The sequence below is a fragment of the Ictidomys tridecemlineatus genome, unplaced genomic scaffold (genome assembly GCF_052094955.1).
Source record: "Ictidomys tridecemlineatus isolate mIctTri1 unplaced genomic scaffold, mIctTri1.hap1 Scaffold_182, whole genome shotgun sequence".
Classification (NCBI taxonomy): Eukaryota; Metazoa; Chordata; class Mammalia; order Rodentia; family Sciuridae; genus Ictidomys; species Ictidomys tridecemlineatus.
The window spans coordinates 45,244-188,797 of NW_027521572.1; the positions used below are offsets into that span (position 1 = coordinate 45,244).

General features: G+C 49.1%; 1 protein-coding gene and 3 pseudogenes across 1 annotated transcript; all 4 read left to right on the forward strand.

Annotated features, from left to right (window-relative positions):
- The first annotated feature begins 35,555 nt into the window (after positions 1–35,555).
- LOC144372880 (myelin and lymphocyte protein-like) lies at positions 35,556–42,606 on the forward strand (annotated as a pseudogene).
- A 17,716-nt stretch (positions 42,607–60,322) lies between these two features.
- LOC144372879 (ribosome quality control complex subunit TCF25-like) lies at positions 60,323–77,637 on the forward strand (annotated as a pseudogene).
- An 891-nt stretch (positions 77,638–78,528) lies between these two features.
- On the forward strand, positions 78,529–82,243 carry LOC144372878 (tubulin beta-4 chain pseudogene; annotated as a pseudogene).
- Positions 82,244–87,498: 5,255 nt separating this feature from the next.
- LOC144372875 (differentially expressed in FDCP 8 homolog) lies at positions 87,499–102,439 on the forward strand. Its single transcript, XM_078036113.1, has 6 exons — positions 87,499–87,632; positions 90,836–90,969; positions 91,902–91,999; positions 93,605–93,754; positions 95,095–95,236; positions 101,952–102,439. The coding sequence occupies exons 1-6, from the start codon at positions 87,505–87,507 to the stop codon at positions 101,996–101,998; spliced, it is 699 nt and encodes a 232-aa protein (XP_077892239.1). The 5' UTR covers positions 87,499–87,504; the 3' UTR covers positions 101,999–102,439.
- The last annotated feature ends 41,115 nt before the right edge of the window (positions 102,440–143,554 follow it).

Consider the following 143,554-nt stretch of genomic DNA (forward strand, 5'->3'; position numbering starts at 1 on the left):
GATTGTTGTCACTGACCCAACACCCCAGGTGTGCTTATGCCACCAAGACATCTATGCTGTCACTGGGAATATAATCAGACAGGACCATGGTCAGTGTATGCAGTCCACCATTGGCTGAAGCGTCACTGTCACGTGGCTGAAGATGCTCCCCTATCCTGGGTCCCAATGTCCCTGTGAGCCCAGTGTGGCGGCCTCTCTCCCAGCTTGGCTCAAGGCCACCTGTTTCTGTTACAGTCACTTAAAAATTGGTGCATCCCCTTGAGAGAGAAGCAGCGTGGCCAGGGAGGAGCTGGTTGTTGCTCTCTTGCTCTGACAGCAGTGCCTGACCAAGGAGAGCCAGCCGGGCAGTCCCTGGTCACCCAAAGCCTTCCTGCTCCTCCATCTCAGGGTCAGCACCACCCAGGGGTGTTTAGAATGAAGCACAGGATTATTTGAGAATTAACCAAACCCATACTGATAATTTTGCATGTGAAGTTCCCAAATTCTAGGAGTACTGTCAGGTGTAAAAGAATGTGGTCCAGGCCAGGCATCGTGGTGCACACCTGTAACCCCTGACACAGGAGGCTGAGGCAGCAGGATTGCAAATGGAGCCAGCCTCAGCAACTCTGTGAGACCCTGCCTCAAAATAAAACTAAAAGGCACTGGGAACACAAGTCAGTGGTAAAGCACCTCTGGGTTCAATCCCCAGTGGGCCCCCCCCAAAAAAAATTCAAGCCAGGAGAGTAGAAGTTTGCCTTTTGATTCTAATTTAAACATGTCATTGGATACCGTGGCATGCCTTTCATCCCAGCAACTTAGGAGGATGAGACAGGAGAGTTTCAAGTTCAAGGCCAGTCTGGGCAATTTAATAAGACCCTGTCTCAAATTAAAAAATAAAAAGGGCTGGGGATGTGGCTCAGAGTACAATTGGGGGCAAAAAAGAAATTGTCAATTGTTGGCTGAAATTAAATGCAGGAGTGAAAACTAGCTGTTTGAATTGGTGAGTGTAGGGCAGAAGCTATTAGAATTATAAAGCCCAGGAATCTGGTTAATCTCTCCTGCACCAAAAACCTGCCTCAACCAGAGACGCAGGGTGCCCAGAGGTAGAGGGACCCTTGAGCCTGGGTACTATGGGTGGAGTAGCAGAACAGGAGTGGCACGATTAAGAGGTGACTCAAACTGGCAAAGGCTGGTGAGGACAAAATATGCCAACCCCACCAGTCACAATCTTTAAATATCGCTGTAAATTCGCATTTTATAGGCAACATCAAAATCCATCCTGTAATCTATTACTTAATAACCTGTTCAGTTTTTCATCAGTTTTGCTGGTCTGGATAGGAGCAGGATGGCTGGTCTCGAGCTATGACGCCTTGGCTTCCAGGCCCTTCCAGGGCCCCGGGTCTGTCCTGCCCTGGCGGGGACCAGGAACACAGGCATACCCTGCCTGACGGTTGGCAGATACAAGGGCCTTTGAATCTTATTGACCGAAGATGACAGCAGAGGGGCTGTGGCTCTCCTGCTCTGACAGCAGCGCCTGACCACTTGCCTGGTACCAAGGGTAGGTTGCTGCTACAGTGGCCATGCGTTGCCCCATCCCAGCTGACCACACCCATCGAGGGGGTCTCTGTCCCCCAAGCGCTGTCCTCCTGCCTTGAGCAGAAGTCCTAATGTGGCTTTGCCTGTGTTTGATTCTTCCTGGGCCCAAGGTGGGTCACCGTGGGGCCTTGTGTGGTTTGGTGTATCAAATGCGCATCAGACTTCACTCCTCACACCTTAAGGCCTAAGGACAGAAAGGGTTCCATCTCAGAAACTCCCCCCTGAGGTCGAAGACCTCAAATTAATATTAACAATATTGAGTGCCTGCTGAAACCCAAGGGCCCTGAGTGACCTGACCTCAAGTCCCCTCCCCACCTCTCTCAGGTCTTCTAGTCAAACACCCTCCCTGTCCAGGGCCCAGGACCATTTCCTGCTTATTCCTATGGGGTAGACTCAGTGCCTTGTCAGCCTGCAGACCTAGTCACCAGGCAGCTGCACCCCCTCTTAACACCACAAAGCCTGCTGTCCCCCTGGTCCACCAGCCCTTGGTCCTCTCCCAAGCTATGAGTCCACAGGGCTATAAATTGTGTCCATCTTATCAGGGCCATCTATTGATGACGAGGTTGGTTCCTCCCCATAACCTCGGGCAAGACCCCTCCATCCCCGACGGGTGAGATGGCCACGGCAGCAGACCTCTCCCCCCAGGCAGAAGCTCCAGGAAGAAGGGCCTGGGATCTGAGTGAGCTCTGCCCTTGACCCTGCTGGGTCACATGCTTAGGTGCTAGTAAGTGGCAGCCGGGGGCGGGGGTTACCACTATTGGTCTAGACCACCACTTGGTACGGGAGTCACCAGGTCTGGTGATTCCTGCAGGCCAGAAAGAGGTCCCAACACCTGCACAGTTGTAAAACAGTTGTTTTTTTTCTTTTTTTCTTTTAATGAAGTGCATTGCTGGGCACTGTGGCACTCACCTGAAATCCCAGCGACTCAGGAGGCTGAGGCAGGAGGATCTTGAGTTCAAAGCCAGCCTCAGCAAAAGTGAGGACCTAAGCAACTCAGAGAGATCCTGTCTCTAAATAAAATACAAAACAGGATGTGGTTCAGGGTTTGAGTGACCCTGAGTTCAGTCCCTGACATCCATCCCCTACAAAAGAGGCCGGCACCCCAACACTTCCCTGGTAGGGACCTCATACTGCAGGCCACAGTACACCAGCCCCAATCATCCGGGATCAGTTACCTGACAACCAGGGACAGCCCTGGCCCCGGAGCCTGCACCATGATTTAAACTAGCCAGCCCTCTCCAGTGGCCAAACACAAGTGTCCCAGACAGCCCCCGCGTGCTGGAGGCTGACTCTGGTGCAACCCTTGCACGGCCCTGCCTGGTGGCCTGCTCTGTCTGAGTGCCTTTGTGTCCCCTGTCAAAAGAAGCTTTAATCCTTCTTCAACAATGGCAGGGTGAGGCCCAGGGCTGGCTCTGGCTGGGCCTCTTGGGGCTGCTCCCCACTCACTGAGGGGTTTCTGGCCTGGAGGAGGAGTATGGGGCTGAACTGGAGCTTGATTTCCCCCGCTCCTGGGTCTTTCAAGTCCCTCCCTGCCAACCTGAGCATGCTAACTGGCTAGGCTCTGGGGACTGGACACCAGCAGAAGTGGGGCCACCTCAGGGCAACTGGAGCAGCGGCCACTGGCATGGCCCTTCCTGGGTGCTCAGTGTTGGCATTTCTTTATCACTTCTGGGGCCGAACCCTAATTCTGAGGCTTTCAGGGGCCTTCATGGAGGAAGGTGTTGGGTAGCATACCTTGTTGCTGTCACTAGGTCCGCGAGGACCCTCAGAGACTCTGCAGCAGATGCCCCTGCAGCCTCCCCTCCTGGAGTCTCTGGACCACCCATGAGGCTGTGAGTGGGAAACAGGCTTCTGGTGCAAGGAGCTGCCTCTTGGCTTCGTGCTATTTCCACAGTGTCCACTTTGTGCTTTGCACATAGCCCTTGCTGCCCTGCCCTGAGACTTGTTCTTTAAATGGACGATTCTTTCTCTTCCTCTCTTCCTGCTCCTCCCCAAACTCCCCCTCTCCCTAATTTCAGGGGAAACAGGATCACCTGTCTTCCCCATCCTAGGCAAAGAGTACTGTCCCTGAGCACACACCCACCACAGGAACAGAGTCATCCAGACTTTGCAGAATTCTCTCCTAGTTAACCAGTGAGTGTCAACTCCAGCAGAGGACACCTGGAATTCTGCCTTTGAGTCACCTCTGTGAAAGCCCCCTGTCCCTGCTGAGGGACAGAATCCAAGCCTCAGGCACAGGAGTCCCCTGTGTTTCTCTTTTGCTAGTAAAGTAATAAACCTTCTTTTTCCCTTTTCTCAAAGCCGTGTCCTCCTTAATGGATTGACATTGGGGACAAGGACCAAGCTTTCGGCACTGTGGTTTAGATGTGAGGTGTCCCCCAAAAGGTCATGTGTGAGACAGTGCAAGTGTTCGGAGGTGAGCTGATGGGTCATGCGAGCCTGGGTGGCTGAACCCCTGATGGGGATTAACTGGGCGGTAATGCAGGCAGGTGGGCTGTGGCTGGAGGAAGTGGGTCACCAGGGGCATGACTCTGCGGTTGGTTGGTGCTTTGTCCCTGGCTCCCAGCTCTTTGTCTCTGTGTCCTGACTGCTGAGAGCCACACGCATTTCCATCCTGAAGTCCTGCCACACCTCTGGCCCCAGCTGTGCAGTCGGCCACCCGTGAACTAAGCCTCCGAAACCGTGAGTCAGAGGACACTTCCTCCTCCACTCTTTTTTGGTCAGGCCTGTGGGTCCCAGCGACACAGAAGCTGGCTCAAGCCCAGCCACTAGAGAAGAAGTAGCCGTCATCTATTGAAAATGAGGCTTGGGCAGCGCCCAAGCCTGTGAGCCCCCACCCTGGTGCCCATCAGGTTTCAGGTCACAAGGACAGAACTGCACACATGGGTAGCCTGCAGCCCCCCTGGTGTGGGGTGGGGCAGACCTGGCCCTCCGGTGGCTGCCATTGAGAGCAGGGGTGGCCTCGCCTGTCCTCAGAGTGGTAGAGGAGGTCACTCCCTCTGAGTTCCTTGGTTATTAGGGGTCCTGAGATGGGCTGCAGGGGGAGTCCACAGGCCTGCTCAGGGCATTACTAGCCATCCTCAGCCAGCATGTCCCTGGCAGGACAGGACCCAGGGGTCAACACGATTAGCCAGACTTTGGGCAGCAGGGTTAGCACTGGATGCCTGGTCGGCAGAGAGCCCCATTTGCATGTTCTTATGGCTGTTGGGGCGCTGCCTCGGAGACAGTCCACCAGGGTAAAGCCTCACAGACACCCCAAACAGGATCGACGTCACGAGTGTCCACATATGCGAGGCACAGTTCAGGCCTCAGCTGGACACCCCTGTCTCCCTCCTAAGATTGGGTTGCTACAGGTGTGACCAGGACACTCATTCATATCTCAGCACATGCAGGCTGGCTCTTAGAAAAGGTGACAGAGAACTGTCATTATCCTGCAGGTCTCGGGCAGTGGGTTAATCACGAGGCCCGTGGGGCCCAAGGAACTCCTCTCTAAGTGGCAACAGGACAAACTTTTCTGGGTCCCTTTTTTATCCCTTAGCCTCTCTGTGCCAGGCTCCTGACCCTCTTGTGCCTCACGCTGACACTAAGAAGCTTCCCCAGGAACTCGCTGTGGGTGGGGAGGGGGTCCTGCTTCAGTGTCCCTACGTCTCATCACATGGGAGACCTCTTAGTGATGTCCCCCCTGGCTGCCTGGATTCCCATCCTGCCCTGCATCAGAAGAGCTGGAGGCTGGACAGGCGACCACCATAGACTGTCTCAGGGGTCAGACGCCTGCCCATCTAGGCAAGTGGAATGTGGCTGGAGCCTAAATTTCCACCACCCCAAAACCCTTCTTGCATGTTTGAGCTCTTGGAGTGATGATCAATCAGACTTTCTCTCTGACCCTCTCCAGGGAATCGTGAATCCTAGGGCCATTGCCACAGGCAGTGTGGATGACAAGGGAGATTTTTTTTTCTTTCTTCTCTTTGCAATACTGGGGATTGAACTCAGGGCCCTGTGCATGCCAGGAAAACTGTCTCCACTGAGCTATATCCCCAGCCCAGGAAAGAGAGATTTTTAAGGCTTCCCTTAGTAGATAAAAAAAAAAAATCATATTCCAAAGGCTGGAGACGTGGCTGAGGGGTAGAGCACTTGCCTGGAATTCACAAGACCTTGGGTTCCATCCCCAATTCTGGAAAAAAAAATCATTCCAGAATAACCTGAGGCCCCTGTGATAGAACCAACAGCTCCTCGCCTGTGGCTTCAATGTGGTTCATTCCCAACTCAGGCAGAGGTCAAATCCTGAAGCCATGTGTTAACGAAATTAAAAGGGTGGAAAAATTATCCCTGCTATGGACTTTAGAGTGTGGGGGGTTTGGAAAGTGATTAGGTTTAGGCAAGGTCACTGGGTAGAGCCCCCATGAGGGAACCCTGGTGGCTGTATAAGGAGAGGCAGAGAGAGCAGACCCTCAGACAGAATCCCCGTCCCCCCTTGCAATGTGCCACCCAAGGCCTCTGCCAGATCTGAACTGATGCTAGCACTATGCCTTTGAACCTGCAAAACTGTGAACTAAACAAACTTCTTTTCTTGATAAATGATCATCTCAGGTTATTTCATTACAGTGATGAAAAGCTGGCTGATACAACCTCCTTGGTAACAAATGTCCCAGAGGAAAAATAACACCAGATAACAGAAGCCTGTCAGGTGTAAGTGCTCACCATTTTATGTCGATTATTGGTTTTGTGACAATTGATCCGGATGTTATCAGTTTGCAATCCAGAGGTCCAAATCCTCCAAATGAGAAATGATTTGGATCAAACGTGGTGAGTGCTGAGGCCCATGTGCCATTCCACTGAGCAGGGCTGGCCTGTCTCTGGGGCCCATGACCTCACCATCTTGTTATGTGGACATTTTAATTGGTAAAGAACTTGTCCCACTCTTAACAACAGGTGCCCTAATCAGGCCATGTGTTTGACGACCTGCTGCTGCAGAGCTCTCAGGACCTGCCTGGGCAAACCCCGGCCCTGCTAACTGTGCACCCACAGCACCTGGGACTGAGAGTCACCGGCTGCTTCCAAACCGGTCTCTCCTTCCAGCTCCACCAGCAGCTCAGTCTTGTTATAAAACCATAGAGCCACAAAAGAGGTCCTTGTCCCCTCCAGGGGCATTCACTGTAGAGGACACCCCAAGCCATATCCCAGACAACCCAGGCCAGCAAACTGGCCCCGGGAGAGCGAGGCCACCAGCCCAGCAGCCCCCCTGAGGCGCCCTGTCCTTGAGGAGCTGAGGAGCGGCACACAGCAGGAGTGGCTTCTCTTCCGTGGTGACTGGGTATGTGGTGATGGTTCTGAGTTTGCCATTGGCTCAGTTCACGAGCCTCTTGAATTCTTGAATCTGCCAAAATATTTGCCCTTGGGATTCCAGGCCTGAGGGAACCCTATGGATGTCACCACTGTCTGTGTGCAGGGCCAGGACCTCCACTACCACCTGTTTCCCTCAGTTACTAATAAAGCACTAGACCACCTGCCACCTCCTGCTGCCCGGTAACTGCCAGACCTCCACCATGGCCCGGGAATGTACCCAGACACTCCCCTCCTGACCACGTCTCATGAGTCCACCAAGGTATCATCAGAGACCCCAAACTCTCAACTCTGTTTTATTTATTTATTTATTTATTCATTTATCTATCCATCCATCCATCCATCCATCCATCCATCTATCCATCCATCCTAGGGATTGAACCCAGGGGTGCTTAACCACTGAGCCACATCTCCAGCCATTTTTACTTTTTATTTTGATTCAGGGTCTCTCTAAGTTGCTTAGGGCCTTGCTGAATTGCTGAGGCTGACCTCAAAATTTCAATCCTCCTGCCTCATCCTCCAGAGTCACTGGGATTACAGGTGTTCACCTCTGTGCCCAGCTCCTGCTGAGTGTTTTACCCAGTGGTCCCATCCAGCCTTCTGCTCTGCATTTAGCCCTAGGGGCCCTCTGGGGACTCTGCTGCTCATTTGAGTCAAAATTCTCTTCTTGCTACAGACCTGGTCACTCAGGCCGCAGCTGATGGAAACAAGCCCAAGTGACTATTTTTTACTACTGGATGCCGTGACAGACAGGGCCCAGGGGCAGGAACCTAGTGTCCTGCCTCCCTTCTCCCCATGACTTAGGGACTGTTGGGGTTGCAGGGTTTGGTGGCCAGCCACCACACTTGTCCCTGCTTTCCAACACAGGAAGAACTTGGTGACTATGAAGACCAGAACAAAAAGGAAGGGAAACGTCCACACAGGAGCGGAGCAGCCATGAGGGGAAGCAGGTGACCACCATCGGGCTCCAAGCCCCGGTGCCAGAGCCGCAGGCCCTGAGAACCCCGAGAGGATGGGAAAGAGATTTGCCCCAGGCCTGGCGCCTGGGGAGCTAGTGTGCTCGCTCCCCTTCCCAGCACGAACCCCAGACCAACTCAGACAGGGAAAGGTCCATCCAATGGGGGCCCTGGTTTCTGTCCATGGTTACTTGGATCTGCCACTTTGGGGCCTGTGGCAAGGCAGCCCCTGGCAGTGAGGACCACATGGTGGAGGATACTACTCACCTTGTGGAGGTCAGGAGCAGAGAGATTCAGAAGAGGCTGAAGCCCCATCCCTGCTTCAAGGGCAGCCCCCAGAGATCTGTCCATCCTCCTATGAGGCCCTGCCCCGAGCTTCCAACCCTTCCCAGGCGGGTGACCAAGCCCTTAGCATAGGGCCTTTGGGACACTGAAGATCCAAAGCACAACAACAGAGAGGGCCTGTAAATACCGTCCCAAGTCCCTGGGACTGCCAACACTTAAAGAGCTTGAGAAGGCAAGGTGACAAGCAGTTGAGTGACAGGACCCCTCCCCAGGTGGGGCTCAGCCTCTGCCCTGCGGCAGTCTGGCTGCAGCAAAATAACCGAGGGGGGGGGGTGACGAGCAACTTGTGTACATTGATGCAGCAGGAGTGAGAGCCCTTTATTGTAGGACGGGAGGGGTATATATACATTCCACACAGCTTATCTTAATTAGCATAAAATAGATACAGCAGTCAACCAATAAGGAATCTCCACACTTAATGTCTTGCTGGCGTTACTTCACAAACCACTCCCTCTGGCAAAATGCCAGGTGCCATCCTGACTTGTTTACAGACCCTAACACTGCCCCTTCTCCAAGTGCATCCCATACAGCTGCAGATGCACCTGCCCAAGTCCCTCACCTTGACCTCATCCCGGGCAGGGACCTTATAGGGTGCACTAGAGTGCCCAGCACCTCTGGGCTGGCAGAGCCAGAGTGGAGGCCAGTGGTTACCAGGCTGCCCTTGGGACACATCTCCACACTTTCTCAGCCCCCTGGAGACCTTGGTTGGCCACAGAATCTCCCGGCTCCGCCCTGCTGCCAGTTTCTGAGGCGTGTATTCTCAGCTCCGTGACACATACCGTGTTTTCTGTTTACAAGGGTGACATTGCCAGTTAAAGGAAAAGTGGTCAGGCAGTGAGATGAGATAGCACGGGACAAACAGTGAGCGCAGGGGACCCCTGAACCAAGGGGAGCCCCTACTCATCAGGTCACCTGAGGCAATCACACTACAGTTAGTGACCAGAAGAAAGACTGTGCAGTCCCAGAGATCTGGAGAGGGAAGGGGACTTGGTGACAAAGCTGGTTCAGGACTGGAAGCTGGGGGTAGGGGGGACAGATGACAGCAGGGCAGAACAAGGACAGGAAAGCAGGACTCTCCTCCACTGCTCCCAGCAGGCACTGTGGCAGGGTGGGCAAGGCCACCCAGCCCCTCATGTGACCGTGACAGAGCAGGAAACCAAAGGTCATCACAGAGGCCAAGGGAGCCTGCTGGGTAGAAGGCACCACTCAGGACCGGAGCCAGGCCAGACAGGCAGGACCACGCAGCCTCCAGCAGGCCTGGGTGGTCCCCACATGTGGACTTGGAGGGCTCTGAACACCCTGGGAGAGGCCACCCAGGTGACATCTCCAGAGGTGGCTGACCAGGTGACTAAGGCTTGGCGAGGCCCAGTGCCACCTGCCCACACACCCCATGACATGGTGCCAGGTGGTGGCACAGGAGCAGCGCAGGAAGGAGCCCATGGGGTGGGGTTTCCACTGGGCCGAGGGAAACCCTGGGGCTTCTATGAATTCAATTCTCCCTGGAGCCCTGTGAAGCCAGTGGTGGACGGAGCTGTGTGGTCACTGGCAATGCACCCACCCCTCAGCTGTGGCTCTGCAGTTCTGTTGGGCAAGGACGATGTGAAAGGGCCCTGTGTGTGGGAAGGGGATGAGTTCCTGGTCAACCTGTGGCCCTGCTAGTGCCTGCACCCGTGCCCACACCCTTCCTGGGCTCCGAAGAGGCTGCTCAACATGTTTTATCTTGTTAATCCCCAATAACCCTGTGACGGAGGGATTACTGTCACCATTGCATAGACCAGGAAACTGAGGCACAGAGAGGCCAAGTCACTCGTCTGAAGTTGCATATTGAGTACATAACAGAAGGGACACAGCCAGTCAGGTCCCGAGCTCACTCTGGAATCTGAGGGCTCTCAGGTGTCTCTGTGCCTTCAACACGGGACCAGAGGGGGGGCAACGTGGTAAGAAGAGTGGCTCAGCCCTGCCTGGCACCTCAGGGGCCAGGTTCCTCTGGAAACCTAAGCCAGGGGCTGCCACATGCCATGGCCTGAGACCAGCAAGCTAAGAGCCGGGTGCTCCCAGGTCGGAGGCCTCTGGGGACAGGGACATAGGTCTATCAGCCGTCCCAGGCCTCAGGCATGCCGCAGTCTGTCCAGCCATACCTCCAGGCCTGTAGTGAGAGGTGGGGCAGTAGGGGGGGACTGTCCCTAGAAACAGGGACCCCTGAGTACAAAGTCTCTGTCCACAGTCAGAGCTGTGCCACAGGCAGAGGTGGCACAGCGGGGCAGCGGCCGCGGCAGAGGTGACCCCTCCTTTAGTGTGTTTCTTAGTTGTTAGTGACCTTGATTTCATTATTTCTATGTGGTGCTGAAGATGGCACCCAGGGCCCCAAACAAGCCAGGCAATGGCTCCGCCCGCCACGGGGCCCCCGTGAGCCCCTCCTCTATGTTGGAGTTGTTTTCTGCATGCTTATACCCACTCCCTCACCCACCAATCCTGTCCCCACCATGAAACACTTGGCTCTGGCTTCCTAGTGCTTATTTAGCCAAGAATGTATAAGCTTTTATTTATTATTTTAAAGAGAAAAAAAGGATTATATTTATATATTGGCCTGTGACTTCCTCTCTTCACCTCCCAGGGACACTCTCCTGCCACCTTCCTGCCAGTATCTAGATGTCTACTGTCTTCCACCCCCACCCCCCACAGGGTGTCCCCCCCCCCGTGCAGACACAGAGGTCCTGGGTCTGGTGACCATCCTGAGCTGAGTGGATTGGACACGGTGGGGAGAGGTGACATACTCAGGGGATCTGCTGGGGCCAGGGATCTGGTCTCTCCAATTTTTTAAGGAATTTGGGGACTTGATGGATCTGAGAAGTGAGGAGATCTGGGAACTGCTGGTTTGGGAAGATAGTGGGGTCTAGGGGGTACAGGGTCTGGGGGTGCACAGTCTGAGGAGTGCAGGATCTGGGAGTGCAGAATCTAGGGGGTGCAGGGTCTGAGGGTACAGAGTCTGAGGAGTGCAGGGTCTGGGGGTGCAGAGTCTAGGGGTGCAGAGTCTAGGGGGTACAGGGTCTGTGGGTACAGAGTCTGAGGAGTGCAGGGTCTGGGGGTTCAGAGTCTAGGGGTGCAGGGTCTGGGGTTGCAGACAGTCTAGGGGGTGCAGGATCTGGAAGGTGAGGCAGAGGTGGTGGGTCTAAATCACCTCGGTGGTGCAATGGCTGGTCAGCTGAGGCCCCAGCCCTTCTCCTTGTAGGCCCCCCACCTCCTGGGCTTCCACGCCCATGAGCCTCTGGGGTGCACCTCTGGAGGCCTCCTCTGCTATCCAGGGGGTCAGGACGAGGCCCCTCCCTTCCTTTCAAGCTCGGCTGCTCTGAGCCACAGAACAAGCCCCGGGGCAGCCGGGAGCTCTTCCTGCCTCTTTAGGCCCTAGAGCTGGGAGAACTGACCTATTTGTTGTGTCAGGAGCAATCACTAAGGAACACACTTGGTGACAAGAGTGAGGAGGTTAGGAAACCCCGGGGAGTCATGGGCTTCCCTTGCCTGCTTTCCCCTCTCTCCCTGTCCTTTAGTGAGCATGCACTGCCCTCCCCGTGCGCTCAGCACTGGGTGTCCAGAGACCAGGGAGCAAGCTCCTGCTCACGCCCAGGAGAACATTCCATTCTTTTGCAGCAAGTTTGGATTCTGCTTTGGTTGAGATTTATGGTTTTACTGTTTTCTGATCTCATGCCATTCCATATCTCCAGGGCCGGTGGGTCAACTCAGGGACCTCTGGGCTGGTACCACCTCCTTGCTTCTTTGAACTCTGTTCCAAGTTGATTCAGGACTGAGGAAACATTGGCACCTCCCCAAAGGGGCACTCCCTCAGCCTCCGCCAGGGCTCCACGGCCCCCACCCTGAAATGCCTGCGGTGTGCTGGCCCTGCTGTCACCTCCCAGGCTCCCAAGGCACCTCCATGTCCAGCCTGGTGGCCTGTGCTCAGGCAGCTTTGGAGGGTCTTCACCTGGAGGCTGAATGAATGGATGTATCACTTCCTGGAAATAGAAGTCCAGAGAATGAATGAATCCATCTCTACATGAATTCTAAAATAATAATAATAACAACAACAAAAACCACCACCACCACCTACAGAGATGAGACAGTTGCCCTGATTTGGAAGAAGGGGTGGGCACCCTCCAGTGCTCTTCTGCTGCTTTCCAAGCATGGGAGTATTTTTTTCCAACAGAAAACAGGAACACTAAATAAAAATCTACAGTCCAAGAGTGTCCACGGTTACCATCGGTGGCAGAAGGGCGAGGTCAGAGGTCCCCCACTGTCGAAGGGCAACATGGTCTCTCTAGAAGGTGGGCCCCTGGTCACGCATGAGGGGGTCAGTTCCAGAGCCAGAGGGTTTTAGAGAAAGGCCCAAGTACATGCTTGAGAAGGAGAAGCCTGGGGTCAGGCTGGTTCTGGGGCGTGGCTGCTCACTTCTGGTATTTTCTCAGCAGCCAGCTGGGCATCTCAGGAGGCCTGCTGTGTGGTGAAGGCTATCTGAGGGTGTTGTTAGTGAAATCTCAAGAAAAGGAGCCCCTGCCTAGCCCCAAACCTGCTAGGACTGCATTCCCAGGACCCACTGGCCCCGCCTGCTCTGTGGAGTTCACGTTTCCTGAGGTTTCATTCAACTTGGGCCAAATTCCTGGTGCAACTTGCTGGGCGGGTGCTGAGCTGCCATGCAGAGGTGCTGGGCCCCCACCCTGGGCAGTGAGGACCGTCTCCTAGCAGGCAGGAGCTGCGACAGCTGCCCTTGGGTTAGCTAGAGGGAAGCCACACAGTGCCTGCCACCTGTGCTTCCTGCCCGAGGACTTTTGACTCTTTTCCATGAGCCCAGAACTGCCCAGTTCTTTCCAGCCCTGCTCAGCAGCCACCCTGCTCCTGACATGGGTCAAGGGCTTCCTGTTCCCCAGCTTCTGCACCCTTGCCTGGGCCTGGCATCCCTTCTCCCTCTCCTCTTCACACCCCAATTCAATGTAGCCTGTGGGCCCCCTGTCTCTCTGGCCAGCACCAGCCCTGGCTGCAGTTCTTCCTCTGCCCTGGATTCCCATCTGCTCACGTTTGCCTTCTCTCCTCTTCACTGCCTGGCTTGACTCTACCTATTGGTGTCCTTATGTAATCTTTCAGGCGTGTAGCATGAGACATCGTGTGCCCCCGGAACCCCAGGAGATGAGGGCCCAGGGGCTGTCTGTTCCTGTATCAGAAACCCAGAAACCTCTCTCCCCACCACCTGGTTCGCCCCTGCCCAGCAGCTATAGGGCACCTCCTTCCTCGAGCACCCAGCCCTAAGCCAGGACGAGCTATGCTGGTTGATTCTCTTGGGGCTCCCCGACCCCACATCCAGCACAAAACAACAGCACACATTTATTATGTCTGGACCCTAGAATGCACTTCATAAAGGCCAAGGTGATGTCCACCCTCCTCTATGGGCTCCTCTTTGCCCAGCGCAAACTGAACTTGGACTCATGAGGGAATGCAGGCTGGGGACCTCTATTCAGTTTGCATCTGCAGGGCAGGAACACAGTTGCCACCCTAGAAGTGCCCAGAAGTGGGGACTCTGCTGCAAACTGCTCCCACCTCAACTTACTGCAGAAGGATTAGTCTCTGTGCCAGCTGCTTTGGTCTGAATGTTGTGTCCCCCCAAAAATTTATGTGTAGAAATTTAACCCCTAAGGTGGTTCTATCAGGAGGGGGGCCTTTGGGAAGTAATTAGGTCACAGGGAGGAGCCCCTTCCCAAGGATAGGATGAGTGCCCTTGTAAAAGAGGCCAGAGACCCCTCAGAGAGCAAGAAGGCACCATCGGAGAGAAGAACCAGAGTTGGCCTCCCCAGAAAAATCTGCCAGTGCCTTCCCTGGACTTGAATCTTTGTTGTTTATAATTTCCCCAGTTTGTGACAACAGCCTGAACAGACTAAGATGCCACCCCTTGGTACTTGGCCTATGGTGACAGGGAAAGGGCCCAGTGCAGACCCAGCCAGCCAAAGAGGGGCCTGGCCAAGTATCCACCAACACGAGTGTGACATCCCTTTCAGATGGAACTCTCCAGAGGAGAAGGACTTGCCTTCTTCCTGGAGACTCCCAGACAATGCCAGCCCAGCTCTGTGCTCAGAATGCCAGAGCACTAGACAGCATGAGCCCAGAGAGGCTGGGAAAGAAGAAAGAGGGACTCTGCGGCTCGTTGTCCCCAGCACATGGCACCCCCTGGGGCCAACAGAGGACAGCCCTCTGGTGAACAACTGCCACTTCTAGTTTTCAAGTCTGTGGCTTTGTACAGTGGGCACAGAGGAGTGGGGCAGCCTGCCTGCTAGATTCAAGAGGACAGCTTTTCTTGGCCACCACGTGACCTGGACATACTACCACCCACTCTGAGCCTGGATGGTGGGGTGACACCCACCAGAGAGACTCTGGGACCAAACGAGATCACGTGGGCTAAGTAGCTGTGGCAGAGCTGGGTGCTTAGGCCCTGGTAAAGCTGTCTCCTCTCCACATCTAGGGTCAAGGCAGCTGTGGCTGCATTACCCCATCCTCCCAGCAGGGGTCCTCAGTGTCTCATGCCATCCATGAAAATTAATTCACTGCTCTGGGTAGCTCTGAAGCAGGCATGTTCCCAGCTTTCTCACCCCTACCAGGAAGAAATGACCCCACCTTCCTATGTCCCCTGTCAGGGGAAGGAAGGTCCCAGGGCCTGTCAGCAGCATATAGATGCTCCAGGGAGCAAGGGCCAGAGCCACACCTGATGATGTATGGAGCTTGGCATTTGACAGGGCATCTGCCCATCTCAAGCATGGTTTCAATCAAGTGCTTGCAGCTTTGGAGGTCGGCAGCCTCATGTTCAAGGCTGAGTTCCACAAGCAGCTGCCTAACCTTTCTGAGGTTGTTACCTCATCCATAAAGAGGGAGTCCTCTTACTGATCTCAAAACCAAATTGCCTCTGCTGCTATTCATTGGCAATTCCTACCCCATGAGTCTTTCCCTGAACACGTCCCACTTTCCCATCTCTTCCCTCCCTACCCACAGGTAAGCTGGAGGTGACCTTTTTCTGACTCAGCTGCACAGCAATCGACCTTCAGTTTCTACTTGGTAGAAACCTGCCCTAGGCCATCAGATAGTTTGAGGAAGCCCAGATTCACACCAGACCCGCAGCATTCACACCCATTGTGCTATTGGGAAGACTCAGGCCCCTGCAGAGAATTGCTGGCTGAAGTGGGTCTTTTTTTTTTTCATATCCTGCTGGAAACCAAGTTGAGATCCTAGACTTCTTACAAATACAAACCTCTCAAATCATCAGGAGGGGCCCAGAACTTCCTGGGGAGGCTTTGCTGTCAAGTGAAGAGGCCCATCTAGATTTGCCAGTGCTCTTTATGTTCAACCCGGGTTGTTCCACTTCTTCTCTGGGCACCTGGCCCAGATGAGACTGGGGCCTTCTGATAGTGGGAAATATTTACTGAGAACAGAACACAGGGCTGGGTCCCTTGTTGACTGCCAAGGTTATACTGCATCAGGGATAGAAATGGCAGTGGGGATGGGGACAGGAGACATTCCAGTGTTTTGAGTTTGGAAAAGAAGATGAGCATCAGGCAAAGGACTCCAGGTGAAATGAAGGCTCACCAGATAAGGACAAGCCTCCTGTCCTGGACCCAGGAGCCCTCCTAATCCTCTGTAGTGTCTTTCAGAGACTCCTCCACCCATACCTTACCCAGGGAGGGCTGGCTCTTTGGAGCCTCCGTGGGGTGCACCAGGAACCAGGTTTTCCCCCAAAGTCACTGGCCCAAGCATGAAGGACTTTAGCAACAAAGGGTTGAAAGAGGTAGTGAAATAACAAACCAAACCAAAACACAGCTAATTGAGTATTGAGTGGGCAGGAGCTTTGTGTGAGTTTCCAATTAGTATAAACCACAGAGAAATTGCTAAGCCACTCTGGCCGGATTTGCTGGAGGGTTATGGTCATCCTGTGCCCTGGGTGACTTTCTGTGGCCACTTGGCTTTCAGGATTGTCTACAGTTTCCTTGGGAGGAAGATGTTCTCTTGGGAGCCATGAGGTCCACTTTACAAGCTGGAAGACGCCCAGCGTAAGTGAGGACAAGAGGGGAGGGCCCCAGAAAACCCTGCAGCCCCTCATAGCCAAAGAGGTCCTGCCAGTTCCAAGACACCAAGGTGGAAGACCCGGAAGAGGCTCACCAAGGCAGAATGGGACTTTCTCATTTCAAATGCCTGGTCCCTTTCATAAGTCAAGGGAGAGGGCATTTGCTTTGGAAAACAAGTGAAGAAATTTCCTTTCCTCTCTTTCTAGCAGCTGGAAAGGGAACAGAGCTGCTAGAGGGGGAAGTGACCTGGGTACAGGTAGGCTGTGAGTTGAAAGCTGACGCCACTGCCTCCTGGCATGCTTCAGGTTATCACGGTTGTAAAGGAAACTCAGCAGTGATACTGAGAATAATAAATTAAGTGGGCAACTAGGGGAGTGTGATGCTTATTTAAAAATAAAAGCAAATAAGAATTTCAAAATTGTTAAGAAAAAAATGCAAAACAACGAACAAACGATAAAAACATTAAACAACCCGAGGGTCAACAGAGTCAAAGCTCTTGGGGTGGGGTGAGTGGTCATCCCACTCCAATCTCTATCAATGCTCCTTTTTGCCACGGGGATTCACTGTGACCCTGCCCAGCACCGCTGCAGGTGAGAGCAAGCCCTTCCCTCACTCAGACACAGCGACTGCATCAAGAGGACCAGGGCAGAGCGGGTGTGAGGTTCCCCTTGCTAGGTTCCCACCACCCAAGAAGGGATCTATCCATGGCCAGAGCCATCTCATTGACTCCCAGGCAGACCCAGCAGGTTACAGCGGCCGTCAGAACCGGGAACCCGCCCCACCGTGAACCAGGACGCGGAGGTCTTGCACATTAAAACACCCAGTGGAAAGATGGAGACCCAACTAAAGAGTTAAAGCAATAGTGACCCGAGGGGTCCCTTAGGGGAGGATTAAGAGACCAGACTATTGGTGGCCATCATTCTCAAAGGACTGCGATCACCTGCAAGGAGTGCAAAGCTTGAAGCGCCCCATGGATCCTGACAGAGAGGTGGCAGCCCTGGGTGGAACACGGGCATCAGGTCCGGGTCCCTGGCTCCGCGAGTCCACAGAGTGCTCTGTGTGTGTTTCTGGGCTGCCCCTGCGGCGCCCTGACCAGGTCCCCTGGTGGGGCGGGGGCGGGGCAGGCCTGGGGCTCCGCCCTCTGATGCCCCGGACGCCCCAGCTCTTAACCCAAGAGCTGGGGTGCCCAGCCACTGGGCTTCGCCAGCAAGCGAGTGGTCAGCAAGCAGTCGGAGCCGCAGCTGTGCGCATCCAGTCCCGAGGCTGAGGCCAGCTCGCCGGCATGGCTCCCGCAGTGGCTTCGGGTAGCAGCTCCCTGCCCAGTGGCTTCTCGGTCTTCGCTACCTTCCCAGACTTACTCTTCATCTTTGAGTTTGTGAGTGGCGCGCGCGCCCTGTCCCAGGCCGGGAGGGGACGGGATGGCTGGAGCGGCCGCTCTCTCGCTGCACTGCGCAGCTATCCGAGGCCCAAGCTGGAAGCTGCGCGGGTCCCTGGAGCGTCAAGGTAGTGCGGACAGGGTGAGGGGGCCACCCTCAGAAAGTCCTTCCCACCGCCCAGTCTTTTGTTCCCTTCTAGACCAATGACAGTTCGCACCCCAGGTCAGATGCTGAGAGCAAGCCTGACGGGGTCTCCTTGTGCTGGGTCTTCAGGGCGGCGCGCCCAGTTTGCTCTGCCTGGCTGTGCAGGGAAAACTCACCCCGCTCTTTGCCCTGTGGTCAGACCAAGTCCTTGTAAGGATGCCTAGAGTGTTTCAAAGGACAAGGTTTTGTTTAAATAAAGAAAAGAAAGAAATCAGCAATAGAAACCTTAGTATTGCCGACCGAAGTTTAGAGATTAAGAGAAACTGAATCCGAATTATTCTCTTCTGGACTCTTTAAAGTTTCCGACGAATGAATGTATGTGAGACAAATTTGACCTGGAATTAGGAAAATAGAGGCCAGCGTTTGCTCCGTAGTTATTCTCCCCTGGAGGGCGGGGAGCCAGTCCCCACCGCTTGGCTGACCTTGAGGGCTGGAGAAGGCTCAGCACCTGCGGCTGGTCCCACCTTGCGCTGAAGGGACTGAGCAGCCCCTGTGGCTGCAGGAAAGATCTTTTCACTGTGGGTTCCTGGTAAGTGTCACTGTGTTGCTAGGCTTTAGATCCCCAGCGGCATCACTTCCCTGGGGGCTTCTGGTGCTTTATTAATTCTGTGGGTGTGGTTGGCAGTTGGGGAGACCTTTTCCTGTTTGTACCACCCGGTGCAGAAGCCAGAGGCTTGGTTAAGGAGGACAGTGTGGGAAGCTGAAAGGTTCAGAGCAGGACCCCAGCTTCTTGTCTGATGGTGGGAGGTGTTTACACAGAAGAGAGGAGGCCCGTGTCGTCCTTGAAGGACTTGGAAGAGGGGCCATGGGAAACCCAGTTGCTTCATGGCAGGGATATCATTCATCCAGATGGACTTCACATCCTGGGCATAGCCTGAACCATGGAAATAATATTTAAAAGAAATCTTGGACACCATTGAGCCCAGCCCCACTATTTATAGACAGGGACAGTGAGGCCCCAAATTGGGAGGGGGTTGCTCAAGGTCTGAGGGGTCTTTAGCTGGCTCTGGTGCCACCTGGGGATTTTCCACATTCCAGATTATCTGGCAAAACCCCCAACAGCACCAGGCACATGGACTCCGTTCAGGAGGCCCCTTGGGTCTGGCCTAGGCCTGAGAATACCCACTGGGTTTTCCTCCTTCATGAGGTTCCTCTGGGAGCTTCTGTTTCCCGTCTCCTGTCTGTGAAAGGTTGGACTTCTGAAAATGAGCAGGTTTTGTCTGGAACCCGGGACTAAGGAGTGAGTCCTCCCTTCAGGGCTTTACAAAGGCAGAGCTTTGCAACCCTAAGAAATCCTGTCTCCTGGTGCGATGTAGTGGGCAGAGAGGCTTGTCAACAAAAAAGTCTTAGTGTCTCTTGAATGTCCTGTGAGTGACTTAGGGTCTTCAAAGCCCTATGGGGCTCAGTGAAGGCAAATGGTTTGCCCTGACTTCCCAGAAGGGACAAACTCCCAGGGCTCCCTGGCCTCCTCTTAGTGGCTCAGCAGGGGGGCAGGAGTGCCCCTGAGGGTAGGAACAGCCTAGCCAGGCAGCAAGATCTAATCTGTAGGGGAGTGGGGAGGAGGGTCCCAGCCAACCCATCACGGCCATCTTTGGTCAAAGTTGGGGGGGGGGCAAATCTGAGAACCTTCTGTTAAACTTAGTCCTCTAGCCTGGTTTTATCACCTACCAGTAGTAGAAGTTTCTACAAAGAATAAATTCCCCTGGTTCATACCATTTCCCTGTCAGCTGTCTTAGAAATTGCTTCTCTTCCACTTCTGTATTCTCCCCCTGTAGCTGTCACTTCCCTGGAGGCCCTGGACATCTTACTCTACCTCTGAGTTTCTTTCTTGCTTTCTGTGTTAGAGGCTGGGTCGCTGCTGTCGGGGATGGAGAAGAGGTGCACACTAACCCTTCAGGTTTTCCTCTGCATGGATGGTGCACATGGAGCTGTGTGTGTTTTGATGTGAGGAAGGAGTAGAGAAGAAAAGGGTCTGAGAGGTACCTGCTGCCCCTTGGAGGGTTTCCTTAAATTGTGGACTATGAAGCAACTCAACAAAAAGACAAAAACCCCAACTAGAAAATGGGCAAATGACTTGAACAGACACACAAACACACATTATACTCTGCCATGTTAGTCACCAAGGGAATGGGATGGAAGCCATGGGGCATATTGCTTCACACCATTAGACTGGCTGTTCTGGTTTAAATGGGTCCAGCAGCAAGGCCTTCAATAAAACTTCCAAACAAAAAGAAAGTGGAAAATAACAGGGTTGATTGGGGCATGGAAAAATATTGGAACTCTTGTGCATTGTTTCTGAAAATATAAGAGTTCAGACACCGTGGAAAACAGTTTGGTGGTTCCTCAAAAAATACCCTAGGACCCAGCAATTCCACCCCTACATACCTAACCACAAGATTCAAACCAGGGACTCAAATAAGTACATGTACACATGTGTTCCTAGTAGCCCTATCCGCAATGACCCATAAGGGCCAACAGTCCAGGTACCCATCAATGGATGAATTGGATAAACAACTTAGGATAGATCCGTACTGTGGAAAATTATCCAGTAATTGAAAGGAATGCATTTCTGATTCATCTTACAGAATTGATCAACCTTGAAAGCAGCTCTTGTCTGGAACCCTTGAAAACTGTATGCAGAAGCCGGGTGTGGTAGCACACACCCATAATCCCCAGAGTTTAAGGCAAGTTCAGAGACCAGTTTAGCAATTTAGGGAGGCCCTAAGGGACCCAGTGGGAACCTGTCTCTAGATAAGATATCAAAAAGGGCTGGGAATGTGGCTCAGTGTTTAAGTGCCTCTGAGTTCAATCCCTGGTAGAAAGGAAGGAAGGAAGGAAGGAAGGAAGGAAGGAAGGAAGGAAGGAAGGAAGGAAGGGAGGGAGGGAGGGAGGGAGGGAGGGAGGGAGGGAAAAATCTGTATTCAGAGTGAAAGGGTCACAGATTGTAAGATTCTATTTATATAAAGTATCCCAAAGAGGTAAATCTGTAGAGACAGAACACATCCTGGTGGTTTTTCCGGTACTCAGGAAGGTGGGAATTGGGGAGCAATTAGATAGAGGCAATGGCTACACCACACTAGGAACATGTTGAACACCACTCAACTGGTTGATTTAAGATGACTGGGTTTGGCCAGGCGTGGGGGTTCCCGCTGATCATCTCAGCAACCCAGGAGGATAAAGTAGGAGGATCATAAGCTTGAGGTCAATCTGGGCAACTCAGCAAGACCTTGTCTCATAACAAACACAGAAATGGCTGGGGATGCAGCTCAGTGGTAAAGCACCCTGGATTCAGTCCCTCGTACAATAGTAATTGTCAAAGCCTAATGCTTTGCCTTTTTTCTTGGTGTTAAGGAAATAAAGCTTATACGATGGTGTCTAAGCCTGCTAGATGGCCCCTTGTTACCTTGTTCTCTCCTTCCTTCTTCCTCAGGGATATCCCTAGGCTGAAGGTGAAGCTCATCAGGCTGCACTATGACAATGAGCCTGGTGTTGTTAATGACAGCAGCATCCTGCACAAACCCTGCAACATGATGTTTTGAGGTTTACACATGTTGATGCTCTTTATGGATTCTTCTCTTGATGGACATTTTGGCTATTTCTGGTTTGCCACTTTTAGCTGTTGTGTACAGCACTGGCAAGACCCTTCTTGTAATTGCTGCAGGAATTTTTCTGGGAATGCAGGGAGGATATAGCTCGCTGGGTCAGAGGGCACACAATCTGTTTTCCCAGGTGTTGTGTATCCACAGTCCCCAAGAGTTATCCCTGTTCACCCACCCCAGCAGGGGACTTAGTAGAAAGCTCAGCACCTCCACCTGCCCAGGCTCCTTCCAAGACTCTGCCTAATTTTGAATTAATTTATAAAGAACCCTCTCCCCCCAAAAAAACTATATAAATAAGCTTCAGGCTAGACCTGGACCTTCTCTGACTCTTTCAGGCAGCCTATGAAAGTCCCCATTGTTCTTCATCCTTGTCCCCCTCTGGTAGCATCAGACTTTGTAATTTTCGCTCACCCCTCGCATGTGAAACGCTTCATTATTTTTTAATTTTGTAGTGCATCAAGCCGATGATGAGTCACAGTTCAGTTTCTTAGGCCTGACATCCCAGATGTGCAGATGTCTGGGGCCAGCAGGGTGAAGCTGCAGTCCACTCCCACGGCAGGGGACTGCCCACTGGAGCAGGCAGGGGTGGGACTGGCAAGCTCCCCCTGGCTCAGCACCCCTATCCCAGAGCTCCTGATTCTGAAGGCTACAAGGTCCTCACAGGAAGTGGGAAGCAGGCCCAGCTCCTCAGTGTGCCCCCATCTTTTCAAGCACCCCCCAGGCAGTGGGGTCATGGCATCCCCCTGGATCCCAGGGGTGAGATGTCCAGGCCTTGCTTATGGCCTCCTCCCCTGCAAGAAAAAAAAGTCCCCACCCACTGAGGATGCTTCTTTTCGGAGCCACAGTGTCTGCTTTCTCTTCTCTCTTCCCAGCCTGGGCTGCCATGACGCCCAGACGGCCACTGCCCGGTAGGAGGCTCCCATGGAATGCCAAGACCCCAGGAGGCCACTTCTCCCACAAAGTGCTCTGAGAGAAGAGACCTCCACCCTTTCAGGACGTGGGAAGGAAGTCCCTGGGGACACTGCCAAGACCCTTGACCTACCTCCCTCCTCCCCTGTAGGCAGTCTGGCAAAGAAAGAATGGAAAGAACCATTCTTGGATGAGAGTGTACTAGGAATTCCATCCCGGGTGGGTGTTTCCCCTCCCGGCATGCCCCAGGAGCACACAGAACAGGCATGGTCAGCCGTCCATGGGTGAAAGCCAGCCCGTGTTTGGAGGTAGAGGAGGGATAGGGGAGCCATGGAATTGGTTTGCAGCTTTAATTTCTAAGGTAATTACTAAAACCAGAGCTGTTTTGTGATCCAAAATGAAGAGGGTCTTGTTATTACTTGCAAGTCACCAGACAAGTCTTGGATGCTCCTCCGTCTGGGGAAGAGGTGCTCCACAGAGCCAGGATGGGGTTTCGGGGTGATGGCAGAGTTCCCTTGGGTGGTCCACACTCCGGCTTCATTGAACAGGCAGCCTGACTCCTAGGAGACGAGATGCCCAATCATGAAACCTAATTTTCAGAACTGGGGGGAAATTGAGGCTCATAAAAGGATAATCTTGCCCAGGTCACCGGGTCCCCAGGGTCCCTGGAGCATATCCTACTGGGATGGCAAGTCTGTCCCATCCAGGCACCTAAGAGGGATGTTGTCTTCTAGAAAGGACCCTGGGCAGGGCTTGGGTTCCTTCTCTCCTTGCAGGGAGTGAAACTCAGAGCCACGGGAAGCTGACCAGTACACCACCGCCCTAATCAAAAACACATTCAGCAGGTTCTGAGTCACTAGGCCCCAGAATCTGCAAGTGATAAGCCCTGCACCCCGCCACACACACACACACACACACACACACACACACACACACACACACACACGGGTTCAGGGTTCAGTGGGAGTGGTCATCTGCCCCCAGGCCACCCCTCAGGCTTTTTCAAAAGGTGTTTTGGGGTTCTCATGGGTCCAGGGCATGGATTCTCTGTCCCAGGAGAAATTTTCTGATGGCCTCAGCCAGGAGCCTGGCCTGTGGTCCCCAGGGAGTCGGACTGGCCCTTCTTGGACAGCACAGGACAGCAGCTGGGATGACCTTTCCTGCTGCATCCGCTGGCTCCCAGCCCGGGGTCTTTGGCCTCTGTCGTGGGCCCCTCGATGGGGCTATTCAGGGAGGGGTACAGTCCCGTGCTGCCCGACTTTCTCCTTCCTACGTCTTTGCTGAAGGAAGGAGAATTATAGACAGAGGTCTCTGGTGCCGGGGGTGGGGTGAGGGGTGATCTTGGCTTTGAAAAGTGACTTTTCTAGTTTTTCAAGAACCCGAGGCCTGCTTTGATCAGGAGTCAGGGACTTCGAGCTGTTCTCGGGAAACTCAGTGTGGCCACCGTGGGATTGCCTGCTTGCTGCCCCATGGTCCAGCGACACTTCAACAGGTTGCCTTAATGCTTTTCCCAAGTCACCCCACAGGCTCTGGCTGTGGGAGAACGAAGGCACCCCCTCTGCTGACTGCTCTCAGGAGAGAGTGGGAGGACCCGGGATGCTGCTGCCAGGAGGAGAGCGCTCAAGTTTCAGATGGCCAAGAACAGAGGGTGACCATTGGCATCTCCACCCACTACACCAGCCAGGAGACTGCGAGAGCAGTGGTGCCGCCGGTCCATGCCAGTTCTCAGGACCTCAGGAAGGGCTGGGCTTTGCTCTGGGCCCAGAGCATCCTCCCTGAGAGAAGGGGCTGGGACGGGGCCACCTAGGGCCAGCCCGTCTTGAGCTAGACAGGGGCTGGGGGCTGAGTGTAATGGATTCCCCTCTGCCCAGCAGGAGGGTCTGGGTGCTTTCTACCTTGACATGAGCCAGTCTGGGGCCTCCTCCTGCTCTCTGAACCATCAGTCTCTGGACATGGCACTTTGGGCCCACAGTCTCCAGGGACAGGCAATGGCGGGAGAGATCCTCCTGCAGGTGTCCCCTGGTGTGGATGGGTGTGAGGATGGTGGTAGCAATGACCCATGGCCTTGAAGTAGGAAACCCAGGTCATGTGGCTGACCTCCTCTGGTTTTAGGTGGTTCTGAGGAGCATGGAGAATGGAGTAGGTCTCTGTTGGTGTTGCATCATGGTGGGTCCAAGATGCCTCTACATTCTGGTGGTGAGGCCCGGCTTCTAGAGCGCCTGCTGGGCCTCCAGCTGCCCCAGGCTGTCCCAGGGTGGAGAGGCACCACCCAGTGTTCTCTACCATTCTGGGTCTCAGGGTGCCCCCGCTGCCTCCTCATGGATGTCCCTGTGGGACCACACACCCCCCAGCGTGGAGTCGTCTTAATGCAGTGAGTCCCTGGGCCTGGGGAGAACATGTAGCAAGTTAAAGGAAAGCTTGTCACCAACCATGATGGGTCCACACACATGGACAGTAGGAGGAGGGAGGTGGGGTGACATGGCCACTCTCAGTTGACCTGAAATTCAGATTCCTGTGAGGGTGTCCAGGACACACTGGAAGAGACACTGAAGTCCCCGTGAAGCTGCTGGATTGACTCTGGAAGGTCCCTAGAGGGGCTGTGAGGCGTGAGCACCCCAAAAAAGGGAGGAAGATGACATCCCTGGCCTGTGGGTGGGGGCAGGTGAGGGGTCAAGACTGCGTCCCAGGACAGGAACCCTGCGCCTGCAGATGAGGGGTGAGGTACTACTCCTTTCCTTCCAAGGCCGGGAGTTGATGGAGGCTCATTGTCCAGGTGGAGGGTGGGGCAGGGAGAAGCCAGCTTCCTGGAGCCACCTCCTCTGCCTGCCCTTCCTGTCCAGACGCCCCGGCGGCTGCCAGCCAGGGAGGACAAGGGGGCTGGTCTCTCTCCTTGATGCCACTATTCTGGTAAACTGCCGGTGGGACCCTAGGTGACCGACAGGTGACCCTGGGTGACCCTGGGCTCTGAGGCCAGCTTGTCTGCATGCAGGCAATGGGTGCGTCAGTTTCCATGCCAATAAGATGGGGCTGTAGTAGCCCCACCTCAAGGACTATGGTGGGGTTCTTGGACAGTTGTGCGAGGACAGTTGTACGTTCTGAGAAACCCTTCCATGGGCGAGTCTGTCATTATGTGAACATCACAGAGTGACTTGCACAGACCAAGACCACTAGGATGATGCATCCTGCAGCTCATGGCTACAGGTCAGGCACAGTTAGGTTAGGAGTGTGGCAGGAAGGGAGCCACCCCCCTGTGGGTCTTAGGACTCCCTCAGTCCAGCCAGAGTGCTCTGGGATCACTGGTCAACCTGCCCACCCACCACTACCTGGCACCTCAGGTGGCCCTGTGTGCCACTCTCAGGGCCAAGTGTGCAAGGCAAGGTGGGGTGAGGTTTGGGATTGGTGGGGCTGCTGAGGACACTCAGCTTGTTCTTTCCATCCCCTGTCCCATTCAGATACCACTTTCTATAGGACCTTCCCAGTGGTCCTTCTTGCACTGAGAGGGGACAGCTGGGCTGAGGGCCATCCTGGCCAGCCTAATGGGGCAGCTGAGGAGAAGGCACAGTGGCTGCCCCATCTTGTCTTCTCTGTATCGGGGACCAGGCGCTTGCTGCGCTGCTCTGTGTGCCACTCAGCCAGACTGGTGTGGGATGGGTGGGGCAGCATTGTGGTTCCCAGTGTCAGACTGATGGCTGCACCTGTCCCCAGGTGTAGGAACCCATTACCATGGGCAGGGATTAGCCTTTCCAAAGTGACTTGTCATGGGTGGCAGTGCAGGGCCTGTCTGGACGGGCATCTTGTCTGGGATGGGCATGCCCTGGCACAGAAGCCTGCCCTCACCTCCCCCCTTGCCTTCCATGTCAGGTGTGGTCAGATCTAGGGGCCTGGCAGGAAGGGAACCACCCGTGGTGGGTCTCCGGATGCCCCGGAAATCCAGCCCCAGCATTCACTCATGTCCACTGCCGTGGGGGACGAGGGGAGGCTTCTTTGCCAGAGGTGGCCCTGCAGGCCAGCCCCACGGGTTCCCTCCACCCAGTCTCCCACCTGGCCAACATTTACAGGTCACGAGAGGAGTCCTTGGCCTCAGGGGCAGACAGAGGGGTGCAACCAACATCGGTCACCAATCCCCAAGAGGGTATTCCTGGGACCCTCAGGAAGAGCGCCCGCCCAGTGGGCAGTGTCTCCCAGGGCTGCGGCACACTGTCCTGTGTGTTTGCTGGCCACATTTCCAGCCGGCTTGGTGACTCCTGTCGATACCTTTGGTTTTTCTTGCACTGAAGCTGCAGCTTTCTGGTCTAGTGTTTCCACTGATTTTGTCTTTTCCAGGTGGCTTACCCTGTGTTTTTCACCGAAACTCCAGGTTTCTGTTTATCTTGTTGGCTGAAGCTGGCAGGTAGAGGTGTGGCAGGCGAAATTTTCCATCCAAATGAGGACCTGGATCCGAGAGGCATTTTGATTCACTTGGGAGCTAATGAATGTCCTGTAGCTAGTGTGGGGTGTGTGTGTGGGGGTGGCTGTGAAGTCAGCTGTCGCCTGTTCTGTGGTGGCTGGTGCCCTGGGACAGGCTTCCCAGGGACTGGAGGTTGGGTGAAGCTGTGGGCCTGGACAGGGATCTGCCCAGAACGGTCACCTGTTAATATCAACTGCAGGTCGAACTTGGCCTCCGTTTCTTGGAATTCCAAGTCTCTACCCCACTTTTTTACAAACAGACCCAAATCCCCCAAGTCCTGCTGTCCACTTCAAATTAGATAAAGGGACACTGTCTAAGCCTACCTGGGTCATCATGATGGGTCCCTCTGAAAGGAAGGAGCCTGAAACCAAAGGGGTCGGAGGAGGGAGCCCCTGGCACAGGTAAGCTGAGCTAGGTAGCCTCCTGAGTATGCTCAGGGCTCATCCCAGGGGCAGCCCAGAGGTCAGACCCCCACTAACCTGCCTTTCCAGAGGGCAGAGGGAGAGGGGTTCTCTACACAGAGCTACCTGACCTCCTCCCCAGTTACCTCCCATGGGATCAGCATCAGGGACAGGGCAGCAGTGCAGATCCCTGGACTCTGCTCCTGTCCCGGGCAGAGCATCTTGCTGGTCCTTCTGGGGCCCTGACACTTTCACCAAAGCCTGAATCTACCCTTGGTGCACCCAGTGCTGCTCCTGTGGGGACCAGCAGCGAGTCTGCAGAGGAGAGGAAGGAGACTGGTCTACCCTCCGTGTGTGTCATTGAATAAGGCTTATCTCCCTGGGTGTGCCTGTCCCCAGGGCTCACTGTGGTCACTCTGGAGTCTGTCCAGTGCATGACTGAGTGGCAGGGTGAAGGAGGCCTGCCCAGACTAGACAGGAGACCTGTGCCTCCATACCTGGGAGGTGGGCTTCCCAAGGACTAGAGAAACCTGTGGTGTCTGCTTCCTGCCCTCTCAGCCTCCCCTCCCAACAGGGAGAGAGGCCCCCAGCCTCCCTCTGGACCTATCATGGGTGGGCAGGCCAAGGGCCTTGGGAAGGCCTCGCTGTTTAGGGGTCTTGTTTTTCCCCTTTCTGTGTTCTTCTGTGACCTGGCGCCCTGCGTTCACCCTGGTCTCAGAGTCTGTCATCCTGTGAGGCCATGTCCCTCCTCCATAGTGGCTCCTCTTTAACCAGCCTCTGTACACAAGAATACATGCACACGTGGGTACACACATATACCCAACACCCACAGCTGCACAAATCACCTCATATGCCCACACATGCACAACTCGCACATCAAAATCACACACGCATGCACACTCACAGAAGAAAACCACCCGTCTTCCACAGAACACGCAGGAGGATTCGTGAGCCATCGCCCTTGGAGCTGGTGAGGCCGCTGGCCTCTCCTAGAGCACACAGTGATTGTGCTGGACAAACTGCCCACACATACCTCCCCCTGGCGCTGAAATAACCCTTGACTGATAAACTAGTTGGGTGAGAGCAGAGTCCGCAGCTGGTTGGGGCTGCTGTTCCTGGAGGTCTCAGGAGAGCTCCCTGTCCGGCCCGGAGCGCCAGGCAGCCTGGATCGTCCACACGTGCCACTCATCTGGCGAGACTATCTCTCTTTTCCCTCCCTGGGGACATGATTTTTGCCTATTGGCCCAATGGCAGCATGGCTCAGCATTGGGTGCAGGGTCTGAGTGCTGTGGCCAGTTCCTCTTGCTTCTCGCTCTGGTGGCATTTGCTTGCAGGGGCCTCCCAGGGTGGGGTGGAGAGCCAGGCATGGGGGTCGGCTTTGGTTGAGGTCTTAGCCTGTCCTGCTGGAGAGGAGTCTCTGCTGCAGAGATCTTGACAGGGTCCAGTGAACCCCACCCGGGAAGCATCCAGAGAATTCCAGCAAGCCCCTGGCATGGACCTCAGTCACCAAGGCCTGCAGGGAAGTGCTGGGGATGAGGATGAAGAGCCCTTTCAGCCACACAGGCAAAGGAAGCTGCAGATGAATATCGAGAATGTGCTGGAGAATTCCTTTCCCCTGGTGGGACTGAGGCTCATTGTTAGGAGAAAGGCCTCCCTCTGTCTTCATGCCTGACCCATTTCCTTCTGCAGAGGCAGATGAATTTTTCTCAGCTTTCAGTTTGTGGGAGATTGTGTGTTTTGCACTTTTTGATGCTTTGGAGGTAATTATTAAATTTCAGCCCTCAGCAAGTTTGGAAGTGGAGAGTTGTAGAGATCATAGACCCCTGGGCTTTTCATCTGGCCACAGGTGACACTTTTTTTTATAACCATTGTCTATGACAATGGTTATAAGCACGTAGAACTCTCACTTGTACCTGGTTCTCAACTTCCATGATTATCATCATCACTATATTTTAGATAAGAGAAGAGAGAGGTTAAGGAACTTGCCCAGGATCAACACAGCTGAGATACAAACTTGCTAACTTGGTCTCTGGAGTCCGCACCCTTACCCACTCTAGTATACTTCCCATGGGTTAATTCAGAAAGAAAAAGAATCTTCCTGAGGGTCACATAGAGAGAGTTCCCCCAAACAGTTATCTCCTTAGGGGATGTTTTTAAAAATCTTTGAAAATATCTTGTAGAGTTTTGTACGTGGTCCTTGGTTCTTACAGAACTTCAGCTCTGCCCTGCATCCAACCCTGGACTGAATTAAAGAAGGTGATTTCCATCCCCAAATATCAGGGCAGGGAGGGACCTCCAAGAACCCGCACAGCTCCCCCATTAACAGTGACTCTGTGTCCTGGCAGTTAGAGGACACACAGGGACAAGCTAGTCTCATGTTCAAGGCAAGGTAGAGACCAAAACAAGAAGAGAGGAAATTTTAGGGTGACATTTTTCACAGAGAGATACGCAGAGCTGCAGAGGTGAGCTCAGGCCTCCCTGGAAAGCAGGGCACTCAGGAAGGACCTGTCTCCTCTTCTGTTTGGGCTGGAGTTACCAGAACATCACCAGGAGCCTGATGTTATGAAAATGTGTCTCCAGGCCCTGGGCAAAGAGCCGGGTCCTCTGCTCCTGGGCCTGAGCCCTGCTTCTTTCTGTTTGAGTCAGCCCTGGGCATGGTGCTGGGCACCACATTTTTTTAAGGTGTCCCAGCTGATGAGATGCTGAGTCAGGACTGGGGACCACAGAGACTCAGCCCAGGTCCCACCCCAAGCTTCCAGCTAGGGAAAGAATCCACGGGGATGTCCACATAGAGAGCTCTACCTGTGACGGCTGCTAGAAGCTGCACTGTCCTGTTAGGAGGGATGGTGAAGGGGTGCAGGTCAGGGGAGACAGGACATGTCTGGACTTTAACGCGGGTGAGCAGACACCGGGCAGTGCCTCTGCTTGGGTGAATAACATTTTTAAAACACTTGCCTCTGATCGTTCGCCCCCTGGCAGCTGCAAGTTGCCCAGAGCTGTCTTTACAAAGGGAGATTCTTGACCCCTCACCTACCCCTTGCTCTTGACACATATTTGGCCATCGGGTCCTGAGGCCAGGCAGGAATGGCTTGCTCACTGCCCACGAGTGCCTTATCTGCCGGGTGTGGGTGCTTCGCCTGCTCTCTGTTTGCTTTCTGCCCACTTAGTAGGTGGAGAGCGGTGGGCGCCGGCTCCCATGAGTCACGCTGCACCTCAGCTCTCCACGCTCACCCCGATTTGAGCCCATCTCCTGCCGCCCCGTGTCCCCACCTCGTGCTGGGCTCCCCGGTCATCTGAAGGTCCTGCATTAGCTTCAGCATCCTCTGGGCTTGGCACACACTCCTCCTCGCCCTGGAGAGCTGCTCCGTCACCCTTTGGCCTGCTGATCAGCCCAGTCCAGTTCTTTCAAGAATCAGTGGAGGGACTGGACTGGGGTTGTGGCTCGGTGGTAGAGCACTTGCCTAGCACATGTGAGGCCCTGCGTTCAATTCTCAGGACCCCACAGAAATAAATGAATAAAATAAAGGTCTATCAACATCATTTAAAATTTTTTTTTAAAAAAAGAGTCATGGAGCTGGGCGCAAGCCTGTAATTCCAGCCACTCAGGAGGTTGAAGCAGGAAGATCATGAGTTCAAACCAGCCTCAGCAACTTAGAGAGGCTCTAAGCAACTCAGTGAGACCTTGTCTCAAAGTCAAAAGTAAAAAGGGCGGGGATGTGGCTCAATGGCCTAGTGTCCCTGGGTTGAATCCCCGGAACCAAAAAAAAAAAAAAAAAGAGTCAATGGATACCATGCACCAGGTGTGACTGCTTTGCCATCCAAGGCTGGGGTTGTCTGCTTTCATTACACACGTGTCCCTCTGTGCTGTCAGGGATTGGTTCCAGGACACTCCACCCCACTCAGCTATCTAAATTGGGGGATGCCCAAGTCCCTGTATAAAATGGCGTGATATTTGCATATGATTTATGGACATCCTCTGTATACTTTAAATCCTCTCTGCAGGAGTTCTGTTTTCTAATACAACATAAATTCTACATAGCCAGTTGTTATACCATATTATAGGGGGAATAGTGACAAGAAAAAATAGCCCCTACCATATTCATTATAGATGAAATTACTTTTCTGAATTTTTTAGGTGGGGTGACATATGGGGATTGACCTGAAGGGTGCTTTACCCATGAGCCACATCCCCAGAGCTTTTATTGTTATTTTTAGAAAGGGTCTTGTTAGGTTGCTGAGGCTGGTCTGGAACTTGCCATCCTCCTGCCTCAGCCTCCCCAGCTGCTAGGATTCCAGGTGTGCACCACCATCAGCTATTTTTCTTAATAGTTTAGGTGTGTGGCTTGTGGGATCTGCAGATGTGGAACCTGCAGGGGTGAGGAGGGGCAGTTGAACCTGGCTGCTGCTCACGCATCTGTCTCTGATGGGCTGCTGGCCTCCGGGGTGGGTGGTGCCTTATCCCAGTTATTGGGTGGTGCCGGGCACAGTGCTACACTCTTCACACTCACGTCCACAGTTTCAGCCAGTTCACATCAGCCCACACCGTGGGGAGACTTCTGCCACTTGCCTGGTGGCAGAGAAAGTGGAGGCTGGGCCACTTGCCACAGCCTCCTGTTCCTGTGGAGCCCCTTGCATATCCAGTGGACCCTGTGGGATGCAGATGCCCCGGGGCCATAGCAGAGGGTGGAGCCTTTGCTCACCACAGCTGTGGCAGCCGCCAATGAGCTTCTGCAGGGGACCCGCACAGAGGGAAGAGCAGCAAAAGACTCTGCTCAGGGGAAGGCGACTAGTCCAGGGCGAGGCTGGACAGGATTCATCTCTGTCACAAGTAGAGGGATGAAGAAGGGCACGAGGCCTCTTCTGAGCCCTGCCTCTACTGCTGGCTTCCTCCTGCTACTCCCCTCCGGCTGTTCTGCCCTCACCCCAATGGCCCCTGAGCCTCCACCCTGTGGCAGTGGCTGGCCAGCTGTCCATACCCTGGGCAACTTCTGGCCAGGGCAGTGAAGGGCACAAAGGATGATCTGCAAGATGTTCTCCTGTGATAACAGTCGCGCAAAAGTTCAGAATAGTGAACTCTGTAGACAGAAGGTAGATTAGTAGCTGCCTAGGGAGACACAGAGAAGCCCAGGCTGTGTGTATCTGGGTGTATGAACCCACTGACCTGGACACTTGCAGTGGGTGGGCCCTGCTGTATGCAAAATGCATCTCTTTAAAGCTATCTAAAGAAAGCGACTTTTGCCAGGTGTGGTGGCACATGCCTGTAATCCCAGCAGCTCGGGAGGCTAGGGCAAGAGGATCAATTGTTTAAAGCCAGCCTCAACAAAAGCAACTCAGTTCCTGTCTCCAAAAAAAAAAAAAAATACAAAATAGGGCTGGGGATGTGGCTCTGTGGTCAAGTGCCCCCAAGATCAATCCCCAGTATCCCCCTCAAAAAAAAAAGAGACTTTCTTTCATACTCTTACTATGAAACTTACTATAGATAAACCATGCAAAGAAAAAACCCAATCTATTAAGGGCCATTTGTTAAATGAGGTAGGGCAGAGTCCTGTGGTTTGCCCAGGGGCTGGGGGCTGGGGCTGAGCCCAATCTTGGCTTTGGTCTATGGACAGCTGTAGACAGAGGATCAGACTGTGGACTCCAGGATCCTGCATTCGTGGGCAAGAGAGAGAGAGAGAGAGAGAGAGAGAGAGAGAGAGAGAGAGAGACGGACGGTGCATTCCCCAGGAAGCTGGGACATTGCCTTCATCAGGCTGGGAAGCAGACCCAAGGCAGATCTGGCTCCATCCCCAAGTTCCTTCTGTGTGGCTGCTGGAAGCTCAGAGCCAGAGTTGGCAACCAGCATGTGTGAGACCTGGGTGAGTACGTGGAGCAGGGCCCCCGCTCTGATCTCCAGTCATTTGTCCTGCCCTTGACTGACGACCACCATTCCTACCTCAGGCCACACAGGGAAGAATCTGGTTGTAAGAGGTGAATTGAAATGACTGCAGACTGGGAGCTGAGTGCCCTTTCCGACTGTGCCATTTCCAGGTGCCACCTGGGTGCCAAGTGACCTTGAATGAATTTTACAGTTGATTCAGCCACAATTACAATATTGCCACCATAAACATAAAAACAAGCCACGATCCAATTCATCTTTGCCTGCCGGTGCTTCAGGGGAAGCCCAGGCACCCAGCTCCACACTGCACCCTTCTTACGTGAATCAGAAAACCCCCAGAGAGCAACAGTGTTCCTCAATGCTAAGTTCACTGGCCACCACGAGCACCTCAGTCCCAAGGGTCCCACAGGCCTATAAAGGAGTGCTCACCCACCATGGGTGACCCAAGGTGCTCCTTCGGGGATTATAGTTCATGAGGCACTTGAGTCTAGCTGTGACCACTCACCAGAACACCAAGGCCCATTAACCCAGGAGGAATAGCCAGTGGTCCTCCTAGGGCCCCCAGGAGTCAGCAGCTACATGCAAGGGGGACTTCCTTCCCACCATCCCCTGGTTGGGGAAAGGGCCATGTCACCACCAACCAGGTACACTTCTGCTCAAGCTGAGGCTCCAAGGAGATGTGCAGGACCCCCCGGGAGCATATGGACAAGGAACCTTAGATCCAGCTCCTCAGATGGGCACAGGTAACCAGACCTAGAGGGGGTCCCAGGCTGATGCCTCTTTTTGCCCACTAGCTGGACATGCCTGACCAACTTTCCTTCCTCCATGCCTTCCTCCTTCTCCTCCTCATCCCTGTCCTGCACAGCCATTGACCTGCTCATATCCCTGGGTCAGTGCCTTTGAGGAAGAGGTCGAGTCATCTGGTCAATCTTCAACACAAAGATAAGAAATCTGCACACACCCTCTCCCAGGTGGTTGGAGGATTCTCACTTCTTTGTGGGGAGTTACCAGGGTTGAACCCAGAGGCACTCGACCCCTGAGCCCCATCCCAGCCCTGTTTGTATTTTTATTTAGAGACAGGTCTCACTGAGTTGCTTAGCACCTCGCCACTGCTGAGGATGGCTCTGAATTCATCATGATCCTCCTGCCTCAGCCTCCCGAGCCACTGGGATTACTAGCATGTGCCACCATGCCCGGTGGACTTTCATTTTTTAGGTTGTCCAGTGTGTGCCACTGGCCCTGCTGCGTGTCATCAGGGAGTGAGACACCCACATTTGGTTAATTCAGAACAATTTTGTTTAGATGAACCCAGATACTTTATTGCATTGATTTTTCTACCCAATGTGACTGTCCCTGATGATCCCCAGCCAAGAGGCTTAGAGGACACTGTGGAGACGGTGGTACCTCTTACCTAGCAGGTGGGCGGCAGGTACACAAGATGGGGTCAAGGCACCATGAGGGTTGTCACTGCAGGGGATGGAGGACTGGAAACTCAGCCCAGGTGCTCAGACAGTGCCACACTCCGCAGGTCTTTGGAGACCTCCACCTCCAGAGCTACCTCCTCCCGTGTCCTAGTCCAGGCCTCACCTGGAGGGAGTCAGGCAGATGAGGCTGGGCTGATGGCCACTGGGGTAAAGAGGATCAAGGAGAGGTAGAGACAGCCCCAGCGTGGGGTCACTGAAGATGTTAGGGCCTCTGCTCCGTCCCCGTGCTCCCTTCTGAAAACAGCTCACCGACCCTGGGGACATCAGCGGGGGTGCCCCCTGGCTAACCCCAGGGTGTGCAGCCTTCACACCTGTCCTTGGCCATCCAAGGAGACAGGACTGACCTGGACCCTCTCCATTCCAACCCCAGCTCCAACAGAGCACTTCCTGAACTTGGAGGTGGAAGGGGTCAAATCTTAAAACAAAACAACAAAACCCAGTAACATAGTGCAGCTGATTTGCTTTGCCAAGATCAGAAGAATCGACTGATTGTAAGTATTTCATAAAAGAAAGGACATTTTCATAGCCATGTAAGTGAGGATAGACTCTCAGGACAGCCTTCTTGTGACAGTGCTGAATGATGTTAAGTTCTTTTTAGAAATGACAAATTATGTCCATGTCCTCTCTACATGGGTCTTCCTCCACCAGTGTTGTTGTGAGAGCTTACTGAGCTAATATTTGTCAAGTGTGTCTGATGATGCCGGGCATGTTAGTGTGATAAAAGGCTTACTACTAAAAAAAAATTAAACTGTATTTAAAAAAAATAAAGGAAAGTGATATTGAGGGTGATTGAAAAGACTGAGGTTGGAGACCTAGTCCAGGACTTTGGGGGATGAAAGGGTCATTTTTTGGCAAGGAATATGCCCACCCAGTTGTCTTGGCCTCCTTCTTTTGTTTCTGCACCCCCAGCGCCCCCCTGAAGCTGTGCCCTGGGGGCTGTGAACCCCTCTGGTCTGACTCCACTCCTGCTCCTCTCTGCAAATCTTCGGGGGCCTGGTATGGATCCTGATCACGTCCTCCCTGGTGCCCATACCCCTGATCCAGGGCTGGGTGATGTTTGTGTCTGTGTTCTGCTTTGTGGCCACCACTGCCTGCTTGTCCTGTACATCATTGGCGCCCACGGCAGGGAGACGTCCTGGGTCACCCTGGTGAGTGCCAGCCGAGGGCTTTGGTGGGAAGCGGGAGAGTTGGGCCTTTTCCCTGGGAAACTGGCTTCTTGGGACTTGGTGGGGCTGCCCTGGAGACATCTCCTGGCACATTCCAAGGCCGAGCTGGCCCAGCCTCAGCCAGCAGCCAGGGCTCCCGCAGCTAGGAGGCTTGAGGTGGAAGCAGAGGTCGATGTCTGTGCTGCTGGTCAATGTCCTCTTGGGCTGCTCAGCTTCATCTCCTGTGACCACTGTTTACCCATAACCACGGCCCCACCCCTCCTCATCCACCTGCACCTCTGTTACCAAGAGGGCTGCCTTCACCTTGGGGAGCAGGGTCCTGGAGGCTGGCCCCTGCCATGACTCCCCAGTGGCCAGGCCACGTGTGCTGCAGGGCTCCCCTGCCACTGGCTTCTACACAGGGCTGACAGAAAGGATCTGGGAACACAAATGGCATGTGGCCTTTCTTCTGTGTAAGATCCACTGTGAGGCCCTGGAGACCAGCAGCACCCTCATACGGGATACCTGCCCACTAGAGAGGGCCCAGGAACCCACTCTCAAGAGGCTTCCTGCTTGGACTCTTGAAATCTCTGCTAAATTACAACTAAAAACAGCAGCGTTTCAACTCTTTTGCTTTGAAATATGCCAGGAACAGGAAAAAAAAAACACAAATAAATAAACCCAACAAAATGGAAAAAAAACCAGAACAATGGAAATGGCCTTGTCCTCTCACTGGTCAAAGAGGCCGTGTTGGAGCCAGGTCTGTGACCACTCTGTACATCTCAGACCCTGAGCCAGCTTCCACCTATTAGACTCCAAGCTGTCCCCACCTCCTGCTGGAGCCACCTGCAGGGCAAGCAGGGACCCTTCATCTCAGTGCTTTCTGGGTCCCCAAGATGAGGAACTTCAGCTCCCCTGGGCTGCACTGGTCACACCACCTCTGTGAGGAGACAGGCTGGGGACTGGTGGGTGGGAGTCAGAGGAAGCAGCCGCGGATTGCAAGGGACCTGAGCCAGACCAGATGGGGACAAGTGGGGAGAGGCGCTGTGTCCTGGACTCTTTCCCTCCCATCCCTCTGATGCCTGCCCCTTCTGACTCCCAGGACGCAGCCTACCAGTGCGTCGCTGCCCTGTTCTACCTCAGCGCCTCCGTCCTGGAATCCCTGGCCACCATCTCCATACAGGACAGCTTCATCTACAAGCACTACCGCGAGAACATCATGGCCGTGGTGAGTCCCGCCTGCCAGCAGGCGCATGCGCACAAGCAGCTCTTGCTGTGCTGCCACTAGGTGTAGCGGAGGCTGTGCCCTGAGAAGGGAGTGCTAAGCCCAAGGCACCCCAGTGGCCAGGCCTGGAGTGCAGGCGTCTGAGCGCCCCCAGTGTCTGATGGATCGTGCACCATGTTATTTAACCCTCTCAAAACCCCATGACCTGGGTACCGATGCAGGGCAGAGAGAACCTGTGTTCTCTGTGGCCAGGTGCTGTGCCACTCATGACCTTGGCACCAGTTTGGGGCAGTGTTTCTGGATGCCAAATGCCAATGTCTTGGCTTGGCACAAGATCACGAGCCACCACACAGCTTTGTAGGTTCAAACAGCAATTCTTTATTCCCGATCTCACACCAGCCTCCACACACGCTCAGGGGAAATTCTCAATCTCCCCCACAATACACATCCTAAATACTTTTTCTCCATGAGAACTCAGCGGGAACTCAGGCAGCAGGCACACCCTACTCCCAGCAGAAATAATCTTCAACCTCTCACTTCCCTAAAACTCCTTTTGTCTTAAGCCGGGAACATCCTTAGGAGCGGGATACTTCCTCAAACCTGATCAGCTCTAAACCCAGATCTGCCTTGGTCCTTGAGCAAGGTCACCTTACATGCAATGTCAATAGCGAAATCCATTTAACATGGGATAGCTGGCAAGGAAATTTTGAAGCGTCATTCCTACTTGACAATGGCCCTCAGCATCTGGACACTTGGGCCTTGTGACCCTGGCCCTCCCAAGGGTTGTCCACTGAAGCAGACATTCAGGGACAGGGACACTAAGGTCAGGGACAGATTTTCTTTTAATGGGATGGGTGGGAAGTGCAGGGAGAAAGGATGTTTCACAGAAGCTTTTTCCAGGGCTGCTCAGGGGTGCGCCTGGGCCCATGAACTTGCTCCGGTTGACGGTGGATTTCTGGTGCAAAACCAGAACGGGTTCTGAGAAAGAGCTCCTCAGATTTCTATCAGTCAACCCATGTCATGCAGATCCTGGTGCAAAATATGGTAGTAGCCCACAAATAGCTGCTCCGGTGGCCAGACTGGCTCTTCCTCCTTTAGGAAGGGGCAGGGCAGAGGCAGAGAGCAGCCCATGGGGATGGGCAGTGGCCAGCTTTGGGATGGGGTCTGGTGAAAAAGTCCCTCATAGCCTCATCCCTGTGGGCCAGACCCTTTCTCTCAATTAACTGCCAACTTACAGCCACTTCCTTAATCATGGCCACCTCGGGGTCCCTGACACCCCCTGAAGTGTCTCTCAGTGTGAGGACATCTCCCCACATGGCCAGTTTCTAAGCAGTAGCACAGCCAGCCAGGAGCCTGGTTGCTCTTCCCTCCCTGAAACGCTGGTCCTCCATCTCCACCATCATCCCTCGAACCACTCCAATTCTTCTCTGTCTCGGGGGCACCTCTACCTCTCCCTATCCAATCCCAGAAGACGCTCTCTCAACAGACATCAGCAAAGCATTTGGCAGTTCCCATAAAATTGTTGCAGACTGTGGTAGCAAAACATAGATGGATTATGGTTGGTGGGTCTATGCTTGATGGAAAAGTCCAGGTGGGGCTGATAAGTGCCAGGGCAGGTCTCCAGTTGAGAACCACTGGGCTCTAGTGGATTGTGCTGTATTGTGACTTTTCCTTTTTATCGAAAGGCAGCGTACACTCAGAGAAGTGCACAGGCCACAAGTGTACAGCCTGAATTTTCAGAAAGTGAGATTCCCTGTGCAGCTAGCGTCCAGATGGAGAAATAGGACTCAGTAAATAAAGAGCTTCCAGAAATACCCCTCTTGTCCTACCACTACCACTGTGCAACTCTGCCACCTGTCAGCTTCTGATTTCTAGCACCCAATTCAGTTTTGCCTACCTTTGAACTTCACTCGAGTAGGGTTACACCAGGTCCATTCTTTTATGACCAGCTTCTTTCTCTCAACCTGGTACTTGTGAGATTCATCTTGTGGTCAAGTATAGATGTGTATTGTTTATTTTCACTGCAGTTTAGTATTTAGTATAAATATTTAGTATTTAGTGACATTTCTCCATTCCACGTTTGCTTATGTCCCCACATTTTGTTAGTGGAGTGGGATAGTCATGAGCATGCCCAGGTAAAGTCAAGAGTGCTAGAATCAAGATCCAAATGTTCTCAGCAGGCAGATGCACTGAACAAAAATCATGAAGGTAAATGCAAACCAGGTTCCATGCAGTCATGAGATCCACTAAAAACATCCACTGGATCAGGACATGGGGCAGAGGAAGTCATCGTTCCTCAGGATTTAACCCCAGATCCCTCCCAGCCATAGCATGCCCCTCAGGTGGTCTTGGGGTGGCCATTGCAGGGCATATGGGGGCCTGGGGAGGGGTCTCCAAGCCTCTCTCACTTTGAAGGCTTCTGGCCTGTCTTGAGGCTTCTGTGTGGTTCCTGGTTGGGACATGTCTCAGAACCTGAGCTTCTTCCCCATCTTGTTTGGTGGTGGCAGAACCTCCTTGCACAACAGGATTGGTGGAAGCTGCCTGCAGAGACCTGGAGATTTCTAGAGAAATCTGGAGGTTTCTTCTAATGGCAGGATATCTGAAGCCAGAACCCATCCCTGCATGTCCCGGCTCTAACCGCCCTCAGCGTGCCATTCTTCACCCCATTTGCAAAACAGTTTCTATTTCCTGTTACAGTGGGGACTTCTTCTGGGCTTGTGCCAAAGGACCTCTATGGCCTGGGAGTGCCACCGGATGGGCACAGGGGGGTTTTGGGGCTGCTCACTCGGGCGTGACCGCGCCCTTCAGACCCAAGAGTGCCGACATAAATTCTCTTAGGCTTGTTATTAAGTAACTCAGCTTACTCATCACCTCTGGCCAGCGGGGGGAGAGCTTGCCCAAGCGTGGGGGCAGGGTGAGAGCGGGCACCCTGATGGCTGCTGTTTATGGCATTTTTCAAGAGTCACAGAAGCGTAGCCACCCTAAGTGTTGTGCTTGGGCTGGAAACTCTTGGCCCCTGCCCAAAGTCAAAAAACAGGTGCAGAGATTGAATTTGGAGGCAGGTGAGCCTTAGGAAGGAGGGTGACAGGAGCAGGCAGTGCCCAAGTGACATGTAAGTCACCAGTGACCATTGCCACCACCCCAGGGCCGTTGTTCCCAGTGACAAAATGGCCGCATCCTCTCACAGCCTTATTATTTTTAATTGATAAATTAAGTCATTTAAATCAGGTATATATGGCAGCAGAATGCATTTTGATTCGTTGTAAGCAATTGTCACAGTTTTCTTAGGGAGCCCCTTCTTTTTGACAAAAGCTAGACATTCTCCTTACCTTCCCTGACCTGCACTTCCCATGGACCCTGGCCTTCACCCTTGCCTGGGCAATGATGGATCCCAGGATAAGAGTCCAATAGGGTGTCGGGATGTCCAGGAGCTTGGAGACCCCAGCGAAGGCCAGCAGGCCCATGTCTCAGATCTCATAGCTCAGCCACCACCATCACTGGTGGCCGCTGTCTTGCTGGTGCCTGTGAGTGGGAGGGGGGCAGTTTCCACTGAGTCATTGACACCTGCCTGGATGCTTTCCTTGCAGAGGCCCTCAGTGTTCCCATTTCAAGTCAGCTGACCACACCTGGACATTGGGTAAAGTTGGTAGTTTCATCTTGCATTCTAGGACCCAGGGATCTTGAGTCAGGTCCCCTGGGGCTGTGTGGGGAGAGGATTAGGGATGCACCTGGGCTCCCAAGGAAAGGGTGTGCGCATGAGTGGCGGGCAGTGGCAGCCCCAGGACCATGCGGTGCTCCAGGCAGCATGGACCCGTGGGCCTCCCTGCCTGCCCCCCCACCCCCAACACTAATGGGGCTCTCTCTGGGTTCCAGGTGTTCTCCTACGTCGCCACGCTGCTCTACGTGGTCCACGCCATGTTCTCTTTAATTAGGTGGAAGTCGTCATAAAGCAGCCAGACTTGAGCTGAAAACCCAGAGGTGTTGGCGGATCAGCCCATCCTTCAGCGTTAACTTTCTAGAAGGCAGACATGCTCTCAAGGGGGCAAAAAGAAGAGAAAAAAGCAACACTTTCCCACGGGTATCATGTTGACCTTCCCATTGACCTTTCCACCAGGGCAGGGACTGGCTGCTAACCTGCAGTGCTGAGCTTTTTAGGGCCTCTTCCTGTCTGTGAGAGGGCCTGTGGGGTGGGACACAAGGAGCGTGACCTCAGAAGACCACAGCATCCCCTGCTGGCCCCTGGGCTGGGTCTTGAGAACAGCAGATGGGAGCTCCCACGGGCTCCATGGAGACCCATTTCATGGGGTGCTTCTAAACGTCGCAGGAACTGAAACTCACCCGACTGACATTTCCAGATGCCACAACGGAAGATGAGAACCCTCTGACTTTATAAAGTGCCCGTGTGTACAGTTCCTCTGTGGCTGTGCTGGGGGTTTGGTTTGAATTGCCCTGTGCTGGGAACCAGCTCCTGGCAGCCTTCTGAGGACCTTTGACTTAATCAGGAGGCAGCCTCAGTGACAGTAAGATGACATCATGCACGCTCAGCCACTGCCCTCACCCTCCCAGAATCCCACTGCCCAGATGGCATCCCCTCCCTGGAAACTCGCCAAGTGCCAGCCTGGGCCCCAGTCATTCCCCTCAGTAGTCTGTGCTCAATTAGAATTCCCTTAAACCGCCCAGCATGGTGGCACCCGACTGTGGTCCCAGTGGCTTCAGAGGCTGAGGCAGGAGGATCGCAAAACCAGCTTCAGCAGCTCAGTGAGGCGCTAAGCAACTCAGTGAGATCCTGGCTCTAAATGAAATACAAGAAAGGGCTGGGGATGTGGCCCAGTGTGTTAGTGCCCCAGGGTTCAATCCCTGGTAAGAAAGGAAGGAAGGAAGGAAGGAAGGAAGGAAGGAAGGAAGGAAGGAAGGAAGGAAGGAAGGAAGGAAGGAAGGAAGGAAGGAAAAGAAAATTTCTTAAACCCAAAGAAAACTAGGTACAGCTGTTTCCTCTTACTTTTTGTAAAGCTGATCCAAACTGTTTTGAGCTGTGTGGTCTGTTCTGTGTTCTCTGGTGACATGGATAATCAACTGGTTTTAGAATGTCCCTGGGGAGAAAGGGGACCCAGCTGCAGAGTTGAAGGAAGCAGAAACACCCGGTGGACACTGGGTTTCTGGTGTTAGCTGTCCAGGCTGTAAGTAGACAAAGGTCCCTAAGTTGGGAATCTGGAAGCCCAGCCCCTGTTCTGAGTCCCCTTGATCCCATGGCTCAAGAATGAGTGACATTCCAGGATCACTGGTACCAAAATCTGGGTCACTGGTATCAAAATCTAGCCACTTGCAACGAGTCCACTGAACATAACTGAAATTTCATAGGAAACCATGAGCAACAGGCTTGGCAGGGGCTGTAGCTAAAAAGCAAAACTAAACTACAAATTATGAAATAATAGGGGTTTGTCATGTGTTTACAAAATTTGTCATTCAGTGTTGATGGAGGGAAGTCTCAAAACTGCCCTCTGCAGGGACTCACCCCAGAACTTGGTGCAAGCGAGGCTCCTTTGCAATAGGGAAGGGAGGGAGGCAAGAAGGCTGAATTGAATTTCCCAAAGTTAAAATTTTTTAATCATTTAAATAAACTTTCATAGGACCTCTCTCATTTTTGCTAATGATAAAGCCCTTACTAGTCCATGGCTTTGCTGAAGACTCTGATACAGCTTCTTGTCCCTTCTGTCCCAAGACCATTTAGAAATCTGCAGATTCATTTCCCATTTGAGTTGCATCCAATTTTTTTAAATACTTTTCAATATTGATGGATCTTTCTTTTTGTGTGTTTATCTTACTGTGGTGCTGAGGATCAAAGACAGTGCCTCACACGGGCCAGGCAAGTGCTCCACCACTCAGCCGTGACCTCAGCCCCTGAATTGCAAGCTACTGGAATTGGGTGTGAATGGGGCAGGTGTGGTTTCCTCAGGCCCCCAAATGCCCTCCCCAGGTCTTGCTCCCATTCTCCTGCCCCTCTAACCCACCCACCCGGTGCCCCCTCAGCTCCTGCACCAGCTCTCAGCTGTCTGTACCCAGCTGTTTGGTGTCTGCAGGTGCAAGTGTCAGCTGAGTGGCAGTCCTACCTGCTCAGGGCACCACTCCTTTGAGAACCCACGATGCCTGGGGAGCCAGGGGTGGTGAGGGAGGACATTTAAGGAACCCGCTGGGCAAGCACAAAGGCACCCAGACCCCAGAGACTGAGCTGTGGCTGAGCCCCTGATGCTGGCTCCCTTGGCCCCTCCAGGAAGGGGTGGATCTGGTGCCCAGGCTTCTCTGCATGGGGGCCTTGGGCAGCCCCTTCTGGCCTTTGGGCCCTGAATACTCCCAGATCTGTCCTTATGCAGATCTGACCACTGGCCTCTCAAGAAGTGATGACAATGAAGCCAGTGTGGTGGCACACCCCAGGGACTTGGGACAAGGAGACAGAGGATCACACGTTGGAAGCCGCTGCGACTTAGCGAGAGCCTGTCTCAACTTGAAAAATAAAAAGGGCTGGAGATGGATTTTACCAGGAGCCCTAGGTTCAATCCCCAGGGCTGAAGGGGAGAGAAAAAGGGAGAAGCCAAGGTGAGCACCTCTGGTGGACATGCACGTGGCACGGGCACTGGACTGCGTGGGCAGAGGGACAGCCCCGACCTTGACCAGGGCCTCACAGGTGGGGGTGCATGGGCCTTGGACTCCGTCTTCTTTTCGAGAGCGGGGCCATGACAGTGCCCCATCAGGCAGCCCCTGGGCTCTCCTCGGAGAGCCAGAGGCCTGCCTGGCCCACCACACCCCTTGCCAAGGGGAGGGGCCTGAGGCTTCCCGGGCCCCCAGAGCAGAGAGCTCACCTTTCCCTGGGCCTGAGAAAGAATGGAGGGACTCTTGTCCATGATGTGACCAAGAGCCGAAGCTTGCGGACCAGATCGAGCTGGGGCTCAGTAGGAAGTGACGGGAGAGCAGACCCAGTGGAGTGGTTAGCTTGCAAGGACCTCAGAGGTGGAGCTGGGCCTCTGGATCCCGTGAACAGTGCTCTGGCTGGACTCAGCCCAGAGAGCCACCCAGACCGTCCCTGCTGCCTTCTGGGGCCCTCACGCAACTCCCTGGGGCTCCCCCAGGGAGAGTGCAGCCCAGGAGGCCCCCGGGGAGGCCACTGTGGGTCAACTCCAACAGGGAAATGAATGTTCACGTTCACCTTGCTCCTGGAGGCTCAGGGGCACCCCCCCAGGGCAGGGTGGCCCGAAGGGTCCCATGCTGCCCACCTTTCCTGGAAGCCAACCTCCCCACCTGTCCTCTTATAGTAGGTCCCCAGGGCATCTGCCCCTCTGCAGAAGACCCACTTCTGGGCAAGTCAGGCTTCCTCCACATTCTAGAACCTGACGAAACACTGGCTCTTATTAGAGCCCAGCAGGCGCAGCCCCCATGGAGGTGGATGGTGCCCTGCACCAACCCCACAGGGACAGAATCTCCGCTGCCAGCCGAGGACCAGAGGAGCTGGCCTACAGGGCCCACACAAGGGTCTCTTGTTCCAGGGTTGGGGCCGGTGTGGGGTCACAATGGGGCCTTTAAAGGAGACAAAGGGCCTCTGGCCCAGCTGAGTGACCCCGCACACGTGGGCATCTGCCCAGGGCATTTGAAGTAGCACAATTTGGAAAAACAGATTGACAGTGATTCTCCCCACTCTCTGCCTGGTTCAAGGCCTTCATTCTGTCCCCACAGTGTCCAGCTTCACAGCCTGAAGGAGCTGGCATGCCACAGGCAGACACTGGCTCTGAGCTAGGACCCTCTTTCATAGGTAGCCAGGCAGAAGCACAGTGCCAGGCTTCCTGGGTGGCACCTGGAGAGTGCTGGGCTTCCCTGAGCAGCACACGTTCAACAGGCACCTGCTAGGACATAGGCAGTGCCATTGGGTCCCCCTGCTGCTCTCAGCACTTCTTTGTTTAATCCCCAAGACAACCTCATGGGTCCCATGAGTCAGCTTTCCGTCATATCACAAAATACCTGAGATAATCAACTCAATAAGAGAAAAGGTTTATCTTATTTCGTGGTTGCAGAGGTTTCAGTCCACGGTCACTTGGCCCTGTTGCTCTGGGCCTGTGGGAGCCCAGTGCATCATGGTGGGAGGGCTTGGCAGAGGAGGCTCTTTGGCAACTGGAAAGCCAAAAGAGAAAGAAAGGGATAAGCATTCCAATACCCACTTCAAGGGCACACTCCAGTGATCTAACTCCTTCCACTAGGCCCACCTTCTAAAGGTTCTGCCACCTCCCAAAAGCACTATGGACTGGAGAGTAAGCTTTCAACTCATGGCCTTTGGGGGAAATTCAAGATCCAAACTATTGCAGGGTCCCGTGCAGGTCTATACTATTTACACAAAGATTCTAAGGCACAGAGAGGTTGAGAGACTTGCCCAAAGTCACATAGAAGAAAGATATGGATTCCAGTTCCAATGGCCTGTCATGCCTGAGATCTTACTACAGTAGGGTCCCTGTGCCCTAGGCAAGTGAGCCAAGACATGTCACATGCACAACCCTGACTTCACCAGTACTGAAAGTGGAGTGGTCTCAGGAGCTTATGAAGCCTGCACTGATCCTGAAAGCAGCACTGTGCTTGGCTTTCACCCCAGGAGCAAACCCGTGGGGCTGTGTTCTGGCAGTGGAAGGGTCCCCCTGGTATGGCCCTGGGCCTGGGCAGTGGCAGGGGTGGCCGGCAGGCTGGAGCCAAACTCCACCAGGTTTTGTGAACTGAGGGGCCGAGGCACAGTCCCCCCAGCTGGCCCAGGTGAGTGGCCTCTGTCCCCTCCACTGCAGAACACCCACCCTGCCCCCAGGCTGTTGGACAGCTGGAGAACTTGGTTGAGGTAGGACCTTGAGACCAAAGGAGGCTCAGGAAGCTCCAGCTGCGGTTATGGAAAGATCTGGAAGGGTCCTGAAGTTTCTAGCGCAGCAGACGATGGCTGACCGCCCTCCTGTCATCCTATAATAAACTCAGATGGAGACTTTGCTCTCCGGTTGGCCCTCTTCCTCTGATCCCTGCTGCCCTCCTCCTTTTCCACCCCAGGGCTTTGTGCACCAAGGTGGAAAAGAGGCCAGGGGCTGAACTGGACCAGCTAGCGGCCATAGCAAGGACAGGCCAAGGCGTGGGAAGAGCCCCTGGGGACTCGCTGGCTGTGACTTCGGAGTCTGTGGCTTGTGGCAGCCTGGCCCTCGTGGCCTCCAATTTCTGGGGTGAGCGCTGGTGATAGCAGTGGCTGGTTCGAGGGCCATGGCTGTCCCCAAGCAGAAAGCACAAGTCACCCAGCTTGGTACATCGTCGTGTGTGTCTTGATGATGATGATGATGGTGACAAAGGGCTGCCCAGCTTATACCCGGCCCCGCCTACATGCCCCCTCCTCCAGGAGCTGACTCACACCTGTCCTCCTCCTGGGGGTCTTGGTCCCTCATGCTCTTTTCCTATCTTGCAAGCCCCATCCCTCAGGGTCCCTGCCATTATCCAGTTCTTCTCCCACTCACCCCCACAGGACAGAGCGAGTCTGGAAGGACTTGGGAGCTCTGCAGCCCCCAGATGAGCTGTGGCCAGGGGACAGGAAGTGAGTTGGCCCAAGAGCCCATCCTGTGACTCATTCCTGTCCCCAAATCCAGGAAGGGATGACCTGGGAGGGAGGTGCAGGTGGACAGGTAGCATATTTTCTCAGACTTCTCCCCATCTGCAGTTGGGGTTGGGGTCTCTAGCCTCTGCCTGGGCCCCACCTCAGGCAAACAGTGACAGGAATGCCCGCCAGCCTCAGCACAGTGGCCCATGGCACCTGGCCTACCTTTCGCCCAGTCAGTGGAGAGGGCCACGTTCTGTCCTGGTGCCCAGAGAGGCACGTGGGTCTCCCACGATACTCTCCCCCATGCCCAGGCCCTGCAGATAGGATGGAGGTTACTGGCCTCTGCCTGAAGGTGTCAGGAGAGGGGCTCTGGAGGGACAGAGGTCACTGCCAAGCTCTCCTTGTGGGGCCCCTTCTGCCCACCTCCATCCGCTGGCTGCTGCCTTCAGTGTTAAACTTGAGCTCTAAATGACTGACGGGCGTTCTCAGCAGCACGGGCACCAGGAATGCTGCCCGAATTCCCTGTGACCCCTCAAAGGCATTCTACTGTGTGGACGCTGCTATCTTTCCACCCTGCAGATGAGGAAACAGGTTCCTTGGAGCTGAATCACAGCTAGCCAGGGCCACCACCAAGGCCTCACTCAGGCCAGGCGGCCAGGCTCAGGTGTCATGCAGACTCAGGCACCGGAGTTTCCACAGTGCCTTACCCGCACCCTGGTCCCCAGCTCAGGCTGGATTCAGACCCTCAGCTGCTCCGGCTTACCCTGGAGACTCAAAAGGGTGACTGTTCCCAAAGACATGACATTTTAGCCAGAGACCCTTGAAAATTGGGGAGGCAGAATCTCATGGTGACGTGTGGCCACCAGAACAGGAACTTGGAGATCTAGAAGACAGAAAATCACCTTCACCAAGTGCTGAGTTCCAACCACCCCACACAGGGCCAGTGATCACCACCTGCGAGGACCCGGGTGTGACCTGGGCAGAAGAAAATCACCTGGACTGTTCTGGGTGCCCTTTGGTTTGGGGGGATGGAATTCCAGCCTTTGACCTTCTGGGCTTGCAAGCCTGACAGTGGCCAGGTCTGGGCCCAGGATACCAGGTTTCAGGAGAGGCCAGTCAGCTCCGATCTCCCCCTTTCCTGCCCAGCATCTTTCATCTCTGTGTGAACATTCCTCTTGCCAGGATGGGAGAAGGAGTCCGTAGCTCTCCAGTGGCCTCCAAGCAGCAGTCAGGAGCCCCGGCTGGCTTAGGCCAGCTCCACGTGAGGTGTTTCCAGAGAGCTGTGAGAATAGCACATGTGGCTGCGGAAGCTACCGGAAGTCTTGTTGCAAGGTGTCCAGCAGCTGTGAGAGGGGCAAGGGATAAGCAGGGACAGAAGAACCCGGTCTTTCCTTGGGCTATCCTACACCATGGGCAGCCGTGGTCTCAGGGTCCTGGTTTCTGTGTGGCCTTGGTCCTCATGGGGCTCCACCTCAGCCCTCGGGCCAGCATGAGGTACAGGAGAGGTGGCTCTCCTGCCACCTGCCCAAGGTACAGACCCTTGCTTCCCCCCATCAAGGAGGGCCAGCTCTGTCCTTCCACCAGGGGTGTGAAGAGCACTCTGCAGCACCAGAGCCCTGGGGCACATGGCCGCTAACTGACAAGTGAAACCTCCTCCCCAGAACCTGCTGTCACTCCCTCTGGAACAGGGAGTAATTTGCCTTCTATTCCAAAAATAAAAACGTGAGTGTATCCATGCTGTATATGCTACCCAACTGCTTGTCTTCTAACAGCCGTCCACTTCTTTACATCCAGTGTACTCTTTTCATCTTTGTTAGCAATTTAAAAATTTTTACTTTTATCAAGCTTAGATACAGTTTGATCATGGCTTAAAGAGTTCAAATATTTAATACAAAACCACATCCTCTTTCATCTCTTGAGGCTGATCATTTTGGTGTTTGCCTGTAGACATAAACAAGTGTAGGAGCTTCTATTTTTTTTTTTTTTAGTTTAGCTTGTTTGGTTGTTTTTGTTTTGAACTCAGAGGTGCTTTACCACTGGGAAACATCCCCAGCACTTTCATCCACTTTTTTTGACACAGGGTCTTGCTAATTTGCCCAGGTTGACCGCAAACTGTGATCTCCTACCTCAGCCCCCAGAGTCCCTGGGTTTGCAGCGTGCACCACCACACTCAGCTGCTTCTTGCATTTTTTAAGGTAGTTCTCTTACATCTCTTTCCCCTCCTCTTTCACTCCCCTCCCTCCACTCTCCTGTTAGGTTACATGTCCTGTGGTTGATTCTGGTGCTGAAAGGTGGCAGGAACTTAAGAGGGTGATTAGGTCACTAAGAGGGGTTCGTGCCTTTCTGGAGGGAGAGAGTTCTTGCTCTCTCAAAACTGGATTAATGGGGGTTGGGGCTGGGGCTCAGTGGTGGCACACTTGCCTGGTATGTGTGAGGCACTGGGTTCGATTCTCAGCATTGCATGTAAATAAATAATAAATAAAGGTCTATCAACAACTAAAAAAATATTTTAAAAAACCCACTGGATTAATTACTGCAAGAACAGTTGCTATAAAGCCCAGCTGCCCTCGTGCTTTCCTCCCCAGGAGATAGATACCCACTGGCCCTTCCACTCCACTAGGACTTCACCCAGAACCAGGCCCCTGCCAGCACCAGGCCCTTGGGCTCCCAGCTTTCAGAACCAAGAGTCAACTCCTTCCTTATACATACCATTGTGGTTTGGATGTGAGGTGTCCCCCAAAAGCTCACGGGTCAGACAATCCTAGAAGGTTCAGAGGAGAAATTATTGGGTTCTGAGATCCTTAACCCAATTGGTGGGTTAATGGGATTAACTGAGTGGTACCTGAAGACTGGTAGTGTGTGGCTGGAGGAGGTGGGTCCCTGGGGGGGGGGTAATTTGCATCTGGCGAGTGACCTCTCTCCCTGCTTCCTGATCATCATGTGAGATGATTCCCTCTGCCACACTCTTCTGCCTTGATGTTAGCCTCACCTTCAGCCCCAAAGAATGGAGCTGGCTGTCTATGGACGGAGACCTCTGAAACTGTGAACCCCCATATAAGCTTTTTCTCCTCTATAATTGTTTTGGTCAGATCGTTTAGTCACAGCAGCAAAAAACCTGACTCAAACAATTACCCAGCCTCAGGTACTTTGCTCTAGCAACAGAAAACAGGCTAACACACATGGTAATCTTGCTCAGATCAGAGTTTATTCTTTATGGTAGGAAACCATGTTACATATTGAATTATGCATTCAGAAATAAGCCAGTTAGTGAACTATAGTTACTTTTTCTTTCTTTTTATTTGTTTCTTATGGAGCTAACAATTTCCTAAGGGCTTTTTTGAGTGTGTTGTGTGTGTGCATGCGCACGCACGTGTGCTTATTTTTTTCCCAGAGTCACTGGGTTTATTTTCTTCTATTTACTTATACTTATTCACCCTCAATACTGTGACTGTCATCTAAATCAGTCCCAAGATCCCCAGACACACCAGGTATTCCAACAGCCTTCCAATGCTGAGGAGGCCTCTCCTGGCCATATCCACCTGCACTGCATTGCTTCCCCTCAACACCTGTGCCCAACTGTCCCTGCCTCGTGGCCCTGGATGTCCCCATCCTCTCTCTCCCAGGTTGCTCTTCTGCTTCCTGTAGCCCCTACCATCCCTGCCTCTTGTTTGGACTGCCTTCTCTTTGGGGGGAACATGTGCAACCTTAGTTTCCTAGAATACAATTTAATGGGAGTCCAGCTGATTGTTAATCACTCTGTTTCTTTTTGAAAATGTCTTATTCTACCTTCAAGTTTGGTTGACAGTTTGGCTGGGGATAGAATTTGGGCTGAGTGATTTTCTTTCAAAATGTGGGAGGTGCTGCGCCCCTGCACTTAAGCTTGCAGAGGTGCTGTGTCACCCAGTGAAGGCGTCTTCTCTTGCTTTTTCTGCTCTGTTTGGGGACTTGTGTAACTTGAGCATTCTCTTCTGGTCTTCATCCCCACCCATCCAGGGCTGGGGATTGAGCCCAGGACACAGAGATGCTGGGCCAGTGCTCCACCACAGAGTGGCATGCTCCGCCTGTGGGCTGAGTGCAGTTTTCTGAGCTGCTTTTTGACATTCCCATTTTTCTCTTTGTCGTTTTGCTCTACTTTCTGAAAAGTTCCTCGAATTTATCTTCCAAACTTTCTACTGAATTTTTCACTTTACTGTTGTTTTCTTAAAAGTTTGTTCTCAAGAGCTCTTTTCTATGCCGATTTTCGCTTTTAAAGACATTTTTCTTTGATTCATGTATCTATTCTTTTAATGTGTTAATTTTATGAACACTTGCTTCTCCCTTGGGCTCACTTCTTCTTTATTAATCTCTTTATTTCACATTAAAGGCTTTCATAAAACGTCTGGAAGTTTTAGGATAATAACTTATGATCAACTTTGTTGAAGGATAATTTGACTATAATAAAATTCACACATTTTATATAGGGTGGGGCTGCCATTTCCCTGTCTGCTCAGCTTGGGGACTGTGCCTGCTTATTGCTTAGTGGGAAGATACAGCTTCAGGTTCTGACAGACGATGGCAGACCTGTGGGTTCTGCTTAAGGGATAGAACCAAGCCCCCCAAATGGCCCATGCCCACCTGTCAGGCCCTCAGAGTCTGCTGTGCATTCCATCCAAAGCCCTCTGCAGCCTGCTCAGGGACCAATGAGCCACTGTTTAGAGTCCAGGACATTCTGGCTAGGGAGAAACCGAACACTGGCCGAGAGATGACCAGCGATGAGCAGCCCTTTAACAGGTCTCCATGTCTTGATGTCTTGACACTTATCTTCCACACCAAAGAAATTAGAGTGAGGCTTCCCCCAGAAAAGGAGCAATGTCCAACTGTAGCAGCTTCCAAGTATAAATGCTGCAACGTGCTTTCAATTGCCAAATGTGTTTGGGGTTTGGCTTTTGGGTGCATTCGTGAGATCGACATGCAGATTTCTTGTGTTTCCTGGGCAAAATAATACAAGCCCCGGAGAGTCTCATCCCATTGCCCAGAGATGGACACAGCACTCTGCATTTCTAAGAAGCTTCTAGAGACTCTTACAGGCAGCCAGTTCAGGGACTCATTGATTCAGTAGGTGCTGGAAGGTCCTGGCCTCGTTGTGCTGGTGATGGAAGGCTTCTGGAAGGTCTTGAGGATGACTTGGACATATCTGGTCCCTCTAGTGCCAGCTCTGTCTTAGTGGGGTGGTGTGTGCGTGCCTCTGTGCACCCTGCCATGTTCAGCTGTTGCTCTCCCTGGGGAGCCAGAGCAGGGGTTCTCTATGACTTTTAAACTTGTAGCTTCCATGCAAAGGGCCCTTGGGACCCGATCTGAGGATCCATCTGCAGTTCAAGTGCCAATATATATGTATATTTTTGTCCTATTCTGGGGCCTTATTGTCTGTGTACGTTTGTTTGTTGTTTATTCATTCATTCATTCTGGGGATGGAATCAGGGCATTCCATTCTTTACTACTGAGCCACATCCCTAGTCCCCCTTTTTTATTTTTTATTCTGAGACAGGATCTCACTAAGTTTGCTTAAGGCCTTCCTAAGTTGCCGAGACTGGCCTCAAACTTGTAGTCCTCCTGTGTCACCTCCCAAGTACCTGGGATTAGAAGTGAGCGCCCCCACACCTGGAGCCTGTATCCTCTTTATTGCTATTTATAATGTATGTCTAGATGTGCTTGTGATGCCCACATTAAAACTGTGAGACATGAAGTGTGGCTCTCTGGCCCGATGGTTCCCAGGGCCTTCTGGATTAGTGATGGTTCTGAGCTTCCTCCTATAATACATCTCCTCCTTCTGAGTTAGATCATCTTTTAGAAAGTACATACCAAATAACTTTTCAAAGTAACTCCTTGTTATTGGTTGTCAGAGCACTTGGAGTGAAGCCAGTGTGGCGATTAACAGTTGCTTCTGGGCTTTTAGGAAAGTAGGATGGAGGATATCGACCACATCTTGGAGAGGATTGAGGATGGCAGTGAGCTCAGCCACCCGGGTCCCCCACCACTGAGCGCATGTCCTGTATGTGGAGCACAGGTATGGCCTCGGCCTCTGATTTTGATGGGGAGGAGTGATTTAGAAAGAGGACAGTTTGCTGTCTTTATTTATTTAGAAGTGTTAAGAGTGCATTATTAAACATTGAGGAAGTAGAAAAAAGGAGAAAGAAGTAAGGAAAAAACATCTGTGTTTCAAAGGACTTTTTTTTTTTTTGGTACTGAGGATTGAATCCAGGGGTGCTTTACCATTGAGCCATATCCCCAGCCCTTTTTATTTTTTTGTGGCAAGATTTCACCAAGTTGCTTAGGGCCTCACTAATTTGCTGAGGCGATCCTCAAATTTTCGATCTTCCTGGATGCTAGGATTATACCCGAGCATCACTGCACCTGGCTCCTTTTTATTTTTGATTTTGAGACTGGGTATTGTTAGCTTGTTTAGGGCTTGCTAAGTAGCTGAGACTAGCCTCTAACAAGGAGTCCTCCTGCCTTGGCCTCTGAGTAGACATGGGTGTGGCACCATCATGCCCAGCTCAGGACTTACAAACAGCTTGCCTTTGTATGTCTCATGAGGCGTTTTGAGCTGTACCAGTGTAGTGTCACCCTTGGACGATCACCCATCTCTTGGTCTGGTGGGTGCTTAATGAAACCTGATCTTTGCCAGCTTTGACAAGTAAGCTGCCTGTATCGTTGAGGCCCTCCACTCCGCGTCAGGGTGCATGCTCCCTGTACAAAGCGTGGCAGATGAACACTGGACCCACAGGGGAGACCTACCCCAGGTTCTCTCCTAGCAGTGACCCACTGCATCCCTTGGGTGCCCCATGGGGCCAGTAGTGGTCAGGTCCTATTGCAGGTGGCAGATTTAAAGAAAGCAGGCCTAGAAATCACCTTTCAAGCCCAAAATCATTGTTCTTTGGCTGGACTCTTACTTAGCTTTCTGCAATTTCAAGTCATTGTAGGAAAGCCTGACTTAATTTTTCTTCCTCACATTTCCCACATTCTAGACACTTGAATCCGACACAGAACTGAAACGGTATTTTGGTGCTCGAGTGGTCCTGGGGGAGCAAAGGTAAGGCCCACAGTAGCTGCATTCTCAAGCTGTTTTTACCTGTGTTCATTTCTTATGGGTGGGGGAGCCATTGAAAACCCTGGGGGAGAGTACTGAAAGCCACACTGGACAGATGGAGCCCTTCCAGGGCCTGGGCAGGTGGCTGAGACGCCAGGAGGCCATGCTGTTTCACACCTTCTCAACTGTGCACCCCATATTTTTAAAAAGATCCTACAAGCTGTTAAACTTTGAATCCTGAAATTTTATCCAGATCCATTTTGTTTCTCCACCAGCAGGAAAAATGACAAAAAGTTTGGGTTCTGAGATCAGTTTTATGTCACCTAACTCATTCCTGGCTAGTCAGCTTCTGCAGTGTCAGTTGATGGTGAGCAGGCAGTGGAGTGTCCCTTGGCTTTTCCAGGGGAAGTCAGGGCCCATCCTGGGACTTTCTGTAGGAGGTGGGAGTTCCACTCTCCATCTCTTCCACTCTTCCTCTCGAGGAAGCTGTGCTGGCTTTGGCATGTCGGAGTCCCAGGTGTCTTCTGTGCCTGATGCACAGAGTTCTTTGTTAGGCCAAGGATAGGCGTGTCCACACCTTGGCTGCAGGCCCCCTGCATCCATGAAGCCCTCCGAGAAGTGGCCCACTGTGGGTTTCCTCGAGTACCTGCGCCTTGCCCAGCTGCCCTCCCAGGAACGGTACCGCCAAGGCCCACCTGCACTCGGTTGTCCTCAGCTACATCCTCGACCACACAGTGCCTTGAAACTGTGTGAGGTGTGCACGTGGCGCCCTTGTCTGACTGGTGTCTGTTGGGTCATGAGTGGGCCAAGGATTATTTTCACACTTCGTTTGTTCCCACTTTCCTTGTGTTTAACAGTTTTTGCCTTGTATTTTTGTTTTTAAGTGTTTGGGGACTCATGGGTTTCTGACTTCTGTGTGTTTTGGGTTATTTGTGAAAAGCACTTACATGAGCCACTACCTGTGCTGCTCAGGCTGAGTTCTGCCACTCAGCCCAGCTCTGTCTGCCTGCCCCTGTGTTACATTTTTGCATCATCTTATTTTTGTAAATTATAGTTATTATCAGTCATTAGTTAATAATTACATTTGTTTTTTAGTTTTTATGGTGCTAGGGAGTGAACCCACAGCCACACACCTCCGAGCCACACACCTCTGAGCTGCCCCCTGCACATATTTCAGTTTTATGTATCTATTTTTGAGGTGAGGCCCTCCATGCTTCCCAGGCTGGTCGCACACTCATGAGTCTGCATGGGCCTCCCCCTCAGCCTCCCAGGCAGCCAGGACCACAGGTCTGTAACCAGGTCAGCTCACTTACTACCTTTATAGCAGCACACTTTTTTGTTGTTTGTTTCTTCAAAAATTTAAGTCCTACTGAAGTATGTCCAGTGAAAAGCTGTGGTTCCCTCCTTCTTGGTCCCCCACCCTTGTCCTGTTGTTCAGAGACCAAACCTTAGCTCCTTTCTGTTCCTCCCTCCTGGTGACCATTCAGGGTTTCCATATAGCTGTGCACTGATCTTTGGGGGGAATCTGACTTCCTCCTGAGACAGATGGGGTCTGCTCCCTTCCCCCTGTCTGTGCTGTCTCCACACCCTCTGTGTCGCGACCCTTAAGGTTCTCCTCCTGACCCTCCCCCCAGCATCTGTCAGGGCTGCCTCCTCCCCTAGACTTCTGGCTGGCAGCTCACTTCAGACAGACCTGGCGGTGCCCAGGATGCTGTAGACTTCCAGGCACCAGTGGTTTCCTTTCCACTGCTTGCTGCGTGTGCAGAGTTGTGCCATATTGTGCCTCTCAGCCTCTGGCCATGCTTTTTTTGTGTATTTGTTCTTCTCACACAGTTTTCATGTCTCTTTTTGAGAAAAGAAAAATGCTGTTTTGTCCTGTTCTGGGTAGTACAGCTCCTTATTCCTTGTTTTGTTTTAGTGAAATAGGGCACTGTTGAAAAGCCTAGAGATTGGTCTATACACATCCACATTTCATCACTCAGCTCAGGGTGCAGCCCTTCCAGGCCTGGCTAAGATGCCACCTGGCAAGGGAGCCAGACCCCCTAACAGCAGCTAAGAACTCTTGCCCAAAGGGGGCCTGGTACCCTCAACTTGTCGCTCACACAAGAGTCGCAGGGAGCTGGGTGCCTGAGGACCCTCAACACTCTGCTCTTGGTCTTCTTTCTTGCAGAAATATGCCAATTTACTCCTCAGTTTTGTTTCCATGTTTTCCTTTTCAAAGATTGGAGTCATATTGCTGGGGTCTGTGTCAGAGGTCCACTTCCCTAATTTGCCTCTGACCACGGCCAGGCATTCCTCCTGTGCAGCCTGTCCAACAGGAAGCAGCTCGTTTGCTCAGGGAATTTCAGTGGCCCTGAGCTCCTGCTCTGCACCATGTTCTAGGGTTTCACTTTTGTTTCCTTTTTGTCCCTCTTGCCTTCGTGCTGGACTGTTGGCCTCCCTGTTCCCCTGGACCTGATGGTAGCTGCTTGCACAGGTCACAGCTGGGTCCCCTCTTCACGCAGCAGTGCTTTGCTCTCTCTCCCTGTGTGCCCCTTGCACACTGCTCTGCCTCCAGGGAGAGCTGGAGGGATTGGGCGGCCAGCCTGGCCCCTGGCCTGTGGAGGTAAAGCTGTGCCTGTCTCCTCCTCCCCAGGCTGCGACAGAGGGAGCATGTATAACCCAAGTGCACGTGGCTGATGACCCCCAAGAGCACCTGGCCGCGGTACAGCAAGCCAGGTGAGTCTGTCACTCCTGCAGCAGGGGGCTGGCACACTGTCCTCAGTGCCTTCCGGGTGGGCCTTGAAGCACCATGTGCAGCTGCGTGTGAGGTATGGTGTTCCTGAGGGTGCAGCAGCCTGTATGTCCCCAGCTGGCCTGACCTGTGCAGAAGCTCTCAACTTCCTTGCCGTCTGCCTCGTCCTCTGGGTGCCATGCTACAGGAAGCAGCTGAACAGACGCTTGCATTTTTAAGTGTTTTTTGTGTGTGTGTGCTGGCACTGAGCCCGAGCACTCCAAGCCACACATGCCAGGCTGGGCTCTGCTGCTGAGCTGCATCCTCAGCCCTTGAGTTTGTTTTCACATTATGATAATTTGGGGGCTGGGGTTGTAGCTCTGTGATAGAGCACTTGCCTAGCATGTATGAGGCCTTGGGTTTGATTCCTAACACCACATAAAACTAAATAAGCAATATAAAGGTATTGTGTCCATCTACAACTAAAAATATTTTTAAAAATCAATAATGTATGATAGTTTTATGTTTAAAGAAAACAGCCATGCAGAAGGTGCAGGGTAGGAAGTGAATGCCCTCTCTGGGCATCGGCTACACAGCATAGAGAAGCATTCAGACATCCCTCTGCAGGTTGATGGGGCACATACTGTAGAAGAGGTCATGGGTGTGTAGAGGACATGTGTGGAGGGTGGTAACCAACGCACCTCACCTGCTGTGCCTGTGGGGTTGGGGATTCTAGAAGAATCCCCTTGGACTCCCAGTGAGGATTGCCTGGGAGTTCAGGACCTGTACTTGTAGGATCAACCCTGATGCCTCTCATGTATCTTCTCTTCCCACCAGGTCTCTTGCCCTTGTAGCAAAGGAACCCGAACATGGTAGAGATAGGGGCTCATTGTCTCAATCTGCAGGACTTGGACCTTGGGCCAGGCTCTCAGGATGGAGTAGCTCAGGGGAAGACCATGAGAACCATTGGCCATTTAGCAGTTGTCTTAGTAGACTGAATTTTTCAGTTTAACCAGAGGAAATGGTCCCTCCACACAGTCACACAAAAGGAGCAGAACCATATTTGGTCAGGGGTTACACATGGCCAAGGCCTCTGAACTGGCCCTGTGCCCACTGCTCGCCTCCTGCCCCAGCCCCTCACAGCCACCCTGGATGCTGGTCCTAACCAGACGTGATCGGGCACCCAGATGGACCTCCATGCTCCCATCCCTGAAGTTTGTTGTCCTGGGCCACTTCGGCTCCATCCTTTCCCAGAGCTCATCTGAATTCTATAGAGAAGTGAGTCTTTGTGGAAAGCAGACAGAGGCCAGCTCCCGGGACAGCCCAAGGAAGCAGTGGGAAGCAGGCCCAGGTGTTCTGAGAGAGTCCCTGGACGTCAGCCTCTGGCCCAGAGGCAGCCCAGCCCCAGGCCTGGGTGACCTGTGAGACCCCTCAGATCGAGTGGGTTGGTATCACAGAGTCCTTTCTGAGAACAGCACAAGGGAGACTTTTGGGGCTACTGTGCTCTGTAGAGGCGCCATGTCCTGGCATCCAGCACACCTTCTCTGTGCACTCTCACCTGCCAGGTCTGTCTATGTGGCTGTTGGAATCGAAAAAAGGGCTTTCCTTCTTTGCGTTTGAACACAGTGAGGAGTACCAGCAGGCACAGCACAAGTTCCTGGTGGCCGTGGAGGCCATGGAGCCAAACAACCTTGTGGTATGTGGGCCCCACAGTTGCCAGTGGGTGGAGGGCGAATGCCCAGGCAGCTTCTCCCTTGGCAGTGGGGCCCCCGGACCCGAGGGGCACTGTGAAGACTTGGCACTCAGGTGCTCTCCTGCTGGGAGCTGCGTGTAGTGGCACTATGGTCCTTCCCAGGTGCTGCCTCTGTCTTGGGCCTCACTGGGGAGGTAGGGGGAGCATGTAGATCCTGCTGGCCCCATGTCCCCCACGTAGGGGGGGGCGGGAACCTGCTTGCTTTCAGTCCTCTGTCCTGAGACCTGGGAGCAAATACAGCCCCACTGAGCAGGCAGTTTCCCCAGTTCCCACCTGGAGCCAGGTCCAGGCCTTGGCTGGGTAATAGCAGTGCACACCTGGAGTCCCAAGGGAATTTCGTCTGTCACCTGGTGATCATCTCTCCTGGTGTGCACAGGTCCTGGGGGACTGCAGGGGTGTCCTTTGGGTCCCTGCCTGTGACCTTCCTCCAGAGCTGCCCTTCTTTTCTGGTAGATTCTGCTCCAGACAAGCCCCTACCATGTGGACTCACTCCTGCAGCTCAGTAATGCCTACCGCTTTCAAGAGGATCAGGAGATGGCACGAGACCTCATAGGTGAGACCCAGTAGGCAGTTCAGCCTGCCTATTCTCGCCACTAGAGCAGATGCAGGTGGCAGGATGTTGTCATGTAGCACTTTGTGGAAGGTGTGTCATGCCTGGTTTAATATGTCCTGGAACTTGGCAGCCATCACTGCAGTCCATTCCAGGAAAACAGCCTGCCATCTTCTATCTTCCCCCAGGCCCCAGAACCCCTGAATTCTGGTCAGACTCTCCGTGGCCCTACCTGTGTGGGGAGCCATTCATTAGAAGCACTGTGCGTGGTCTCTGCCCATGGTTGTGTGCCCCATGTGTGGTGTGACCCAGGTTTCCGTGTGCTCTTGGCTGGATAGTACACCCCCTTTGGACAGACGTGGTTGGTGAATCTGTCATCAGTTGGTGGTTCTGGTTGCTCTTCCGTGTGTGCGCGCACGCTGCTGTGGGCGTCTGGGCCGTGTTTGTATCACCTGGGGACTGGGCATGAACAGGACATGTGGCAGTGGCACCCCATGGTGTCGAGGGTGTTTCTCATTCAGGCTCACATGTTCTTTGGCTGCAATTAATGCCGTGGCACCAGGGAAACCTAGGAGGTCCCATTGCAGGGTCCCAATTCTGTGACCCCTTCTTTCCAGTGCTTTGCTTGTTTGGGGTCTTGGGAGTTGCAGGCGCCTACTGTGGCTGACTCCCGCCTCTGTGTTGCTGCCCACAGAGTGAGCGCTGTACAGCATGGAGTGTGCCTTCCACCCCCTGTTCAGTGTCACCAGTGGGACATGCCGGCTGGACTACCACAGACCCGAGAACAGGTGAGCTGCCTCTCCTGAGGGCAGCCCTCCCTGTGGGCCTGGGATACTTCTGCAGGCCTCACAGGCCTGTGTCTTGATTCTTAAATCAGTGATGCTTAAGTCAGATTAAGCCTGACAGAGCAGACCTGGGTCTATGCTCTGCTTTATGACATTTCTGTGCTGACCACCTCTGGCATCAGCCCCGAGGCAAGCCTGCATGACCGCAGCAGTCTTCCTGCTGTCCTGTGTGTATTCTTGCTGCTCTGGGCAGCGCTGCTTGGCTGTGGCATGGCCCCCACCTTATGGCCACCATGCCCTGTCTCAGTGCAGCAATGTGGCTGCACTGGGCACTCTATCTAGACTTTCTCCACTGGTTTCTTTTTCTAGTAAACTCTCAGTTCTAAAAATAAGTCTACAGGATGACTAAAGTCACATAGCTTTATGTACCCAACAGTAGCGCCATTGAAATTTGAAGGTAAATTAAGATCATAATTATAACCGTTTTTAGCTCATTTCCCTTGAATAACAAGTAGCAAACCAAAAGCAAGATAATGATTTCAAAAAGCTTGGTTTTCAGGGAGCTGAGGCTGTAGCTCAGTGGCAGAGCTCTTGCCTAGCACATGAGAAGCACTGGTTTGATCTTCAGCAGCACCACATAAAAATAAATAAAATAAAAAATATTCTGTCCATCTACAACAACAAAATTTTCTTAAACCCTTTTTTTAAATATTTATTTTTTAGGTGTAGATGGACACAACACAGTGCCTTTTTTAATGTGATGCTGAGGATCAAACCCGGGTCCCGCCTGTGCTAGCCGAGCGCTCTACAGCTGAGCCACAATCCCAGCCCCAACAACAAAAATTTTTTAAATACTTTCAGTACATTTGTGTGTGTTCAGCTCTTCAGACATACACAAAGCTTCTCCCCAGACACAAAAGGCATTCGCAGACTCGTATGATGACCTGGACACTGGCGTGGAGCCAGGTGGCTCTCAGAGGCTGCTCTGCTGTTTGCTGCCACTTGAACTCACATGGACCTTTTTGGATGTAGGAGCTTCTACCTGGCCCTCTACAAGCAGATGAGCTTCCTGGAGAAGCGTGGCTGCCTGTGCACCACACTGGAGTTCTGCAAGCTCATCCTAAGGTGAGTGTCCACCAGGGATCCACTCCTGCCAGTCCTCATGGCAGGGGCTTCTGTGCTGCAGAGACCCTAGGCCCTGACATTTTCCTTGCTCTCTTTGCTCTTCCCTCACTGTGCTGCCTGCGAAGCCTTGAGCCACACGAGGACCCGCTGTGCATGCTGCTGCTTGTCGACCACCTGGCCTTGCGGGCCTGGAACTATGAGTACTTGATCCACCTCTTCCAGGAATGGGAGGTAGATGTGCGCTTGCAGTGTGACTAGTAGCCATGGTGAGGCCATGAAGCAGAGCCAGGGTGGGTTCCAGGGGCCTCCTGCCCTCTAGTCTCCCTCAATTATGCTGTTGAGCAGAATCAGGTCTTTCCAGAGGGAAGCAGCCTGGCATCAGAACCCCAAGATGAGCACACAACTGCATCGAGTGTGCGTGTAGAGATGGTACTTAGTAATGGACAGTCAGGCAGACCACAGAGCTGGGCGTGCTAGGCACAGAAAGGGACAGCCACTCAGTGAGGGAAGTTGTGATGCAGGGCTGACAGGGACCCTAGGTCCTGAGTGTGGGGACAACAGTCTGGGTAGTCATGATTGGTTACATGTTCCAGGTCAGAGTCGCACATAAATGCCACCTGCCATCCTGGGGCCCCCAGACCCAGGAGAGTGGGGTTTGTCTTGGGCTCCACTGAGTGCTATAGAGCATGCACTATCTTGCTACAGGTGGGGTTTGCACACAAGTCAAAGCAGCAGTATAGGTGTTTTGGGTCAGGCTCCACGTGTGAAGATCAGTCTCACTTCTTGCTTTAATGTAGCTGCTGCAAACTGAGTGGGACAAACAGCTGAACAGAGCTTGTCCAGAGGGGGCTCAGGCCTAGGAGGGGAGGAGGGGGAGGAGCCTGTACTTGTTCTACTTTTCTGCTTGAACCTTTCACAGTACATATTTTTCATGAATAAAGAAATACATTTTTCATAAAAAAAGTAATGAAAAACAGGTAAATCATTTAAAATCACATAACTCTTTATACAGTTGGCCAAGAAGTCTCACTTCCAGGGATCTAGTTTACAGAGATTCCAGGAGCTCAGGAGAATGGCTATAAGAAACCCACGGGGTCCCCAGAACCAGCCACAGAAGAACGTTTGTGGTGGTTTATAAGATTACAGAACTCTGTGGAGATGAGCATTCCCTGTTAATGGAAAAGCATGGAATAGATCATGTCTGTTACATCGCACACAGAGAAAGGCGGGGAAATGTTTGAAGAGGGTAGTGACCCCTCTAGGTGGGGGCAGTCATAGCTTGGCTGCCTTAACTCTGGACCCTGCTGTGTGGGGAGAGGGAGTCGCTCCTGTCCCCCACAGTGCTGAGCCTGAGGGGCTCAACAGAGCTCTTTTCCCACTGACGTTGCCCTTCTGCACATTGAAGACCCCCAGGTGGAGCAAGTCCTCCATCCAGGTGTGGGGGTGGCCCGCTTTGTCAGCTCACTGTGGTGCACCTGGTCCTCACAGAGGGCAGGCCCCTCACCTGGCCTCTTGCTCCCTTGTAGGCTCATCAGAACCTGTCGCAGCTCCCAAATTTTGCCTTCTCGGTTCCATTGGCATACTTCCTATTGAGTCACAGACAGACCTCACCCAGCATGAGCTCAGCTTTGCCAGAGAGAAGGCCTCCCTCTTGATCCAGCAGGCACTCACCATGTTCCCTCGAGGTAGGTACCACGCTGGCCTGTGAAGTGGTTCTTCCTGAGGGTGGAGACCTGGTCCCAGCCCTGTCTTGTGCTTAAAGAAAGATGTGTTCTCCAGCCAGCCTAAAAACTGCTGATGTTGCAGTTAGCTGATTATCCACCTCAGCGGGCCAACTGCACGCCAGCCAGGTGGGAGGGGGCTTTGGGTGAGGGACAAACTGTATGTCCACTAACTTTGCTGTTAGTTACAGGGCAGGAGAGAGATACAGGGTATGCACATTGGTGTTTAGTGTTAGGGAGAGAAACAGCAGCAGAGGGTTGAGCGGGGCCTGGACCTGATCCAGAGGCAGTATGTGGCATGGCCCTGCATTTCCAGGGTGCCCCCCCGCCACACTAGGCCTCTATCTGCACCCAGGGCAGGTCCAGGGGGCTGCTACCTACTCAGGCGGCAGGTAGGGAACCTTCTCCACAAGCACACAGGAAGTGAACCTCTAGAGGAGGCCGTCCTTGTGCTTGAGGGTAGGAGTGTTTTTTGTGACAGAGGTGTGCACACAATCGGTGACAACCCCTCTGAGGGGAAGTCCCAGAGTCAGCACTGCTTTGTTGGCTCTGATGAAGCCATAGAGAGGCCCCAGCAATGGGTGGACGCGAGCACAGGCAGACCCACCTGCAGTGTCCAGAGCTCCCTGTCAGGAGCAGAGCCAGCTCACCAACTCAGGGCTCAGCCCATCATCCCAGCAGCCACCTCTGTCCCCCTTGGGTTCGATGCAACTGGGAGCCCTCGGTAGGCCAGACAAGGTGGGGGACACAGAGCCACAGGGCCCACGTTGAATAACAGAGCTGCCATGGCTATCCCTCAGGAGAGACCCTACTGCGGCTTGTCCCTGGGAGACAGTTGGTAGGCCGGCTTTCCCACCAGCTGCCTCTGGCAGGGTCTCGGCATGTGGGCAGTGTAGGGAAGCCCTGCCTACTCAGCCGGAGAGTACTGCATGGGGACAGTACTAGAGCTGGAGAGGCCCTGACCCAGAGGACTGGACACCCAGAGCCCGTGACCATGTGTTGGCCACTGTCCTTACGCTGGGGCCCTGTGGGGTCACCTCCTCCAGGGCACTGGCCGACCCACTCCCATCAGTCTGTCCTAGGGTCTGTTGCTCATGCTTGAAGGGTGATGGCAAGTCTCCCTGAGATGTGGAAGGGCACTTGAAGGACAAGGGTCTGCCTCCAGGGTGCAGAGAGGTACCTGCTCATCCTTTGTGGACCCCCATCCTCAGCCACTCCCCCTGCAGCAGCTCAGAACGCTGGTCAGACTCAAGGACCCCGTAGCCTTGCAGCCTCTGTGACGTCATGACTCCAGTCGTGTCTGTGATCAGGGCCCACAGGGCCCCGGGTCCTTATCCTGGCCACTGAGCACCTGAGCCTCTGCTTCCTCCTGCAGTCCTCATGCTCTTGCTCGAGTACTGCAGTGTGTGGCCCGATGCCACTGTCTCCAATCACCGCTTCTTTGGACCAGATGCTGAGATAAGGTAGAGCCTTGGTGCCCTGCTGGGATAACACCTGGTGGGCATCCTCGTCGACTCCTGGGGGCCCTCGCTTACCTTCAGGGCAGTGGAGGGGTGGCAGGTGCGCTCTGCTCCGCAGGGTCAGGGTGGGTGTGTGGCTCTGTCTCCTGGAAACCTTCTTCAGCCTGGTGGCAATCTCGGAGACAGGAAACCCCTGGGGATGTTGGTTACTGTCCCCTAAGGAAGGCCTGGAGTCTGTGTCCACATATGGGTCACCTTACATCTGAAGAGAAACACTGGTGGATCAAGTAAATGGCCTCTGGCCTAAGACATGAGGTTCACCTGATGCCTTTTGACAGGAGTGGGCAGCAGGGCTTAAGGTCAGACAGCATGACCCACAGGCACTGGCTGTGGGCAGAGGGTCTCTCGTTGCTGGTATGTTCCACATTCTGCATTGGCACATATCACCTTTTTCATGTTTCTCATAAAAATACAGAGGAGACAGCCAGGTGTAGTGGCACAGCCTATGATGCCAGCAATGCTGGAGGCTGAGGAGGGGGATTCAGCCTCAACAACTCAGCGAGACCCTGTCTCAAAGGAAAAATAAAGGGGGCTGCAGTTGTGGTTCAGTGGTGGAGCACTTGCCTTGAACTTGTGAGGCACTGGGTTTGATCCTCAGTACCACATAAAAATAATAATAAAATAAAGATACTGTGTCCATTTAGAACTAAAAATATATATAAGATATGAAAAATAAAAAGGCTGGGGATGTGGCTTAGTGGTAGAGTACCCCTGGGTTCAATCCCCAGTACCAGAAATAAACAGAAAACATAAATGAAAGAAAAACATGTTATGGGGGTCCACCCCAGAATCCCCGTCCCCTAGGCAGCCTTCGTCCTCTGCACTTGCTCTCTACAGACACACATGTACACTGAGCAACTCAGTCAGCTGAGGAGCGCAGACAGCACCAATTCAAAGTCCAGACCTGTATACCCTCCCTTCAGGAGGTGAACTATCCATCAGTAGCTGAGAGACAGCCTCTTTTTGCTCTAGAAGGTCCTGCTGGGGGGTCTGCTCACAGGCTTTGCTCCCACAGTCAGGCCCCACCATGGCTCAGGCATTGCTCCCAAAGCCAGCCCTCATCCTGCACCCTGATGTTGCTCCCACAGCCAGCTCCCTATCCCTGACCTTGGCTTTGCTCCCACAGGCAGCCCCCTGCCCTTACGCTGGCCTTGCTGTACCCAGCTCCCCATCCCTGACCTTGGCCTTGCTCCACCCAGTTTCCCATCCCTGACCCTGGTCTTCCTCTCACAGCCAGTCCCCCATCTCTGACCCAGGCCTTGCTCCGACCAGCTCCCGATCCCTGACCCTTGCCTTGCTCCCACAGCCAGCTCCCCATCCCTGACCTTGGCCTTGCTCCACCCAGTCCCCCATCCCTGACCCTGGTCTTCCTCTCACAGCCAGTCCCCCATCTCTGACCCAGGCCTTGCTCCGACCAGCTCCCGATCCCTGACCCTTGCCTTGCTCCCACAGCCAGCTCCCCATCCCTGACCTTGGCCTTGCTCCACCCAGCTCCCCATCCCTGACCCAGGTCTTGCTCAACAGCCAGCGCCCCATCCGTGACCTTGGCCTTGCTACACCCAGCTCCCCATCCATAACTCTGGCCTTCCTCCCACAGCCAGCTCCCTATCCCTGACCTTGGACATGCTCCACCCAGCTCCCCATCCCTGACCCAGGTCTTGCTCCCATAGCCAGTCCCCCATCCCTGACCCAGGCCTTGCTCCACCCAGTTCCCCATCCCTGAACCAGGCTTGCTGCCACAGCCAGCGCCGCATCCCAGACCCAGTCCTTGCACCACAGCCAGCCAGCCATCCCTAACCAAGGGCTTGCTCCACAGCCAGCTCCCCATCCCTGACCGTGGCCTTGCCCCACCCAGGTCCCCATCTCTGACCCAGGCCTTGATCCACCCAGCTCCCCATCCCTGATCTTGGCGTTGCTCTGCCCAACTCCCGATCCCTGACCCAGGCCTTGCTCCCACAGCCAGCCCCCTGCCCGGACCCTGGCCTTATTCCCACAGCCAGCGCCCCATCACTAACCCTAGCCTTGCTCCACCCAACTCCCCATCCCTGGCATTGGACTTGCTCCACCCAGCTCCCCATCCCGGACCCAGGCCTTGGTCCCACAGCCAGTTACCCATCCCTGACCAAGGCCTTACTCCACCCAGCTCTCCATCCCTGAACCTGGCCTTTCTCCCACAGCCAGTCCCCCATCCCTGACCCAGGCCTGGCTCCACCCATCTCCCCATCCCTGACCCTGGACTTATTCCCACACCCAGCCCCCGATCCCTGACCCAGGCCTTGCTCCAACAGCAAGCTCCACATCCCTGACCTTGAACTTGCTCCACCCAGCTCCCCATCCCTTACCCAGCTATTGCTCCCACAGCTAACCCCCAACCCTTACTCAGGCCTTGCTGCACCAAGCTCCCCATCCCTGACACAGGCTTGCTCCCAAAGCCAGCCCCCCATCTCTGACCTTGGCTTTGCTCCACCCAGCACCACATCCCTGACCCAGGGCTTGATCCCACAGCCAGCCGCCAATCCCTAACCCAAGCCTTGCTCTCACAGTCAGCCCCCCATCCCTGACCCAGGACTTGCTCCACAGCCAGCCCCCCATCCCTGATCCACACCTTGCTCCACAGCCAGCTCCCATGCCCTGACGCAGGCCTTGCTCCAACCAGCTTCCCATCTCTGACCCAGGCTTGCTCCCACAGCCAGATCCCCACCCTGACCCTGGTTTGCTCCACCCAGCTCCTCATCCCTGACCCAGGTCTTGATCCACCGAGCTCCCCATCCCTGACCTTGGCCTTACTCCACCTAGCTCCTCATCCCTGACCCAGGCCTTGTTACCAAGCCAGTCCCCCCATCCCTGACCCAGGCCTTGCTCCATCCGGCTCCCCATCCCTGACCCTGGCCTTGCTCCCACAGCCAGTCCTCTATTCCTGACCCAGCCTTTGCTCTACCCAGCTCCCCATCCCTGACCCAGGTCTTGCTCCCACATCCAGCTCCCCATCCCTGATCTTGACCTTACTCCACCCAACTCCCATGCCTGTCCCAGGTCTTGCTCCCACAGCCAGTCCCCTGCCCTGACCATGGCCTAGTTCCAACACCCAGCTCCTCATCCCTGACTTTGGCCTTACTCCACCCAGCCCCACATCCCTGACCCTGGCCTTGCTCCACAACCAGCTCCCCATCCCTGACCCAGGCCTTGCTCCACCCAGCTCCCCATCTCTGACCCAGGCTGGCTCCCACAGCCAGCTACCCATCCCTAACATTGGCCTTGCTCCACCTAGTTCCTCATCCCTGAACCGGGCCTTGTTCCCACAGCCAGTCCCCAATCCCTGACCCAGGCTTTGCTCCACTGAGCTCCCATCACTGACCCTGGCATTGCTCCACCCAGCTCCCTATCCCTGACCCAGGCCTTGATCCCACAGCCAGCCCCCATCCCTGACCCAGGCCTTGCTCCACCCAGCTCTCCATCCCTGACACAGTCCTTTCTCCACCCAGCTCCCCATGCCTGACCCAGGTATTGCTCCCAGAGCCAGCCCCCCATCCCTGACCCAGGCCTTGCTCCACCCAGCTCCTCATCCCTGACCCAGGTCTTGATCCACCCAGCTCCTCATCCCTGACCTTGGCCTTGCTCCACATAGCACCTATTCCCTGACAAAAGGCCTTGATCCACCCAGCTCTCCATCCCTGACCCTGGCCTTGCTCCCACAGCCAGTCCCCTATCCCTAACCCAGGCTTTGCTCTACCCAGCTCCGCATCCCTGACCCAGGGCTTGCTCCCACATTCAGCCCCCCATCCCTGACCTTGGCCTTGCTCCACCTAACTCCCATCTCTGTCCCAGGTCTTGCTCCCACAGCCAGTCCCCTGACCTGACCATGGCCTAGTTCCCATACCCAGCTCCCCATCCCTGACCCAGGCCTTGCTCCCACAACCAGCGGCCCATCCCTGACCCAGGCCTTGATCCACCCAGCTCCCCATCTCTGACCCAAGGTTGCTCCCACAGCCAGCTCCCATTCCTGACCCTGGCCTTGCTCCACCCAGCTCCTCATCCCTGACCCAGGCCTTGTTCCCACAGCCAGTCCCCCACCCCTGACCCAGGCCTTGCTCTCAAAGCCAGTCCCACATCCCTGAACCTGGCCTTGTTCCCACAGCCAGTACCCAATCCCTGACCCAGACCTTGCTCCACCTAGCTCCCCATCTCTGACCCAGGCCTTGCTTCACCCAGCTCCCCATCTCTGACCCAGGCTTGCTCCCACAGCCAGCTCTCAATCCCTGACCCTGGCCTTGCTCCACCCAGCTCCCAACCCTGACCCAGGTCTTGATCCACACAGCTCTCCATCCCTGAACTTGGCCTTGCTCCACTCAGCTCCTCATTTCTGACCCAGGCATTGTTTCCACAGCCAGTCCCCAATCCCTGATCCAGGCTTTGCTCCACCCAGCTCCCATCCCTGACCCTGGCCTTGCTCCACCCAGCTCCCCATCAGTGACCCAGGCCTTGATCCCACAGCCAGTCCCCCATCCCTGACCCAGGCCTTGCTCCCAAAGCCAGTCCCACATCCCTGAACCTGGCCTTGTTCCCACAGCCAGTCCCCAATCCCTGACTCAGACCTTGCTCCACCCAGCTCCCATCCCTGACTCTGGCCTTGTTCCACACAGCTCCACATCACTGACCCAGGTCTTGTACCACCCAGCTCCCCATCCCTGACCTTGGCCTTGCTCCACCCAGCTCCCCATCCCTGACACAGGCCTTGCTCCCACAGCCAGCCCCCTGCCCTGACTCTGGCCTTATTCCCACAGCCAGCTCCCCATCCCTGACCCTGGCCTTGCTCCACCCAGTTTCCCATCCCTGACCTTGGTCTTGATCCACCCAGCTCCTCATCCCTGACCCAGGCCTAGTTCCCACAGCCAATCCCCCATCAGTGACCCTGGCCTTGCTCCACCCAGCTCTTCATCCCTGACCCTGGCCTTGCTCCCACAGCCAGTCTCCCATTCCTGACCCAGGCCATGCTCCACCCAGGTCCCCATCCCTGACCCAGGCCTTGCTCCCACACCCAGCTCCCCATCCCTGATGTTGGCTTTGCTCTACCCAGCTCCCATCCCTGACACTGATCTTGATCCCACAGCCAGCCCCCTGCCCTGACACTGGCCTTGCTCTACCCAGCTCCCCATCCCTGACCCTGGCCTTGCTCCATCCAGTCGCCGATCCCTGACCCTGGCCTTCCTCACAAAGCCAGTCCCCCATCCCTGACCCAGGCCTTGCTCCGACCAGCTCCCGATCCCTGACCCTGGCCTTACTCCCACAGCCAGCTCCCCATCCCTGACCTTGGCCTTGCTCCACCCAGCTCCCCATCCCTGACCCAGGTCTTGCTCACACAGCCAGAGCCTCATCCGTGACCTTGGCCTTGCTACACCCAGCTCCCCATCTGTAACCCTTGCCTTGCTCCCACAGCCAGCTCCCTATCCCTGACCTTGGACATGCTCCACTCAACTCCCCATCCCTGACCCAGGCCTTGCTCCACCCAGCTCCCGATCCCTGACCCTGGCCTTACTCCCACAGCCAGCTCCCCATCCCTGACCTTGGCCTTGCTCCACCCAGCTCCCCATCCCTGACCCAGGTCTTGCTCACACAGCCAGAGCCTCATCCGTGACCTTGGCCTTGCTACACCCAGCTCCCCATCTGTAACCCTGGCCTTGCTCCCACAGCCAGCTCCCTATCCCTGACCTTGGACATGCTCCACTCAGCTCCCCATCCCTGATCCAGGTCTTGCTCCCATAGCCAGTCCCCCATCCCTGACCCAGGCCTTGCTCCACCCAGCTCCCCATCCCTGACCCAGGTCTTGCTCCCATAGCCAGCCCCCCATCCCTAACCCAGGCCTTGTTCCACCCAGCTCCCCATTCCTGACCCAGGTCTTGCTCTCATAGCCAGCCCCCCATCCCTGACCCAGGCCTTGCTCCACCCAGCTCCCCATCCCTGACCCAGGCTTGCTCCCACAGCCAGCCGCCCATCCCAGACCCAGTCCTTGCACCACAGCCAGTCGCCCATACCTAACCAAGGCCTTGCTCCATAGCCAGCTCCCCATCCCTGACCCAGGCCTTGCTCCAACCAGCTCCCCATCCCTGACCCTGGCCTTGCTCCACCCAGGTCCCCATCTCTGACCCAGGCCTTGATCCACCCAGCTCCCCATCCCTGACACTGGCCTTATTTCTACACCCAGCCCCCGATCCCTGACCCAGGCCTTGCTCCCACAGCAACCTCCACATCCCTGACCTTGAACTTGCTCCACCCAGCTCACCATCCCTTACCCAGGTCTTGCTCCCACAGCCAGCCCCCCAACCCTTACCCAGGCCTTGCTGTACCCAGCTCCCCATCCCTGACACAGGATTGCTCCCAAAGCCAGGCCCACATCTCTGACCTTGGCTTTGCTCCACCCAGCTCCCCATCCCTGACCCAGGCCTTGATCCTACAACCAGCCCCCAATCCCTGACCCAAGCCTTGCTCCCACAGCCAGACCCCATCCCTGACCCAGGCCTTGCTCCACAGCCAGCCCCCCATCCCTGATCCACACCTTGCTCCACAGCCAGCTCCTATTCCCTGACCCAGGCCTTGCTCCACCCAGCTCCCCATCTCTGACCCAGGCTTGCTCCCACAGCCAGCTCCCCACCCTGACCCTGGCCTTGCTCTACCTAGCTCCTCATCCCTGACCCAGGTCTTGATTCACCCACCTCCCCATCCCTGACCTTGGCCTTGCTCCTCCTATCTTCTCAACCCTGACCCAGGCCATGTTACCACAGCCAGTCCCCCATCCCTGATCCAGGCCTTGCTCCACCCGGCTCCCCATCCATGACACTGGCCTTGCTCCCATAGCCAGTCCCCTAACCCTGACCCAGCCTTTGCTCTACCCAGATCCCCATCCCTGACTCGGGTCTTGCTCCCATCTCCAGCTCCCCATCACTGACCTTGGCCTTGCTCCACCCAACTCCCATCCCTGTCCCAGGTCTTGCTCCCACAGCCAGTCCCCTGCCCTGACCATGGCCTAGTTCCAACACCCAGCTCCCCATCCCTGACCTTGGCCTTACTCCACCCAGCCTCCCATTCCTGACCATGGCCTTGCTCCACAACCAGCTACCCAATCCTGACCCAGGCCTTGCTCCACCCAGCTCCCCATCTCTGACCCAGGCTTGCTCCCACAGCCAGCTCTAAATCCCTGACCCTGGCCTTGCTCCACCCAGCTCCCAACCCTGATCCAGGTCTTGATCCACACAGCTTCCCATTCCTGACCTTGGCCTTGCTCCACCCAGCTCCTCATCCCTGACCCAGGCCTTCTTCCCACAGCCAGTCCCCAATGCCTGACCCAGGCTTTGCTCCACTCAGCTTCCATCCCTGACCCTAGCCTTGCTCCATCCAGCACCGGATCCCTGACCCAGGCCTTGATCCCACAGCCAGTCCCCCATCCCTGACCCATGCCTTGCTCCACCCAGCTCCCCATCCCTGACCCAGGCCTTGTTCCCACAGCCAGTCTCCCATTCCTGACCCAGGCCTTGATCCCACAGCCAGCCCCCCATCTCTGATCCAGGCCTTTCTCCACCCAGCTCTCCATCCCTGACCCTGGCCTTGCTACCACAGCCAGTCCCCCATCCCTGAGGCAGGCCTGCCTCCACCCAGTGCCCCAACCGTGACCCAGGCCTTGCTTTCACAGCCAGCTCCCCATCCCTGACCTTGGCCTTGCTCCACCCAGCTCCCCAACCCAGACCCTGGCCTTGCTCCCAAAGCCAGTCCCCCATCCCTGACCCTGGCCTTGCTCCACCCAGCTCCCGATCCGTGACCCAGGTCTTGCTCCCAGAGCAAGCCCCCCATCCCTTACCCAGGCCTTGCTCCACTCAGCTCCCCATACCTGACACAGGATTGGTCCCAAAGCCAGCCACCCATCTCTAAACTTGGCCTTGCTCCACCCAGCTCTCCATCCCTGACCCAGGCCTTGATCCCACAGGCAGCCCCCAATCCCTGACCCAAGCCATGCACCACCCTGCTCCCCATCCATGACCCAGGCTTGTTCCCACAGCCAGCTCCCCATCCCTGACCATGGCATTGCTCCACCCAGCTCCTCATCCCTCACCCAGGTCTTGATCCACCCAGCTCCTCATCCTTGACCCAAGCCTTGCTCTACCTGGCTCTCCATCTCTGACCCTTGCCTTGCTCCCACAGCCAGTACCCTACCCCTAACCTAGGCTTTGCTCTATGCAGCTCGGCATCCCTGACCCAGGTCTTGCTCCCACATCCAGCTCCCCATCCCTGACCATGCCTTGCTCCACCGAACTCCCATCCCTGTCCCAGGTCTTACTCCCACATCCAGTCCCCTGACCTGACCATGGCCTAGTTCCCACACCCAGCTCCCCATCCCTGACCTTGGCCTTCCTCCACCCAGCCCGCAATCCCTGACCCTGGCCTTGCTCCACGCAGCTCCCAACCCTGACCCAGGTCTTGATCCACACAGCTCCCCTTCCCTGATGCTGGCCTTGCTCCACCCAGCTCCTCATCCCTGACCCAGGCCTTGTTCCCACAGCCAGTCCCCCATCCCTGACCCAGGCCTTGCTCCCAAAGCCAGTCCCACATCCCTGAAAATGGCCTTGTTCCCACAGCCAGTCCCCAATCCCTGACCCAGGCCTAGCTTCACCCAGCTCCCCATCCCTGACCTTGGCCTTGCTCCACCCAGCTCCTCATTCCTGACCAGGCCTTGTTCCCACAGCCAGTCCCCAATCCCTGACCCAGGCTTTGCTCCAAGCAGCTCCCATCCCTGACCTGGCCTTGCTCCACCCAGCTCCCCATCCCTGACCCAGGCCTTGCTCCACCCAGCTCCCCATCCCTGACACAGGCTTGCTCCCAATGCCAGCCCCCCATCTCTGACCTTGGCCTTGCTCACCCAACTCCCCATCCCTGACCCAGGCCTTGATCCCACAGCCATCCCTGATCCAGGCTTCTCCACCCAGCTCTCCATCCCTGACCCTGGCCTTGCTCCCACAGCCTGTTGCCCATCCCTGAAGCAGGACTAACTCCACCCAGTTCTCCAACCCTGACCCAGGCCTTGCTCCCACAGCCAGCTCCTTATCCCTGACCTTGGTCTTGCTCCCACAGCCAGTCCCCCATCCCTGACCCTGGCCTTGTTCCACTCAGCTCCCCATCCCTGACGCTGGCCTTGCTCCACCCAGCTCCCCATCCCTGACCCAGGTCATGCTCCCAGTGCCAGCCCCCCATCCCTGACAAATGCTTGCTCCCAAAGTCAGCCCTCCATCTCTGACCTTGGCCTTGCTTCACCCAGCTCCCCATCCTTGACCCAGGCCTTGATCCCACAGCCAGCCCCCCATCCCTGACCCAGGCCTTGCTCTACCCAGTTCCCCATCCCTGACCCAGGCTTGCTCCCACAGCCAGCTTCCTATCCCTGACACAGGTCTTGCTCCACCTAGCTCCTCATCCCTGACCTTGGCCTTGCTCCACCCAGCTCCCCATCCCTGACCTTGGCCTTGCTCCACCCAGCTCCCCATCCCTGACACAGGCCTTGCTGTACAACCAGTCTCCCATCCCTGATCCAGGCCTTGCTCCACCCAGCTCCCCATCCCTGACCCAGGCCTTGCTCCCATACCCAGCTCCCCATCCCTGACCTTGGCCTTGCTCCACCCAGCTCCCATCCCTCACCCAGGTCTTGCTCCCACAGCCAGTCCCCTGCTCTGACCATGGCCTAGTTCCCACTCCTAGCTCCCCATCCCTGACCTTGACCTTCCTCCACCCAGCTCCCCATCTCTGACCTTGGCCTTGCTCCACCCAGCTCTCATCCATGTCCCAGGTCTTGCTCCCACAGCCAGTCCCCTGCCCTGACCATGGCCTTTTTCCCACACCCAGCTCCCCATCTCTGACCTTGGCCTTGCTCCACCCAGCTCTCATCCATGTCCCAGGTCTTGCTCCCACAGCCAGTCCCCTGCCCTGACCATGGCCTTTTTCCCACACCCAGCCCCCCATCCTTGACCCAGGCCTTGCTCCCACAGCCACCCCCCTGCCCTACCCAGCTGGTAAGTCTGTACCTTGGGAGGTCGCACTTCCTCTGGAAATAGCCTGCCACCATGAGCTGGCTGGAGGAAAATGTTCGCGAGGTTCTTCAGGCAGTGGACGCTGGGGACCCCACTGTGGAGGCTTGTGTGAACAGGTGAGATGCTGGGTATTCGTGCAGGTCAGCCCCTCCTGCCCTCTCTGGGCACCCTCTGATGTTAGATGCTGTGGGCCAGAGTGGTTTCATGTCTACTGCTGCTGGCATAGCCCTGCTCTCCTGTGGGTGAGCATGTAGACCCCAAGGCTGCTGCCACTGTCCAGGTGGGATTGAAGGTGTGGCATGGGTCTGCCCATATTCTGTCCTGCCTACTGCTGTGTGCCTGGTTCTCACATCTGCTATAGCAGGTGCCAGGCTCACACCTGCTGGCAGAGATAGCAGCAAGCAGCAGCCCTGGCCCACTTCCACCCACGGTCTGGCCTTTGGCCCTGTTAGCATTGTAGTCTGGGACTGCTGTGGCCAGGCTGGGTAGTACAGTGAGGACTCTGTGGTCTGTGCTGGCCAGGAGTCTCCCCTAACTGCCCAGAGGAAGCCCTCTGCTGTTTAAGTAAAATTGAAGAAATGATGGGAGAGTGGGGGCCCTGGAACCCTGGCCCTCACAGCCAGTATTCACTGTGCACTCATCTGTTCTCCACACTAGAGGGGATGTTTTAATGGGCAGGAGCACGTTCTGCTCCCTGTGCAACTTCTCCGCCCCACCGTGTCCAGCAGGGGCAGGCCCCGTGCCGCAGCTGTAGTGACACTTGGGTCCTTCAGAGACTCACTCAGCACACCATGGACTGACTGCCTGGCTGTCTGGGGGTGAAGCTGGAGATCCTTGGGAGATGGAGACCTGCCAGGGAGGAAGGGCTTAGCAGTTTGCAGGGTGGGCAATGGTTAATCTGTTGCTGTTTGCCCTGGCCTCAGGTGGAAGATGCTCTACCAGCGTGCACCCAGAAACATCCATCGCCATGTGATCCTCTCAGAGATCAGGGAGGCTGTTGCTGCGCTTCCCCCGGTAAGGAGGATGGCGTAATGGTGGGCTGTGTGACCGTTCCCCTCCTGCTCCTGGCAGCCCACAGGCAGGATGGTGGGTGAGGCCAAAGGGGGTATATGTACCTTCCCTCAGCCTACTGGGGTGCTGGTCAATCCAGGAGCAGCTGGACCCATAGTCTTGGCCCCACGTGCCTTGCTGGTGGCCAGGCCTGCATGCAACACTGCTGAGAGCAGGCTGCTGCTGTGGGGAAACCTCAGGGGCACCACAGGTCTGTAGGAAGAGGCAGGTCAGGGCGGCCAGGACAGGGGGTCCCTTGGGGCCCTCGACACCACTAATTTACCTAAGCTCCTCAGGACAGCACTGCCAACCTCTTCTGGCCAGGAAGGCTTGTTCTGATGAGTAGTGACAGCGTGGTGCTGGCAGGAGAGGGTAGAGAGGCTGGACAGGGCTGTGCCAGCTTTGTGTGACTTGTGGTTCAGCCCGTGCTGTGTGGCTTGGGCACCACAGTGAGTTTGATCATGGAATGCGTGGGCACTTCCTGTGTGCCTGACCTTTCCCACCATGCCTCTGCCCAGGGGCAGAAAGCCAAGCCCATTCCCTTTCTCTGTTGAGTGACCTGCCCCAGAAGGCTCTAGCATCACTGTTTCTCCCCTTTCTAAAGGATGTGACCACACAGTCTGTGACGAGGTTTGACCCTCTGCCTCCCCTGGACACCATCTACTCCTACGTCAGACCAGAGAGGTAATGCCCTCACCCCCACTGTGCTTGTGCAGACCCAGGTCAGTGCCTCGGGGCTCCCCCGGGCTCGATGCCCACCGAAGGCAGCCCAGAAGGCCAGCGGTCAGCCACAGGGAAGAGGGAGCAGCAGTGACACTCAGGACACAGCTGCCTTTGCACATATCCACCCAACTCTGAGCGTTTCTTTCCAGATTTTGTAGCAGGTACTAGAAACGCAGTGGGAAGCAGAATAAGAAGCCACTCGGCCTGTGGTCAGCTGCCGTGGTAGGAACAGATGAGAATTGTAGAACCTAGAGATAAGGGTAAGGTCCAAAGTGCACCGAGAGATACCCAGAGCAGCAGGAAGGCAGCAAGAAGGCCCGTGAGGCTGGGCAAGGAGAGTGGGTTGGTGGGACAGAAAGTGACAAAGAAACACATCAGAGCCCGCCTACAGGCTGCCCCCAGAGTGTGGGCAGCTTTCAGAGCCAACAAGAGCCCTTTCACCTTTACTTCTGGTGTTAGGGCCACACCTATAATCTCAGCTACTCAGGGCTGAGACCAGGAGGATCACAAGTTCAAGGCCAACAGCTTAGCAAGACCCTTTCTCAAAATCAAAAGGGCCATGGTTTAGCTCAGTGGCAGAGCACTAGCCTAGTATGTGTGACCTGGGTTCCATCCTGGCAGGGGAAAAATGTGCTGAGGAGCTGCTTGTCTGGGGTAAGCCCCAGAGCTGCTGGCGGCCCTCCCTTTTAAGGCAGGCTGCCTTCCAGCCCCACCTTTCCCCACCAACTTTGTAGAAGTTATAATGGGACTGTGTGTTCACAGTGAAGCCCATTGTGTCAAGCTCCCCAGTAGCTCAGGAGGAGGTCATTAGTCAGCGGTACAGAGGCACCCTGCTCTGCTCTCTGCCCACATGGGCTTTATCCTCCTCAGAGCATGGGTGTGGCCCTGGCATCCAGCAGACAGTGGCCGTGGCATCCCCTGCCTGTGGCTCTGTTCTCTGCTGGCCTTGTGCTGAAGGAAGTGTGCAACTGCTGCCCTTTTCTGTTTTGTGGTGCTGGAGATTGAACCTGGGTGCTCTACCCCTGAGCTGCAGCCCCAGCACTTTTTTAAATGTTGGGGCCATCTTGCTGATTTGCCCAGGTTGGCTTTGAACTCATGATCCGCCTACCTCAGCTTCCCAAGTTGCTGGCACAGGCATGGGCACCACGCCCAGTGAGACTGCAGTTCTTCTTGGAAACAAGGCCTGTCCATGGCAGAGGACAGCCTGGCTGTGGTCATTTCACAGACTAGGCTCCTTGAAGAGCCACCCCCGGGCCCCTTCCTTTCCTTCCCAGTTGTCCTTGGGTGTCCATGGCCCCTCCCCAAGCTGGACCCTGACCTGCGTTGGAAGGAGTCAAGGGGAGTCTAGCTTTGTTTTATGACTTCTCTTGACTTCCTGTTTCAGGTTAAGTCCTGTCAGCCATGGAAACATGGTTGCCCTCTTCTTCCGGTCAGCTTCTGTGCTGAGTGGTTCAAGCCAGTCGTCTGCATGCAGATGTCCAACGTCAGCACCATGCTGGGCAGTGCAGGAGCGGGGCCAACAGCTCCTGGGAGCCGCAGGGCTGCTCGGCCCCTGCCTTGCACTGGCCTGGGTAGACATGTGCCTTTGGTTTTTCAGAGCTTCATGTCCTCGACAGGGACCTGAGGAGGGTCCAGGTCCCGTGCTGGGGTGCAGGCCACCCCGGGCTTGATGACGCATCTCCCTGCTTGGGCCCCAGGTCCCCAGTCCCAGCACAGAGAGGCCCTGCTCAGACATGTCTCGCTGCTGCAGGGGGAGAGGCCAGTGGAAGGAGTGCCTGGGGGTCTGAACCACAACCAAGGCTTGAACCGGTTGATGCTGGCCATGCGAGACATGATGGCCAACTTCCACTTCAATGACCTGGAGGTGTCGCGGGAGGACAACCCCAGGGGGAGGGGGACTGGGACTGAGCCACTTAGGCTGCTGCGCCCAGCGCTGTGTAATTATGTTCCTGATTCTGTTCTGGTCTGGATTGACCAGTCCCCTGAAGTAGAAGTGCGGGATGTACCATCTGCCGTGTCTTCTGTTCCCTGCAAACATGGATGGGTTTCTTCCCTGCTGCGGGGGCTCCTCCTCCAACACTCAACTCCACCTCAGCACTCAGGAGTCCAGAGCCAGCCCTGGCCCATGTGCGGCCCACACCAGAATCTGGAACACAGGGCTCCAGGGGGATCCCTGGTGGTGTGGGATCTCCAGGCTTGTATTAAGAAGAGATGTCTACATGGCTGGCCTTCAGGCCACAGCCCAGTTCTTTTCGAGCAGTTGGGGATAATGTGGGGGGGGTCCCTCAGCTGGACACTGCAGCCTCTCCAAACTTTCGAGTTTTGAACTTTCTGAGCACACATTCTACCTTGGAGCTACAGCCCCAGCCCGGTACTGTATTAGGAAACTGGAGGGCTGAGACGAAGCTGAGGGGTAGAGCACTGGGCTGGCATGTACAAGGCTCTGGACCCCATCCCCAGCACAGGAGGGAAGGAAGGCAGGAGGGAGAGGAGGAGACAGGGAGAGAAAAAAAGGAAGCTGGGAAGCTTCAGGGGCAGTGTCCAGAGGTGAAGGAGAAGCCCAAAAAGCAAGTTTAGGAAGAAAGTTGTTGAGGGTAGATTGGGGGTATAGGACAAGTTAATGGACATTTGTTCTGGGGATAACTGGGAGCTCCAATAAGACCCCCAGGTTGGCTCACAGCTGGCCACACAGCCAGGGCACACCAGAGCCTCAGCGTCATTGTGCCTAACCACTGGAGGGACAGATCATGTGACCCAAGCCAGGCATGTTGGCCACACCTGTAATCCTGTAATCCCAGCAACTGTGGAGGCTGAGGTCAGGGCTAGGGATGTAACTCAGGGATACCATGTTTTTCAGTCCCTAGTAACCAACAGAGGAATATCCTGTCTAGGTCTGGAAAGGTCAGGAAATTGAGGGGTTGTGAACTGTGCCAGTTCTCTCCTGGGCCCCCTTCACAGTGCTGATCTTCTGCCCCAAGAGGGGCCAGGAAGAGGCGCAGTCCCAAATTTCAATGTTGGCCTAACGGGGTTTGGTAGGGGATTGCACCCATCTTCAGGTTGGGCAGCACCCGAGCTTCCACAGCTGGGGTGGTCTGTGGGGGCAATGTACTGAGAAAGGGATTGTTCTCTGAAAATGACAGGCAAGCAGGGTACCTTTCCTCTTCCTGCCTTCAATCCAGATATGTGATATCTGGAGCCACAGCAGTGATCCTGCATCCAGGAGCCAGGGAACTCTGAAATGGATGGCCAGCACTCTAGCATTAAAGCAGAGAGAAGGGCCCTGGGCTCGAGGGACCCGCTCAGCTGCAGGCCTGCTTCCTGAGGCCCTGAGCCCACAGCACCTCATGGTGCACTTGGGCTTAAGCAGTGCTACAGCTGAGCACGCTTCTAGAGTTGCTCACATCTCTGAACAGCCACGAAGGCCTAGCTGCCAAGCAGGCCTGGCTTCTCTTTGGACCACTTGGCCTCAGCAGGAGGACCTGTGTGATGGGCAGGGTGGCTGACCAGCTGTGGCCTTTCTCACCGAGCTAGACAAGGTGGGCACCCAGGAGCAAACCTCCCTGTCACCTTCCAGACAGGGACTTCAGAGGACGCTGACATTGCCAAGATGTGGCCAACGCCCTTCCTGAGAAGCTGTGCTTGAGCATGAGGGTCAGGTAGTGGCCCCACACTCCCCGTGTGGGGAAGGCCTGTCAATCCTCAACACCACATAAAAATAAAAAATAAACATATTGTGTCCACCTAAAAAAAATTATAAAAAATAAATATTTAAAGAAGAAGGCACCTCCTCTGAAGTCCCTCTGCAGTGCTCCGGCAGGTGCTGGTCTGGGCTGCAGACCCTCAGCCCTGGCGTGTCACCTCCTCCTCTTACCCCACAGGTCAGAGTGGGGCCGGCAACAACTGGGCCAAGGGCCACTACATGGAGGGCGCAGAGCTGGTGGACTCGGTCATAGATGTGGTGCGCAAGGAGTGCGAGAACTGCGACTGCCTGCAGGGCTTCCAGCTGACCCACTCGCTGGGCGGCGGCATGGGCTCGGGCATGGGCATGCTGCTCATCAGCAAGGTGCGAGAGGAGTACCCTGACCACATCATGAACACCTTCAGTGTGGTGCCCTCGCCCAAGGTGTCGGACACGGTGATGGAACCCTACAACGCCACGCTCTCCATCAACCAGCTGGTGGAGAACATGGACGAGACCTACTGCATCGACAATGAGGCGCTCTACAACATCTACACCCTCAAGCTAGCCACACCCACCTACGGGGAACTCAACCACCTGGTGTCTGCCACCATGAGCGGGGTCACCACCTCGCTGCGCTTCCCAGGCCAACTCAACGCCGACTTGCGCAAGCTGGCGGTGAACATGGTGCCCTTCTCTCTTGCATAACCTCCCAGCTTTGGAGTGCAGGAAGCCCATCTGAAGGTGAAGATATTCTGCACCTGACAAGTTGCATCTTCCAAAGAAGGCCACAGACCGGCTTCCACACCACAGGCCCAGCCACAGCCCTGCCACTCTCACCAAGAGAGTCTAACCCCTTCCTCTAGAACTCAGAATGGCCTTTTGTAAGAATAGCTGCAAAAACAAAACAACAACAAATACCCCAAAGAGAATGGTTGGGGTCCCCATCTGGGATAGGCACGTCTGGGTGAACATGATAAAAGGGTTCCTGTTTGATGCCAGTGGTTTGGGGTGGCCTTCTGGGTTAGTCAGCTTTTCCTCCCAATGACCAAAATGTCCAAGAAGAATTTTGAGGAGGAAAAGTTCATTTTGTTTCATGGTTTCAGGGTTCAGTCCCTGATTGGTCAACTCCATTGCTCTGGACCTGAACTGAGGCAGGACATCAAGGAGTAAGAGCCTAGCAGAGGGAAGCCAGGAAGGAGAGAGAGGGCAGGAGGAGCTTGGAACAAGATCTACAACTCTCCAGCCCTGCCCCACCGGGCTAGTTATCACCAGGAGCCCATCAAATTGCTAATCTGACTAGGTCACCATTTTACAATCAAATCATCCATCTCACCTCCTGCAGACCTCATGTGCATACCATAACAGCTGCTATATGGGGATGGACAGCCACTTTGTGCAGAAAGGAAAAGCAGAATTCTAGTTGGTTTTTCAAAGTTAAAGCAGAAGGGACTTCCTCATCACGAGCACAACTGGTGTGGTGAGGCTCCAGAAAACTGTTCTAGTCTCAGGTTCAGTTGTGTTGTGTGGATCTGTTTTGAGCAGGCATGTGGAGTTACTCGTGAGCTTAGCCCCCTCCCCCAAGACAATCACCTCCTATAACTTTCTTTTCTTTTTTGAGACATGGTCACCTTGGGTTGCCCAGGCTGGTCTTGAACCCCTGGGCTCAAGAGATCCTCCCTCCTCAGCCTCCTGAGCAGCTGAGACTACAGGTCAGAACCACCACCACAGCATTTTTGCAATTTTAATGTAACATCAGCAGTGTCTTTTAAGTGGTGAAGAAGAAAGAACTCCAAGTACCACACCATAACAAACAGGTGGGTGGGTCACAACTCTATGTGGGGAGAGAAGATCCAGTTGCAACTGGTGAATGGAATGTACCAGTTCTGATGCCACGCAGGATCTGGGCTAAGTCAAGGCACCCTTCTGCACAGCTCTGCCCTAGCACAGCTGCCTCCACCCCTGCGCTGAGTGGAGCTCAAGTGCCGTTTGGTACGCTCAAGCACATGGACAGCTCACTCCTAGTCACTGCGAGTGAAGGATATGGACAACAGGCCTCAGGGAACTTCCCTTACTGTCCCCCACATGCCCTCCTGCCCTGTCCTAAATGAGCTGGCCACCAGAACTCCTTCCACGACCTGGTGGTGCTAAGCCCTATAAAATCCAGCCCTTTGTTGCGGCCTGCCACAAATTTCCCCTCAGAAGTATGGTCCATGAAGGTCTGCCTCCATCCTCTTCTTCTTTTTGTATTCTTCCATGTGCTTTCTGTGAGAGTGGTGGCCAAGAGGGGTGGGGACAGAGAGCACCTCAGTTCCTCTTCTCTTCTGTTCACACTCACCGCAGGTCAGATGGGTGTCCAAAAGGGACTGATGGAGCTGCCACACTGTACAACTCCAGGTGGTCATAACTGAAGGAGAGAAGAGTGCCCCTGTAGTTGCACATGCACAAACTGTACCGTTGCCTACAGTCTGGGAGAATGGTAGCTCAAAGATGGTGAAGAGGCAGCTGGGCATCTCTCATCTGCACCCATGACTGAAATGCCTTTGACCAGTTCTGCTTTGATAAATCTGCTTCCAAGATAAAGAATGACCACTTTTCCACAGAGCTTTCTCTTTGTCAGGCTCTCTCCTAGGACTGTACACATACACCTCCCTGAACCTTCCCAACCTGCGCATGCTGCCCTGAGCAACTTTGGTCTGTCTCCCAGAGTTCCCAACACACCATAAATAAACAGACCATCAGAGAGGCCAGTGGAGCTTTACCCTGCTGCCATACAACAGGAACAAGCTTGACTCCTCTTTACTAGCTTGAGATACACTGTTTTGGCTGACCATATGTAAGTCCCCTCCTTCTGACCCAAACTGCAAGAATCCTGGACATGCTGACCACAGCTTCTGTGAGTGAGTCCCCCAATAAATTGTGCTCTGTACTACCCTAGACCTGGCTGCCTCTTTGTGGTCTTCTGACACCTCCTGGACAGTTCTCCCACTACAGGACTCAGTTTTTCCTTTGTCTGCATTTCACAGAGAAGATGAGGAGGCTCTTTGCTATCTTGTCCTGAGTCTTGGTGAAGGTTGTGTGTCTCCCCTCTGGGCTTACAGTGGCCAAACATCTGCTTCCTCCAGAGCACCTTCACCAATAAGAGCTGCAGCTTTGCTCCTATGGCCGAGGTGAGCCAGTACTCCTTGGCCACCTGTGCCTTTATTGTTCTGATTTTGAGACCAATCACTTCCTACCCCCTTACCCACCCTTAAGACCCACAAGCACCAGTGTATAGTGTGGGCTATGTGACAGGATGGGGAAGGGTCAGGGAGGGGAACCTGCCACCTACTAGCCCTCTCAGACATCTCTGTCTCTTGCAAAATTTCCCCCTCTGGGGGACTTCACCTAGCATTGTACTAGTGCTCCCCTCCTCCAGTGGGTGGCCATGGCCATTATTACCCATGGAAAACTGTAGCCCTGATGCTGACCTTTTCCATTCTTAGGAGCAGGATGATTGTCCGAAAACGAAGATTAACGAAAACAGAAAACACTGGGCTCACCAAGGTCACACTCAGAGTTAACTGAAACTGGCCAGCATGTCTCAGAAAGGGGGAGAATAAGTGTCCAGGCCCTCCTGGCATCCCTGCCATAGCCACCTGGATTACCCCTGACTGCAGAGTAGGCGGAACCCAGGGGAGTCTTCACCTACAGACGGTGGCTTTTAGAGAGGGGAAGGTGGGGGAGAGCTAGCAGACAGAACTGAAAAGAGGAAGGAGGCTTCTGAAAACAGGAGCATAAATGGGGTGGGGGTAGGAGGGATGGGGTTCATAGGTTTGGGACCACCTGGCTCTTGGAGAGAAAATGTACATACTTTGTGAAATATCCCTTTCCTACCTGTTCTGATCCATTCTCCATGGATCAGCATCAGAGGGATTTGTGTTTTTTTTTTTTTTTTTTTTGTATTGAGAATTGGATCCTAGGGTGCTTTATATTGAGCCATATCCCCTGTCCTTTTTCATTTTGAAACAGGGCTTTGCTAAGTTGCTGATGCTGACCTCAAACTTGTGATCCTCCTTCCACAGCCACCCAAGTAGCTGGGATTACAGGCATGGCCACCACGCTGAGCTTCACATAATTTTTAAAAAATAAAGTCATAATGGGGTGATGTGGTGCACACCTATACCCACAGCTACTTGGGAAGATAAAGTGGAAGAATCCCATTAGAGGTCAGTCTGGGCCACTTAGTGAGACCCTGTCTTAAAATAAAAAATAAAATTAAAAGGGTTGGGGGTTTAGCTCAGTGGCAGAGTGACCCTGAATTCAGTCCAAAGTACTGAAACTAGTCAACCATGCCACTTTACCAGACTCTTCCAGCAGAGACAATGACGACAGTGATGTTAAAGACACTGAGAGTGACCAGATGCCAGTAAGAATGGCATAACCACCATGAGAGAATTTTTAAGTTTCTTAGAAAATTGAACACACTCCATATGATCTACTGATTCTGCTGCTGAGTATTTTGCCTAGGAGAAATAAAGGCGTATGTCCACACAAAGACTTGCACACAAATGTTCTAGCAGTTTTATTTGTAATATCAAACAGTGGCAACAACCCAGATGTTTATCAATAGCAATAAAAAGAGTCAACAACTGCTCCCTGCACAACATGAATGAGTCTCAAAGTAACTACTGAGTGAAAGAAGTTACACAAAAATAAGTACGTACTGTATGAATCCATTTCTAGGAAATTCTAGAAAAGGCAATATAGTGACAGAAAGTAGAACAGTGGTTGTCTGTAGATAGGGGCAGAAAAGGGCACAAAGAACATTTGAAGACAACAAAAATTAGGTTTTCTACCTTAATTGTGATAATAATTTCTCAGGTTCACATATATGTCAAAATGCATCAAACTAAATACTTATAATGTGCAGTTTATTATATGCCAATTGTATCTCAATAAAGAATAGATAATAGATTTCAGAGGCTTCCATCCCACAAGTCCAAGCCAACATGTCTATAGCTGGCCCATCATCCCTCCATCTTAAGCCCTTTCCTCCTGCCTTCTCTTGGCACAAACTCTAGCTGCAGAAGCTGCTTTTGGCTCCACAAGCACACCATGCTGCCAGCTCCTCAAGGCCTCTGTGTTGGCAGTTTCTCTTCTGGATGCTTCTCTCCTGCTTACCCTTGGGATCTTGACTGGAGCATCTGGCCTTCCTGCCCCTCATCCCAAGTGCCACCTCCTCAACCTTCTTGGTGCTCAATACATCCCTGATTAGTTTGCTTCTTTGCTTATTGTCTGTCTGCCCTCCTGGGTTCTGGGATCTTGTCTGTCTTCTCAGCACCATATTTTGGTGCTCAGTCAGAACATGGTACACAGTTGGTGCTCAATAAATGCATTGTTGAATGAGTGGAGATATGGTCATGACATATACTAGAGAGAGGCGGACCTTAAATTGTGAGTCAAGTATGGGGTCATCTTTGCTCTCCTTGGAGCTGGACCAGGACCCACTACTTGCACAAACACAGGCTCAGGTCAACAGTTGGTACTAATATGTGGTTATGGAATGGGTTGCCTGCTAAGCTCACTGTCTTCCTCTCAGCCCTGGCCTTGCCTGGGCATTCAACCCTTCTTCAGTCCAGGGCCCAGGACCAGTGAAGGAAGACAACAGATAGCTCGCCTGCAGCTCCTAGCTTCTGGTGGTAGTGGGAGGACAGACAATAAATGAAAATATACAAGATGGGGGCACCAGTCAGTGCTGGAGCTGAGCATGAGGGAAGGACACCAATGCAGGAGAAAACCGTGGAGAAGCCTTGGAAGCCAGGGCTGAGGGTGCGGCCTAGCCTGTTGGGAATCAAGGAGAGAGACTGGAGAGGGAGCCCTGAGGTGGAGTCTGGAACAGGCTTCTTTCTCCCAGGATGGCTGTGGCTGCTGAGCTGAGAATGGACTTGGGAGGAAAGGGGTTGGGGACAGGTGCAGCTGCCATTAAGGGTGGTACAGCTTTGAAGAGGCTGAGTGCCCACTTGGACATGTTGAGTGTGAATGGCTTATCAGACATCCCAGTGATGTTAAGAAGAGCACTGGATGTCAGCCTCCGAGTCATGAGGAGTGAGTGAGGCATCACTGGGGAGCCATTGACAGATTTGTTTCTTAGAGTCACCTGCCTGAAGGCATCCAGAAAAGGAGTGAGCAAGGACAGAAAGGGTAAAAGGATCCAGGGCAGAGTCAGAGCACTACAGGGTCAAGAAGCAGGAGACCTGAAGGAGCAGCTGGTAGGGTGGGTGAGCAGGGAAAGGTGCCCCCTGAAGGTCTCTCTGTTCATTCTTCTTTGTTGTGGCCCAGTCCTGGGCTTGCCAGAGGACCATAAGGGCAGGCAGGAGAGAAGCAGGGAGAAGGGCCAGGTGGAAAAGAGTCTTCAGGACGGGGCCAGGGAGGGACAATCAGACCATCAGACCAGCAGCCTTAGAATCCCAGCTCAGTGAATTCCCCTCCAGTATGAACAGGTCTGGAGCGGATGAGCACAAGGCACCAAGTCACCCAGAGCTGGGTTGCAATCTTGCTTCACTCCTTATTGGTGATGTAATCTTTGTGAAGTTGATGAGCCACCCCACCTGTAGACCACCCACCTCCAGGCTTGGATAGGGTTAAAAGAGGTGGTCTGGAGTTCCCACTTGGGAGCCCCCAGTTATAGGCTCTAAAATCATGGTGCCCTCTTTGAGCAAAGTGACCATTTCCAGAGTCTTTCCACAGAGACCAGAAACAGGGGCACCATGCCCCACAGCTGCCCTCCTCTGTCTCAGTTCCTCCCTGCAGGGATAAAGCTTATCCCTGAGCTGGGGTGGGGGGGGCAGGACTGTGAGCTGGAGCAACCCTGCTTCTGTCTACAAACACCCAGAAAGCAGTAGTAACTCCAGCCTCTGCGGCAGAGGCTGTCTCCCACTGCTGCTGCACTGAACAGCCCCAGCCTCCCTGGGTCGAGGATGGACTTGAGAGGAAACTGGGGTAGATGAATGAAGCTACCTGCTCACCAACAGAGAAGACCAACGAGGTCCAGCACAATGTCTGCTGCCTGTTAGGCGGTTCTCGCTTTTCCTCAACCAAGAGGGGTCCCCCGCCCCAGACCGGGTCTTGCAATATTGGCCAGGCTCCAACTCCTGATCCTCTGGAGTCACTCTGGAGTGACTGGGACTGCACGCATGCCCCTCACACACACTTTTCTTTTTTCTCTTTTCTTTTCTTTTCTTCTTTTTTTTTTGACAGAGAGAGAGAGAGAGAGAGAGAGAGAGAGAGAGAGAGAGAGAATATTATTTAATATTTATTTTAAAGTTTTCGGTGGGCACAACATCTTTATTTTATCTTATGTGGTGCTGAGGATCCAACCCAGCGCCCCGCACAGGCCAGGGGAGTGTTACCGCTTGAGCCACATCCCCAGTCCCACTTTTCTTTTTTAAAGTGATGTGGCTCGGTTTTAACCAGGACTTTTACAGCCTCCAGACTTACCACGGTGAGCTGTGTGCCCCGGGGCGGGATGTGGAGGCCGCCGAGCTCCGGGCAGGGCGCGCACCCTGGGGACCTGGTGTCATGAGCCTCCGGGCCGCAGGCGGCAGCAGCGCGTGGCGGGGCCGGACACAATGTAGCAGCCGAGGCGCGACGGGTTACAATGTAGCGGCGGTGGCGGCGGCGGCTGAGTTCTGGTGAGCACAGAGCGGCCTCTGGGCGGCGGGCCCGGCCAGCGGGCGGGGAGCGGGAGCGTTGGGCCTCGGACGCGCACGGCCCGCCCTGCAGGACCTCCTGAAGCCCGGCTGCGGACGCGGACGCCAGAGCGCAGAGCCGGCGGGAGGCCCCCGCGCACCCGAGGCAGGGTTCGGACTCGCGACCCCAGCTGCCCACCCTCTGGTCCTCTCCCGGGAGCGCCAGGCACTTCCATCTGGCAGAGTTTAGGACCTAGACGAGGGACCTTTCCACCCAGTTAACTGTCACCGTCAGTATGGGATCCGGGAGGCCCAAAGACCCGCATCACTGTGCCTTCCTCAGCGATGCTGGGTTGCTCTGAGCCTCGGGTTTCCCCTCTATGAAATGGGTGGGCGTGGTGGCAGACTGATCCCCACCAGGACCTGAGTATCCCCAGGGTGCATTCGGGTGGTGGGTGAAGGTGGAGATATGGGTTGGGGGAGGTTTGTCTCTGCAGCTAGCCTCATTGGTGGGTTGTCCTTAAAGGAATGGTAACCCTGTCCCTGGGCACACCTGGGTCCTGGCAGGCCTTGTTTAAGGTACAGATGAAGCGCACTTTGTCCCCCTCCAGGGTGAACTCTCAGGACCTCCAGATGACGGCTGGAATGGTAGCCAGGTGGGCAGGACATGGGGGGACTGATGCATGGATCCTGAAGATATCCTCAGCTTCAGCTCAGTGTCCCTCTGCCCCTGGGGCTGCTCTGGCTACACTCTGACGTTTTTTGATTGCTATGTTGGCAGTCACCTCCACTACAAGAGGGGAGATCTCTAGAGGGCAGAGAATAGAGAGTGGGGTTCTTTCCTCTCTCCCCTTTCTTGCCTGTTCCTTTCTAAGTCCAAGCCAGAATAATGGGTGCAGAGCTCTGTGGGGTGACTTTGAAGGGAATGGTTTGCTGGCTCTCTACTAAAGTCAGCAGCTGTACTCTTGCAGCCATGTGATGGGACATCATCTATCTGCCCTCAGCAGACAGGGAAACATGATTCCCTAACCAGTCAGGAGAGAAACTAGCACTGAGATGTCAAATGACACCACTGCTTCATCCATCCACTGCCTTGGTGCCAGGCCTGGGGGGTGACAATGCCACTCAGGAGTTGAATAAAAGATGCTGTTTCCTCTGGAGATTGCAGCCCCAAGACAGTTGCTGGGAAGTGTAAAGATATTGAGTCTCAGGCTAAGGTTTGCAGGGAGAGCTCCTGGGGGTGGCTTCCAAGCCCTCTACTCCAATTCCTTTCTATTGGGCTCATTATCATGTGATAACAGTGATAGTTTTCTCAGCAGCAACTCTGGGCTGCTGACTTTCATGTCTATACAAACATTTAACCTCTCATCCACTTAAGGAGGCAGTGTTCTCCCTGACTGTAGACAATGTGGTCCTGTAGCTCATCACTAGGAAAGCTAGACTTTAAATCAGAGTTGTCATCTCAACAATAATGGTAACAATGATAATAACAAGTTGTAGCTGGTACTTATCATGGGCTTACTATGTGCTGGCCAGCACTTTCAGAACTTTGTATTAACCAATATTTACAATAGGCCCATATGGTACTATCATATCTTCTCAGAGATGAGAAGTTGGAAGTAGAGAAATGTGTAGGCTTTTACCCAAGTCATGTAGTGGGGAACTGGCGGAACTGAGGTTTAAATTGGGCTTGCTCATCTTAACACCAAGAGGCAACTAGGGTGAAGAATCAGGTTTTGTTTGGGCTGCAAAAGACAGAACTCTATCCCCAATAACGGTGGTGTGAATGGAAGTTTGTTTCTGTCTCACTTGAAACAAACTTTGCAGTGAGTGCCCAGGGCTCAGATGGCGTCTCCTGCAATCTTGTCATTTGGCTATCTGCATTATGACTTCTATGTTCCTGCCCAAGGTAGTTGCTCCAGCTCTACTCAGTACATCTTCTCCCCAGACAGCAAAAGGGAGGAAGGAAGGACTGCAGAGGGGAAGCCCTCCCTTTAAGAACAATTCCCAGAAGTCTTGTGTGATCTTTTTGTTCATTTCCTATTGGTCAGAACATAGTCACATTACCATGTCTAGCTGCAGGAGAGACTGGGAAATCATGTGACAAGCCAAAAAACAAGGACTCCCTACTCAAGATGAAGGCATCAGTGAATATTTGGAGTGCATAATCTCTCCTGCTATTCTCTGGGCACTTGGGAGGTGGGTATCAGATGGCTGCCTCTGACTCTGGTGCCCAGTGTGAGCCACCCATAGTCACCAGGTGATAGTGAGAGGCCAGGCTTGAGCCACAGTACCTTCATCCTCTTCTGTACCTTCCGGTTTTGACCCAGGAGCTGCCTGTCAACAGGTGCTGGCTCCTGCCAGACTAGAACTCTGGCTGTCCAACCCATGCTCCACGTCAGAGGCATAACAAGCAGGACAGGATCCACAGGTGGTGTGGAGCTCCTGACTCCAGTGTAAGGACAGCATGGTGCTGGGGTGGGGCTGTTTAGCTGCCAGTGAGGTGACACTGGGACCCAGGGCAGGGCCTTTTCCTCTGGACTCAGTTCTCTTCCATTTCTTTGGGGTGAGGGAGCAGAGGATGAGTCACAGGATTGTCTTGCATAACAGGTATGGAAGAAGCATAACCAGGACTCCTGGACTTACTGCACAGCTTTGAAAAATTATCTTTTGACTTAATATGATAGTAAATCTTTTCTGTTTTTGTTTTTTTTCTTTCTTTATACAATGGATTTAAACCAGGGTTGCTTTACCACTGAGCCACATCCCCAGCCCTTTTTGTTTTCTATTTTGAGACAGGATCTCTCTAAATTGCTTAAGGCTTTGCTAAGTAGCTGAGGCTGGCCTTGAACTTGTGATCCTCTTGTCTCAGCCTTCTAAGCTGTGTGTGCCACTGTACCCTGCCTATCAGAGTAAATCTTACCAAGAGCTTATTTTGTGCTCAACTTCTGTGAACCAATTTCACCTGGAAAGTGGCTGACTTGTGGATGATGGAATGGAGGTAGAGGGAGGCCGTGGAGGGAACAGGGCCAGAGAGGTTGAGGAGTGTGACCCAGCTAATTAAGTGGGAGCCGTATTTGGCTGCCCGTGTTCCTGCCCAGACAAAGCCCTTTCTTCCTGCCTTGAGTCCTTAGCCCTGTGTGTCCTTAGTTTGTTGAGTCCTGTGATGGGAAAGAATAGTTACTGATCCTTGACTAGGCGCTTCCTTCTTGTTACCTTGGAGGACAAGGCACAGAGCTGTGAGAATGTCCCAGGTCATGTGGCTCTTAGCAGGACTGGAACCCAGTCCTGAGAGGTGCCAGCAGAGTCTAGAACCTGGAGGCATTCCTGGAGCAGGGGGAAGATGGGCCCTGCCAGTCACACAGCAGACAGAAAAGCAGGGTGGGCCCCGCACTGGCTGCAGTTCCAGGAGTTGTGGTGGGAAAGGAGCACCTTAGGTTGGGATGGAGGATCCCAGTTGTAGGAGACGTGTCTCAGGGAAGTTGGCGAACAGCAAGGGCATGGCAGGACTTGGCCGAGTGAGGCCAGTTTAGATGTATGGGGGACCCTAGCGCTGGAGCCCTATAGTGTCTGGGGTAAAAAAAACCCTGAGCTGGGAGGGAAGACCTTGGGTTCCAGAGCATCTGGCTGGGCACCCTTGGATAAGTCATATACATGACGGACATCAGATGGGCCGGTCACTGTGGACTTCCCCAGGGGAGCCTGCCAAGGGGCCTGGAGGGGGTCTTCAGGTGGTAGAGGGAGAGTCTGAGGATGGAGGCTGTAGTGTGGGAATGCTTCCTGAAAGAGGTAGGGGTTTTCGGGAATGGGAATGCTCCATGGTGAGGCTGGGACCTGGGTCCTCATCTTGCCCTGCCAGGTGGAATGCTATGGAATATGATGAGAAGCTGGACTGGTTCCGGCAGGCCCACCTCAACCCCTTCAACAAGAAGCTGGGGCCAAGGCAGCATGAGCAGGGACCTAGTGAGGAGGCCCTGGACATTTCTTCTGAAGGTAGGTGCTAGGGGACTCTGTGGGCCCCCTGACTCTTCTCCCAGCCCACTACCTTTCCTCCCACTGCCCTCTCCAGCATGCTGGCTTTCTCCCAGAGTGGGTTCCCAAGGGCACAGTCGCTTTCTACCTGCTCTGTGGATTGCTTCTGCCTTCTTGCCAGCAGGAGCTTTTGAGGGCAGGGATTTGTGTCTGGTGTGCCACTGCTGAATCCCAGGGCCTGGCACATAGTCCACGCTCAGAGGACACTTGTGAAACAAACTCAGAGCCAAGACTGGTGGGGGAAGTTAGCAGGTGAAGCATCCTGTGCAGAGGCCCCTGCTCACCTAGGGGTCAGGAGGGTATGAATCCAGGAACTGCAGATGTGGCCTGCAGTACACACCAGAGTATGGATTTTGTGTTATAACTGTTCAGTGGCTACACCACACAACACACTTCCTTTTTTTTAGAAATTCAGTTGCTTTTTTGGTTGTGTAGAATCAGTGCAGAGTCCATGTAGTTATACATGAGGTATATGCTGTAGAAACTGAGATGTTTCTATAAAGCTATCTTGTGGGCCTCTTTTAGCACCATTGAATACCATTCCACCTCATCATTTTTTTAATATTTATTTTTCGGTTTTAGGTGGACATAATATCTTGATTTCACATTTATGTGGTGCTGAGGATTGAACCCAGGCCCTTGCACATTCTATACGAGCGCACTACCACTGAGCCACAATCCCAGCCCCTCCACCTCATCTTTTTGAATTAAACCAAATGGACGTGCAGAGCTGAGCAGGCCCAGCTCCCCAGGGCCTCCTTCTTGTGTCTACCTGGGTCCCACTTCCCAGCTCCAGTGGCCCCAGCTTCCTTCCTGGGGGATGAGGAGCATGAGAGAGAGCAGGCTGAGTTTTCTTTCCTACCATCCTCCATGCCCCTCCTCTCTTCCTCCAGAGACTCTGCCTGAGCTGCCCCCTGGGGAGCCTGGGTTCCACTGCTCTGAGTGCGTGATGGATCTTGGCCTGTCTAAGGACCACTTCTCCCGCCCTGTGGTGAGGTTTGGGTCTGGGAGGGGAGAGGGGCTGGACCATGAGGTTTGAGGTGTGCAGTCTTCCCTCCCCAGGGAACCACCATTTTCAGGTGTTGATAGTCCCCTACTCAGCCAAGTCCCCTGGAGCTCGAATCTGAGCCTGTTTGAGAGCAGATGGAGAAAGCCTGGGTTTGGAGCTTGAGGACCTGGGGCTTCTGCCCTCCTCTAGGCTCCTGCTCCACATTCTTGGGGAGCCAGTGTGAGGATTGGTTCCCTTTGGGGTCTTCAAGGGTCTTGTAGATCTGCAGTAGAGTGAGGGTGGATGAGGAAAGCAGGAGGCCTTCTCTGCCTCCCCAGCTGCCCAGCACTGAAGGGCCACTCTTGCTTGTTCTACATGAAGTTCTACAAAAGGGTTACTTTGAATGAAAAGTGAATGTGGAAGACCTGGAATTATTTGAAAAGTTAGAAAGCCTTTAGTTTTATGCAAACTATCTCCAACTTTTATTTGAGAGAAACACAGTAAAATCAGAATGTAACTTAAAAAGATTTAGCCAGAAGTCACCCGATTCTAATTCATTTTTCATTTTGTATGTGGCCTTAAAACGTTGCCCATGCAGATACATGTTTTTATCTTTATTGTAACATTTTGAATACTTCCTTTTGGCCACAGACTTTCCAAGGAGAAGGGAAGGGTGCGTCTTCTCTTTGCCTGGGTCTCTTAGAGCCTAGCACACCGGTGGATGAGGAAGGTTCCTGAGTGTCAGCCCAACCTGCTCAGCTCCAGGAGCTGCCTCCCTGTGGTCTGTTCTGGGTCTGGGGCTTAGCAAATCCCTGCTAGTCTGGTGGTGGTGGACACCTCCAGGCTCCTTTATTGGCCTTTGTCTGGGCTTGGCAATTGAGCCAAGTGACCATTTCCTATCCTTTATGACAGCAAGTATCATTTCCCCAGCTTGCCTCTAAGGGGAAGTTCTTTTGAAGTCAGTGTAACAGTCAGCCACAGTGGTGCGTACTTGTAATCCCAGTGACTTGGGAGGCTGAGGCAGGAGAATTGCAAGTTTAAGGCCGATTTTCTCAGCAACTTAGTGGGACCCTGTCTCAAAAAAAAAAAAAAATATCACCACCACCACCAACAAACCAGCACTGGGGATGTAGGTCAGTGGTCAAGTGCCCCTGGATTCAACCTACAGTACAAACAAACAAATAAATAGTAAGTGAAATAGTAGAGTCAACAAAACAAAACAAAAAACCCTAGTCAAATTTCTGAAAAAAAGGAAGTTAGTGTGCTTGTGTGTGGAGGAGTGGGGGTTGGGCTGGGGACTACATCAGCTTCCAGCATGTCAAACAAGCCCTGTACCACTGAGCATCCATCCCAGCCCTTAGAAGTTGTATTTTGGAAAGCATCCTGAATTACTGGGTCTTCAGAAGTCTGTGGGTAGACTAGTCCAGTTGGGGACAGGCAGTGCAGGATGGATTCTGACTGTGCTGCTAATTCTCCTGAGCTTTGAACAAGTCCTCATCTGGGGGAAGGGCTTGAGGTCTGCTCTGTGCCTAACTGTCCATGAGGACCAGTCTGGCCTCCAAGGGAGAGTCCAAGGAGTGGCCATCTGACTGCTTCCCAACCTGGCAGGGTCTGTTCCTGGCCTCCGATGTTCAGCAACTACAGCAGGCAATTGAGGAATGCAAGCAGGTGATCCTGGAGCTGCCTGAGCAGTCAGAGAAGCAGAAGGATGCAGTGGTGAGGCTCATCCACCTGCGGCTGAAGCTCCAGGAGCTGAAGGTGGGTGTTGGCTGGCTGTGCTACAGGGGGAGCCTAGCACCAGGGCTGTAGCAGTGGGGACAGAAGCACCAGGGTGGCCTCCAGTTCCTCCCTGGTGCGTCTTTTTGGGCTCTGAGGGGCTGAGATATAAAGGCATCTAGAAATGCAGAGTGAGGGATGGGCCCTTATCCCAAGTGCAGGCTTTTCCCCTCTTGGTTGCAAGGAACAGAAACCTGACCTTACGTAGCTTAAAGGAGAAGGAAAGTATTTTCTTGTTAACCAACAGATCCTCAGGAATCCTGCCCTCTTTTGTTCTGCTTTCCATGTTTGACCCCTCCTCAGTAGTCCGCAGACAGGTGATGCAGACACGAGCCCAGCAACGGCAGCTGGGCTTTGCAGCAGAGGAGAGCTTCCTTTCCTTTTTCTTTTCTTTTCTTTTTTTTTTTTTTTGGTGGTTCTGGGATGGAACTGGGGCCTCCTGCCAGTTAGGCAAGTGCTCGACCACTGAGACAGCCCCAGTCTGAAGCTCCCCTTTGTCAGTGGTTAGGGCAGAAGTCAGTCCTGGGCCCTCCTGACCTCTGACCTCCTGACCTCTGCCACATGGCCATGCCTGAAACAAGCACCGCAGTGTGCCAGCTCTGGTCAGGTGTCCCACTGAAGTAAGTGAGTGGGGCAGTACCTCTTTGAGCCACATCCTCCTCTCTAGATGATGAGAAGGAGTTTCCTGACAGGAGAACAGAAGGAGGTAGTGAATCCCAGAGTCCAAAATCCCTAGGTGTCCACTGCAGGCCAATTTTGTTCCTCGGCTTGGCTGTCATTGTATGCCCTGCAGTGACCCACAATGTGTGTGTGGCCACAGCCTCACTGATTTCCTAATGAAGACTCCACATCAGGAGACCCTTGGAAATCAGTAAGGCTGTGGCCACACACAATCCAAAAACTCAGTGATTTAAAGGAGATTGGTGTGTGGTTTTCCTCATGAAAACCCCCCAGGTGGTCCAGGGCCTGTGTGACAGGTAATGGTGTTGAAGACCTGAGTCATCCTTTTTCATGGCTCTGCCATTCCCTGGGAGAGTCCCAAAGGGCTCCACACCACGTTGCTTTGGTCTGCACCCAGCCAGCAAAGGGAGAGTAGATCATTCCTGCTCACAGGGCAGACCCAGGTGGCAAGTGGCTGACAGGGCTGCCAGGAAATGGAGTGGGTGGTCTGTGATCTGCCCCTGACTGACCGTCTTTCTATGGCTAATGGGAACTCAGACTCCTATAAGCAGTGCCTGGAGGAAATAAGTAGAGGGGCTAGAATAAAGGAAAGGAGTTGAAACTAGCTCACTGGTGGCCCTTTCCTGGCTCTCTGTCTGTAGGACCCCAATGAGGATGAGCCCAACATTAGGGTCCTTCTTGAGCACCGCTTCTACAAGGAGAAGAGCAAGAGTGTCAAGCAAACCTGCAACAAGTGCAACACCATCATCTGGAGACTCATTCAGACTTGGTACACCTGCACAGGTAGGCCAAGACTGAGACCCACTCCTACTGGATAAGCAGTCTAGGTCTCTGGGGCAGGGCAGAGAAGTCCAAAGCTCTGCTTCCAGATGTGGGTCATGTTCAGGTGAATCCTCTATAGTGTACACAGTGGACCAAGACCTATTGTGTGCTGGAGATACAAGGAACAGTTAGGGGCAAAGATCCTGCCTTCACTGGCCTGCATCCAGATCCAAGCTCTCCAGAACGGTGGTCACTAACTCTACATGGCCATCAAATTAAATAGGAATCATAGACTAAAATGTTGTTGACAATGTCAAGCACTCTGACTTCTAAAGAACTCCCACAGGAAGAAATTCCTCCAGCTTTCCCAGACATAGCTGTGCATTCTGTTCTTCTCACCACCTTAACAGTATGAGACGTCCAGATCCAGACAGTCGCAATGGCTTCCCCCTGTGTTCTCTAAATAGTCAGTCACATTCATAACCATTCTTTTAACACAATCAATTGTAATTATTTCTAGGGCTAATATAGAGTGTTGCACTTTCCAAACAAGTGCAGGTCTCTGGGATTACTCAGAGGTTAATCAGGGAGGTTCCCCTCCCTGAACTGAGTTATCCTGATCATACCACCCATCTTCCCATAAACATGTGGCCCATGCTAATGAGAACTACAGTTATACAAATTACACTTGTGAATCTAATATCCAGAAAGCTATAAAGTAATGCTGTGCCAGCCACAGTGAATGGGGATTAGAAAATGCTAAGCTCTCTAGGACTGGCACACCCCTGCAGTCCTGACCATTTTTGTGTGTCAGCTTTTCTCACCCTTATTCACTTTCATTATGTCTATAGCTCTTCTTCCCCAACTTTGTCCAGTACCAGAAAATGCTGCCACCTGCTCCCTCAGGTTGTCATAATCTCTATCATTTTATGCCAACAACCACTCAACCACACAGACATCCACTGAAACTTTGCAAGCAAGACCATCCCGCCACCCTCTTATATTCCTGTCATAATCAATTGCTAGTAACTCTTTACTTACCTAATTCCAACATTAAGAAAAACTTCATAAGGTGCATGAATTTCTTTTTGTACGCTGTGGTCCCTGGAGTGAAACTTTCCACATTCTAGGTCTATGACTTAGGTAAGTCACTCAGTGTCTCCAAAAATCACTTCCTGAAATGAGAATGAATGTTAATGATATTGTAATGAAGGAAAAATGAGTTACAATATTAAAATACATAATTCCTATTGGATGATTTTGATATTATCTTTGTTTTTATTTTATTTCATTATTATTACCAATTTAACTGGGCTTTTATATTACAATTGTTTTTATTTTTACTGCATAACTTTTACTTGTAAATAAATACCCACAACTGTGATATATTGTTTCCAGAATTAAGCAATTAATTTTCTAGTACAAAAGCTAATGTTTAATCCATACTAGAGATTTACAGTTCTGAGAATAAAGGAATATTTTTAAAGTAATTTTTCAAATTGTTTTTTGAACATGATACTTACTGTGTTTCTATTAATTTACTTTGATGTTAAAGGACAGATTTCTGTAATCCAGTTACTGCAGCTTTGACTGTGAAGAAGCTGCATTCATGGAGGTCTTCAAAACTGACTTTGTTCTCTACACACTGCATAGGCACACCTCCTCCAGTCCTTGGGTGAAATCTAGTGGCCCCATGGTTACCTGCTTATGTTCAGATAAGGAAATATCCACTGATTCTCTACAGGGATGGAATAAGATCTGGTTGCAGTAATTATACTGCCAGTCCAAGGCTTATAGTCAAAACAGGACACTGCATTGAAACATGAAGTTTCTGTCTCAGAAACAGCCAGTCTTGCCAGAATTCTGCAGAGTCTATCCAGCAAGTACCAAATATACTTCTCCCTTTACATTTGGTACATCTACCTCTTCCAGCAGACAGGCCTAGTGATCTTGTCTTCTGACCACTTCAAGTCCAATATCTACCCTAGATTAAAAGAACAAGAAAATATCACTTGATGGGTGCTCTTTTCCCTGTGTCCACAAGGATTCTATCTGGATTAGACATGCATTCATAGGGGACTCCTTCATTGGCATTCCCTGTGGTTTCCTGGGCCTCATTCCTGTATTTTCTCTGTCAAATTTTCACAGTTTTCCCCTGGACTGTCTCTTCAGTTCTGTTCGATAAATATTCATTAAGCATCTACCGTGAGCTAGGCACTGTGCCAACTGTTTACGAGGCACAGATATCTTCTCAATGAATTTATACTAAAGGAGCAAAAGCAGCCACACCAACACATCCATCCATCTATCCATCCATCTACCTGTCAATCTACCCATCAATAAACTAACAAATAACATGAAATGAAATACACATGGTAAAGAAAGCATTTGGTGTTCCAGAAGTCTCCAAAGTGAAGATGATATCTGATTTAAACAAAATTAGAAATTACTAAGGGTTTTAACTGGGAGAGAGTAACATTCATTTATGCACTCATTTATTTATGTAGTATGTATTATTTAGCTATTTTGTACCAGGCATGGTGCTAGGTGCTCAAGGTAGGATAGTGAGTAAATCTGGTGCTGGGTATTTTTTTTCATGGAAATCCTCACTGACTGGGGAAGAAGACACCCAGTCTGCAGTTTTGATGATGTTAGATTAACAATGTAAATAACATAACGGAGTAGAATTACAATGGAATACAGGAAGGAAGAGATAATTGCAATAGCCCAGGTGCTATTTTATGAGGACTTAAGATAAGACAGGGAAATACATTTGTCTGAATTATCCACAGAAATGCATCAGATTATGGACTCATATTTTTCTGTTAATCTATATGCTGCAGACATAGTATTCATTTAATGAGAAAAGATATAACACAGAATGGTGTTTCCTTGTCTGCCTTGAGTATTCAAATTTGTGGTTATTTCCAAATGATGTTACTCAGAAGGATAGAAATGGAAATAGAACCAACTCCCAATAACATAGAGTGGATAGATCTTAAAAAATGAAACAGTGAATAATTGTCATGAAAATGACAGTCTTGGATGCAGACAAAGGGAACCAATTCTAATTTCAGATTGTGCAATCAGGCAACAGAGCTAAGCAGAAATGAAAGGCTTTGTAAAAATCTCATGTCATAGTCTAATTTTGATTACAAAACATCCACCCACTCCAAGAACAAATTAAAAAGTGCTTAACCTTAACAAATCTGTATCTGAAAACTTTTCTGTGGGGTTCTGATAAGATGAATGAGATTCAGTTATTGGACCATTGGAAATTAGCCTGTTTGTCTATGATGCTCAATATTTATAAAGCTATGCATTGAATTTAGCAAACATTTACTGAGATTCTAGCAGGGTAGGTGCCTTCAATAATGTGAGGTTGAAAAAAGACTTAATTTTGCCTTCTAGAAATTCTTGGTATCTACTAATATGCAAATCACAAAGATGGCCTAGTGCAGTGATAGAGTGTGGACTTTGAAGATATCTTTTGCTTCAAACTCCAGTCCTTTTATTTAACATCAGTGCCTGTAAGCACATTACAGGTCTCTCCCTTAATTCCAAATTTTGCCATTCCTCCAATAAAAATATTAGTATGGTATGAATTTTCTAAGCTGAAAAACCAAAACCACAAACAGTGGATTAAAAATAATGTACATTTATCATCTTGCAGTGTCAAGGGAACAGAAAACTAGGAGCCAGCTTACCCTGGTCTACTGCTCAGGCTCCAAAGAGGCAAGTCTGAAACCAAGAGGCCAGTCTAGCCAGGTCCTTTCTGGAACTTGGGAATCCTCTTTTAAAGTTGTATGGTTGTTGGTGAAATTTGGCCTTTGGGGTTATATGACTAAGGTCTCCAATCTCAGAGTGGCTGACAGCCAGGGCCTGTGTTCCTGGCCCAGTGTGTTCTCATGGTCCTTCTCTCGACATAGCAGTTCACATCTTCAAAGCCAGCAGCCATGCTCCTGAACAGCAGACCCTTTTTTAAAGGAATCACCAGACATTCTCCCTTTTCATTACATAAAGTCAAGTGATTAAAGATTTTAATTATTTTTGCAAAATCCCTTCATCTGTGTCATACTCTGCTGTTTAGAAATAAGTTCCAAGTCTGGCTCACATTCAGAGAGACCAGATTCTCATGGGCCAGGAAATCAATGAGTACATCTTAGAATTCTTTACAAAGGGTTTGGATGGGCTGTGTAGCTCCAAAACGTAGGCATCTGTGACTTAATAGCACACCATTGTGGTCACATGCTGAGGCCCCTTACCAAAGTCTGCTTAGAACTTTCAGCCTGATGATGCCACATGCATCAAGACAGTATCCTATATACTAAGTGAAATAAACCAGACCCAGAAAGACAAATGCCACCTGAAGTTGCTTACATGTGGAATCTGAAAATATTGGAGCAGAGAGTAGACTGGGGATTGCCAAGGGCTGTGGGGATGGGGGTGGGAAAGTGGAGGATGTTGTTCAAAGGATAAAAAGGTGTTTTAGAGTTCCCAAAGTTCTGGAAGTCTAAGGTACAATATGGTGACTGCAGTTAGTGATACCATATTTTATTCTTGAAATTTGCTGAGAGAGTTGATCTAAAGGTACTTTGATTTTTTATTTTTGCATATTGGAAATCAAACCCAGGATCTTGCAAATGCTAGGCAAGTGCTCTAACAGGGAGCTGTGTCCTCAAATCCCTATGTTAAGTATTATTAGCACAAAAAATAATGTAACTAAGTGGTGATAGAAATGTTAGTTAGCTTGAGTGTGGTGATCATTTTGCAGTGGATACGTACATTGCAACATTACTGTGTACATATTAAACATATGCAGTTTTAATTTGTCAAGAATATCTCAATATAGCTAAATAAGAAAAGGAGAAGGAAAGGCTTACTTACTTAAAGATCTCTGGGAGTGTAGGGCGAGCCTCTGAAGCTGGTTGGAGATGGCTGGAGAGAGCCAGTGAAGGTCACTGGCCTGGGTTTCCTTACAGTTAGGGGTAGAGTCCGAGTCCACATCTGTACATGCTGATGAGGCTGGCTTTCCCATCAGCATGTACAGATGTGGGCACAGGTAAGCAGAAGGGTGAGACACAAAAGCTGCCAGAAGCCAGACATCAAAAAAATGGAGTCAGAGGGGTCCTGGCACCTATGTCACAGCAGCATTGGGGTTGCCAGCCCAGCTGGTGTAGAGGCAGTGAGGGGGAGGGGTGCAACCATCCTCCATCTTTCTCTGCTTTTCTCAGCCTTGCTCTTCTGACTTAGGGTCTTTGCACAATTTATGATGGCTCTGAGACCTTTTTTATCCTTTTTGTCCACATTCCAGGCAGCTGGAATGAGAAAGGAGAAAAGTCTAACACATGACATTCCTCAGCTATCTGTCCTTCATTTAAAAACTTCCTAAAAGGTACTACAAATAATCTTTTCTATGCCTCATGACAGCACCATGAGTTAAAGAGGGCTGGGAGCCTCAGGGGAGTGGGAAATGCAGGTTTCCTGCTGATGTAGTGGGTAGGAATTCAAAGAGGAGAAAGATTTTTCCTTGGATCTCAAATACCTAGTCCAGTTACTGGCTTTTTTTCTAGAAATTCTATTAATTAAAAAATATGCACATTTAGCTACTTCAAATAATAATAATCTAGGAGAATTATAGATTTTGTAGAAAAATGGGTGAAGAGTAGAAAGTGCCTGAGAGTCCTCACTCTTCCAGTTCTTCCAAAAGTGATCTTCTTGTGAGATCGGGAACTATGTTGGTGCGTCTCCACGAACTCAGCTCCAGACTTCCTTTGGAAGTCACCAGCTTCTCCACTGATGCCTTTTTTCCAATTCAGGGTCCTCCTGTGTTTAGTTACCACATCACCTTCTCTCTCAGGTCTGTGATGCCTTTCTAGAATGTTCTATTTCTGAAGACCTTGACAGTTCTGAGGATTCCTGGGAAGTTGTTTTGTGGACTAGCTCTCAATTTAGATTTTTCTCAAATTTCTCATGATCAGCATTTTGGGGTATATCATCACAGAAGTACAAAGCATTTCCTTCCCCATCACAAGAGATACTACATGTGAAGTTGTTTTGGGGTTTCTGAAGTTATGTTTTCCTCCCCCCATAGACTCTAATTTGGAAGTGGGTCACTGAGTTTAGCCCTTACTCAGTGGGTGTGGCAGGGAAGGGGATTAGGCTCTGTGTTAGCTTTTCACCTATGTGATTGAAATGCCTGACAAGAACAACTTAGAGGAGGAAAAGGCTCACAATTTCAGAGGTTCAGTCTCTGGTCTGCTTTATCCCTTGCCCTGAGCTTGTGGTGAGGCAGAACATCATGGAAGAAGGGAGTGGTGAACAAAGCTGCTCAGAGGCCAAGGACAGATATTGTCCATCCCTCAGTGACCCATTTCCACTAGTCACATGCCAGCTGCCTATAGTTACTACTTTAATGGGTCCATTTGAATTATTAATCTATCAAATTGACTTCACACTGATGAGGTTACAGACCTCACAATCCAAATTTTCCACCTCTGAGCATTGCTACATTGCCTAACATATGAGTTCTCTGGGGGACACTTTTATATCTAAACCAAAACAGATTCCATCTCCTGTAAGGAAGAGATCTAAATATACTATCTGGACTTCTTCATTAAATTACCCCTCTTCCTAGTTTATTTATTGCAATAATTTATTTGTATTAGTATGGAATTGTACATATTTTTGTACATTTTGTATAATCAATATTAAATTATTTATTGTTTTTTTCTAGTCGTTTCAGCTCTGGCCACTTGGAACTCTTTTAACTGGCCTTCATGACAAGAGACTGTGGGCTCATCAGGAACTTTCCCTACTCCAGCTTCAGAATCACCTATTTCTCTAAGCAGCCCCTTTTATTGGAAAATGGTGCTAAAAACTAAGGCCTGGGAACAGGATGCACATTGAATTTTATAAATGTCAACTGAGTACTGACATGATGGAGATAGTGCTATAAAACGATGGTCATGATTAAATACCAGTGGATAGTTACAGTGTAATAACAAAATGTGCTTTGTGAATGATATCAATGAATTTGTCTATACATCATCTCATTTTATTCTCCTGCAAGCACATGAATGAGATATATTAAATCACAAAATTCTCCAATTTATGCATGAGAAAGGGGAGGCCTAGATATGGCCAAGTGCTTTGTGCATGTCACAGAACTAGTGAGTGGTAGAGATGAAACTTGAAGTCACAACTTCCAGATCACTCACTTTTCCATCACAGTATGCTGCCTTCCCAAAGGATGTTTTTAAAAGAGTTCCTTCAAAGTTTTTTTTTTTTTTTAATTCTTTTAGTTTTTGAGTAAGTCAACAAAATGACTAGTCCTAGGCCAGGCACTGATCCAGAGTAGAAATTAAAAGTTGGGTGGAGCAGTTCCTAGCAATGTTGTAACTGGAGAAGAAAGTCAGTTAAAGAGTCAAAAAATAAGTATATAGTTTCTTGGAGTATGAAATACCATGCAAAAATATCATTTTCTGTAAGATGAATGATGAAAAATGGCTACATTAGCCAAGGAGGCCCTAAGTGTATTAAGGCATGGCAGATACAAAGAAATCAGAAATAAAATGATACAACCACAGAAAAAATAAGGTTCCCATGGCTGGAACAGACTTGGTATGTTCCATGAAATATAATGAACGCCAGTGTGCTGGGAAACTTGGGGGGTATATTGAAAAAGATAAGGCAGAAGATAAGTTAAGCAGAATAGACCTCATAGGGCATTGAGATGGTTTTGTTTCTACTATTGTTAGAAGCAGTAGGAAGCCATTGTAACAGTTGGTAGGGGAGTTAGAAGACCTGATGTGAATTATTAAAAAAAAAAAAAAAACTCTTCTTACCATTTTTGTCAATACACACCAAAACTTCCTTCAAAGTTAAGATACCATTGATTGTAATATCCACTCTTGTTTTGATATGCTAAAATTTGACACACACACAAAAAGGGAAAAGAACAGTAAAATTCTAAAGTACCTTCCACTGATTGTAAGATGCATTCCAATTTCAAAGGTGCTAAAGTGTGGAAAAAAAGAACATCTTAGAATACATGAATTGCAGAATGGTTGGTAAGAGAAACAAGCAGTGAGATCAACAGGAGATGGTGGCCGTCCTGCAGGTGGGACATGTACCTGGAATAGGCTGGTGTCTTTGGGCTGGAGATTGTTGAACATATTTTGGTGTAACTGGAGGTAAAGTAGCAGGGCCTATTGACAAATGAGATGTAGGTGTGCAGGAGAGAGAAACAAGACATCTAGGATTTAGGTTGAACCACAGGATTATGGACATATTTTCATTTGGATGGAAAAAGACATTTTTGAAAGGGTTCTGACTTCATTTTTTGGCCCCACGAAAGTTAGGATAGCCAGGAGACTTCCAAGTGAGATTAGGTACATAGTTGAATAGAGATTATCTGGCTACAGTAGAGCCAGGGGAGAGCTGATGATATTGATCTGAGAGCCATTCACATGTGGTCATTAAGGAGGATATGAACAAGATGAGTGAGAAACCAGAGGCCATGGGAATTCTTAGAACTTAGACTTGGTCATGAGAAGAGGAACCAGCAAAGAAGTCTACAAAGGAAGTCAGAGTAGAAAGTGGCTGCAGGTGAAGTTTAGCATCACAAAAGGGAAGAGTGTACAATGGAAAGGAGTGCCAACCAAGTGGCACTCAGCTGAGAGGTTGAGTTTGATGGAGAATGAGCGGTAAGTGTGGGTTTTGCAATGTGGAGATTAGCAATAACACTCTGGGCTTGTACCAAGTGCTCATATGTTAATTTACACCTTAGACAAGTAAAGATAAACCTCTCAGAAACTACTCATGCTGAATATTAACCTTGACCATATTGCCCTTTGTCTAGTTTTTTTTCTTTCTCTTTTTATAACTCTGGTACTTCTGTAAGATAAAGAATATTTGTGGTTTTTATTTTTAAAAATGCTTACAGTGGCACATGTATTAATCAATTCTGAAGTTATTTGGTCAAATGATAAAATTGAATTATTAAGCTTTGCTTTTTAATTGCATCTGAATTATATATTAGTTTATTTATTCAATAACCTTTCTTTTTTATCCTGAAACTATTTACAAGAATCTTCAAATGTATAGAGGAATGCTTTACTTTTAACAATCAACCACGTCCTGAGGGTATTGAGTTTGTTATTTTGATTAATTTTGTTATTGATCATTCTCTGAGTGTCTTAGCTTTGTCTAATTGTGAGATGTTTTACATTATAAGTTTAAATGTGGCTATTGTCATCTAGACATGGTGCTGGATTTTTCTGGAAACCTCAATCCTGTCTTTGGGTTATTTAGAGACTAAAGAGCCAGTGATGCTGGATTTATTAAAACTCTTTATATTTTTTCATAAACTCTTTATTTCAGAAGAATTTGAGACTTATAGAAAAATTATGATGGTACAGAGAATCTGGGGTACCCCCAGTTTATCCTATTAACATCTTGTAGTAATAATGTACATTTTTGCAATAAGTAAACCAATATCATTACCATGTGATTATTCATGGAAGTCCACCTGCTGTCCTTTGTTCCGAAATCCCATGGAGAACCCACATGACATAAGGTTATCTTCTCCTTTGCCTGACCTTGACTTTGCTAGTTTCTCAGGTGTTGCCACGATATTGGTGGCACTGAAAGCTTTGGTAATGGGTAGATGGTTCCTCCAGTAGAGCTTGTGTGTGGTTGTCCTTGTGATTACACTGGCTTATTGGATCTGTGGGTGGAGTAGGTACAGTGTTATTCTTGTCACATGGTGTCAAGGGTACACCCTGTCCTCATAACTTGTCATGGATGATGTTGACCATGGGCACCTGGCTGAGGCAAGTTTCTCCTCAATGGAATTGCTATTTATTCACTTTTCCACATTGTATTTTTGGAAAGACGTTACTCTGTTCATTCCTCGCTTACTTAGTAGGGAGTATGCTCCATCTTTCTAAAGGCATCATTTTCCTCCATAAATTTTGTGGAATTCTGCAGATTTATCTCTTTTATTCTGTATTTTCTTGATCTATACATTCAGTCAATCATTTATATATATATATATATATATATATATATATATATATATTATTAAGGAGCAATATATATATATATATATATATATATATATATATATATATATACACATATATATCAGTATAGACTCATGGATTTATATTTTGTACTTTGAGTTATAATCTAAACAACACAGATTGGCATTTCTTTTATTTACTTTTCATATATGTACATACACACACATATAATTATATTACTTTATATGTATCTTTCTTAAATTACTGCATATTATACCATTGGTTAAATGTAGCATAGTTTATTAATTAATTTACTGTTTATGGTTCCTTTGTTGGTAATTTTTCACAAATAATCAAAATTACATAGACACACTTGCAAATAAAAAAGTTGAGGTTCATGGGAGTAACAAAGGGCAAACTTCTGTTATTTATAAGCCATCTAGATTTTTTAAGAGTCAATTGCATTTCCTTATCTGATACAGTGACATTTATGCAAAAGATATTTTCCCAGAGACCCCTCATGACCTCAAACTCGCACAATTCAGAATTATTTTTCCAGTAAAAGTCAAGGGTGGAAGGTGTCTTCTCAGACTACATAAATCAGCAACCATTGTTACATCTGCCTCTGTTTTCTTTAATGATACTTTAAAATTCCACGGTATGTTTGCTTATATCTCATATCATGATATTCCCTAAATTAATAGTATTGCATATTATTGTGGTTATTTAAACTTCTTTGTGGCATTTTATCATACCTGATATCATTGATTTTCAGGTATGATTTCCAATCTCTGCACAAAACAAACAACTCTTTAGCAGCAACTTGAAATATATTGTTATGGGATCCAAAAAGAGTTTAAATTATAACATGCTGTGTTAGCTGACAGCAAAACCAGACAGGAATCCATTTAAAAGCATGATATTCCATATAATACTTCCAAAGTTTAACAACCATTTCCATTTACCAGTTAGTGAGTGGGATTACCATGAAGCAAGCATGAACCAGCAATTTTTGCAATTCTCTTAACCAGCTCTAACGTCATACAGTGCTGACGACTTCTTGGGATAGTGTTGCTGTTTAAAATTTTAACTTGATATTTAGTAACATTTTTTAAATATTAAATTATTTCATATTTAAATTAAATGTGACATACATTCATGCCCATATTAACCTTGTCTATGTTGACATATTTATGAAGATAACCCAAGGTCGAATAATAAGATAACAAGATGCTATGATATGGACTTGTGAAAAGGTTTTACTGATTTTCTTACTGCATGTGGACCAAAGCTATTTGTAGGGAGCAATTCACATGTGAGTACAGACACACATATACATAAGCATTGTGTGCATCTTTGTGTAATGGAGCATTTATGGAATTACTAGGCACTCTATAACTATTTCAGTCCCGTGTCATGTCACATTGGGCTCTATGGAGGAGCAGGCATTTGAAGAGGATAGAAAATAAAGAAGTACTTGAGTTAATTCTAAAATAAATTTGTCTTAGTATATTTCCAAGAAGTACTTAAAACTATTATATATTATATTTACATTTTAGCACTGACTTGTAAATTCATAGACAACAATGTAGCTTTCAACCTTTTCTTATTTTTTAATTTTCCAATATTTTAGAATTTTATGTGGATCCTCAGACCAATGACCAAATAATGCAAAATATGCATTATACTCATCTCAAACTCCATGAACATTGTCTTATAACATCAAAATAAATATTATTACTTACAATTTTTATATATTTGGTTTTGGAGAATGAAATCATTTAATTTGACACACTTCATCTGTCTCTAAAGAGCTAAATGTGATCTCACTGTCAGCATCAATTTTCTTCAGAGGTACAATCATGGGTGAAATCCTCATCATTGCCATAGTAACTGTAATTAAAAATGACCATATTTTACATATCTCCTCCTCAGTGTCTCTGGAGAGCCCAGTTTATATATTTGATTCCATTTTCTGCTTTTTAATTTTTTTTTTTGGTACTGGGGATTGAACCCAGGGGTACTTAACCGCTGAGCCACATCCCCATCTCTCTTTAAAATATTTTATTTAGAGACAGGGACTTGCTGAGTTGCTAAGTGCCTTGCTAAGTTGCAGAGGCTGGCTTTGAACTCCCCATCCCCCTACTTCAGCCTCTTGAGCTGCTGGTATTACAAGCACTTACCACTGTGCCGGGGCAGAATTCACAAGATTTTAACATGTGGTTAACTTCTTAACGCTGCTGATTTGGGATTTACCAGCCTTCACAATCCCCTGAGCCCATTCTTTATCATCACAGTCTCTCCCTATTATGGGTTATATTTCTCTGGAGAATCCTGACTCACATGGTCTCTACTCCGCAAACTTGTCCTGGGACCGACCTTACTATTTTGCTAAACAGGAGTCATCTGCTATGGGCTCTTAAGTTCACAGACTTTTACTCTCATGATCTCTTTTGGTTAGCTTTTTTGCTGCTGTGAGCAAAGACTTGACAAGAACAATTTTAGAGAAGTAAAAATTTATTTTGGAGCACATGGTTTCAGAGATCTCAGGCCATAGACAGCTGGACCCACTCCTTGGGGCTCAAGGTGAGGAAGAACATCATGGCAGAAGAGTGTGGGAAGTGGCTTAAGATATCACACCAGGATGGGGCCAGGGGCACGGCTTTGCTCAACAAGCTCAAAATATAAACCCCAAAGGTGTGTCTTCAGGGTATCACCCCTTCCTGCCATTAGTTACCCGTTAATTCCTATCAGGGGATTAATTCACCAATTGGGTTAAGGCTCTCATAACTCAATTATTTTACCTCTAATCTTCTTGCATTATCTCACACATGAGTTATTGGGGGACACCTGATATCTAAAGCATAACATGGTCCTAGTTACATACACCTTCTCATTAGTCTCTATAAGGAGAAGGGAGGCACAGAGCAATATTACACCATCTCCCCATCACCCTCCCTGCTTCTACCTGCGTCAGTTCATCTCAGAGCACAGTTTACTTGTTATTGTTATTTCGAATAGCTCCCTTTTCCATTATTACCTTTATGCCTATGGAGGTGTCTTCTTGAAAAATGACCTAATTCAGCAGTTTAGACTTCACATGTCTAATGAGAATGTTGTGGACACTGAAAACTTAAGACATTTGGTCTTGATTTGTCCAAATGCAATCGCATGTTCTTCAGTTCTCAGGGCATTTAAATCAGGAGAAAAATCAATGAGATGATGGGTTTGAATCACTCAGGAGACAAAGCCACTGAGCCATAAATGATCCGTCTAAGTAAATACCTTTGAATTATCTCCTTATAATGTAGTGATGTAGAGCCAGCTATAGAGCACAGGAAAATAACTAGAAATAGATTTTGTTAATATATTTTGGTGAATGATACCATCTGCTACAATTGTCAGTAGTGCTTTAAAGCAGACTTTATCAAACTCAGCATTATGGAGCTTTTGGACCGGGCAGTTTCTGTTGTGGGAAGAAAGAAAAGGAAGGGAGGGAGGGAGGGAGGAAGGGAGGGAGAAGTGGAGGAAGGAAAGTAAGGAAGGAGCAAAAGAGAGGCAGATAGAAGTTCATTAACTTCCGTCTATGGATATGCATTACTTTAAACTTTCATTGAACTTTAAAGCTTAAATTACTTCTCCAAAATAGGATAATGACAACTAAAATACCCTCACTAAAATGGTCACCGTTCCTTTGGAGAGTGAGTTTTCAAAAACACATCTGTATATTTTTCCCCATCTACCTATTTGGGAGAGTAAGGCAACGACTATAAGAATCAAAAAGATTGTTGTTTGAAAAGGTGTTCTGGGTCCACTTTCCTGCAGAGAACTGTGAGAGCTTATGACTAATTTTTGGCTACTCAAAAAAAAATCACTCCCTTAAATAACTTATGATAAAGCCCTTCACAGTCTTCACAGGCAATTTCAAATGATGTTGTTTTTTTTTCCAGAAGTTGAAGGTGACTTAACTCACTTTTCCCCCTACTTTACATATATTTATTTTTCCCATTTACCTCCCATCAATAATGTGTCATATATTTCCTTTATATTTTAAATTGCTGAGCATTCCCTTGGAGATTTTGTTTCAAAGATCAAAATACCAGATCAAATCTGCATTTTCTGTTATTGTAGGCAAGGCACTCTGTGGGGTGCTGTGGTGGAGACTCAATCAGGTGAGGGCTCAAAAGGCTTTCAATACAATCTGGAAGGTGACATCAAGAAAGCCAGGCTGGGAAGGTGAGAGGGTAGCATGTGGGGCATGAGCTTAAATGGTAACCAAGAGGGTGGTGGACATGGCAGGGCACAATTATGATTCCATTCCCTACTCTTGTGCTATGAAATTCTAAGCAGGCTAAATTTAATTAGGATTTGAACATGACTAATATATTGACTCACCTTGTCCAATAGATCCCTAATTTCCAGTCCTATTAGTATTCCACTTAATTTGTGTCTAATGTATGTGTGTGTGTGTGTGTGTGTGTGTGTGTGCGTGCATGTGTGTATAAAATAAGGGTTTCAACATTTGAGTTCAGTTCATGCTAAAATCACAAACTGCAAAGGAAAACACCCTTTCTGGATTGATGATGAGCTCTGAAGTGCAAATCTACTTTCAGTTCTCATTTGGAGCCCTGGGGTAGCCACTAAGGTGTCTGAAGTTTTGCATTTTGCTTTCTCCTTCTGATCAGCCTGACAGAAGTCAAGATAGCCCTTCATTGTTTCTTGCCTCCTCTTCAGCATTCACTACATAATGAGCTAAAATCATGGCCCAATTTTCTTTAATATTGTAGTTCTTCTGAGAATGCCCTTTTGGTGTTCCTCCCAAATGAAATACGGGGCGCTTTCTTATTTTTTGTCCTTCTTTTCTTTCTAGGTGTAGGAGATTTGTCTTGTCTTCTCTCTCTCAGAGCTGTGAATTTGTCTTCTCTTTTATTGTTATCTGAAAGTTAATTTTTCTTATCCTTTGTCCCCAAAATGAATAATTCTTCCCTCAAGCCCCCAAGAAAGTGGATTTGTTCAATGCTTTCTGTCGTAGTGAATTTCCTTTAGTGCAGGCTTCTTGAAATTAAATTTTTCTTTTCTGCTTTTTTACTCTCAGCTAATATTTCTTTACCTCTCCTACCCCCCAAATGGATGGTTCTCATAGTGTTTTTGTTTTTCCCTAGTTTTCTGATAAGTTGAAAAAGCAACATTAGGACTTAAAGGGATAGCCACAATGTTCTCTAGGGTCTTCTTCCAGGAAGCTGTGCAAGTGATTAATTCTGTGACTATTAATGGCTTATTCCTTCTCTCCTCATAGCTCTCTAAAATATACAGGTCGAAAATATAGATGTCTACATAATTAATACAAGATTTTTACTTAAAATTGAATATATCCCCTTTTCTCTAGAATTCCTAGACTTACAATTGGTTATCAACAGGCTTGTAATGACTGACTCAATGGTAAGCACATTTCTTGTGGCTTCCTGGGGAGACTGAAGCTTTCTTTGTAGTTTGAAAGAAGCTTTCTCTAAAGCTTTTCTTTTTCTAGTTTGTATGATCATGAGTGGTCAGGACAATTGTTCTGCCTGGCCCTTGTATAATACCTTATACACAAGTATTTATTCCTTCATCAAAGACTCATTGAGAATCTACACTGTTCCAGACACTGGACCAGGGGCAGGGTAGGTGGATAACTGTGGAGCTCTGGGACACTTTTGTGGGACTATCAATTAAGGAGTTGGTGTTGAAATCCATGAACTAATAGACAATGCAAGCAACTGAGCACACCCTGGTTTCCTGTTGCAGGGAAATGCAATCCCTTTTACCATTTTAAAGACATCTGTTTTTTCCATTTCTTACAAGAAAGTGTTGCTGCCACTTACTGAGAGGTTACCATGAGCCAGGGACTTGAAGTCCTTTAATTGCATTATTTCATCTGACCCCACGGGACCGCTAATAAGAGTGACCACTAGTATACATTCTACCCATGTGCAAACTGAGTTTCCAGAATGTCTAAGTGTCCTTGTGCACACAACTACAGAGTCCAAGGCAGGTCCAAGAGACCTGACGCCTACAACACTGATAATACCATGGGCTGTTGCTATAGTTTGGATCTTACATTTTCCCAAAGATGTGTGTGGTAAAGGCTTGTCCTGGACTCATGTAGGAGTTCTCAGGCAGTGGGAGCATCTTAGACCTCTGTGTACTGTGCCATATTAGAAAGGCATTGAAGAGAGGGAGTGTCAGAAATCAAGCTATTTTCACCAAAGGGTGAGCACTCCCTTTGCACAAGTGAGTTGTGGCAAGCTTACGATTTGTAGCCTCGCTAGGTTCTAGTTAGTAAGAGATCCACACTCTTGGTGCAGAGCTAGTACTTTACTGACTTGAGCATGTTAGGCGGTCCCAGAAGGCATGCCAACCATTTTTGTGTTAAAGCAGGATTGTAGCCTGGGCAGGAGGAGATTTGGCTCATTAAATGCTCAATGTTAAAAGAAATAAGGAGGCAGAGAAAATTGGAGCTACCAAAAGGAGGCTTGTGATTGACACCAGCTCCCCCCAGTTTTCCAGGGGCCCCCATGAGTGACGCATAGATGCATGTAGCAATGAAGGTCTGTCACACGGTTTCAAAGGAAATGTCATCTGCAGCTCAAGGTGGAAGTTTTAGAGCTGAGGGAAACACACGTGGGATGCAATATACATACCGAACCTAGCATTAAATCAAAGCACATTAGAGGAGTTGTTCCAGAAGAGAGCCTGGTCTGAGCACTGTCAGTTTCTCTGTGTTCCCAACTAGGCACATCACAGAAGAAATTCATATCTGCTGTGTGGAACATTCATCTGATGATCTTTAAGCAACTGCCAAGCTGTCTTTGGTACATGACAGCTAGAAGAAATTTCTTTCTCAAATCAGTGTTTCAGATGCAAGCACTCACCTGATGGGTTAAAGAGGGAGGAAGGGTAATGGAGATGAAGGTGTGGAGATGTGCGGTATGAGAGGCAGAGGAGCTGGAGGAGATGTGAGAAAGAAAATTAAATGAACCTTAAGTGGCTCATAAAGGCACCTGCAGGTTTTAGATAAGTCACCTGTCATGAGACATTTTCTTATAGAAAGGAGTTCGCCCCTATTGATGATGACGGGTCAACACTTGATTCAAAGCCATGTTCCCAAACTGGATTTTCAGCTTTATTACTTGAAATGAAGCATGAGCTTAGCTCAGATATAGGTAGAGGTCCTCCACTGTCGTGATGCCTGACACTCATGTTTGTCTTTCTATGATGCCCTTAAACTCGCCCTTGCCAGTTTACCCTTGAAAAAGGTAAAGTGGGAAAGTCCACCAAGAAAATGGAGATGATGGTCTCAATAAGGGCAGGTCTGAGGGTTGCTGGGTGGTTACTGCTGGGCTATTGCCACTAGATCTCCATGCAGGGCACGGCAAGAGAAACTCTGCTTATTCAGTAACAAAAGTTTTTTTTTAATTTTTTAGAGAAAAGATTTCTAAGTCTTTGTGGTTTTAGCAGTCAAGTGATATCAAATGGCATTATTTTTTTGACTCTCAATTTTATTCTTTGTCCATTGATTTTTTTCCCTAAAACAAAAATCTATGTTTTTTAATGATTCAAAAATAGCATATATACATATGTAAATTCTAATTTAAAATGGATGTATACTCTGGTGTACTACATTATGTTTTTTAATAATATATCTACTTTATGTTTCCATTTCTGTGAATATAGACACATATTAATAACTGCCTACCCATTATTACATGAAATAATTATTTTGACCAATGATTTATTGATAGACTTTTTTCCTTTTAAACAATAGCACAATGAAAATCTAAATTTCCATTGTGTATCTTTGGGCAATGCCATTTTATTTCTTTAGTAAAGAATTCCTAGAAGTGAAAGAGCTGGATCAGAGGATACATGTAAACTTTCTAATACACATTGGTAAATGAGCCTATGGAGAGATGGTTCTATTTCATGTATCCATGGCAGTATACAGTCACCTGTCTCATTTTAACAAACTGAGAAGTGCATAGCAATCTCTTCTCTACACCAAGTGGGCCAAATGCTCAGGAACAGTAGGAAATGTCCCTGAGATGAAACCCACGTCTAAGTGGTTTATAACTATTTTCAACAAGCCTTTGATGAAATTAATGTCTGGAGTTGGCCAGGACTAGGGAGGGATCTTGGCATAGTAATGCTTAAAGTACAAAAATTATCTGTTCAAAATTAATCCAAAGTATTTAACTAAGAAGGAAAGTTGCAACATATCTCGGATTTTGTAGGTCAGAGGTCAGGATCAGCTGGTTCTTTCATACAGACTCAAAAGGCCAAAATCAAACTGGGCAGGAATGTGATTTTGTCTGGTTGGTGAGTCTGGGGTGAATGGAACCTCAGTCCCATTCACGTTCCTGGTAAAGTGTGGCTTAAATCACTACTAGGACTGCAGTCCCATTTCCTTGGTGGCTGTGAGCAGGTCCTGTTCTCGGCATCTGGAAACTGCCTGCAGTTCCTGGCTCATGGTCTGCTTTATTCCATTTTCAATGCTGAAATCAGTAGCTCCTCATGGTCTGACCATTGCCCACATGCCTCTGCCTCGTCTCCTCTCTGCTCCTGAAGAGTGCATGTCTGTTTTCCCTATCGGCTTTGCAAACTCTGTGAATTGGGCCCACCCAGGTGATCCAGGATAATCTCCCTGTCTAAAGTCATAAGTGGCCACCTTAATTTTATTTGCAAATTCCTTTCAGAACGTCACTTCATGTCTTCTAAAAGGTCCAAGTACAGAATATCAAAGATTCTTAAGTTTTACATCATTCAATTAAAATATATCAGATTTGAAATTCAAAGGAGTAATGTACACTCTGGGTCTTCGAAGAATTTTTCTGCCATTAGTTATAGAGAAATACAATTAGGGAGTACATACATGTGTATATATATGTGTTTATGTGTGTGTGTGTGTAATTTTTTTATATATACTGATCCCTTGGGGTTTATAGCTCAGTGGTAGAGTGAGAGGCACTGGGTTTGATCCTCAGCATCACATAAAAATAAATAAATAAAATAAAGGTATAGAAAAATACATTAATCCCTAGCACCACCAAAAAATGTGTGTGTGTGTGTGTGTGTGTGTGTTTGCTTGTGTGTATATAGGGTATATATATATATATATATATATATATATATATATATATATATGATATAACTCATTCTCAGAGAAGAGCTAAGAGCTAACAAGAAAACTTACATACACCTCTGCTGTCTTCACAAATATATTCAACTTTCAAGTTGTTCATGTTGATTCTCAAGAAAAATTGCCTTCCCCCAAAGAAATAGGGTGTAAAAGCTAAATAGCAACAAAGCAAATACTAATATTTTGCTTCCTTTGGTTTTAGTGGGAAAGTTCCAAGTCCTCCATCACAGAAATAGATAGCTTTCTTGATCCACTTTTACATTTTGATTTATATCCATTTCATTGTGGAAAAGGTGGGGTAGAATAGGAGGACAGATCCATAGAAGAGGGAGAAGCCCAGCTGGGTGGGATTTGTGGTTTCCACATCTGAGAAATATATGGGCACTGGGAGGAAGTAATGATGTTAATCAAAAGGCACCATAAAACCACATTCTGGAAAGAATATGCTTGTCTCAGTTTCCACTCAGAGGATGAGTGATTAGCTTGTACGGCAATTCCATGACATGCCCTTCTTATCTTCTTTGCTGAAATTATGTTTATGTACAGGGCTTCAGCCATTGATCCAAGCACATCATGTTAGAGTGGAGTGCCCAAGATCCCAGGGGAGACAGGAACAGGATTCATTAATTTGCATATATTAGTTGAGCTCTAGTTAGAGGGGATTGGTTCACTTCTCAAAAGAGCTGGTCCCCTAAGCCTGCAGACACACACGCAGGGACATACACTGGGTGGACATTTATTTCTCTAATTCACAGTCAGAGGTGGTGGGACAAGGCTGGTGACCATAATTCTGAGGAGTTATGGTACTATTGTCTCCATTTTATAGCAGAGAGGCTTTGAGGGATCACATACTCCATTTACATTCTCATGTCTTGTACGTGAAAGAGCCAGGACTGAGGCAACAGAAGTCTCCAGATATTATACTTTGGACACTGGAATCTGGCTGCTCAATTGGGAGATGAAACAGTGTCTTGATGGCACAAGTGTCTTGTTTTTTGAAAAGGTAGAATAGATCAAGAAATAGCAAATTGAGTGTTGTTGAACATTGTGCTATTTCTGTAGAGTTCTTTGTTCTTCCTTCTTGATTCATTAGTTCTTGGCTTGTGAAGGTGATTAACTTTGTCCAATGAAATGTGGGCAAAAGTCATGTTATGCAAATTTTTTAGGTAGTTTTTTTTTTAACCAGAGGGGGTTTTTTGCTTTATTTATTTATTTTATGTGGTGCTGAGGATCGAACCCAGTACCTCACGCATGCGAGGCAAGCGCTCAACCACTAAGCTATAACCCCAGCCCCATGGTATGCAATTTAAAGGAGAACCTTAAAAAGCTTCCATGAGTTTCCACCTCCCTTGAGCTGTTGGCTTCTGCAATAATAGCTAGATTTGGGTGGATATTGCCTTTTTAGCTTGAGCTCTGGAATGAGAAGATGTTGGAACAATCCAAACCTATTATAAGCTTGGAGCAGAGCCAACACCCCTGTCCCCACATCCCACCTGTGAGGAATAAATACAAATTATTTGTAGCCATCAAAGTTTGGAGATTGTTTGTTATGCAACATTATCATAGCAAAGGCTGACTCAGACAGCTGTGCATCAAATATATAACTTTCAATGAAAACAATTTAAATAGACTGTCAAAGTTCACAAAATAGCCATGATAAATACTTCTATTTAGTAAGTAATGTTCTTTACATCACTGTTGTCTTATTCTCTTTCAAGACAAAATAACAATTTCAAGAATAATAGCAATTATTGAATACTGTGTGGCAGATATTTTTTCTAAGCTCTTTACATGTACTAATTCAAGATAATACATATAAGGATATTGTCCCATATTATATAGTTGGACACTGTAGAAGCTAAATAGCTTTTTCACATTTCATACAGTGATTTCAAATGACAGCACAGGCTATGTGCATGGGAAATTTGAATCCAAAGCATTCCTGTCCACTATGGAATACTGCCAAATAAGTTAGGATGTTTTAACATAATTTACATGTGGATTTTAGTACAATGTGTAAATTAGTAAAATTGTAGCTTGCTAGTATAGGGGAAGGGGTGCTAATGAGTTTGCTTTCTCTTTCTCTCTGTCACACACACATAAACACATGTGCACACATGTGTGTACCCACACACATTCACACTTTACTGGATGGTGAAGTTTGTGAATATTGTGATCTCCCTAGAAACACAGGCATACGTGAGTAATTTGTAAATGTGTTTCAGGGACTTCCCAAATTGACAGGATCATTCAAGGCCAATGGTTGAGGAATACTTACATGGAAAATGTTTCCTTTATTTTCTTTCTTGTACAGTGAACAGGTGCTTGGTCCTCAGTTAACATAGTGCACACAGTACCAACTCTGACAGTTTTTTTTTGTTCATATTGTTTTCATTCTGTTCACCTCAAGTGATTATGGTATAGTTTCCTCTGGAAAAGTAACCTATAAAAAAACTCCTGGGATTTTGATATTTTAGAATTCTAATGGTTACTTATTTTGGAAGAAGAGTTATGACATCTTGTATACTTCTGCATAACATGAAGAGAGAAAGATGTGAACCTTTCTGGAAAATTCATCATTAATTATCGATTTAAATAATTTCAAGTTACCTTATCCCACATGTGGACACACCCATACCTCATAAGGATGGGCCACATGTGATACAAGCAGGCAATACTGTGTGGTATCCGTTAGGTCATTAGACCTTTGATACATTAGGTGTGAAGGAAGTTGCAGCACACCAGAGTGATTTGGAATACAGTATGCCACTGACTTTGATTGTTCAGTCAAATATCATTAAGTAAAAATTCAGTAGAATTTACACGAAGAATAATCGGAAAACAATATGGACGGTTAGTATCTTGTCATTTTATCCCTTCAAAATGTGTATTCCCTAGTGATGTAAATGATAAGAAAAGCATTCTCTTATTCTCTTCAATCACTCCACATTGATGTGCCTGAAGACTGATTCTTTCAAAGTACTTCTGTCTCATTTCTGTCCTAATTTGTGTTATATTCACTGTATTTTATCACTTTTATTATTGTTTTTACTGGGCACTAACTTTTTACTGTCCTCTTTGTTTTAGAAACTTTAAAACTTACTTATAAGTTCAGATCCCCAAGGAAAGGGAATTGGTATTTCTAAAGATTTCTCTTGTTTGAAGAGAATTATCTAGGGCTGGGGTTGTGGCTCCATGATAGAGTGTTCGTCTAGCAGGCGCGAGGCACTGAGTTTGATCCTCAGCATCACATATAAATAAGATAAAGATATTATGTCCACTTAAAACTAAAATAAATAAATAAATAAAGAGAATTATCTAAACAGATAAACTATGGTTAAATGGCAGAGCTGATGACTTTCCAAATTTGTCTGGCACTCACATGGACAGACACGAAAGGGATTGGAAACTACAGTAAAGATATCTCATCACAGCAGAAGTGCAGACCTACAATATTTACTGTATGGTGCACTAAGCTGTTTCCACATGATCAGTGCCCATTTTTTCTAGGGTGTTCTGACTGGGTATAAGTGTGTAAAATCCTGACATGTGGAAACACAATCATGATATAATAAAATGTCATCTATGTCACTGTGCCTCATTTGCAAAAGTGTTCATTCTTGCTGCAAACATCCCCAGGTCAGTTAAGAAAGCAGACCCTGGATTTACCCATCAGATTTCAAATTAGCCTTACTGTGAACCCGATGTCTATCAATGTGGTCAGCTTATTTTTCTGTGCCCTAATATGACAGTTGTTGAAGTTGGGAAATGAGTTCCTCCTTCTAGTCGTGTGAGTTAGAAGCTTAGGACAGGTATACTCCAATCAACCATTCATATTAGATGTTGAAAAATCGTTTTGAAACAAATGCTAAATTTCAGGCTTCAGCCTCACACTATCTTATACTGAGCATTAATTTTCTCACACATATTCTAGGTGCTACGAATGCTTTTTTCTTTTTAATTAGAATAATCCTAAACTATATACTAAGTCCAGATTTAAACTGTGTATGTTCTTTTCTCCCACAAATTTGTTTTGATGTGATATTTACCTGTGAACTTCAACAGCTTGATTAGTTGAGCAAATTAATAATCAAAAAAGATAGATAATGAGCAAATGAGTAAACCATGAAAATGACAAACTTAAAAAATGATTTCCATGGAGTCAATCAGAGAATGCCAAATGCAGCCACTAGGCCTTCTTCCTAAGATTTCACAAATTTCCTTAAAAGCTATGCCTACCCTTTAAAAGGCTTGACATTTGACATTTTCCCAGGTTCTAAGTAACTTGGGTAATAAAGGTGTAGGGAAATTGAACTTGTCAGCATATTAAATGCATTTGTCTCTTTGAATATAATAAACCACCCTGGTGGAATGGGTAATAGTTACAAGCATAGTTTTGTAATTTATTACTATAGTACTTAAACTCTTTTTGAACTTTTATTTATTTTCTCTATATGTTACCCTTACATCAAATTTAAAACTTTACTTGGAACAAAAGGCATATCAATATGCTCTGTTTTACTAGAGCCTTGGCATTATGAGGTGAGAGTATTTTGTAGTCATTTCAATACGAAGTTTGAGTTCTGGCTGCTAAGGATTTATTTAGTGTCTCTCATCATTATGGGTGACACTATCTTTTATCTGATGTGTTGTGATATGTTTTATTACCTGATGCATTTGTCGAAGATATGGTTCTAGATCACATTCAGAGGTCACGCACTTAAATGTCACATGTATGAAGTGAGCTGAGCATTTGGAATGTATGCTGCACTTTGCCTTGACCCTGATGGAAAGCCTAGTTGAATCCCTAGGCTCCAGAGGAAGCATGCTCCCAGGGGGCTAGGACCATCCACCCACTTTACATGCATGAACTTGTCTAGTCTTCATAATAATCCCAGATGGCAAGTACTATTATTATTATTATCCTCAGTTTATTAGGTGAATAAACGGAGGCACAGAGAAACCTATGTTCACACAGGCAGTTACTGAAAGCCAAGATCCAAGTCCAGTATCTTGGTGCCAGAATAAGACCCTTTCCCCATAAACTGTGTTCACTTAATTCATGTATCTGACACACACTACATACACTCTCTGTAACTGTACATTATATACATATTTTTTAAATGAAGGCAAATATTGTAAACTGTGTAAGACAAGTAAATCTGAGCAGAGGATAAACGTGTGCTTGGAATGTTGTTTTTGTATTATGATCTACTGTTTGAAATCTTTCACAACAAAAGACATGAAGAAGACAAATTCAACTTCCTGTGCTGCAGTGCAGACATGGAGCTGCCAATCACAAAGGCAGGGCTGAGCACAGTCAATTTCCTGGCTTTGTCACTTCTGCAGGACACACTTGCTTCCCATTACACTCTCACATGTGTTAACAGTCATTAAGCATTATGGTTTGTAATTATGGTGTTTACAGAAGAAGCCAAATGAAATATGTGGAATAAAGATGACTTGAGGGGGTTGACAGGCATATCCTTTGTGAAGGAGGAGGGTTGACTGCATTTTGCAGCTGAACCAAAGTTGGAGAATTGAGCAGAAAGTTGTGTAAGGTCCACTTGTTGTTAACGAGATGGCAAACCTGGTGCTTCGAATGCTTTTTGTGCTTAATGTCTAAAGAAGAGACAAATGGAATAAAACAAAGGGATTTTCCAAAAGGTCATGACTTCAAAGATCAGCTCTTTATGCCACACTACTCTTGATAACCAAAATATAGAAACTAACTAAATCTCCCTCCACAGAAGAATGAATAATGAAAATGAGGTTTGTATCTACACACAGTACAATACCACTCAGCCTCGAAAGGAAATTTTGCAATACACAACAATGGATGCCAACCTTAAGCCTGGTCTGCCAAGTGGAATAAGCTGGTCACAGATGGACAAACGGTATATGAGCTCACTTACAGGAGCTGTCTAAAACCATCACATTCATGGGACCGAAGAATGCAAATCTGGTTGCTAAGTTCTGGCAGGAGGGGAAAATGGGAAAGTGTGGATCAACAGGAATACCTCTTCAGTTAAGTAAGAAGAATAGGCTCTGGAGTTCTGCTGTCCCACGTGGTACCTGTAGCCAAAGACAATGGAGTTTTCACTTAAAAGTTTTGTTGAGGTGGCAGAGCTCACAGTAAGTGTTCTTATCACAATAAAATGAAATTTATTAAAAAGAGGAAAAAAACCACTTGCATACGGGCTGGATCTTCTCTGGGAGCACCTAAAATAAAATCAGCTTAGAAACACAAGTGGAGATTTAGCATATGAAAACAAGAAAATTTGACTTTTGGCATGAGAAAGACAGTTGAATCTGACAGTTTTCTTTTTTCCTTTTCAATGTGAGGCAGTACTGTAGGAACATAAATTATCTGCTAAAGAAATGTAGATGTATATGCTATTAAGCTTGATTTGTTATGACCTTCACTGACAAAATAAACAGTTCTGTTGTGAATAAGTCTTAACTAAATGGAAACAAAAAATGCATTAAAGTGAACAAGTTTCAGAAGAATTATAAAACTCAAGCTTCTCAAGGATACTTAACATTCAGGGGTTGAAAACAGCAGTTTTCAAATGTGTTCCACCAACAAATACTTCTCCAGATTACCCCATCCTGACAGCGCCTCTGACTAATCTGTTTTTCCTCTTCCTCCAGCTCTTTACAAATTAAGGAATGGTAGGCATTTCTACCTAATTCCCTAAGTTTGCCTTTTACTCTTCGATGAATGCGCAGTCATTTTTAACACCCACACTTGTCAGTTTCTTAATTTCTAACATGTTATATTGTGTTCTAGAGTCTAAAAGTTTATCCAGTGTTACACTCTGTGATTGTGGATGTTGGGGACCCATGAAAGGTACTTTCTGGCACCCAATTATGCTGTGGCCACCACAACATTAGGCACCATCACCTCTCTTGGCTCTAGGAAGAAACCATTCTCCCCATGGAGCCAATATCTGTTGTGTTTCTAAAATTATAATTATTCAATTTTTTAGCCCAGCATTTATCACCCCACCTTAAATAATAACACCCCAATTAATTTTTATTTGAGGGGCAAGCCCTCTTTCCATCATTTATCTGTGTGATTTGAAAGGTGCAGGGAGGCACCAAAATTAGGTTTAGGATTAGAGCCACAGTTCATTGTTATTCTTTTATCAGCCAGTCCCCCGCCCTGCACAAGGACACCTTTTGGTGCTGCAATATTTGGTGCAGCTACTGGGAGGAGAAAAACTCAATCCAGTGATAATATTGAACAGTTTGAGTTTGTCAGAAGGGCAGAGTCAAGGGCTGGTGACTGAATTTGAGCCTGGATATCACTGGAAGTAGAAGCCAGACCTCTCCTGGGAAGGTTTAGTTTTAAGAGTCAACACTGTTGCTTGTCTTGCCTGAGTCCATGGAGCACTTTTTCTAACTCAGAACTTCAGGAGTCCAGAGTAGACCACCCTTTACTCCTGGGCAGGAAGAAATGATTCCATCACAGAAGTTTCTCAGGGACTATCCATGATCTGGCTCTCAGACCTCCAGTGCTCTTCTCTGCAGGAGTTTCCTCCAGAGAACTTAGGGAGCCACCCTACAGCCAGATTCTAGGCTTTCTTAAAGTACAGATTTGGGAGTAAAATATTTTCATAACAAGACACACAAACACAAACAGAGAGACAAATTTATACACACATAGTGTATGAAAATTGGCTTACATGGCTTTGAAACTCAGCAGGTGTAAACTCTGTGGGCTTGGTCAGCAGGCTGGAGACCAGGCCAGGGGTGATCCAGCCTGTGTCCTGTGTCCAAAGAAAGTCTGTGCACAGAACTCCTGCTTCCTGGTCCACTTGGATGATGGAAAGTAATCTTCTTTCCTCAAAGGCTATTGCTTGAACTAATTTTATCAAAAGTTCCTTCACAGAAACATCTCATATAATGTTTGACCAATATCTAAGTACTGTGGTCTAGCGAACTGGATGTAAAATATCAATCATCACAGTAAAAATTGATATTTGGTACATGGAAAAAATATATAACATACCTATGTTCTATTTGTAGGTTAAAAAGAATAATAGTGACACCTACCCATGGGTCCACCGCCCACTCAACCGCTACTCAGGATGAGTGCTGCCCAGCTTTTGGTGCCCTTTTGCGGCCTGTTCTTCTGGCTTTCTCTGTTTTTGAGTTCTTTGCTCTCTTGCATTTACAAAGCCATTTGTACCACATAGGCCCATGTCCTTTGGTAACTCTGGTCTGGTTCTGGCCATCGTTTTCCTCATTTGCCATCACCTGTGCTTGCTGCTCTTCTCTGAACTCTTCCTGATTCACCTGTCACCATGGGTGGCTGTAGCTCATTCATTTTTACAGGTGTAAAATTCCACTGAGAGGCTATGGCATATTAATCCCATCCAGTGTCTTTTCAGTAGATCTTAGAATTATTTCTACCTTTCTGCATTATTGGAAATGCTGTTGCCAAGATGCTTATACCAGTAAGTTTTGGAGATTTTCTAGGGTAGGGGTTTCAAGGAGGGTTCCCTGAAGCAGCTAGAGCTGGAGCAGCAGCAGTATTAGCCTCATCTGAGAATTTTTTCATGCTATGGCCTGAAGGTTTATGTCCCTCCAGACTCATGCAGTGACTTCCTAGCTCCCAAGGTGATGGCCTGAAGAGATGGGGTCCATGGGAGGTGATATGTGAATGAGCTTTTGTGAATGAGATCAGTGCACCTGCTAGAGACCCCAGAAGGGTGTGGATGCAGCCATAGGGTGGTACCTATGAACCAGGATGGCACCCAACTTGCGTTGGACATGGACTTATCAGCCTCTAGAACTATGAGAATAATTGAACCCTGCTCATCAGCAGTCCAGCTTTTAATAGTTCATCATAGCAGCCCAAATAGACAAAGATGGTTAAACATCCAACTTCTCATGTCCAAGCCAGACCTGCTTCATCAGAAAATTCAGGGCGGATCTTTAGGTTCCCAGGTTCTCTCCAGTGTAGGACCTGGTTCTAGTGTGCCAGGTAGTGGCCTACTAATTCTTGACTCAGTTTACATCACTTATTAAGCCTCTTTTAGTGGAATATTTCTCAGTTCTCTTCATCTCTTGCCTGCATGGTTTCATCTTTGATCTTACCAGTTCTGGGCCTCTTAAAATGTCTTCTAAATAATTAACATTTTCTATCTTAATCTCTAAATTCTAATCATAGACTCGCCAATTTCTCTCTCTACAATTACTCACTTTCTTCTGCTGCTTTTGCCCTTTTCCATCTATTGGTTTAAATATTTCAGATTTTATCTCATATTTATTTTAATTTCTGATCTCCAATCTTCTCACCCTCTTGCAGCACCTATTATTTCTGTATTCTTCATCTCATTCCACATTTTTCCTATGTTCTTACTTTTTAATGTACATCATTTTTATTCTTGGCAGGAAATGAGTCTAGAAATTTGTGAACAGAGAATCTCATGTTACAGCGGTAAAATACTTGAGATATTTTTGCTGCAAGTATCTTAACACCTGTTTTTAACCTTCCTAAAACTCATGTACAAGAGGCTATGGCAAGATGTGATCCTCTTACCCTGTACCACATGGTCTGTGGCTGGTTGGTTTGCTGGAACCGTATTCCTTATTATTAACTCATTCTTATTGTCTTTGGATAGGATTCTTTTCAACTCAGCTGGTTAGACTCAGAAAAGTGGTAGAATCCCTACCCTCCTCCTGGACTTTAGCCCTGGGCCCTTCTCTTGGCTCATGTGTAAAACGTCTTGTGTTATCAGAGAGACTATCCCTAGGGGATGAAAAGATTCCTAGAAGAGCAGCAGAGTCACATTTTTAGACTCTGTAGATACCAGGAGAACTTCGCATTCCAATGGGAAAAATGAAATTTGGAATTGGTTACCCAGCCTTTGTGTGTAAGAACTCCCATTGGTCTGTGTTGATACAAGGAATAATAAAGGAATAAATTAAAGAGAGTAATGATGCTTAAGTGTCACTGCTTTAAACACTGAATTGTGCTAAACTTTAAAGGTGGTACAGTGAAAGGATTAAAAACATCAACTCTGGATCCAGCTGTGTAATATTGAACAGGGATTAGGAAGCTGTGGACCTTGTTAGTTGGATGACTTTGGGTAACTTACCTAACTTCTCTGTGTCTCCATTTATTCATGGATAAAATGTGGATAATAACAACTTTTCTAAGGATAAATGGGTCATTATATATAAACTGTTTAACATGGTGCTAATAAGAATTGTGTTTTTTCTGTTATTACAATTGTATAACTCACATTTTTGTGATTGTATAATGATATTTTCTTAAAATTTAGAAGATACTATCTAGCATTTGACAAATCCTTATTTTTGCCAATGTTTTAATTCATTTCAAAATTATATTTTATAGTTGATAGGAACATATTTTGACTTTTCTTGAAAAAAATGTTTTTTAATAATCCATTAAATATTAAGGCAGCTTTTTATCCATTGGAATATATCACAAAGAACTGCAGATCTCCAGAAGTTGTAGCTTAGAGTTGACTGCTAAACAAAGAGTGTGTTCACATGCATGTGTGTGCGTGCACACACACACAGCTTATGGTTACATGGGCTTGCTGTACAGTTTAAGTTCTAACACAAAAGAAGCACATGAAGCTGGAGTTTAGATATAATTTTCCACTAATTGACTCTAAATTCTTTAATGAAGAATGCTTACTGAGCCAAGTTACACACATTGGTGTTAGGAAATAATTAGGTCCATAAATAAGTAATTCAAAATAGTGAGGACTTATGAATTGGTATGCATTGTAAACAAGCCAACGTGTGGTCACCCTGCTAGAATTAAAAATTAAGGGATGAGCTGTCCCTGTAAGACTTGGCCTTCTTGGGTCTACTATGAGAAATACTTTCATATAATTTCTTTGGAAAATCTTCCCTATCTTTCTCAAAATTCTCAAGAAACACTGAAGAGAGTCAACAAATGCAGGCTGTGGAGACAATCCACTTAGTTTTTTAACATGCTTGAGAGTTGGGCAGACTTGAGATTTAAGTGAGTTGGCTGTAGTGTATGGCCATAAATGGTTCCTTCTGAAGAGATGTGCCCACATGGACCTCAGAGGCAGAGTAAAGACAACATTTTACTTTGAACAACTGTCGGTTCACACCTTGGCTATTTTCCATGTGTTTTAGGGCTAGAAATGAGGATGGAAAAACAGTTTCCTTTCTCATGCCAGCTCTGATCAGTGGGTGGTGAGCGGCTGCCTGGACTGTGTGGTAAAGCAATCAGAAGTTAATTCCCAGCTCAGAGAGTGCTGCCATCCATTATTCATGTCTGGCCTCCATGGTGGGAAGGACAGTCTGTGCTAGCCAGGGATTGTCCATCTCAGGTGGAGGTACATATTGGAAAGGAAAAGTTCTCCTTTTTTTTCAACTCTGAAATGATGTTTAAGGGCCTGGATTCATTTTGCATATTTATTCACAGAATTAAAATACCAGACTTTTCAATAGTTCCTTTTTATTTATTTATTTTTTTCTTAACTAGTTAGCCTAAACCAGCAAGATGATCCTCCTTCCTAGCTGCACCCAGTCCCGATAGGAAGGTCAGATTTACTTTTGTTTCCCATCAGTTCAACACCTGACACAGGGCAAGTGGTCCATAAATTGTTGTTAATCGCATAACTGTTAACTATTTATGGATCAGCGCTATGGGTCAAGAACTTTCCATACACTCAATAGTGAACCACAAAGAAATGTCATCTCTCTCAATAGAGCTTGTTCGTTAATGAACAAGCCCATCAAAATTGATATCCTGATGGTGATTAAGTGCTACTAGGTCCAAGTGCCACACTTGGGGAGACAGAAAAATGGTGAGATCTGCCTGGGGATTCGGAGTTGGGGAAAGGTGCTTTGAGAAGAACCTTTTAATTTGAAACTGAAGGACAGGTTAAATTTTTCCAGCTAGAAGGTTTTGAGTGTGTTTAGAACTACAGCATTTCTAGTAAAAGAAGCAGCATGTGCAACATCTGGGGACAAGAAAGAGCTTGGCATAAGGTAAAAGGCTGTTTGGGTTCAGGTATTGTGAGAGAAGGAAGAGTCCCTGAGAGTGAAACTGGAGGGATGGGAAAGGCCAGGCTCTGCTGAACAGGGAGGCCCCGTAAATAGCATGGGGTGCGTTTTAAGAGTCCTAGGAAACCAATGAACATCTGGAAGTGGGTTGTGTGTGAAGCTTTATTTGATTGGCATTTTTTAAAGTCACACTGAATGCTGGGAGAAGAATAGGTTATCTAAGTTAATTTGCCTAGGATCCAAAGGACAGAATCGGGTGGGTAACCTGGCACCAAGACCCATATATATGGCTACTCTCCAATAAATGATAATGAACACATAGACAAAGAATGAGTTCTCCGGTTTGCAAGAGTTCACCTCCTCTCCTTTGGTCTAGGATGACTATAGCTGAAGGGAGAAGTAGTGATGTCCTTTACACTTGACCCATTCACCCCAAAACATAATGTGTCTTCCTGCTTTAGCAATATATCTGTCATTATGGTGTCACTATCTTAATTGGAATCACCCATGCTCACACTTTCCCTAAACTCCCTTTTCCAAATTGAAGAAGGCCAAAACAGAAGGAAACCTGTTTTCCACCCTTCAGAGAGGTGCACTGGAGAGGAGATGGGAGACTTTCCTTCACCATTTTTGTCATCTGTAGACTTGATCTGGGAATGATCATTGCCTCTGAAGATTCTTGAAGGGGTGTTTTGAAAATAAGCTTAGTACATACAGTAAACGGTGTCAGAGTGGAGGGAGGAATGGAATATGATTATCATTACCTTGTTTTTATTTTGATTTTTTTGGTACTGTGGATTGAATCCAGGCATCTTTACCACTCAGCCACATCTCTAGCCCTTTTTATTTTTATTTTGAGACAGGGTCTGTCTAAGTTACTTAGGGCCTTGCTAAGTTGCTGAGGTTGGCCTCGAACTTGTGGTCCTCCTGCCTCAGTCTCCCAAGCTGCTGGAATGACAGGCATACACCACCAAGTCCACCTCTGTTGCCTTTTGTAGCAGGATTCTCTGACATCAGGCTCAGCTGCCCCCTTAACCCTTTTGCAAGCACCCGCCAATGAGCAAACAGAACAGCCATTTGAGCTGCTTCATGTGAAATGGGAAAATAATCACCAAGCCCAAGTCCCTTGGCAGCCTTTCTGAGAGGGTTTGGCCCACATCTCATCAATGAGGCTTAATAATGTGGTTATTCATGTGAAATGGGAAAATAATTGCCAAGCCCAAGTCCCTTGGCAGCCTTTCTGAGAGGGTTTGGCCCACATCTCATCAATGAGGCTTAATAATGTGGTTACATTTTGTTAAGGGAACATTATGTTAATTAAATCAGCAGGAAGATATTGGGTGGCTAAATTGCAATTGTTTGGTCTTTGATCAAGTCACAGGCTCCTTCAAGTAAGCTGGTTAGAGAATAGGACTTTTGTTGTTCACATTGCCAGCAGCAAGAAAAATCCATTTTCCCCCAATCCAGAGATGTTTAAATACATCTTAATTGTCCTGATTTCTCGGAGAGTTTTATTCTCAAGACTTGGCTCTATTTAAAGGGCTAAGTTCTTTTGGAGAAAAGCAAATCTGGCTGAATACAGCCAGCTAAGATCGATGGTATTTTAATGCCTTAGTAACTAGTTGTTTTATTTCATTTATGAACTAAGAAGTAGAGCAGATATATCACAAAACATTCTGACAACGCAAAAGCTTATCTTCTGAAGAAGAACACCCCTTCCTTCCACCCTCAGACTGTCAGCTCCCCAGACACCATTGCCACAGCAGAGATGGGAATGGATTCTCATGTCTCCTTCCAGACCTAGTTTATACCCTACTGTTGCATATGCTTCACTTTATGAGGCACAGATAGAGCCTTCTATTACCCTCACATGGTAGGAGGATGGGCAAGCTCTGTGTTCCTCTTTACCTTATAAGGGAGCTAATTCCTTTCCTGAGGGCTCTGTCCCCATGAACTCATCACCCCAAAGGCCCCACAATTTAATACTAATGTATTAGGAATCAAGCTTTATCATACTAATTTGGGAGGACATAAACCATGCAGACCCCAGAAACACCTCCCATTTTGTTTACTCTCATGTGGGCCTCCTATACTCACCGATGTGCTCCCTGTTTTTCCCACTCACTTAGCTTAGACGTAATTTCAAGATTCTAGGTGATTTCAATACTCAGGTGAACAAACCCTCCAGCACCTGAACTCTCACTGTCATTCTCCTTTGGTGATTTCCAGCCTATTTTTTTTTTCTTGACCATATTCTAATCTAGACTCCTCATGACCAACAAAGGCAGCAGCACTTCCTTCTCAGTTTCATGATTCCTGGTCTCCAGTTGTTCCTTCTGCATTCTGACCCTTTTATTGGAATTCCAACATTTTTTTCACCATGCTGAAACCTATCAACCATGCAGACTGCTATCCTAATAGTTCATGAACACCTCAAATCTTCTTCTTTTACTCTACTGAGACCACAAGGACCATTGGGGTCACATTCCCTCATATATTCTTAAATTCTCAAATTTCTAGTCATACTCATCAGAGAACACCCCAGAATGGGTAAAGTCCAACTTTTGCCTATTTCATACCTAACCCTATGTGTTGCTGCATTCCTACTTTTTCTTAGTTCACTCTTTCTCCCATTCTCTTGGGACACTTGCTTTTCTTCTCAAACCCACGGAATCTCACCCAGCTTGGATGATGGTGTTGATCTTCATCTTCTTGATAAACTAGCAATCACACTGAGAGCTTACATAAAAACACAATAATCCAGCAGCTGATGGGCTCCTCAATCATATTCTGGCACTGGAAATGTGGGTCTGGCAGGCCTGCTGTTAACATCTGCAGGGCTTGGAGAATGGATATAATTGGAGGTCCCCGCTCAGGCCCAAAGTCCTTCTTTTTCAAGTTTTATTCTACTCTCCCAAGCACAGAGCAGCCCTTCCTCCAAGAAGCTGACCTGGGGAAAGAACCTCCTACGTTCTGGATGTGGATTCAGACCCTTAGAGTAAAACATTGGGTGCTGTGTACATGTAGTACATTGTAGAAGAGGAAACCCTGGTTTCTGATGGACATCTAAGGAGGACAAGAAGGAGCTTCTTAGAGCATGAGGTCTAGGACTGTGGCTCAAGCTACCCAGCTGTACCAGTGGCTTATCCCTTTGGTCTGTTAAGTGACATATCCTGCCGCAGTCTGGCTGGGCACAAATAACTGGGAGGTCACGAGCCACTTGTAGGTTCAAAATAGGAACTACTTTATTGCCAGAACCCAACGGGAACCCCACCGGAACTAAACAGAAACTCTGCGAGAACTCAACGGGGAACTCAACAGGAACTCCACAAGAACTCAACAGGAACACAACGGGAACTCTGCGAGAACTCAAAAGTAGTGGGCACCCGAAGTAGCAGGAGCCGCCTTATTGCAGGACAGCAGAGGTTCATATACACAACTGAATACACAGCTTGTTTCAATTTAGCATCATCCAGTTACAGCAATCAGTCATTATCTTAATAATTATACACAGCTTAACTTAATTATCATCATCTTAATGGCTTGCTGGCATTACTCCTCAACCACTCCTTCTGGCAAAATGCCAGGCACCATCTTGAATTGGTTGTGGCTCTCAACAATATCCCACAACTTGCATAATTCCACCTCTTCTCTTTTCTTATTTTATTGGCCTTTGTGCTGGTGCTATTTTTTCTTCTATGGACAATTTTTAGCATACACACATAGTGTAATCGCTTCCATCATACAAAATAGAAACACAGTAACATTTGAGGCAGTTCATTAGGCAGTAAGGGATAACTACAAAGCCTTCTAACATAATCTTAAAATCAGTCATCCTATGAATGAATGAATATACTTCTCATTCACATAGTTTAAACTTTATACAATCTTCTGTCTTCTCTCCCTTCCTCTCTTCCATAAAGCTATTTCCCTTCAGCTAATATCTTGTTTCTCTGCTCACAAAGACAAAACTCTTAGAATGCATAGTCTAGAATTGCTGCCACCATATTTTCTCTCCCATTTCCCCCAGATATCAGTTAGACTTTTCTCACACCTGCTCCACATGACTGCTCTGGATGAGGTCACCATGGCTCCAGTGTTGCTAAAACTAGCTGTTAATCCCCACTCCCTGTCCTCCTTGACCAGCAGAAGTCAGCCAGCTCTTCATGCCATTCTTCAGCCACTTCTTCTATTGGCTTCCAGATCATCACTGATTTGGGGATTTGTGCATTTCATTGGTTGTCCCACCTCATTTGTCAATCTCTCCCTTCTGAATGCTCCAGAACCTGCAGGCAGCTGCTTTCCCTCTGGACACTCCTTTCTGAGTGGCTTCTCTAGTCCTGCTCTGGTAAGTACTATTTAGGATTGTTGGCATGGTAATAATGAGAAGCAGAACAATTTTATTTATTTTATTATTGCTCAAAAATTCTTGCTGGGCACAGTGGCTAATGCCTGTATTCTCAGTAACTCTGGAGACTGAGGCAAGAGGATCAAGAGTTCAAAGTTAGCCTCAGCAACTTAGCAAGGCACTGTCCCAAAATAAAAAAAAAATAAAAAAGGGCAGGTGATGTGGCTCAGTGGTAAAATGCCTCTGGGTTACATCCCATGTACTAAAAAATAAAAATAAAAATCTCTATGGTCAAAGCAAGCCCACATTGCTGCACACACAGGACAGACCCCCCCCAGACACTTTGCCTTTGACTCTCCACTCTTGGGGGACACAGAGAAAGTGTCCTTGAATGGCTGTTCAAAGCTTGTCTGTATTGTCTACATTATATACGATAATGTCATTATATACTATAATGTCTTTCAAAATTTCTGGTTTGAACAGTTTTCTGAATGTTGACAGGTTCTGCTGTCTGCACTTGCATGTTTAATACACTTTTCAAACTTCATAAGTCCAAAGCCAACAGCTACCCTCCTCTAGACTGCTCAAGCTGCTGTATTTTTCTTCATTGCAGTAAATAGAAATTCCATTCTTTCTTTCTTTTACTCAGGCTTAATGCCTTGGTGTGCCTACAAGTTCTCTGCATCCTACCTCTAATATAGCTATAGATAATTTTAGCTATACTGCATGCACACTTAGAAGAACTAGTAAACTTGGACCTTCCTCATTTTTTATCATTCCCTCTCTATGACAAAAGATTTTTCAGTAACTGTTGTGAAATGAAAATATTGAAATACTGACATAAAGAAACACAGACAGGAAAATTTTCTTCATCTATATATGAACATTCTAGCAAAAAAGGAAAAATATAAATATATATGAGAAATAACTATGAGAAAGAAAAACAGTAACAGTAATCCATTTTAATTATATTAATGCATATAATTAATGCATTAATATATTAATGCGTATAATTAATGCATTCTATTAATGCATTAATACTGTCCATACATTTGTCTTTCTCAGTAATACAATCAGGGCTTCAGTTCTCTAAGCAACTTGTTAAAATTTTAAACCCCCAAACTCCAGTGGTCACATCAAGGGACAGACTTGAAGCATCCCATGTTTGCTTTTTCTTTACTGTACTCTCTGGGTAATCAGTGTTTATGTCACAGCTACTATTTAAATGCAGCACTGCTTCGTCCCTCAGGAGTTCAGGAGACAAGCTATGCCTGAAGTGATGTTGAGGGTTTCTACAGAGCCCAGAGTTTATATGACTGATTCTGCATGTGTCCCAGCCAACACATAACTGGGGGTTCTCCAAGCAAATTTCTATCCACAAAGCAGTGTTTACTAAAGGAAAACTAACAGCAGTGGGATAATCTGAAATATTTTATGCCTTATTAAATAAAACCCACTGGTAACCACAGCAATTGATTACCACTAAGAGGAACAAAATATCTCGTGGGAGGGTTACTTTCATTACCAATATTTCCTAGAATTGTTGGCATGGTAATAATAAAAAGAGATTCACTTTTAATTATTTTATTGTTATTTAAATATTCTCTAAGTTCAATGTGTACCCTATTGCTTCTACATGGGACCCCCTCCCACCATCCTGCATTGGATCTCTACTCCTGGGGGACACAGAGGAATTTCTCATGACTTCAGTGGGAGTTCAAAGCTTTTCTGTGGTGTCTACATAGTCAACAAAGTTTGCAAAATATTATTCAAAAAACAAATTGACCCTTACACATCTTTTTATCTTAGTTACAGTGAGCTTTTAAGTTGGTGGCAATCATTTAAAAATATGAAGAGCACATAACAATCTGCATGGCTGTCCACTCTTGTTATCCTGATAGCTGCTACACCATGCAGGAACTTCAAAAACATCATGCTAAGTGAAAGACATCAGTCTGAGAAAGACTTATCCTATGACTCCATTTACATGAAATGTTCAGAATAGGCAAATCATAGAGACAGGAAATAGATCTCTGGTTTCCAGAAGCTGGGAGAGAGAACAAAAGTAATTGCTAATGGAAATGAAGTTTCTTTTTTGGGATAGTGAGCATGTTTCCATTGAGTTTATGGACATTGTTGCAGAAAAATAAATATACTAAAATCCAATGATTTGTGTACACAGAACCAGTGCATATTTTGCTGTGTGAACTATGTCCCAATAAGACTGTTAAAAAGAAAATAAAAGTGGGGGGCGGCAACCAGAACATCAGATGATGATGTTACTCCTCCCAATTGCAAAACTTGCTGTTGATTAAGGCTTTTTATATTTTGATGGAAATGTCCTCTTCCTTATCACTGTCCACACTGTTCCTCACTTAACTCTCAAACCTGAGGCCATGTCACAGTTGCTATTTGTGACTGTTTTTGCATTGTGTTTCTTACATTACATTTAAGAGGACATTATAATTTTTTGGATCCATGTCCTCTAGCAAATGTAGGAAGTTGCAACATGTTTCTAAAAATCAACCAATTGTTCTTCCATGAATGGGAAGCAACTGAGTTTTTTTTATGAGTTTTTTTATGAGTTCATTTTAGTTATACATTAATGAGGGTTCACTCTGACATCATTATACATGTGTGGAATACAATTTGCTCTAATTAAGTCCCCCTGTTTCTCCTTTCCTCCCCTAATATGTTCCTTTTCATCTACCAATCTTTCTTCTATTTATTTATAGTTTTTAATTTTAATTAGTTCCTTGTGAATATACATAAAGGTGAGATTCACTGTGTTATATTCATATACATACATTGGAAAGTTTGGTCAGATTCATTCCATTGTTCTCACCCCTTCCTGTTTCTTCTCCCTCCCCCTCAACCTCTGTTCTTCTCCACACATCTCTTCTATTTTCATGAAATTCCCACCTCTCTCTCTCTCTCTCTCTCTCTCTCTCTCTCTCTCTCTCTCTCTCTCTCTCTCTCTCTCTCTCTCTCCTACTCATATTGGTCTAGATTCCACATATCAGAGAAAACATTTGACTTTACTTTCTGCGTCTGGTTTATTTCACTTAGCCTGATGTTCTCCAGCACCCATTTACCAGAAAAATGACACAATTCCGTTCTTCTTTATGACTAATTAAATCTCCATTTTGTCTATATACCACATTTTCTTTATCCATTCATCTGTTGAAGGGAACCTAGGTTGGTTCCATAGCTTAGCTACTGTGGATTCTGCTGCTATAAACATTGGAGTGCCTGCATTCAGTATTCTGACTTTAGATCTTTGGGATATATACTGAGGAGTGGGATAGCAGGATCACATGGTGTTTTCCATTCCTAGGTTTTTGAGGATTCTCCTTACTGATTTCTACAGTGGTTGCAACAATTTGCAGTCCTACCAGCAGTGTATGAGTATACTATTTCCCTCACATTCTTGCCAACATTTATTGTTACTTGAATTCCTGATAATGGCCATTCTGAACAGAGTGAGATGAAATTTCAATATAGTTTTGATTTGCATTTAAAGATATTGAACTTTTTTCATATGTTTATTGGCTATTTTTATTTCTTTTTAGAAGTGGCATTGACTTAAAAACACTCCTAATGCATAAGAAATAAGATCAAGATTCAAGAAGTGGAACATCATCAATTTTGAAAGCTTCCTCACAGCAATGAAAGCAAGAATGTGAAGACATAGTCTACAGAATGGAAGAAGAACTTTGCACCTCCTCCTCAGGGGATTAGTGTCTAGAATATATTAAAGAACTCATAAAACTTACCCCCCACATAAACAAACAAACAATCTAATTAATAAATGGGCAGCTGAGTTGTGCTCTGGCCTCCAGTTTCGTTCTGCAATTTGTGTCTTGAAGTTCTCACTAAGAGGAAAGGCAAGAAGGAGCAGTTTTTGATTCACTAGAGTGCCCCAGGATGGGGGCCAGCATGCAGGCTGGGCAGCTGGAAGTCAGACCTGTTGATGGACTTGAATGGAGAGCATCCACGCTGTGCCCACATTAAACATTGTGAAGTCCTCTTCTGACATGTGCCTCACTCAAGTATCATTGTGAAGTGGACCAGAGGACCGTAGCTTCAATCTCCATAAAGATAGGTGCAATTCTTTGGTTTTCACTCCAGGCTGACCTTGCGTTCCCGGGCCATGCTTCATTAGACCCCTCAAATTTTGATACTTCCCCCTCACTATAACAATGGAAAGTGCACAAGTGGAACATAAAGCAAAAGTCTCACAGGGGCATGAAAAAGCAAGAAAATTTATAACAGTGACTGTGTGAGGGCCATGCCTAGATAGGTAGGCCAGGGAGGAGAGGAAAGCAGCCTTTTGCACCTGAGAACTCAAACAAGTCAGGTGCCATCTTCTTCAAACACCACAAGAGAGCTGAGATGAGGTGGATTTTAGCATGGGTCTAGTGGGTGGACGTTCATGGAAACTAACCAGAAAACAGACAGAGATAGGAAACAGTGGAAACTCTGTTTACATTTGTGCCAAGCTCATATGACCCTTAGAATTTGATATTTAATTTTCTGGTAAGGAAACTTAAGTCTAGAGATTAAGTTTGTTATTTTGATGTCACAAAACCGACAAACTTGAATCTCTGAGATTTCTTTGAACTGATTAAAAGTTGTTGTGGGTTGAACTAAAAAAAAGCTGGGGTATGTTTTCATGCCTTGAATTTGAAGGGCACAAGATATTTCTAGATAAGTGCATCCAGCGCACAGATGTGCAAGAGAAAGGGAATCCCAGTCTCAGGGCTCTTCTACCCAGGCAGTGGTGGAAGAGGGGTGCCAGCAAGATCACCAAGAGAGCATTCCTGGAGGGGACAATTCTCTCAGCAGTTGATTTTACCACTGCTGGGTTTTACCAGAAAGAAAAACTTTTCTCACAGCACTGTAGAAACTTCTGGATGGTTATCACTTGCTCTAGTTAACTTAGCTGTTCTACGTAATTGTTCGTTGATTATGTATACCACTTTGGGAATATGTTTACCTTAAACTTGCAGGGTTTTAGCAGGTATGCAACCCTTTCACATACACTAGCTTACTTGGGCCCATGACACTCTTGAGAAGAATTTAAAGAGTCCTTGGTGGTGTGTCCACCCAAGCTTGAATCTGGGTCCCTGAATCACCTCCTGTACTCTGTCCTGTGTATCATAGTAAGTTTATGAGAAAGAAAATGTTTCTCCAGAAAGCTGAAAACAGCCCTTAAATTTCATTTTTTTCAGATTTATTAAGGAATAATCGACAAACATAAATTACATATATTCAAAGTATGTATTGTGATAATGCAATATGCATATACATTGTGAAGCAGTTATCACAATTAATACATCTATCACCTCACATACTTATTGTGTGTGTATGTGTGTACACTTAAGATCCATTCTCTTAGCAAAGCGGCATATAATACACCATTATTAATTAAAATTACCATGCTATGCATTAGATCATCAGAACTTACTCATCCTATAACTAAAATTTTACTATTTGAACAACATCCAATTTCATTTTTTCTTATTGAATTTAAGTGCTGTCCTTCTCCGAGGCAAACTTCGCTTACCTGAAGCTTTTCTTCTTACTAAACAATATAGCAAAAAGTGGTAGAGGTGACTAGCAACCAATAAGGATGATGATGATTAGTGATTTACTAGATGGCAGACACTAAGTGCTTCATATACTTTAGATTATGTAATCTCAGGATATTGTAATTTTTCTCATTCTACAGATTTATAAACTGAGGTACAGAGAGGTAAAGAAACTTATGGTCTTATAGTATGTTTAGTGTCTGAGATCTATCTTCTTAACTACCACATGAACTGACTTCTTACCTGTAAGTTTGGTTTTAATTAAGCCAACCCAGTACAAAGAGGGGCCTTGTTATTTCATTGTGAAAAATACTGAAAACTCTGGGGTTCCATGACATTACTTTTCTTTCTATAGTAATTTTCTCAAGAACTACACTTCTTGAATAAGTGATCCATATGAACAGTACACCATTCGCAACTACTAAAGGATGTGTAAAAAATATCAGCTTCCCTCTACCCTGTTCTTCCACTGCTTTCTTCCCCTCTCCAGCAGTCTGCTGTTAGCAGTTTCAGTGTTGAAAAGGCTGTTTGAAGATTTACTTTCCTCTTTCTGCCTAAAGTAGAAAGAAACCACATAGCAGGGTTCCTGGCACAGCCTCCACAGTGTCCTCTGTCAGGACTGAGGCACATGGGCTGTCTGGAAGATTTGCAGGGCAGCAGGCCAGCAGTCAGAGGCCACTTTCTGGGAGAGTGAGCAGCTTTCTGGGAGAAGGAAGCACCTGAGAGAGAAGGCACCTTGCCCCTGCACAGAGCAGGAGGCTTCTCGGGAGAGAGGGAATTTTAGAAGCAGTGGCAATTTTCTCAGCCTTGATATGGTTCCCCCATGCAGTGGGGTCTGAAGTCCTTTGTTTGAAAGAACCCCAGAGTGCCAAGGTAAAGCATGCAAGGAGCATTCTGGAAGATGATGAACACTGCTCAGAACCTCTCCTGCCCAATGGACCACAGGGTTGGGGGTCGGGTGGGGAGGGAGTCCATGGAAAAAATACTTGCTGATTCTCTGCACTGACCATTCTCCTGCTCTTCTGGATTCTTCATTCATTCTGCTGTCCTTGACAGATACCTTTTTTCTTCCCTTTTCCTGTCCAGTTCCTGCTTGCCTTTAAGACTTGGCCAGACAACACTTACCCTAGAAACCTATGCCACCCTCTGCCTCTCTATGTCATTACCCGATTTGTATTAAAATGACATGCTAATGAGTCAATCTAAGACCATGAACTTCTTTTGTTTAGCAATGGTTTTGCTTAGTTTTATAGTTCTAGTGCCTGGCGCTCAACAACCATAATGTTCATATAGGAATGCTCTAAACTACATTCCTGGAAGCAAAAGATCCCTCAGTGACACTTCAGTTTTTCCAATAATCCACCTTTTGCTAGCTTGGCAGATTTAGTGAAATATTGATAGAAATGGACCTATAGGGAATCTGCCTTTTAATTGCAAGCAGAATTATAAGATCTGCTGAACTCCAACAGATTTTGGTTTCAGAGTATTCATATCTAGAACAAATTGTCTGGAAAATGATTTGCATCAATCCATCACCATAACCATTTAATTTTTTTAGATATCCAACAAAATGTTGCCTATATTACTCAAGTTTAGACCATTTGCAAAAACAAAAAACAAAAACACAACAACAACAAAAACACCCAATTTAGAAATATCATCCTGTTTACATGGGGGAAATATGAGGGTACATTGAGGTGTTTTAAAGAAAGACTCCACGTTATTGTTATTTTCCCCTCTTGCAATTTAACTTATTTCCGACGCTTTTCTTTACTCCAGAGTTGGTGATTGGAATAGTTTAACTTGGGGCAAGATTGGGATATAGAAAATGGTCAATGCAGAGAAGATAGGTACCTGCCTAATGTTTCTAATAGAGTGGAAGTAGATCACAAGAGGTATACTTCTGGCACGAAACCCTTTTCTATATCTTTAGAAGGTTGTCAGCGAAGTAGAACAAAATCTGAACTCTGAGCAGATTCTGCCTTGTGTAGTTCCAACTAAATTTGTGTTGAAAGATTACAAGCTTACATGCAATGGTGCAAGCTGAAGATTTTACGCTGTGTAAATATGGTAGTTTCCTGTCGGAGGTCATGAAGACAGGGATGGGAGGGGTGGGTGGGGGAATCAATGTTTAAGTCAAACATTTAAAATTTAAGTGTGATCCTCTTAGTCATCACTTTCATTTCTGTCTTCTAGGGAAATCTGACACAGCTAGAAAGCAATGGAAAACACTAAGGGTTGCATCAGATATTGAAGAGGAACTGATCATACCATGGGTTAAAAAGGGTTTCTTAAATGAGTCTTTTTTAAAAGCTGGTTATTTAAAGGTAGCTTTGGGCAAAGGAACAAGGGTTCCAGAGTCTAACTTGTCCCCTGTTGGCAGTGTTGGCTCCGTATTAGGAGATGAAATATATTTTGATGCTTTTTCTTTGCTCAGTGTAGGTTGTCAAGGTAGTGCTATAAATGGACTTTCAGACTTTTTCAGGATGTTTCCCAATAGAGGATATTCTAGATTGTGGAATCATGTCTACAGTAGATTTAATATATTTGAGATTTTATCTTAATTCTGGTAGATCAATGGTTTTTGTTTATTCATTTTTAATTCTGTGTCTAATATTAGCCTACAGTGTTACTGGCACTGTATGTGTGACCCAGGGAGAAATAAAGTAAAAGATGTGTCCTCAGTGAGCTCATTGGAGAGAAACCATACAATAATGATAATTAACATTTGTATAGCACTTTAAAACTTAAAGGTCACTTTCTACCACATTACTTCACTAGCTTTCTCCATGGGTGTGTTGGGTAGGCTCCACTGTCCCCACTTTATAAATGAGGACAGTGGAGCTTGGTGAAATTAAGGGACTTCCCTGGGATCACATTTCAGTAAATAGTAGAGTTTGAGCTTAGAAATAGTATTCTGCCTCTAAAACTGTACCAGATTCCATTGAAGGCTGGTGATTATAGCCCAATAGCCTGTATCAGGGCATGACCCAGGTGGCTCTTCAGGGATGGTTTCTTGGGGAGGAAACAGTGAGTTTGGATTATTGAAGAGGGTCAAAGAAGCACCTGCTATGGAGAAAAGGTTAATAAATAAATTACACAGGAGGACAACAAGGGCAGGACTGAGTTTGCTATGTCTCATGAGAAGGAGCCATACCTTCTGAAGCAGAAGAACCATTGTTGGGTTTAAGGGGAGGTAAGTCTAGAAGGCATTGGAAGATGTGTGTGTAAGGGTAGGGGACAGTAGCACCTGGTGGGGGCACTATTGTCTCAGGAGTCTCCAGTGGAGGGGCTGAGAGCACTCCTCCTTTGTTCTGCATTGGTGCCTCAGTGGTAGAAAAGGGAGTTGCCAGGCAAGTTACATATGGAAGGTCTACAAGGGAAGTTCTTATGCAAAATGACTAAACATGCTTCACTGCCCTCCCTGGTTACTTATCCATGTTATGTGTGTGCAGAAGTCAGTGGGAGTCCAGCCACTAAGAGATTGCTCAGAGAATAAATGAGAATGAAGTTGTTAGAAAAGATGAAGGGCTTCTATGTTATCTGCAACAGCTGAAGACAGTATGTCGTTTTGCCATAGTGGAGACTGCTTAAGCCACATTCCTTTAGAGCATTTCCCTTGGAACTTGCAGGAGACTAAGTGACCTAGCCTTACTCAAGGGAGGGAAGTGAGACATGATACAGACTTGGTGATCTTTACAGTTATGTAACTTTCTGGTCAAAAGCCTCTTATTAAACCACTAGATTCATAAAACAAAGATCGCTGTATATTTGAATCACTTCAATGACCTTGGAACATGGGACCTTTAGGACTGGGGGTGGTAGCTGCTCATGTCAGGGAGACTCTTCTCCACAGTGCCACAAGCACAGTAGCATGAAACTCAGTTGGGAACTCATGGTAGCCAAACTCTGAAGCACACAGCAATAAAATGGGGAGAGTTCAGAGGCTTCTTCCTCTGAAACATGTGGGTACTGCAAGTTAGTGTCTGTACTTGATGTACTTTCATCCCGGGGTTGGGGTGGGGTTGCCTAATTCTAGTACAGGGATTGTAGTTTGCTGCAGTTGGTTCTAAGTGCACAGGTTCTAGAATCAGGGAATGTGAAAGTTTATGGAAGCTCTTGAGGCTTGACTTTCCTCTGTAAAATAGTGGAAAAATTATGGCAAGGATGAAATGAAATAATGCGTGTTTTGCATTTTTAATTCCTTGGGACCCAGAGTATGAGGTGGAGATTCGCATAAAAAAAGGCTACTGGGAAGTCCTCCTGGGATCAATAATTTTGTAAAGTGAAGGTAGCATTATTGGGTGGAGGGAGAATGTGAACTGTGATGCAGTCAGAAGAAAGGCTTCATTACTCACATGGTGGCCGTGGAGTCATCTGAATTGAGACAAGATTGACCCCATCATTGGTCAGTCACTAACTCCAGGAAAGGAAATGATCTTGAGTAAAGAAACTCTTGAACAGAGGGCAATGCTTGCAGAGGGATTCAGCTGATGGCTGATAGCCATCAACCTTTCTGGTTGAGAAAATGAGTCTTTGGGCTTGAAGGGATGATAAATCTGCAGTTGACTTGCTTCCTGTAATAAATTCATGGAATAGATCTGTCAGATTTTGATGGGCTCTCTTTTTGGGGAAACTTATAAGATGAAGGTGAATGAAATAAACTATAGCCCTCACCCCAGCAGCTACTCTGATCCTCATTGTCTTCCTCTTTTCCTACCCATTCTAGCCCACCCTTCTCCTTATCTGGTCCAAATAGTTTACTTGGTGGCTGCAAAACTAGGCTGTGACTGTTGTACTTATTGATTTCCCTTTGAGAGACACCCAAGTGGATTACCTGGGTGCAAACAGTCTTCGCTGCTCTCTCTGTAAAAGCATTCCTACTGACGGCTGGTCAGAGTCAATTCCTATGTCATAATACTCCTTTTTTGTCTACTTGTAATGAAGAAGGTGAATTAACTGAGTGGCAGCTACACCTTATTGTTTAATGGGATGTTATCTGTGTTCCCTGTGAAAACAGAGTATGAGTCATTGAATCTGCATAGGCAGATTCATCTGTTAAGCATGCATTTACTGAGGCCTCTAAAATACTTTCCACTTCTTGCTTCTCAGGTCCACACAGCCCTGGAATAAGATTGTAATGCAATTGTTATCTGTTCCTAATGAAAGAGAACTATTTCTAATCTCCCTATCTGATAGATATTGAAAAGAATGCATTTGTCAGATCAGAACAGCAATCAATACACCTGAGGCAATTCCAGCCCTTCTATCTGGCAAAGCAGTTGCAAAGAGAACCAGTGTTAAGTGAGTTTGTGCAAGTCTCTGGTCATCCTCCAAGATCCATGTGGCTTTTCTGGAGATGAATTACATGAAAGTGTAATGGGGATCTGCCATTCCCTTTGGGATATGATACTGATTTTAATTTCCTGACATGACTGGGGTGGGTAAGGGCAGCTTCAGAGGCTTCTACTTGGTTTTCCCACTATGATATCAAGCCAGACCCACGACCACCTCTGCCCACAGGGAATACCTTCCGGAGCTCAGGCTCCTGCCAGATCAGCCAAGCCAGCTGCTCAGGAGCCTGGGCAAGGGTAAGCCAAGTTCCATCCGGCCACCTGCAGACCCTTGCACAGGTCAGGCCCAGGCCTGATCTGCCCAGCTGAACTGCAGGGAGCTCGTTCTCAGGGTAAGCCCGGGTCCATCCCACCACTGGCTGACCTCTTCTGCAGCTCACCGCTCTGCCCTGATCAGCCTCTTCCACCTGCGCGGGAGTTCTAGAGGGGCCTTGATCCATGCAGCCACCTGCTGACCCCTGCCAGAGCTGAGACTCCAGCCAGATTCACTTTGCCAGAATTGCAAGGGAGCCTGGGCACAGGGTAGGTCAGAGTTCATCCTGCCCCCGCCAGATTGCCGCTGTAGCTTCCGCTTGGCTCAGGAAGGCCTCGCCGACCTGCCTGGCAACCATGCCCAGGGTACACCACCTTCCATCCAGCCACCGTCCGACCCCTGCTGCAACTGAAACTCTGCCCAAGAGCTGGGCCCCAGGGAAGGCCCAGGTTCTACCTGCCACCTGCTGAAGTCTGTAGGTCCTTACGATCAGCCCAGGACTACCTCCACTCATCACCAGACAACCTCAGGAGCTCAGGATCCCTTCCAGATCTTCCACAACGAACCTGGCACAGGATACCACAGGTCCCTACCGCCACCGGCCCACCTCTGCAGGAGCTCAGGCTTGGCCAAGATCCGCCTTGCCAACCTGTAATGCAGCCAGGGCCCAGTATAGGCCTGGGTTCATCCTGCCACATTGGAACCCAGCCTGAGTCCATGCTCTACCCAGGACCACTTCTGCCCACGGACAGACACCCGCTGGAGCCTTGGAAAACTCTTGGCTTACATTGCAAATGGATAAGAAGAACCAGAATTCTCACTCTGCCAAAGGGCTCCATGCAAGAGGCAAAACTGTTGCCAGTTGCTAGAAAACAGTATTTTGGTGATGTTCCTTGGGGTGTCTGCACAGCTCACCAGAGCTTCATCACATACCTAGCTCATAAAAGTCAATGAGGAGAAACAAATAACTGAGAAAAATGGGAACACCCAATATTGACTGTTTTTAAGATGACATACCAAAGATCCAGAGGTCTTTCCACGTCACAATCTAGTAATCCAAAGGAAACACAAAGTACATGTGTGTTTTTGCCTGTCAAATACAAAGAATAAAGAGAGGGAGAAAATCGAATCTCAACAGTGTTGGAAAATGGATTGTCAACTTCTGAGAACTGAAATGCAAAGTTGCCATAACACTTCTGTAGAGAAGTTTCAGAAAATATGCCAAAATTTAAAGTGCATGCCTATCTTTAGCCCAAGAATTTCAGTTTAAACAAGTCATTCATTGTGACTGTGGCAAAGTTTTTTATTATACCCTGATGTGGTCCATTGTAATCATTTTATATGATTTTTATATATTTTTAAAGGTTTTTTGGGGGGTGGGGGACAGTGGGGGATGTATTTGGACCCAATGCCTTTATTTTATTTATTTATTTTGATGTGGTGCTGAGGATCAGACCCAGAGCCCCTCCTATGCTAGCCAAGCACTCTACCACTGAGCTACAACCCTATCCCCTCTGGTGTTTTATTTCTTAAAAATACTTTTACATATCTGTAAAC

Coding starts and splice junctions, on each gene's coding strand:
- LOC144372875 (XM_078036113.1), top strand. CDS start 87,505: ATGGTAACCCTGTCCCTGGGCACACCTGGGTCCTGGCAGGCCTTGTTT. Junction 90,970..91,901: donor CCTGGACATTTCTTCTGAAG/GTAGGTGCTAGG, acceptor CTCTTCCTCCAG/AGACTCTGCCTGAGCTGCCC. Junction 92,000..93,604: donor ACCACTTCTCCCGCCCTGTG/GTGAGGTTTGGG, acceptor CCAACCTGGCAG/GGTCTGTTCCTGGCCTCCGA.